The sequence below is a fragment of the Phoenix dactylifera genome, chromosome 7, assembly GCF_009389715.1.
Source record: "Phoenix dactylifera cultivar Barhee BC4 chromosome 7, palm_55x_up_171113_PBpolish2nd_filt_p, whole genome shotgun sequence".
NCBI lineage: Eukaryota > Viridiplantae > Streptophyta > Magnoliopsida > Arecales > Arecaceae > Phoenix > Phoenix dactylifera.
Window position 1 is genome coordinate 3,717,777 of NC_052398.1, and position 122,044 is coordinate 3,839,820.

The window sequence follows — 122,044 nt, forward strand, 5'->3', positions numbered from 1 at the left end:
GCATTATTACCCATCAAAACAGAACCAGAATTAACTAACCTGTAGGTATCAAAACAATCTTTATTGGGCATCATGTGATAGGAACATGCTGAATCTAGAATCCAAGAATCCGCGAGATGATCTGAACTGGACGAAACTGAAAGTATATCACCATCACTGCTCTCTGTGTCTTCTTTCACTATATTTGCAGACTTGGACCCTTCAGATCTGTCATCATCTTTATCCTTCTTTTTCTCAGGACAATTCCGCTTTATGTGACCTTGTTTTCCACACTTGTAGCACGTTATGCTCTTCTTTTTTCTAGATTTAGACCGAGATTTACTGCGATTTGATCCATTCCTTGTGTTGCTTCTTCCACGCTCCTGGTTACCCTTCACCACTAAGCCTTCTCCTTGAGAACTCTCAGCACTGGCTTTCTTCCTCTGATGAAAACCTAACAAGGCTCCAATGACGTCCTCTAACTCTAGGGTCTCCTTTCCCCACGTCAGAGTTGTAACCAAATTTTCGTACGTAGGAGAAGCGGGTAAAGAATGCAATAACATCAACGCTTTGTCTTCGTCTTCGAACTTCACATCAACTCGCTGCAGATCACTGATAATCTGATTGAACACGTTGATATGTTGGCTTAAATCAGCACCCTCTGTCATCTTAAGACCGTACAGTTTCTGCTTAAGATAGAGCTTGTTCGTCAACGACTTGGACATGTACCGACTCTCCAATTTTGACCAAATTGCTGCCGGTGATTCCTCGTCCATGACATGATACATCACGTCATCAGCCAGACAAAGTCGTATATTTGAAACAGCCTTAGCCTCCAATTCCTTCCACTCTGCATTACCCATATCATCTGGTTTCTTTCCATACAAGGCCTTCACCATACCCTGTGATACTAACAGATCCTTCACCCTCCTCTGCCATAGCCCGAAATTTCCAGTTCCATCGAACTTTATCACATCGAACTTTGCAGAAGACATTCCTACAATCTTACCTTTTTGCAAAATAAATTAGAGAAAATAGGATCTGATGAAAATAAAAATACCAGAAACGCCCCTCTTCTCCTAGGTCAGAACGTGCGCACGGGAAAGACTCCTTCTCTTTCGGATGTAAACGTGCGCGGCGGAGGCGACGCAGTCACGGGCACGGGTGCGGGTGCACGGCGGCGCGGGCAGTGGTGCAACGGGAGGACGCTGGCAGACACGGGCGCACGGGGGCTTTTCTTCCTCGCTCGTGGACTGCAACAGGGAGTTTTTTTTTTTTTTCTTCCATGCGGAAGCCGGTGAGAAAATCAGGGGAGCACGGGAGGCGTTGCGGCGGAACGCGCGGCCTCTCCTTCTCTCTCGCGTCCGGCCGGCCGAGGGGATCTCCTCTCCTCTTCTTGCCTTGGAAGCCGCCGGTGATGGGGATTTTGGTTTGGACGAAGACAACGCCCAAAAATCTCAATGAGAAGAGAAACAGCACCCACGGCCGTCGTTCCTTTCCCTCACGCTCCTTCCTCTGTTCTTCTTCTCGTTTTGGGAAGAGAACATACAAACCCCAAAACAAAAAATTCCCTCCATGTGAAGCACTTGGGAAGAGAAAACACCAGAGCCCCTTCCCCTACGTGAAGCCTCCTACGAAAGGACCTCTTCTTCGCTGCCTTCAAGAAGCAACCCCTCCTGTGAAACCAACCTGGCACGGAAAAGACCACCCACGGGAGGAAAATTTCTTTTGCGTTTTCTCGGCTTGGGAGAAGACGCCTCTAATCTCCCCACGGGAAGAACACCGCCCACGGCCGCAGGAAATATCACCTGAGGCTCTGATACCAATTGTTGCGGAAAATACAAGATCCAAACGGCGAACAGAACAATGCACAGAATTGAGAGAGGAAGAGGAAGAAGAAATTGAACACAGGGATTTACGTGGTTCGGCAATGTGCCTACGTCCACGGGAGCGAAACGGCCGTAACTTTTCTTCTGTCACCAAATAACAAAGGTTACAAGATATTTATAGCTAAACCCTAACCCTAGAGTCCCAATCCCTATCAGCATCCCTGGTAAAATAAAATATTACATAATTATCCCAAAGATAAATATATCCCGTCGCTTCGCTCTGCTCCGTTAGAATACCAGTGTACCACTCAAATAAGAATACCACTTAATATGAGCCACTTATTCTAACATTAACCCACCGCTACATCAATGCTTTTGGTGAGTCTGAGCTAACCTGTGGTTTATCAAAATATTGATATAGCACAGTGGCTTCGTTATGCCGGCTACTCGCGCATAACAAATTGGTGACACTAGGAGTCTCATTGAGATGATTGAGCTTGAACCTGATCAAGCTTGGTTTGAAATTAATTTGATCTTAAACTTCAAGATCAAGCTCGATTTATTCGTAATTATGCCAGGTTTAATTGATAAGATCGATGATTCTAAATTGGCTCGAGATCAATTCAAGCTTCAAGCTTTGATAAAAGTTTGATTTTTAAGTTTAATTCAAGCTTGGTCCAAGCCTCTTTTAACATTTAATCGATTTGAAGTAAGAAAAGAATAAAGATACTAAATAAAGCCTTGTTCCAATGATCAATTATCATATAATATATACACAATATAAATATATTCGAGTCATATTGCACCGCGCTTGATCAAACCCGATCATTTAGTTTTTGACTTAGCTTGAAATTAATTCGGATTCAGTTTTGCGTTCAAGCATGATTTATCAAATATTGAATCAGACTTGGCTCGCCCTTGTCATGTTTCTATATGGAGAACCAAAAAAAATTAAAAAAATAAAAAAATAAATCGTACCACAAGGTACGACACTCCTTAATCCGACGGTTTTGATGGATGTATCCATAAAAGGTAAGGAGGAGTTTGAAACACAGTAAAATTAGGATTTCTATAGCAGATATGGACAAAGTTTAGATTTGCACTATGATTATAGGATTTGGATCTCAGTCGATCTCTTTTTACCCCCAAGAATCCGGTTTGCCAACTGCCACCTTCCATATAAAGGACGCTTGAAGACTTATTAAAAGCTAGCGGGAGTAGGAGATTCGACTCCGAGTCCGCTTATTCACCGAAATCGACGCCTTCGAAGATCTAGACTTTATATCCCCTTAGATCATACGGTTTGGTTTATTCCTTCTCTGCTCTCTTTTTGACCTCTCCCACCGCCAGGGTTTCTTAGCTCGAGCTTCTGCTACCTCGTCAAGGAAGAACCAGAAACAAAAGGATTCTCCTCTGTTTTTTTTTTTCGTTTCTATCTTGTTCTCGGAGTGAGAGCGAGAACGTTCCCAGAGAGCTTTCTGGCTTGAGAACGTTATAAAGTTCTCTTTCTTCATCCGTGCTGCTATCGTTTAGCTAGGTGAAGAGCTTCTTCTAGTTTTTTTAATTGTCCTCGGCACCAGATCACTTTGTTTCCTGTCATGATTGGGGGTTGAAGATTATAAAGGTCGTACCTAAGAGCTATCTTGTGACTGCAAGAAGAGACCACCGGTGGAGAAGTTGCAACTGAGGTAATCTCTGCTCTAACTTTCCTTTTAGATCTCTAAAATACATGGCGTAAGAAGATCGGGTCTGCTACGTTTGGCATTGCTTTTTTTCCTCAAAAAACCTAGTTTTCTGTAACTTCGATGCTTCTGACAAAGTGGATTTTTTTTTTTTTTGTACTAAAACAAAAATATCATACATACCGTGTACGAATATAACAAAAAAAAAAATTCAAAAAACAGCACATCATAGAGAGCCGTAGGCAACTCCGTCTCATCCTCCCATAGGTGGTCTCCTGAATGATTTCAATTGTCTGGTGTTTTTTGGTAGCAAATTGTCGATGTTTATTTGGTGTCCATAGGGTTGAATTGTGTCAATAAGGTTGAATCACACTGCCGTAGCTAGGCTTAAACTTCGTGTGTAGATAAAAGACATGGTAAGACCATTATTTTATTATTTTGGTTCTGGTTGGGTGCATGATAAGGGCGATTTATATTTGACTTTGCGCAGTTCATTCAAAACCTCCAATTTGTTTGTTCTTTAGCAAGACGCACTCATTATTTTCCGTGTTCATGCATAAGTTTCAATCAACCCAAAGAAGCAACCTCTTTAACATTTCGAAAAAAACTATCAGGAGTTGTTTTTCAGGCGATTCCAAACATGCCCACTGCTTTTACTCGCAGTTTTTACAAGCTAATATTGTTTCTCTCCTGTAGATTTGTTTTTACAGCAAGTTGTCATTGTAACTCTTTCTTAGATTTGTGGCTGCATGGTACTGAAAACTGATGATCTAGGGAAAGGTGTACTAAATCGTTTTCTTACAATTCTTTGCTTCTTAGATGGGTGACGGAAGTGATTTTGAAAAGCTGACAGTAAAAGCGCTGCTGCAGAGGAAATTAAAGTATCGAAAGATTAAAGATCGCGATGGAGATGTGGCGTGTGATGCTCTATCTTCAGGCCGGAGTTTAGCAGCCTTAAATAGTCAGGTGAAAGCTCGGAGTGACACTGAAGAAGGTGGAATTATTGGAAGCCCAGAGGCTGATGCTGCATCGAAACAACAGTCTAGTGATGGATTTCCTCCAAGCACTAAAGAGAGTGTTGCAGATCTTAAAGCAGTCTCTCATAATCTCGGAAAAAGGAAACATATGGATGATGATGCCGCTTGCAGGCTTTGTGGGAAAAACTTTCCATCGATGAAGGCATTGTATGGTCATATGAGAAGTCATGAGAGAAACTGGAGAGGATTGACTCCGCCACCTGAAGTGCACACGCTGGTGCCAATACCAGCTGCTGATTTCAAAAGCTCCAATATATTTTTGCCACCATTGAAGTCGTCCGTGATCGCAAAGAGACATAGGAAAGCCAAAGCAGCTGCCAATCCCAGGACGGAAGAAGAGTTGGAGGATCCATTGATCAATGCTGCCAAGAATCTTATGTTTTTGGCCAATGGGGGTTTCTCTCTGGATTCAACCCCAGCAAGGCAGCAACAAAATAGGAACTCTGTACCATATAATTCAAAACCGATGAGCAATGAGGACGATCTGAAAATCAGCACTACTGCACAAATGGATGCAGATACGACTGGAAAGAGCTCGAACCAAAACATTAATAATTCGGTGATCGACTGCAATGGAACAGTAGACATGTCAAGCGGGAAGCCAACGAAGAAGAAAGATGATTTGGAAATAGTGACCGAGTTGGCCGGAGACCAGAAGCAGTATTTGTGCACCGCCTGCAACAAGTCATTCTCCACTCACCAAGCACTCGGGGGTCATACAGCGAGCCACAACAAAGGCAAGAGCAATGCAGGAGTTGAGGAAGCAAAGCTAGCACAAGCTGAAGGTAATTTGATTGGCCAAAGTGGTGGTTCGGCCGTGAAAGTCTCCGAGCATCGGTGCAAGATCTGCGGCCTGGTATTCCCAACGGGGCAGGCTCTTGGTGGGCACATGCGGAAGCATTGGACGGGTCCCGAGAATGTTGCTGCACCCTCGTCATCAGAGAATGGTAAAAAAGCAAACCAAACTTCCTCATCGTCAGAGAATGCTACAAAAGCAACCCAACCCTCCTCATCATCAGAGAATGCTCCAAAAGCAGAACGTCGTTATCTAGATATCGATATCAATGAGCCTGCACTGCCCGAAGACGCAGAATAGCTCGCAGGATGTTGGCTTGGAGGAAAGATGGAAGTGTGCATTGCCGTTTCAAGTTACAAATAAGTCAAAAAAAAAAAAAATCGGTGATTGAATTATTCAGAATTAGACTGTTAGACAATAAGAGAGGACTGAAGCTTGTTTTGGATTACTAAATTTTGTTGGTTTCTCTTCCATGGTCCTGGTTTCTTTCTTTAGTTGTGACGATTTTTTATGTCCCTAAGGATGGTGGAAAGGTCAATTGAAGCCTTCTCCTTCTATCTACCTATGATATATGCAATCCACACTTCTGTTGTGTTTTTAGAATTGGTTATGAATAAACTCAGGCATCTTCCTTTGAGGCCTGCTTTTGCTCCCTTGCTCTTGCACTTGCCCTTAGGTATGGCGGCCGCAGCTCCAGCATTATCGTCTCCACAGCATATGTGCGGGAATTGTTCGATAAAATGCCATCGTGGAGCATCGGACTTATTGTGCGTGCTTTGTCTCGGCGTGGTTAGCTTGATGAAGTCGCCATGGTAGGCCTCCTCTCTGCGTACACCAACACGAGCATATTCAAGCTCGGTAAGATCCTCCAAGAAGACGGATAGATCCACGCCCGTGCTCCTAAATCTGGTGCTGGCTTTAACATCCTCGTTTGCAACTCATTAGCACTCCTAAATCTGGTGCTGGATAGATCCTAAATCTGGAACATTAGTACTCTCTTTGGATGATGAAAGCAAAACTTGCGGAGATGAGGCATGAAACTGGCTAATCTAGGCATAATGAGCTAGTCATGATCATACAACTTTCTTTTCCAGCAATCAGGTAGGGAGTCAGAAGGCCTTCGAAGAAAGTAGCCACTGCTTGCTTGGGTAAAGCTTGGCCCACCGGTCATTACCATACTTTGGTGGAGATTGTGTTTATCTTATAAGGTGATATAAATATGCAGGTCTCATGAGATTGTGTTATCTTATGAGGTGATTTGGATGTTGTGGGGGCAGACTGCAGAATCCAGCCATAATGCATGATAAATGAGAGATTGCTCGTTCTGTTACGCACTCGCAAGCCTACTGATAGACATGCACGTTGCCGTCGCTTAGATTTTACTAACCGATGCCGCTTGAACGGCGTTTAGTTGTGTTAAGTTGGCAGGTTACGGCACAAAATGCATTTATCATTACACCATCCATCATAAAAGTTTCCTAAACATCTTGAAATTGACTCCAATGAGCGCGCTTCTCAAATTCTTAACGTATCTAAGGATCATAGTCTGTCTCTCTACCAAATCCCACCAACCTAAATACAGAGGAAAAAAAAAAGGGAAAAGGATGATGATGGTAAGAGATAGAGTGGCCTTTAAGGCCCAGCATGTATTTAGAGGGACTAACGGGGCTGCGGATTAGATGGCTACTTACGTTGTCAGTCATTCTAGAGGCATCATGTAGGCCAGAGAGGGGGAGTTGCTTTGGGCACCTTGTGACCTTTTTTTTTTTTTTGACTTTATTGGGTGGATTTGTATTCGTAATGTACGAAATATTTGTCTTAGCACAAAAAAAACTCAAAAGAAGAGAAAGATAAGGAGAAACATAACCATAAATTATAATTATACCACATCTCCGCCCTTTATCATCAAAAAATAATAATAAATAATTGTTCCGTATCTATTGACCCGTATGGAAAATCGCTCCAAAGAATATCCCATTCCTAGTGATTCCATGGTTTTTCTCTATTTTGACAAAAAAATAAAAGGAGGTGCTGGCACCTGGAGTTGGCGAGAGGGCAGATGGAGAATTTGATCCAACGAACTTTGTTTAGCTAGGGAATTGGATTTCTTCTTAGTTGTAAGGGTATGTATGCAAAATGTTGGAAGCCGAATTCGGAGCTGCCCTGCTTGTACTATGCCATTGACCTACCGCTACATCAATGCTTTTGGTGAGTCTGAGCTAACATGTGGTCTATCAAAATATTGATGTAGCACAGTGGCTTCGTTATGCCGGCTACTCGCGCATAACAAATTGGTGACACTAGGAGTCTCATTGAGATGATTGAGCTTGAACCTGATCAAGCTTGGTTTGAAATTAATTTGATCTTAAATTTCAAGATCAAGCTCGATTTGTTCGTAATTATGCCAGGTTTAATTGATAAGATCGGTGATTCTAAATTGGCTCGAGATCAATTCAAGCTTCAAGCTTTGACAAAAGTTTGATTTTTAAGTTTAATTCAAGCTTGGTCCAAGCCTCTTTTAACATTTAATCGATTTGATGTAAGAAAAGAATAAAGATACTAAATAAAGCCTTGTTCCAATGATCAATTATCATATAATATATACATAATATAAATATATTCGAATCATATTGCACCGAGCTTGATCAAACCCGATCATTTTGTTTTTGATTTAGCTTGAAATTAATTCGGATTTAGTTTTGCGTTCAAGCATGATTTATCAAATATTGAATCAGACTTGGCTCGCCCTTGTCATGTTTCTATATGGAGAACCAAAAAAAATTAAAAAAATAAAAAAAATAAATCGTCCCACAAGGTACGACACTCCTTAATCCGACGGTTTTGATAGATGTACCCATGAAAGGTAAGGAGGAGTTTGAAACACAGTAAAATTAGGATTTCTATAGCAGATATGGACAAAGTTTAGATTTGCACTATGATTATAGGATTTGGATCTCCAATCGATCTCGTTTTACCCCCAAGAATCCGCACTACAAGAATATTGGGCATTAAGGACATGTTTTTTGGCCTTTAGCGACGCTTTTAAGCATAGCTAAAAACCATCCCGACGCTTTCTTAAGCGTCGGTAAAGCGTCGCCTATGCTACAGTGGAGAAAATATTTTCCGGCGCTTCCAAAAGCGTCGAAAATTAGCGACGCTTTACCGACGCTTTTAGCGTCGGCAAAACTTGTTCTAACGACGCTTTAAAGCATCTTTAGAATTATTTTTTAAAAAAAATAAAAAAAAATTGAATTATTATCTGCGGCATAATTTCTCTCCTCCGCCGGCGGCGGCGGAGGCGGCTTCCCTTCCGACTCCTCCGATGCCTCCGTCGCCAGTTCCTTCGAGTTCGAATTCTCCGCCCGATTCTCCTCCGCCGCCGCCTTCGCCATCGGATCCATGACCTCCACCGACGAGCTCTTCCTTAACGGCCAGATCCGCCCCATGAAGCTCTGCTCCCACCTCCAGCGGCCCCAGGTCCTTGCCCCCCTCTTCGATCTCAACGAAGAAGAAGACGACGACGATGAATCCGAGCGTCACCCGCCGAAAATGGCCGCGAGGGGGCGGGATCTGAAGCTCCGGAGCCGATCGATCCGCCGGAGGGCCAGATCTCATTCCCCGCTTCGGAACGCGCCACTCCTTGGCAAATGGAGGTCGAAGAACGAGAGGATAGAGCAAAAGATGTAGAGCCAGTTCCAGATCCGAAGCAGATCGAGGCGGAGGCGGCCACTCTATCCGTCTCGGCTTCGTCCTCCCGGTCCTCCTCCTCCTCTGGAAGAACCTCCAAGAAGTGGATCTTCCTCAAAGATCTCCTCTATAGAAGCAAGAGCGAGGGAAGAGAGAGAGGAAACACCAAAGAGAAGTTCTGGCACTCGATCTCTTTCTCCCAATCCAAATCCAAGTCCAAACCTCCGCCGCCGATTCCTCCTCCCTCCGCCTCGGCCGCCGCTGCTGCCGACTCCTCTTCTTCCGCCAATCCTCTGCCTGCCGCCGCGATCTCGGGTGCGGAGAAGGCGAAATCGAAGGATCCATCGCCACCGGTCGGCTGGTCTTCAAAGAGAACGGCGGCGAAGCCGGTGAACTGGGTGGGGCGGCGGAGGGCGCTGGCGCCGTCTCCGCACGAGCGGCACTACACGGCGAACCGGGCGCAGGCGGAGGAGATGCGGCGGAAGACGTTCTTGCCTTACCGCCAGGGCCTGCTCGGCTGCCTGGGCTTCACTTCCCGCAGCTATGGCGCCATTAACGGCATCGCCCGTACCACAGATTCATGCCGCAGATTGGGGAGAAAGGGTTCTACGGGATTGTTGTTCTCCGCAGAAGAGAGAGAGAGAGAGAGAGAGAAGGAGTTGGGACTTGGGATCGGGGAGAAAGAAAAATATAGAGGGGCGCCTGTTTTACGACGACGCTTTGTAAAGCGTCGTGGGAAAAAAAATATTAGGTAACTGGGTTGTAAGGCTTTCGACGACGCTTTTGAGCGTCGTAGCATTCTAACGACGCTCAAAAGCTTCGTCTAATCTACTTTTTCCCACCCCTACTGTAACGCGTCGGCAACCTTGCACGGGGTGCCCAATTTTCTGACGCTTTTTTCTTGCGTCGGTGGGTAAGAGTCGGCGAAACCCCTTTTTGTTATAGTGCCGGTTTGCCAACTGCCACCTTCCATATACTTGGAGGCTCATCAAAAGCTAGGAGGAGTCGGAGATTCGACTCCGTGTCCGCTTATTCCCCGAAATCGACGCCTTCGGAGATCAGAACTCTTTTTGACCTCTCCACTGCCAGAGTTTTTTAGCTCGAGCTTCTGCTACCTCGTCAAGGAAGAACCAGAAACAAAAGGATTATTCTCCTCTGTTTTTTTTTTCGTTTCTATCCTGTTCTCGGAGTGGGAGCGAGAACGTTCCCAGGGAGCTTTCTGGCTTGAGAACGTTATAAAGTTTTCTCTTTCTCCATCCGTGCTGCTATCATTGAGCTACGTGAAGATCTTCTTCTAGTTTGTTTAATTGTCCTCTAACACCAGATCACTTGGTTTCCTGTCATGATTTTGGAGTGGAAGATTATAAAGGTCGTACCTAAGAGCTATCTTGTGACTGCAAGAAGAGACCACCGGTGGAGAAGTTGCAACTGAGGTAATCTCTGCTCTAACTTTCCTTTTAGATCTCTAAAATACATGGCGTAAGAAGATCGGGTCTGCTACGTTTGGCATTGCTTTTTTTCCTCAAAAAACCTAGTTTTCTGTAACTTCGATGCTTCTGAGAAAGTGCTTTAGAAAGCGCTTTTTTCAGTTGTCTGGTGTTTTTTGGTAGCAGATTGTCATTGTTTTTTTGGTGTCCATAGGGTTGAATTGTGTCAATAAGGTTGAATCACACTGCTGTAGCTAGGGTTAAACTTCTTGTGTAGGTAAAAGACGCGGTAAGACCGTTATTTTATTATTTTGGTTCTGGTAATTGGGTGCATGATAAGGTTGATTTAAATTTCACTTTGTGCAGTTCATTCAAAACCTCCAATTTGTTTGTTCCTTAGCAAGACGCACTCATTATTTTTCGTGTTTCATGCATAAGTTTAGATCAACCCAAAGGAGCAACCTCTTAACATTTCAAAAAAAAAAAACCATCAGGAGTTGTTTAATTTTCAAGCAATTCCAAACATGCCCACTGCTTTTACTCGCAGTTTTTACAAGCTAATATTGTTTCTCTCCTGTAGATTTGTTTTCATAGCAAGTTGTTATTGTAACTCTTTCTTAGATTTGTGGCTGCATATATGGTACTGAAAACTGATGATCTAGGGAAAGGTGTGCTAAATCGTTTTCTTACAATTCTTTGCTTCTTAGATGGGTGACGGAAGTGATTTTGAAAAGCTGACAGTAAAAGCGCTGCTGCAGAGGAAATTAAAGTATCGAAAGATTAAAGGCCGCGATGGAGATGTAGCGTGTGATACTCTTATCTTCAGACCGGAGTTTAACAGCCTTAAATAGTCAGGTGAAAGCTCGGAGTGGCACTGAAGAAGGTGGAATTATTGGAAGCCCAGAGGCTGATGCTGAATCGAAACAACAGTCTAGTGATGGATTTCCTCCGAGCACTAAAGAGAGTTTTGCCGATCATAAAGCAGTCTCTCGTAATCTCGGAAAAAGGAAAAATATGGATGATGATGCCACTTGCAAGCTTTGTGGGAAAAACTTTCCATCGATGAAGGCATTGTATGGTCATATGAGAAGCCATGAGAGAAACTGGAGAGGACCGACTCCGCCACCTGAAGTAAACACACTAATGCCAATACCAGCTGCTGATATCAAAAGCTCCAATATATTTTTGCCACCATGGAAGTGGTCCGTGATCCCAAAAAGACATAGGAAAGCGAAAGCAGCTGCCAATCCCAGGACCGAAGAAGAGTCGGAGGATCCATTGATCAATGCTGCCAAGAATCTTATGTTTTTGCCAATGCTGGATTCAACCCAAGCAAGGCAGCAACAAAATAGGAACTCTGTACCATATAATTCAAAAGCGATGAACAATGAGGACGATCTTAAAATCATAATTTATAAGTCATTTGAAAATTGATTAATGGTACTTCAAATCATTAATTTCATGATCATGCTACAAATATATCTTTTAATGCATTTATAACACCATATTTCATGGAATGCATAATATAACCGAACCATGCTATCTTTGGTAAATCATGCACGCTTACTAGCATATGCTTGATCCTATAATTGAAAGTATAAAAAGAAAGGTATTTTCATGATTTATAAAACAATAAGATTAGTGCAAGATTACTTACTCTCTTTTTTTCACAAATTATATACACAATTTAAATTGCATGAATATTATTTGTTGTGATACATGATCTACAATAAGATTAAGACAAGATACTTACTTTTTCAATTGGCTTAAAGCTTTCTCCCTTCCTTTATTAATCAGTTATTTGATTACCTAATCATGTCAAAGAGAACATTTATTCAGTAAGTATACTTATCAATTTATTTTGCAAGGCCTTAGTCTAATTTCATGTAATTTGAGTCACAAGGCTTCCGATCTCAATTTTAGGCTAGTTCCACCTCAATTTAACCCACCGTTGGACTACTTGAGCTTGGATTAAAATCAAATCAAGCCCACATAGACCAATTTGGTCTTTAATTACAGGATTGGGCCTGGTTCAGGATTAGGTCTAGTTCTTTCAGGGTCAAATTGGTCTTCTAATTGAGTCATTGGGCTCAGTCTAAAATCTAGTTGGGTCTAAGAGTCAATTTAAATTATTTGAGCTTGGATCAGAGTCGGCTAATTTGGTTTTTAAGCAGTTGATATGGGTTTGGATTAGAGTCGGCTCGAGCCTACTGAATCTGATTTAATCCACCATTTTAAATACTTTGGGCTCGGCCCAAGGCCAGCGAGTCCAATCATTGCACAGTCCAACTTAATTGGATTTAGATCCAATTAAATTTGGACTCAACCCAATTTAAAATTTATTCGAGTTAACCAATTTAAATTTCAATCTGATTGAATCTAGTTGGATTTAGATCAGACCCAATCCGAGCTAATCCAAATCCATTTTAATTTCTTGAAATCGGATTGGATCGATTCGAACTCAACCCGTTAATCCAAACCAAACCCGTTAACCCATTCTTTTTTTTCCTTCTCCTTCTTCTTCTTCTCGTTCCCTGTTTCTTCCCGAACCTTCCTTTCCCTCTCTTCTCTTTCTTCTCTTCTCCCTCCTCCTCCCTTTCTTCTCTTCTCCCGATCCCTCTTTTCTTTCCCCCTTTCTTCTCCCGCGAAGGGAGGAAGGTGATCTCCGGAGGGGCCGAGCCCCGGCGGCCGAGCCCATGGCGTCCCCGGCCGAGCTCGCGGTCGGAGCCGACGGCTCCCTCGTTCCCACTGCGGTGGGGGAAAGAAACCCACCAGCGCGGCCCACGGCTGCGGCCGAACTCGCCGCGACCAAGGAAGGTGGCGGCCGAGCTCACCGTGCCCGAGGGAGGGGAGGAAGGGCCTCCGGGCGTCGACGGCTGCGACCACGACAGCGGCCTCCGGCTTGAGCGGTGGTCACAGTTTTATCGGCAAGCGGCCGGGCACCTGTCTTTCCTTCCGCCCGGCAGCTGGATCACCGTTCTCCCTCCCAAGCTGGCATCCCAGGCCCATCTGGCACATACGTGGAGAACCAAAATAAATCGTCCCACAAGGTACGGCACTCCTTGACGGTTTTGATTGGTGTATCCATAAAAGGTAAGGAAGAGTTTGAAACACCGTAAAATTAGGATTTCTATAGCAGATATGGTCAAAGTTTATATTTGCACTATGATTATAGGATTTGGATCTCCAAACGATCTCTGTTTACCCCCAAGAATCCGGTTTGCCAACTGCCACCTTCCATATACTTGGAGACTTATCAAAAGCTAGGAGGAGTCGGAGATTCGACTCCGTGTCCGCTTATTCCCCGAAATCGACGCCTTCGGAGATCAGAACTCTTTTTGACCTCTCCACTGCCAGAGTTTCTTAGCTCGAGCTTCTGCTACCTCGTCAAGGAAGAACCAGAAACAAAAGGATTATTCTCCTCTGGTTTTTTTTTCGTTTCTATCCTGTTCTCGGAGTGAGAGCGAGAACGTTCCCAGGGAGCTTTCTGGCTTGAGAACGTTATAAAGTTTTCTCTTTCTCCATCCGTGCTGCCATCATTGAGCTACGTGAAGATCTTCTTCTAGTTTGTTTAATTGTCCTCTAACACCAGATCACTTGGTTTCCTGTCATGATTTTGGAGTGGAAGATTATAAAGGTCGTACCTAAGAGCTATCTTGTGACTGCAAGAAGAGACCACCGGTGGAGAAGTTGCAACTGAGGTAATCTCTGCTCTAACTTTCCTTTTAGATCTCTAAAATACATGGCGTAAGAAGATCGGGTCTGCTACGTTTGGCATTGCTTTTTTTCCTCAAAAAACCTAGTTTTCTGTAACTTCGAAGCTTCTGAGAAAGTGCTTTTTTCAGTTGTCTGGTGTTTTTTGGTAGCAGATTGTCATTGTTTTTTTGGTGTCCATAGGGTTGAATTGTGTCAATAAGGTTGAATCACACTGCTGTAGCTAGGGTTAAACTTCTTGTGTAGGTAAAAGACGCGGTAAGACCGTTATTTTATTATTTTGGTTCTGGTAATTGGGTGCATGATAAGGGTGATTTAAATTTGACTTTGCGCAGTTCATTCAAAGCCTCCAATTTGTTTGTTCTTTAGCAAGACGCACTCATTATTTTTCGTGTTTCATGCAAAAGTTTCAATCAACTCGAAGAAGCAACCTCTTAACATTTCGAAAAAAACCCATCAGGAGTTGTTTAATTTTCAAGCAATTCCAAACATGCCCACTGCTTTTACTCGCAGTTTTTACAAGCTGATATTGTTCCTCTCCTGTAGATTTGTTTTCATAGCAAGTTGTTATTGCAACTCTTTCTTAGATTTGTGGCTGCATATATGGTACTGAAAACTGATGATCTAGGGAAAGGTGTGCTAAATCGTTTTCTTACAATTCTTTGCTTCTTAGATGGGTGACGGAAGTGATTTTGAAAAGCTGACAGTAAAAGCGCTGCTGCGGAGGAAATTAAAGTATCGAAAGATTAAAGATCGCGATGGAGATGTGGCGTGTGATGCTCTATCTTCAGGCCGGAGTTTAGCAGCCTTAAATAGTCAGGTGAAAGCTCGGAGTGACACTGAAGAAGGTGGAATTATTGGAAGCCCAGAGGCTGATGCTGCATCGAAACAACAGTCTAGTGATGGATTTCCTCCAAGCACTAAAGAGAGTGTTGCAGATCATAAAGCAGTCTCTCATAATCTCGGAAAAAGGAAACATATGGATGATGATGCCGCTTGCAGGCTTTGTGGGAAAAACTTTCCATCGATGAAGGCATTGTATGGTCATATGAGAAGTCATGAGAGAAACTGGAGAGGATTGACTCCGCCACCTGAAGTGCACACGCTGGTGCCAATACCAGCTGCTGATTTCAAAAGCTCCAATATATTTTTGCCACCATTGAAGTCGTCCGTGATCGCAAAGAGACATAGGAAAGCCAAAGCAGCTGCCAATCCCAGGACGGAAGAAGAGTTGGAGGATCCATTGATCAATGCTGCCAAGAATCTTATGTTTTTGGCCAATGGGGGTTTCTCTCTGGATTCAACCCCAGCAAGGCAGCAACAAAATAGGAACTCTGTACCATATAATTCAAAACCGATGAGCAATGAGGACGATCTGAAAATCAGCACTACTGCACAAATGGATGCAGATACGACTGGAAAGAGCTCGAACCAAAACATTAATAATTCGGTGATCGACTGCAATGGAACAGTAGACATGTCAAGCGGGAAGCCAACGAAGAAGAAAGATGATTTGGAAATAGTGACCGAGTTGGCCGGAGACCAGAAGCAGTATTTGTGCACCGCCTGCAACAAGTCATTCTCCACTCACCAAGCACTCGGGGGTCATACAGCCAGCCACAACAAAGGCAAGAGCAATGCAGGAGTTGAGGAAGCAAAGCTAGCACAAGCTGAAGGTAATTTGATTGGCCAAAGTGGTGGTTCGGCCATGAAAGTCTCCGAGCATCGGTGCAAGATCTGCAGCCTGGTATTCCCAACGGGGCAGGCTCTTGGTGGGCACATGCGGAAGCATTGGACGGGTCCCGAGAATGTTGCTGCACCCTCGTCATCAGAGAATGGTAAAAAAGCAAACCAAACTTCCTCATCGTCAGAGAATGCTACAAAAGCAACCCAACCCTCCTCACCATCGGAGAATGCTCCAAAAGCAGAACATCGTTATCTAGATATCGATATCAATGAGCCTGCACCGCCCGAAGACGCCCGATAGCTCGCAGGACGTGGGCTTGGAGGAAAGATGGAAGTGTGCATTGCGGTTTCAAGTTACAAATAAGTCAAAAAAAAAAAAAAAAATCTGTGATTGAATTATTCAGAATTAGACTGTTAGACAATAAGAGAGGACTGAAGCTTGTTTTGGATTACTAAATTTTGTTGGTTTCTCTTCCATGGTCCTGGTTTCTTTCTTTAGTTGTGACGATTTTTTATGTCCCTAAGGATGGTGGAAAGGTCAATTGAAGCCTTCTCCTTCTATCTACCTTTGATTTATGCAATCCACACTTCTGTTGTGTTTTTAGAATTGGTTATGAATAAACTCAGGCATATTCCTTTGAGGCCTGCTTTTGCTTTCTTGCTCTTGCACTTGCCCCTAGGTATGGCGGCCGCCGCTCCAACATTATCGTCTCCACAGCGTATGTGCGGGAATTGTTCGATAAAATGCCATCGTGGAGCATCGGACTTATTGTGCGTGCTTTGTCTCGGCGTGGTTAGCTTGATGAAGTCGCCATGGTAGGCATCCTCTCTGCGTACACCAACACGAGCATTTTCAAGCTCGGTAGGATCCTCCAAGAAGACGGATGGATCCACGCCCGTGCTCCTAAATCTGGTGCTGGCTTTAACATCCTCGTTTGCAACTCATTAGCACTCCTAAATCTGGTGCTGGATAGATCCTAAATCTGGAACATTAGTACTCTCTTTGGATGATGAAAGCAAAACTTGCGGAGATGAGGCATGAAACTGGCTAATCTAGGCATAATGAGCTAGTCATGATCATACAACTTTCTTTTCCAGCAATCAGGTAGGGAGTCAGAAGGCCTTCGAAGAAAGTAGCCACTGCTTGCTTGGGTAAAGCTTGGCCCACCGGTCATTACCATACTTTGGTGGAGATTGTGTTTATCTTATAAGGTGATATAAATATGCAGGTCTCATGAGATTGTGTTATCTTATGAGGTGATTTGGATGTTGTGGGGGCAGACTGCAGAATCCAGCCATAATGCATGATAAATGAGAGATTGCTCGTTCTGTTACGCACTCGCAAGCCTACTGATAGACATGCACGTTGCCGTCGCTTAGATTTTACTAACCGATGCCGCTTGAACGGCGTTTAGTTTTGTTAAGTTGGCAGGTTACGGCACAAAATGCATTTATCATTACACCATCCATCATAAAAGTTTCCTAAACATCTTGAAATTGACTCCAATGAGCGCGCTTCTCAAATTCTTAACGTATCTAAGGATCATAGTCTGTCTCTCTACCAAATCCCACCAACCTAAATACAGAGGAAAAAAAAAGGGAAAAGGATGATGATGGTAAGAGATAGAGTGGCCTTTAAGGCCCAGCATGTATTTAGAGGGACTAACGGGGCTGCGGATTAGATGGCTACTTACGTTGTCAGTCATTCTAGAGGCATCATGTAGGCCAGAGAGGGGGAGTTGCTTTGGGCACCTTGTGACCTTTTTTTTTTTTTTGACTTTATTGGGTGGATTTGTATTCGTAATGTACGAAATATTTGTCTTAGCACAAAAAAAACTCAAAAGAAGAGAAAGATAAGGAGAAACATAACCATAAATTATAATTATACCACATCTCCGCCCTTTATCATCAAAAAATAATAATAAATAATTGTTCCGTATCTATTGACCCGTATGGAAAATCGCTCCAAAGAATATCCCATTCCTAGTGATTCCATGGTTTTTCTCTATTTTGACAAAAAAATAAAAGGAGGTGCTGGCACCTGGAGTTGGCGAGAGGGCAGATGGAGAATTTGATCCAACGAACTTTGTTTAGCTAGGGAATTGGATTTCTTCTTAGTTGTAAGGGTATGTATGCAAAATGTTGGAAGCCGAATTCGGAGCTGCCCTGCTTGTACTATGCCATTGACCTACCGCTACATCAATGCTTTTGGTGAGTCTGAGCTAACATGTGGTCTATCAAAATATTGATGTAGCACAGTGGCTTCGTTATGCCGGCTACTCGCGCATAACAAATTGGTGACACTAGGAGTCTCATTGAGATGATTGAGCTTGAACCTGATCAAGCTTGGTTTGAAATTAATTTGATCTTAAATTTCAAGATCAAGCTCGATTTGTTCGTAATTATGCCAGGTTTAATTGATAAGATCGGTGATTCTAAATTGGCTCGAGATCAATTCAAGCTTCAAGCTTTGACAAAAGTTTGATTTTTAAGTTTAATTCAAGCTTGGTCCAAGCCTCTTTTAACATTTAATCGATTTGATGTAAGAAAAGAATAAAGATACTAAATAAAGCCTTGTTCCAATGATCAATTATCATATAATATATACATAATATAAATATATTCGAATCATATTGCACCGAGCTTGATCAAACCCGATCATTTTGTTTTTGATTTAGCTTGAAATTAATTCGGATTTAGTTTTGCGTTCAAGCATGATTTATCAAATATTGAATCAGACTTGGCTCGCCCTTGTCATGTTTCTATATGGAGAACCAAAAAAAATTAAAAAAATAAAAAAAATAAATCGTCCCACAAGGTACGACACTCCTTAATCCGACGGTTTTGATAGATGTACCCATGAAAGGTAAGGAGGAGTTTGAAACACAGTAAAATTAGGATTTCTATAGCAGATATGGACAAAGTTTAGATTTGCACTATGATTATAGGATTTGGATCTCCAATCGATCTCGTTTTACCCCCAAGAATCCGCACTACAAGAATATTGGGCATTAAGGACATGTTTTTTGGCCTTTAGCGACGCTTTTAAGCATAGCTAAAAACCATCCCGACGCTTTCTTAAGCGTCGGTAAAGCGTCGCCTATGCTACAGTGGAGAAAATATTTTCCGGCGCTTCCAAAAGCGTCGAAAATTAGCGACGCTTTACCGACGCTTTTAGCGTCGGCAAAACTTGTTCTAACGACGCTTTAAAGCATCTTTAGAATTATTTTTTAAAAAAAATAAAAAAAAATTGAATTATTATCTGCGGCATAATTTCTCTCCTCCGCCGGCGGCGGCGGAGGCGGCTTCCCTTCCGACTCCTCCGATGCCTCCGTCGCCAGTTCCTTCGAGTTCGAATTCTCCGCCCGATTCTCCTCCGCCGCCGCCTTCGCCATCGGATCCATGACCTCCACCGACGAGCTCTTCCTTAACGGCCAGATCCGCCCCATGAAGCTTTGCTCCCACCTCCAGCGGCCCCAGGTCCTTGCCCCCCTCTTCGATCTCAACGAAGAAGAAGACGACGACGATGAATCCGAGCGTCACCCGCCGAAAATGGCCGCGAGGGGGCGGGATCTGAAGCTCCGGAGCCGATCGATCCGCCGGAGGGCCAGATCTCATTCCCCGCTTCGGAACGCGCCACTCCATTGGCAAATGGAGGTCGAAGAACGAGAGGATAGAGCAAAAGATGTAGAGCCAGTTCCAGATCCGAAGCAGATCGAGGCGGAGGCGGCCACTCTATCCGTCTCGGCTTCGTCCTCCCGGTCCTCCTCCTCCTCTGGAAGAACCTCCAAGAAGTGGATCTTCCTCAAAGATCTCCTCTATAGAAGCAAGAGCGAGGGAAGAGAGAGAGGAAACACCAAAGAGAAGTTCTGGCACTCGATCTCTTTCTCCCAATCCAAATCCAAGTCCAAACCTCCGCCGCCGATTCCTCCTCCCTCCGCCTCGGCCGCCGCTGCTGCCGACTCCTCTTCTTCCGCCAATCCTCTGCCTGCCGCCGCGATCTCGGGTGCGGAGAAGGCGAAATCGAAGGATCCATCGCCACCGGTTGGCTGGTCTTCAAAGAGAACGGCGGCGAAGCCGGTGAACTGGGTGGGGCGGCGGAGGGCGCTGGCGCCGTCTCCGCACGAGCGGCACTACACGGCGAACCGGGCGCAGGCGGAGGAGATGCGGCGGAAGACGTTCTTGCCTTACCGCCAGGGCCTGCTCGGCTGCCTGGGCTTCACTTCCCGCAGCTATGGCGCCATTAACGGCATCGCCCGTACCACAGATTCATGCCGCAGATTGGGGAGAAAGGGTTCTACGGGATTGTTGTTCTCCGCAGAAGAGAGAGAGAGAGAGAGAGAGAGAAGGAGTTGGGACTTGGGATCGGGGAGAAAGAAAAATATAGAGGGGCGCCTGTTTTACGACGACGCTTTGTAAAGCGTCGTGGGAAAAAAAATATTAGGTAACTGGGTTGTAAGGCTTCCGACGACGCTTTTGAGCGTCGTAGCATTCTAACGACGCTCAAAAGCTTCGTCTAATCTACTTTTTCCCACCCCTACTGTAACGCGTCGGCAACCTTGCACGGGGTGCCCAATTTTCTGACGCTTTTTTCTTGCGTCGGTGGGTAAGAGTCGGCGAAACCCCTTTTTGTTATAGTGCCGGTTTGCCAACTGCCACCTTCCATATACTTGGAGGCTCATCAAAAGCTAGGAGGAGTCGGAGATTCGACTCCGTGTCCGCTTATTCCCCGAAATCGACGCCTTCGGAGATCAGAACTCTTTTTGACCTCTCCACTGCCAGAGTTTTTTAGCTCGAGCTTCTGCTACCTCGTCAAGGAAGAACCAGAAACAAAAGGATTATTCTCCTCTGTTTTTTTTTTCGTTTCTATCCTGTTCTCGGAGTGGGAGCGAGAACGTTCCCAGGGAGCTTTCTGGCTTGAGAACGTTATAAAGTTTTCTCTTTCTCCATCCGTGCTGCTATCATTGAGCTACGTGAAGATCTTCTTCTAGTTTGTTTAATTGTCCTCTAACACCAGATCACTTGGTTTCCTGTCATGATTTTGGAGTGGAAGATTATAAAGGTCGTACCTAAGAGCTATCTTGTGACTGCAAGAAGAGACCACCGGTGGAGAAGTTGCAACTGAGGTAATCTCTGCTCTAACTTTCCTTTTAGATCTCTAAAATACATGGCGTAAGAAGATCGGGTCTGCTACGTTTGGCATTGCTTTTTTTCCTCAAAAAACCTAGTTTTCTGTAACTTCGATGCTTCTGAGAAAGTGCTTTAGAAAGCGCTTTTTTCAGTTGTCTGGTGTTTTTTGGTAGCAGATTGTCATTGTTTTTTTGGTGTCCATAGGGTTGAATTGTGTCAATAAGGTTGAATCACACTGCTGTAGCTAGGGTTAAACTTCTTGTGTAGGTAAAAGACGCGGTAAGACCGTTATTTTATTATTTTGGTTCTGGTAATTGGGTGCATGATAAGGTTGATTTAAATTTCACTTTGTGCAGTTCATTCAAAACCTCCAATTTGTTTGTTCCTTAGCAAGACGCACTCATTATTTTTCGTGTTTCATGCATAAGTTTAGATCAACCCAAAGGAGCAACCTCTTAACATTTCAAAAAAAAAAAACCATCAGGAGTTGTTTAATTTTCAAGCAATTCCAAACATGCCCACTGCTTTTACTCGCAGTTTTTACAAGCTAATATTGTTTCTCTCCTGTAGATTTGTTTTCATAGCAAGTTGTTATTGTAACTCTTTCTTAGATTTGTGGCTGCATATATGGTACTGAAAACTGATGATCTAGGGAAAGGTGTGCTAAATCGTTTTCTTACAATTCTTTGCTTCTTAGATGGGTGACGGAAGTGATTTTGAAAAGCTGACAGTAAAAGCGCTGCTGCAGAGGAAATTAAAGTATCGAAAGATTAAAGGCCGCGATGGAGATGTAGCGTGTGATACTCTTATCTTCAGACCGGAGTTTAACAGCCTTAAATAGTCAGGTGAAAGCTCGGAGTGGCACTGAAGAAGGTGGAATTATTGGAAGCCCAGAGGCTGATGCTGAATCGAAACAACAGTCTAGTGATGGATTTCCTCCGAGCACTAAAGAGAGTTTTGCCGATCATAAAGCAGTCTCTCGTAATCTCGGAAAAAGGAAAAATATGGATGATGATGCCACTTGCAAGCTTTGTGGGAAAAACTTTCCATCGATGAAGGCATTGTATGGTCATATGAGAAGCCATGAGAGAAACTGGAGAGGACCGACTCCGCCACCTGAAGTAAACACACTAATGCCAATACCAGCTGCTGATATCAAAAGCTCCAATATATTTTTGCCACCATGGAAGTGGTCCGTGATCCCAAAAAGACATAGGAAAGCGAAAGCAGCTGCCAATCCCAGGACCGAAGAAGAGTCGGAGGATCCATTGATCAATGCTGCCAAGAATCTTATGTTTTTGCCAATGCTGGATTCAACCCAAGCAAGGCAGCAACAAAATAGGAACTCTGTACCATATAATTCAAAAGCGATGAACAATGAGGACGATCTTAAAATCATAATTTATAAGTCATTTGAAAATTGATTAATGGTACTTCAAATCATTAATTTCATGATCATGCTACAAATATATCTTTTAATGCATTTATAACACCATATTTCATGGAATGCATAATATAACCGAACCATGCTATCTTTGGTAAATCATGCACGCTTACTAGCATATGCTTGATCCTATAATTGAAAGTATAAAAAGAAAGGTATTTTCATGATTTATAAAACAATAAGATTAGTGCAAGATTACTTACTCTCTTTTTTTCACAAATTATATACACAATTTAAATTGCATGAATATTATTTGTTGTGATACATGATCTACAATAAGATTAAGACAAGATACTTACTTTTTCAATTGGCTTAAAGCTTTCTCCCTTCCTTTATTAATCAGTTATTTGATTACCTAATCATGTCAAAGAGAACATTTATTCAGTAAGTATACTTATCAATTTATTTTGCAAGGCCTTAGTCTAATTTCATGTAATTTGAGTCACAAGGCTTCCGATCTCAATTTTAGGCTAGTTCCACCTCAATTTAACCCACCGTTGGACTACTTGAGCTTGGATTAAAATCAAATCAAGCCCACATAGACCAATTTGGTCTTTAATTACAGGATTGGGCCTGGTTCAGGATTAGGTCTAGTTCTTTCAGGGTCAAATTGGTCTTCTAATTGAGTCATTGGGCTCAGTCTAAAATCTAGTTGGGTCTAAGAGTCAATTTAAATTATTTGAGCTTGGATCAGAGTCGGCTAATTTGGTTTTTAAGCAGTTGATATGGGTTTGGATTAGAGTCGGCTCGAGCCTACTGAATCTGATTTAATCCACCATTTTAAATACTTTGGGCTCGGCCCAAGGCCAGCGAGTCCAATCATTGCACAGTCCAACTTAATTGGATTTAGATCCAATTAAATTTGGACTCAACCCAATTTAAAATTTATTCGAGTTAACCAATTTAAATTTCAATCTGATTGAATCTAGTTGGATTTAGATCAGACCCAATCCGAGCTAATCCAAATCCATTTTAATTTCTTGAAATCGGATTGGATCGATTCGAACTCAACCCGTTAATCCAAACCAAACCCGTTAACCCATTCTTTTTTTTCCTTCTCCTTCTTCTTCTTCTCGTTCCCTGTTTCTTCCCGAACCTTCCTTTCCCTCTCTTCTCTTTCTTCTCTTCTCCCTCCTCCTCCCTTTCTTCTCTTCTCCCGATCCCTCTTTTCTTTCCCCCTTTCTTCTCCCGCGAAGGGAGGAAGGTGATCTCCGGAGGGGCCGAGCCCCGGCGGCCGAGCCCATGGCGTCCCCGGCCGAGCTCGCGGTCGGAGGCGACGGCTCCCTCGTTCCCACTGCGGTGGGGGAAAGAAACCCACCAGCGCGGCCCACGGCTGCGGCCGAACTCGCCGCGACCAAGGAAGGTGGCGGCCGAGCTCACCGTGCCCGAGGGAGGGGAGGAAGGGCCTCCGGGCGTCGACGGCTGCGACCACGACAGCGGCCTCCGGCTTGAGCGGTGGTCACAGTTTTATCGGCAAGCGGCCGGGCACCTGTCTTTCCTTCCGCCCGGCAGCTGGATCACCGTTCTCCCTCCCAAGCTGGCATCCCAGGCCCATCTGGCACATACGTGGAGAACCAAAAATAAATCGTCCCACAAGGTACGGCACTCCTTGACGGTTTTGATTGGTGTATCCATAAAAGGTAAGGAAGAGTTTGAAACACCGTAAAATTAGGATTTCTATAGCAGATATGGTCAAAGTTTATATTTGCACTATGATTATAGGATTTGGATCTCCAAACGATCTCTGTTTACCCCCAAGAATCCGGTTTGCGTACACCATGGTAGCTTTGTCTCGGCGTGCACTATGATTATAGGATTTGCACTATGATAAAATGCCATCGTGGAGCATCGGACTTATTGTGCGTGCTTTGTCTCGGCGTGGTTAGCTTGATGAAGTCGCCATGGTAGGCATCCTCTCTGCGTACACCAACACGAGCATTTTCAAGCTCGGTAGGATCCTCCAAGAAGACGGATGGATCCACGCCCGTGCTCCTAAATCTGGTGCTGGCTTTAACATCCTCGTTTGCAACTCGTGCGCATGAGTCATTTCGAAAAAAACAATTGCCTTGGCGGCCATGATTGAGGGGGCTAGTCTGAAGAAAGTATCATTCTTCAACCAAATGGTCGAGGGTGATGTCATTAAATTCTTTGAGATAATTATCAGGCATGTAGCCATGGAGGATGGTTAAAATTTCAGTCCTTGACACAGATACATAAGATATTATCAGTAAAATTATTTAATTTTAATGTTGGTTTGTTTCTGGGACGACAATATGTTCAGATTCAAAATAAGCATGGTGATGGAAGCAGGGCCGGCCCGAGCCTTAGGCGACCGGCGGTCGCCTAAGGCCCCGGGCCAACGGAAGGCCCCCGAAAGGTGGAGAGAGAGAGAGAGAGAGAGAGAGAGAGAGAGAGAGAGAGAGAGAGAGAGAGAGAGAGGGAGGGAGGGACCGTGACCAAAAGGAAGCAAAGGCCCCATATAAAACGGGATGGAAGGGAGGTGGAGAGTTTCTTGGCCTGCAGAGAGGAAATTTAGGAAGTTGGGGACGGTAGTTTTGTTTTGGATGGAGAGAGAGAGAGGAGGGATTTGGTTGGCTTGATACTCGCCTGAAGCCACTCTTACCTTTCATCCCTTCTCTTGTTTGGTTTTGGTCTTGGTTTTCCTGCGCTCACATTACTCCTGATCCAGCTGGGCCATCAGGAAGAAAGGGGGATTGGAAATGGACTTCTTGGAGGGTGGAAATTCTTTTAATTTTCTCCTCTCGGTTTCTTCTCCCCTCTTGGGTGGTAGAGAGAGAAGGAGGGAGGGGGTTGAATGGCTGCTGTGCTGTGATGTTGCGGTTGCTGCTTGGGTACTCACTTGAAGGGGAGATGGAGGGATGGGACTTTTATTAATTAGATGGAGTCAATTTCCCATAATGCCCCTACTTTCTCTTATAGAGAAGCTTCTGGACCAATTCTTTTCTTTACCTTGACCATGAAGTGCCATGGGATGACCTTTTCCTATTCCGCTCTTGCTTAACATGATAAACAATATTGCCAAGCATTATCTCAGTTATTTAATCAGTTTTATGGCCCTTCTTTTAGGATAATTACTTTTCTGCATTTCCATTCAAAAATAATATTAAATTAAAAAAATTTCTTGCCTATCTTTGTTAGATTCATGTACCTTTGTTGAAATAGTGTACTTGATAGCCATTCATTTTTATATCATTTTTTTTAATATTTTATATTTATTAAAAAAATTTATTATTAAAAAAAAGGCCTCATTCATTGGATTCGCCTTAGGCCCCCAAATGTATTGGGCCGCCCCTGGATGAAAGTAACATTACCTTCCTATTTAGATGATGAAAACATCTGTTCTATGTTATCCAATCATGATAGCTTTTTATACTTGCAATTTTCAATTGGAACACTAAAAGGAATGGAGTTGCAACAACTGTAGTTGCTCGTGCCCAAATAAAAAAAATTTCAATTGCATGCCACTATAATTGCTTTTAAAATGCATAGAACTTCTATTGTAATGTATCTATGGTTGAAAGGAATCAAACGGTTCCTTACAAGAATAGCTGTATATAGATTAACAAAAAGAGATGGACTTTGCTTGTTTTAAAAGAGTAGTGCATCTACTACTCTCCACTCCAAAATCAATAAGGGCACGCAAATTGTAAATCATGATATGCATTACTAAAAATATCTTGAAGCAAATATTGGTTGTATTGATTTTTGTTATGATCTTAGTATCAAAATTTATTGATTTTCCATCTATATATATTTAATATATGTAGATCATGATCGACAGGATAAATTCTCAATTTAAATATTTTACCATGTATCTTAGCATAATAGTATGATAAAAACTGTTTATTATTGTGCCCATAATTATGTATAGGTTAGAGATTATTAAAATATATAATTTTTTATTTTTGGATATCTTTATTGGTAAAAATCTTGGTCAACAATATGAATCTCCGATTTGAATATTCCACTACTAATTTTGGAGTCTAGAGGGTAAATATCTTCTCCTTTGGAGGAGCGAAGTCCATCTCTAGTAAAAGAAAACTTGATAGTGGACGACTATTGGTTAATTATAATGTGATCATTAGAGCACCTGAGGTGATGATAGCAACCACTCTAGAGACCACAATATCTATTGATATAATTACCTTGGGTAAATTCATTACCTGATTCTTGAATGTTTCTATTGTGGAAAGGTATCGAAGATACGAGACTGATGGGATTCAATTAGAGCTTTGTGTAGGTTTTATTTGGAACCAAGAATGGATCTCACATAAGTTAGCCAATCTATGTTGATTGCATCAAATAAGATAAATACTACTCATGTCACTACCAGAAAACACGCGTATAGTAACGGAGATTCCCGTCACTATACCGTGTTTCCGGTTACTAATACGAAATTTGTGACCGGAGCTTCCGTCACTGAGTTGGTTACAAAAACACGCGTCACTAAATTCTCAGTGACGGCGGCAATTTCCGTCACTAAACTCCGTGACAGAACCACCGTCACTAAGCCGTTACAAATCTAAGAATTAAATATTTAAGAAATTTTGTATTTCCCGTCACTAACCAGTCATTGAGTTAGTAACGAAGGTAACTTGGTCACTGATTTTGTCACAGAATTCGGTCACAAGTTTGGTCACTGATCTGTCACAACCTTCAGTAACAGATTTAGTCATCACAGACATGGTCACAAATTTTGTCACTAAATTTGTCATTAATCCCGTCACTGACATAGTGACAAGGTTACTGTCACTAATTTATCACGACGCACTAAGCAAAATCAATTTTTAGTAACCAAAATTCTGTCACTAAGTTTATGGCTGCTCGTCACAATACTTGGTAAACAATTCAGTAACCAAATTTGGTCACTGATTACATTTCAATAACTTGGTACATTTAGTACATTGATTGGCTCATAATAATAATATCATTAATAGCAAAAGCATTCAACATTACGCAAAAGTCATTTAACATGTCATTCAAAATAGGCATCAACATGTCCTAAATCCATCAAAATCAAAGTTCAGAAGTATGTCATAGAGAAGCATCATAATGAAGCATGATCAGCAGAACCAGAATCACCATTACTCCCCTGATCTGCATGCCTTGGTCCAAAGCCAATCTCTTCTCTCATCTTTTGAAGAACCTCCTCTTGCCATTTTTTCTTTTCGTGCTCAATAATACCTAGAAGGTCTTCACGCGTGTACAACTCTGGAGCTTGACTTATAGAGGTGGAAGAGGATGATGATTGCCCAATAATTCCAGTGAGATCCTTCAGAAAACTGAAGCCATAGACATGGCCATGAGTTGGGACACCAGTTGCCTTAAACCACAAGTCATAATTACATGGTGGAGCATCTGAGGTGGAGGCATAACCATATTTTTTGGAGTATTCAGCCGAATACTTTATCTGCCAGTTGATTTGAAAGAAGAGAAAAACATTATGGTGGATCAAACAAGAGATAAACATGAGCAAGCTCAATAATATTTATGAATCATAAAAAAATTATACTTACCAATGACAGCTTCACTTCTCTTATCCACATATCCTTCCATTAGTGGACCAAAATTTTGAGGTGGACCTGTGGACCCCACCACTGCAGGCCTAAGGGGCTTTTATAAAAAAAAAAAAAACACATTATATTGAAGCAATGGCAAAAAGAACAACAAAGAAAAATCAAACAATAGCGGATTGCTGGCCATTCCCAACAGAGATTTAAGCGGCAGCAAATACTAAAATAGCGGTAAGACTAACATCAATAGTAGATACGAATAATTGGATTGGATTAAAATGAAAAGGCACTAAAGGATCCAAATCTCTGAGGACCCTGACAAACTTTCAAAATCTATAAAAAATACAAATAAATGCATCTGGGGCAGCATCTGTCAGTGAAATAAGCTCAGTTTTATGTTCATTCCGAAGCAATATAATCATTCAGTTGACTTTGGTTTCTTCTGAAGTTTTCTAAATTCCTTACCAATGAACAATGAGAAAATGCATACAGTATTACTTTGTGTCCCACCTGTCAATTTTCTAGCACACAAGCAACATTTGGGTTATTAAAATTTTATCAGGGATATTATGAATGTCGACAGGACTAAATTTATATGGCCTGATAAACCTCCCTAGTCTCATCAAGGACATTATGAATGTTAGCAAGACCTAATTGTAAATGGCCTGATAAACCCTCCCTACTCAACCTTCTTACATGCCACCCAGATAATCTCTGTCAAAAAGAAATACTTAACCAGTATATATTATCTCATCACATAAAACCTCAATTCTGGAAAAAATGCTGTTTAAAAGGATCCCAAAAATATTCACTATAATGTAATTGTTCATGTGATATTTACCCAAGCACGTCTAAATGATAACAAACTAATGACATTGTCATTCAACATCATTACACCATTCAACAAAATAATTATGTGTATTGCTATTGCAGAAGAAGCAATGCAGATACCATTATAGTAAAGGACAGCAGGAGATCTATGTCCCTATATCTGATAAGATAAGTAGGTAACAGGGATGAATATTAAAAATATATAGGATACAAAAATCCCTCTTAGGGAACAAACACGATTTAAGAGGCTTGTCTCCTACAGTCCTTAGAAAATAGAGACAAGGATCTTTCAGGAAGACTATAAATGCATTCGTGATTCATGATGCAGCTAAAAAATTTACCCAACTAAAGACGACTTAATATGCCAAAAAATTTAGAATAGCCTTGCACATTATGTTCATTATAAATAGCACACTTGTTTATATGTGTAGATAGATGCACCTGCAATGTAAAGATAATTCTCTGTTCTTCAATAAATTTCTAGCCTTGCAAAGCAAACAAGGCAGCAGCTGACTTAAAATAACCCTGATGGTCTTGTTGATGAATACTGCATTAGCCCACAAAGCCTGATGCTCTGATAATCCAAAAGACAATTTTAAAGGAATAACCAGTTGGGGTTATTATATCAGATTTTGTTGCCAAAACTAAAATAAAAAATGTTCATTCCATCATAATACTTTTTTAAGTCATGGCCGGATGGTTAAGGTTGGCTAGATAACTAGTTTAATATCAGCACTGATATGTATGACTATAAGAACGAAATAAGACATGGATCGTACAATTTTTTCACACAGAGAGACAGAAGTTCAAGTTAAAAATCAGAATCCAATACTCCCAAGTCCATGCAAATAAACAAGAGGTTGAGGGAAAGAGCTTACCCTTCACCTAGAGAAAGGCACTGCCATTCATGGATTCCGTAGACAGAAATGCGCTGAGGGAAATGTTAGTTTTGCCCTGATACAGCAGGAGACAAAAGCAAAGTTCCAACTTCGATGCAAGATCAATAAAAGCCCTAAACCCTAAACAAAGGTGAAAATTTAAAATAGGGAAGGGGGAAAACCAAAACCCTATCTGACCCTCTCTACTCAACCCCTAAACCCTAAACAAAGGTGGAAATTTAAAATAGGAGAGGGGGAAAGCCTAAACCCTATCTGACCCTCCCTACTCACGAATCACATATGCTATTAGGGATCTTGCAAGCAAAAGGCTCCAATCTTGATGCCTGAGGGCATTAGAAAACAAGCCTTTTGATATAATTTGAAGCCTACAACGAATTATACGAGGTTTTGAAAAACCCTAGCAAACCGACAATCGAATGCTTGGATACAATAATCACCGGATTATAAAGAAAAATTAACAAAATTGGCCCGCAGCGCTTTGAACACGCCTCATCCCCCTAAAACTGAAGAGAAAGAAGCCCTAGGGCTCTTCCTGATGTCGAGTACCGACATCGAGAAAGAGGGGCGGGGGCAGAGAGGGGAGACGGGGGAAATACCTGAACTCGCTCGGAATCGGTGGGAGACGACGCTGCGGCGTTGCCCGAAAGGAGAGAAAAACGGCCACTTTTCCCGTTCTCGCCCGCTCCTTCTCTTCTCTTCGATGTCTCTTCCTCGGTCGCTCCGCTCGCTCTCTCCCCTCGTGAACAGATCAGGGAGGGTTTGGTCTGCCGCTGGAGTGCAGCAAACAATGCGAAGGAGGCTGCGCCCGCGTTGCCGCCTTTTATACCGAAGAGGCGTGCATTGTGTTCTATTTTTTTGCCACGATGGGTCATGGACTCGTTGGTAGGATTACTAATGGACTGTTCTAAATCCTAAAAGACCCTCTTTGATTAATTATTTAATCAGATATTCGAATTCGAATCCAAAAAAATAGATCTATTCGTATCCATATCCGAAATATTTTTGAACAACCATCCAGATCCGCATTCGGATCCGATCGGATGAAGAAAACAGTATTCGAATCCAACCCAAATCAAATACGGAAACGAATATGGTCGGATAAAATCCGACCCATTTTCAATCTTAAGTGGAACATTCCAAACAATTTACTGCCATTAATCACTAGGGGTGCAAATGGGTTATCGTTTGTAGCTGGCGCCATGGGGCGGGCACACTTAGTTTCATTTTGGATTTCCCTCTTTTTATTTTTTAAAATTTATAATTACTCAAAAATAATATTTTTAATATTTTTGAAATTAAAAATTAAATTTGGTGATGGGAATTTTTGTCAATAACCCGTCACTGCCAAAAATAATTTTTTAAAAATTTACAAACACTTGGGTTACGATATTTGTGACGGCTGAATTTGTCACTGTCTGGTTGCAATTTCGGTTACCAGTTTTGTGACAGATACCCCGTCACTACGGTGGTCACTAAGTTTTGGCGCCCATCCTATCCGCGTATTCTGTGACCGGTCTGTCACTAATCTGTCACTAAGTTCACCCTACGGTGACCAAATTTCTGTTTGTCACTAATCCGTCACAGATAGTGACTGATAACGGTCTGTCACTAGTTTTCCGTCACTATACGCGTGTTTTCTGGTAGTGTGTAGGCTATGGCACATGCAAAGCCAACAACATAAGTAGCTTAAAAATCTTGTTTGGAAAAAAAATCAGTCGATTGGTCTGAAGCCTTCCACCTACTACTATATAACGAGTTGCACGTATAGGTAATAAGAAAGTGCCAATTGAGTTTTTCTAAAAAAATATTATTAAGAAGAGAACTTGAATAAAATGAAGCTCCAAAAGCTCAAATAACCAAGTAGAACATTCCTTCGCAATTATTTTCAGACGGTTAATCACTTAGTTCGACAACTATATTTAATATAATATACAAGATTTTTTAGTCCAGCATGGTCTATTGGATACATGTAATCATTCGAGATATGAAATAAAGTAAGCATATTGTATTTTTTTATTGGACTTCTTTTTTCATATCTAGAATAATTGTTACTTCATGAAATGATCCTGCAACAAGACATTAGTTTAGTTTGTGATGTTAAAGATATCCTAAAAAATGACTGGACAAACAAATACAATGCACTACTTTAAGACAAAACCAAAATTTAAGATCATTGGATCTATCATTTTTCTTTTAGGTCTGGCATAATTGTGCATTGCATATGTGCGAAACATTATGAGATGGAAGCTATGACTTGAGATGTAGTTGTTCCCCCTTTTTTTTTCTTTTGTTGCTAGTGAGGGCGAAGAAATTTAAATAAAAATGTGAAGAAATTTAAATGAAAATATTTTTTTGTGATACTTCTATTCTATATCATTCCACTTGTGCTAAATCGTCTAGGATGGAGAGGCTGCTCCAGTTTGGAGACGTGTGGGCGGTGACCGTACTCACGATTTGAACGTTCCGCTGTTAAATCCATGCATTTCAGACCGCCCTTCAAATATTCCATTAAAATGACGAAACCTATAATGGCACTCCTTTGTTTTAGAAAACACAAACTTTTCTTCCTGGTCTCTCCGGAAAAGAAGTAGTACGAGGAGTGAACCTGTGCAATTAATGGAGTGTATATATCTTTTATGATCGTGATAAAATATCCGAATCTTCGATCCCTCCGCCCCCTCTCTCGCGAATTCCAACTTTCTCCTTTTTCTCTCCTCTCTTCTTCAAGCCCTCGCGTCTCGACTCAAAAACCCTTAAAAAAAATGATCTATTCCGACCCTTTCCGCCTCGATCGCAGGCCTTGAAACCCTAATTAATCCTCCGATTCCCGCCGGAAATGGCGACGGCGGCTTACCGATCAACCTCGAGACGGACCGGCGTCGACGACGCAGGGTCCTCCAACCGCGGCGGGGACCTCCGCCGGTCGAGGAGCCTCAGCCGCTACTCCGGCCGGTTCCCATCGCCGCCACCGGAGTCCGACGATTTCTCGACGCCGAGGGGCAGATTCGTCAACAAGGTGAGGGGGTCCGGTTTCCTTGAGATCAGCCTCGACGATCTTGCCGATGAGTTCTTTCGGGCGAGGGAGGAGTCGGAGGAGGAGGAGGAGGAGGAGAGCAGGCCGGCGGCCCGCAGATCCGATCGCCGGAGTTCCGTCGCTAGTTATAGGATGGAGACGGAGTCGTCTCGCCGGCGGGGGAGGTCTGTGTCGAGGCCCCCCGACAGGGGGGCGGTGGACGGGAAGCCCGCCACTGGTGGTAACTCGAGACGGCAGCGATCCATGTCAGTAGCTCGGCATCGGTGTAGTGATTCGGGGGTACCTTTGCTCTTTTTTCTCGACATAGAATCCTGAAGTTTCTCTCTCCTTTTTTTTCCTTGGCATTAGGATACGGACGGTTACGTTGGTAATTCGAAAGAAGTCAAGAAATTTTCGTGATTGCGTGGAGCTCCATTACTTTAGCATCATTGCCATATTAGTTTGTTATCTTTTTTGTGCCTAGAAATCTTTTCTTTTTCCCCTTTTTTGGTGTTTTCGTGATCAAAGTTCTCCACTTATGTTCCCCTCCATCTTACCTTGTTATGGCATTTTTAGGATATGCTGTATTGGAAACATTCGCTTGTTAATGAGAAAATAATATATTAAATTGAAAGAAAACCTTGTCTTGGTAATTATTGTATGCTCCTGACATTGATCATGTAATGCTTCAACTAATTCTTTCCTATGTGTTCATTGTTTCTTTTTTTTTTTGTTAGTAATGTGTTCGTTGTTTCAATAACTAAAAAATGAGCTAAGTTTTAGAAGGTACTGTTAATTTTGGGCTATCAGGTCAAAACTAATTTCCCTTTGAGAGAAACAGAGTCTGTTAATTTGTGGGGCCGATTTCTTGGCCGTATAACCATTTTTGTTCAATCTTTATGCAGCATCCATGTATAATTGTGTGCGAGACAGCTAGTTTAAACATTCTTTGTTTGCATCCATATTGTAGTTGGATGGCAACATTGAGGTTATGTTATCAAATCCTTATTGCCCTAGGGAAGAAGTTTGTTATTTTGCAAGTTTCATGCATGATATGACAATCAGACTCTGAAGGTTGTGGTTACATGGCCTTATAGTTTGGAAAATTTTAAAATTCTTCAAGGGCTTCGCAAACATCTGAGCGTTTTTCTATAACATTCTAGAGAAGAAAAGTATCTAAGGGGAAAGCGATACCTGAATACTTGAAAATAGACAGGCAGTGAAATAGTTCGTTTAGTTAGGTACTGGCAAGTAATATCTGTGTATCATAAGTCTTCGAGCATATGTGGTAGCTATGTGTCGTATTCAGTTTTGTCCATTAATTCCTGTTAGGAGTTAATGAAATGTCATGCTAGTAGATGGACATATGTGCATGAAGTATTGGTGTCCAGAGAGTGATCTGGGCAACTTACAACAAAGTTCTATTTATACCATGCCCACACCGATCAGGGCATTGTAGGGTACCAAGTACTATCAAACGTTAGCATGTAAAACCACAGAATCTTGTAATAGATACTTTAGAAGCATAGAAGAAATATGAAGGAAGCTTATTGATATACTTACTTGTATAGCTGTATAATGATCAAGCATGTGCTGAACTTCTAAAGCATCTTCAATAATCTTAGCATGGCAAATACTGATATAATGATCAAGCATCTCAGACATTGTTGTTTGGAAACTTGGTTTTGTTTTTCATTTTGTTGATTGTGTTGAATTTTGATTTTAGAAATTTTGGTATTCAAATAAGGAAAGAAAAAAGAGTTCAGAGAGAAAAGAATAACAAAATAGAAGTTAAAGAAGCCAGATTCATATATCCCATACTTCTAGATTGCTTATTGTTTGGCATTGTTGGATATATGGTCTTGGTGGTTTAAGATGAAAACCTGAAACCATCAAAGTTTATAAAAATCTTTGATAACCAGTGAAAATGTTAATAAACCATTTTACACACAATCTAAACTGAAACATTTCATTCAATTACATACGATTTTAATGTACAAGCATAAAACTTCGCTTACTTATTGCCATCATAAGAGATACCAAGTACCAACAAATTATCAATAAGACTGCAATTAGAAACACCTCATTTAATGTTTATATGATTTGAGCTCAAATCTTGTAAACTTGTGGGTAGGGGATCTACTCTGCCCTTTTTCTCCTCTTTCCCTTAGAATTTATTTCCAAAGTTCTGAAAACATCTCTTAGATCTAGAAGAAAAGTTGACTCTCTTCCCGAATGCTTCTGAGGTTCTCAAAAATTGTAAGTTTGTTTTTGTTCTTAAGCAGATTCTTCTTGGAGGTTATATTGCACATGAGTAAGCATATATTCTTCAAACATAAAAGAAAATGTCAAATTTGACATGAGCTAGTGAAATGTGCTTAATTAAATGAAGAAATGACCCAAAACTAACCACAAACATTTAAACAGTAATTAAATCGACCTCCTACGACCATTTCCCATTAGCTTCAGCAGAACTGAGTGAAACTATTGAAACGGGCTATCTTTATGTTAAACTAACTGAAACAAGTCTGTGGGGTCAATGTGGCCTGGTAAGCTGACTACAAACATTCAAATAGTAATTAAATCGAGCATTCATGATCTTTTGCCATTGGTTACATCAAACCTGAATTGAACCACTGAAACTGGTCACCCTTAAACTAACTGAAAAGTTTTGTGGGGTCTATTTGGCTTTGGTTTGACTGAAATCAGTCGATTACAATAGAAATGTTTTGGTTTCCATGGAAAGTTTAGCCCTTTCTAAACAATATTACTGTATCCAGGAAATGAACTAGCACTAACTCACACATTTATATAAAAGGACAATATTAAAAAAAAGACAACTTTGGATTAGACTAACATCAATTATGAATTTATATTGATGTGCAGTGTCTTTTTAACTATGTCATTTGAGTTCGATGGTCAGTATGTGTATTAGATTGTATTAGTGTCTCTAGAAAACAATCTAACACTAACATGACATATTGTATGTTCAAATAAGAAAATATTTGGGAAAAACGTTAGGTAGAATAAGCATCTGCTGCAATCTATATTGGTGTCTCAAATTTTTTATTTACCAAGGAGGTATACACAGTGTTATCTACATGCGCTCCCTGTGTTAAAGTGTCCTCAAGTGTCGAACATGGCAATCTAAAAAAAAATAAATAAATCTAGGCATAGGAACACGATATATATATATATATATATATATATATATATATATATATATATATATATATATATATATTGACACTTCACTTAAAGTAACCATATAGGTGTGATAGCTTTATATTGAAATTATCAGGTCACTTTGCTTGAAATGTCCATACAACCTTGATAACTTTATATTAAAAACATAAGGACAGTTCACTTGAAGTTTACATATAACCTTGGTAATATTATATTGAAACATGAGGACACTGCTTGAAGTGTCCATATAACTTTCATAACTTATATTAAAAACATAAAGTATTTTGCTTAAAGTCTCCGTCACTTGAAAGTCTCCTGCATGACACTTCACAGAAAAGTGCCAAGTGTCAGACATTTTTTGTTGACATTACCAGGATACTTCAGAATGGAGCAATGGAGTGTCCAGTTGTCTCATGATGTGCCATGTCAAAGTGTCGAAAATTGCTGTCACTTCTAGAAACCCAAATAATGGAGTGTCGGGGTAAGTTTATATATATGGATATATGTTATGGCATATTTTGGTCTCTATTAATATGTGGAACACTATCAGCAACTTATCTTTCGCTTCATAAGGGGGTCATGTATTGCTAAGAGATTTTGTGTCATAGACACAACCTATCCTCATCTCTGCACTTTACCATATTTTAAATGATTGCAAATGTCCAATTGGTATGAGAATTTTTGGGATCTGGCCACCTGCTGATGGTTGTGACATACAGATTTTTATTATTCCTCTAGTAGATAATAAGTAGAAAGGCTAATTATTGTATTTTGCTGAGTACAGAATGACTTGGATCTTTATAACAACACCATCAGTCAAACCAAATGGACGAGCATTGGCAGTGGTAGGTCCCAGCGTCCCTCATCACAAAAGCCAACAAATCAAGGACATGCTTTGAGAAGAAGATCTATGAGTCAAAAGGATTTCTTCCAGTCACATGACAATTACTCGGTAACTATGCTAATCTAAAATTCTATGATTATTTTGCATTTTCCCCTCTTATTATGCATGTTAGATGAAAAGAATAATAGAGATAGGAGATCATACAAATAGATGCAAAAGAATTGATTTTTCTTGAGTATAAGTTCACTTAAAATGAGTTGACACTGATTATCACACTCTTTGTTTTTAGTGTTGGTTTGGTGAAGTAATCTCGAACAACTGGAAAATTTGAATTTACGTGACTTTCTTCTTTTTTTTTTCTTATTTTCTACTAGAGCCAGTCTTCTTCGCTAACTGATGATGAAGCACGGGAAGTTTGTTCACGTAAAATTGAGACTGAGAGAACAATTCAGGCAGTTTATGCCCAGGAAAAGGTTAGTTTTACTAGTTGAGACCAACAGTCTGAATGAGCTAGTGTTCAATATCTGTGGTAATATCTTAAGGCATATAGTTTAATCAATTAGTCGTATTTATTCAGTTCAGCCTGCAATATCAAACATCTGTGGTTCCCATTGCATTCTCAGATGGAACATCCCACTGGAGATGGAGAGGGCACTGGATTATATGAAGCCATGCGCAAAGAAGTGAGACATGCAGTAGAAGAGATCAAGACAGAGCTTGAGAAGGTTCGCATTCTTACTTAATTCATGTTTCAATTTTCATTAGCTGACAAAAATTTTGTTCATCTTAACTTTAATTACAGCTGCTTCTAATCCAAAATAGTAGGGAAATCTTGTGCTTATTGTAATCATCCTTTACTTTCCTATACTCATGAAACTTGTAGTTTATGCAGGTCATGGAGAAAACAGAACCCACAGCCATTCTCAATGACAATGAGGACCAGGCAAAGAATTCGAATGTTATCCAAGTTATTAATGATATCAGAAGGAATTACACCACCAAATTGGAACAGGCATGATAGAGGAGAATCCTTTCTGATACTTGTGGGAATGTAGTATTCGGTGAAGTTTTTCAATAGCCTGTGTAGTTAATTGTGATAATTCATTAAAATGCAATAGTTTGTATCATGGTCTGCCGTACCGGCCGGTACGGGCCGGTATGTACCAGTCCGGCCTGGGACCGGTATCGGATCAGCGTGGAATCGGATACCAGTAGTTTATTGTTGAAGAACCGGTACGGGACCGGTACGCCGACCGGTTTTGTACCGGTCCGAGCCGCTACCGGTATGCCGACCGGTACCGGTACGGCGGACCTTGGTTTGTATAATCTGTCATGCCTGTATATATCCTGTTACAAATTGGTTTGTGTATTACGTTTTTGAGAATATGTCTAAGAAATGCATGGAATTTGGGAGACAAATTAGGCTAGACATGCACTAGAAGATATAATTTCTTACTTGTATCTTCTGTGCTCCTTTATATTTTCCAAGAGCATTTTCTGGTTTTCAGATTACGTCTGTTTTCCACTATTAATCTCCTTCCTTCATTGCTTATCATACTGAGGAAACCAAACCATAATTCTTCTACGAACTTGAAGTCGCCTAAGACTAATAAACCACTACATTTCATCTGGTCATTTAGGTCAGCACTCAGGTTCCTGCATCAATCAGTATTTGCCTTATTTGGTCTTTCATTGTTTTAATCAAAAATATCTTGCTTCATTTGAAATGCCCTTTTTCTTAATCATCACAGTTTGCTATTATATGTTGTGAATTTTGATAATATTATGTTCTTTTACTCATTTCTTTTAAAAAAATGATGGCCAAAAAAAAGAAAGAGCGATACTGTTTAGAAAATTCAGAGTAAGTTCCTCTAAATTAATAGCATCTACTTTTATGATTTGCGGCATATGTCAAGGTACATTTTTTATTGCTTAATTTTTCCAGTCAGAGAAGCGGAAGCAAGAATTGCTGGCAGAGTTAGCGGCAGAGGAGCAGCATGGTCAGGAGCTTACGAAAATTGTGAGAGAGTTGCTACCTTCCCCAAAACAAGCTGCTGCTCCAGAAGGACCCTCACGATCTAGAAGAGTAAGCTTCCTCATAAGCATCGTTTATAGTGAATTCATCATTTTTTTCATGACTTACCATTTTTGGTTGAACATGTATCAAGAGGAGCAATGATAGAACAAGGATGTCTAAACGTCTGACAGAAGAGGCGGAAAGATATTTTGTAGATTTCCTTTCAAATGTTGAAGACACAGACATATCTTCCTTTGATGGAGAAATAAGTGATACAAGTTCCACGCTCAGAGACTTGATAGTGCATAATAATGTACCAGAAACACCTACAAGTTTGACAAAAGCTGCTCCACTGTTTGTTGAGGCAGATGGTGTTGTACTTCCTTGGTTGCAGTGGGAGTCCTGTAATGATACATCTCCGTCACCATGCAAAACTAAGACTGAGGTGCCAGTGAAATCAGGAAATATTTTGCCTGTTTCAGCACAGGTGGTTATTTTTGTCCATACTCTTTTCTCGAGTGTTTTTCGTTTCTTTGAATGTGATGGTGAGATCTATAAGTATTTCTTGGACAAGCATCTTAGATATTTCAGATCTTGTAAGTTTGATACTTATATGAGACAATAAGGCAATAAATGTGGTGCTCAATATTTGCAACTTGTTATACAATATTCGTTGTCACTCAGTTCTAAACCTATAATGGTAGATATGGTTTTGTTTGAGACTGGTATTTATCTACTCTTATTTTTAATCTCCACTTGCTGGTTTTCCAAGCATTCTGAGAGATGTTTTATGCATATATTATATTCTTGAGAATTTATGCATATATTACCATGAATTGATGCATGCAGACATTTGCTCATTATAATCTTACAGATTAACTATTACTTGTACCGAGTCCATTTTGCTTTTGAAGTCTCGGATTCTCCTTGGCTGGTTGATTTGCCAGTTAATGTCTTCTCTATGACATATTATATTTCAGGAAGCCAATGCTGGATTTGATAGCGGGAAACTCGTCAGCAGTAATCCTGGGAGTTGGAGCCCTGAATGCAAGATTTCTAGCGATAAAAACAGTGGCAGACTTGGATATGTAGGAAACCACTGGATCAGTTCCGATGGTGGAGCAGGAGTGTCTAAATTTGACATGGATGAGTACCTGGCCTTGCAGCACAATGAAGATCTCCTCTTCCAGAGGCTGAGGCAGAGGCAGAGAATAGACTCAGGTAGCCTGGTTTTATGTGGAAGAACCACACTGTAGAGCTTGGTTGTGCTTTAAAGAAGCTTGGCTATCTTTGTATTACACACAGTGGTGTATTTAGGCATTTGAATTATCGTCATCTGTCTTCAATTGTTGAGGGTTAAATGTCTCCGTTCTAAATGCAAGCAATCACCTTTCTTTTTGTAACTGAACGTTGCTTTCTTTTATACAAGAGCATCGATTTCCAAACTATGCTCAAACTGCATTGCAGCTGCTTCTTAACTAGCTAATAAGTGAAGCACTTAGCATACTGTTAGGCTCATACAATTATTACACTTTGTGCATTGACATTATTCTTGCGGTCTTACTTATTGCAGTACAATGATCATCTTATGCTAGAGTTGTAGGCACTTCAGGCCTAAATATTTTTGCTCAGGTGGACAAGAGATTTTTGTTTGTTGGCTTGGTTTCTCCATATGAGGTTGCGATGAGGAATGACTCTGATAATCTTCAAGCACTTGCATATGATGGCCTCTGCAGCATTTGTTTGGGATCGGGGGTTCATGCAGTGACGAATGGCCTTATCTCTAGGCCTGCATGATGCGAAGTGGAAACTAGAATTGCAAGGTTGATATGACTACCATCTTATTTGAGATGGATGTTCCGGTCTCTGGCGGGGCTCTTTTGGAGCCATGATTTCAGCGGCACGACTTCAGCTCCTTCAACGAATGGCCCATCTCAAAAATCTCAGCCATTGGGTCCCACTCTCCACATGGTAATGGGGCTTCAGCCAAGGACCGCAGGTAAACTCTTCCTTATCTAGCTGCCCTTGCCATGTGTCACACTTCTGTTGGACACAATGCTTAGGCCTCATGTGGCAGGTAATATATCCACCTCAAAGAACAAAAATCATAAGGATGTGTTGGAAAAAAATCATGTTGTTCTGCATGCGAACACTATAACAACTCCAAAGTCTTCAAAATAAATAGTAAGAGAAGTTCAGCAAAACTTTCAGGTCCTTATCCACTGCTAATATGAATTGCTTCGTGTCCTCACAGCAAGGAGCAGACCGACGGACAGCTATAGTTTGCATCCAAACAGTCGCCCTCTTGCTTGGATGGAAGGTAATACTATAAATTCTAATTCAGATAAATATATTACCTGCCATGTCGTGCTTCTTTTCTCTTGCAGCCTCCCCGGCCGGTGACTAATATGGCTTCGATCAACACGCTTGCGAGCACCGGCAGATTCATCGAGCTCAAATGGCTGCTGGCCTACGGCGAGATCATCAACGGCCGCTTCGCCATGCTCTGCGCCTCCGGTGCAATTGTCACCCAAGATCTTGGGCAAGCTCGGCCTTAACCCGGCCGAGACCGCCCTCCACTGGTTCAAGACCGGCATCATACCCCCGGAGCACCGGCGATACCAGGACCGGGCCTGGCCAGGCTTCATGGGGAAGCCGTACTATACTTTCTAGGATTTGAGAAGTTCTTGGGTGGTTCCGGGGACCGTGCATACCCAGGTGGTCCCTCGTTCAACCCTTCAGGGCTTGGAAGGACGACAAGTCCAGGAGGGAGTTGAAGCTAGAGGAGCTGAAGAACGGACGGCTGTCTTTTTGATAGTAATGTAGTTGGTTGTGTTTGTGCGATAGTAGTATGAGCAGCCGTTTTATTATAAAAAAAAATTACAAAACAAAACAAAACAAAAGCAAACAACAAACGGGCGGCTGGCCATGCTGGCTAATCTTGGGATACTTTGTTCAGGGCCTGGTCACTGGATGGGGACCTATCAGAATCTATTGGACCACTTGGCTGACCCAGTCAACGATGACATCTTGACCAGCCTAATGTTCCACTAGGGTTACGGTTTTGTAAATGGTGTGTTATTATTATTATTATTATTTGATACAAAACCGGCATAAGCCAAAGTCAAAAGAGTAACCAATACGTTGCTTCCCGGTAAGCTACTGAGTTAGTGAGTTACCTGCTCTTCGTATACATGTAGCTATAAAAGTGAATAAGGTGCGCCTGCAAGCAAAAAATATCATGCAATAGTGGGTTAGAGAGAGACTATGCTTACGTGGCGAGTTCAACAGTGAGATAATAACACCTGAATCCCCTTCAACCCATAACTTGAAACATAATAAGTCAAAACAGTATAGTTAGTTTCCTCCCATGAATGGTGTGTTATTAGCTGTGGGCATGTTGAAAAAGCTGTAACCTCTGTACTAGTTATGATCCTAAGCTCTGTTAATAACTCGCAGACCTACCCAAATTGAACTGAATTGGCTGAAAATAGCAAATAATAATTGTTATCCAAATAATGTCAATTTATGATCCAATCTTCCCCTGCTGGTGCTCAAGCTCACTATTTTATCATAGTCAAGAGATTAGACCGATTGGAATCAAAAGCTTTCTTGAGAGCTTTTACCGTACAACGTCAAAACCCTAATCATTAAATTACTGAATATAAGCAAAAGTAGAAAAGATAATATACTAAATAAGTTCTTATTTGAGAGAGAGAAAGAGAGAGAAAGTGTGGAGGGCTCCAGTTCAAGTTTGGCCGCAGCCGCGGATCAAATTCAAACTGGCGGGACCCGCGGATCCTTTTCCCAGCGCGAACATTGGGACATGGGCCCGTACGGATTCGGCATTCGCATACGTGGCGGATGACGATTGGACCATGCCACCGCCTCCACTTTTCCTGGATTTATTGGGGCTTGCCGTTGCCGCGCTCGCTCCAAGCGGTGCACGAACTCCAAAGGCCCTGTAACAGCCCCCGAAGAATCGAGGACCCAGAAATAAACCCATCACTACCCGCAACTCAAAATAACACAAAGGTGGTGCACACTTCTCCAAGTCAAAGTGGGGTTGCTTGTAATTGATATATTCCCATAAATCTCTCTCCCTCTCTCCCTCTCTCTCTCTCTCTCTCTCTCTGTGAGGTCATACGTTCCTATTTACCATAACGCGCTCATAAAAGCTAGCACGAGGACGGGGAAGTGAAAACGGCGATATAAGAGCTTGAGAATTACCTGGTAAGAACGCCTTCGTTGGTTCAGAGTTCAGACTTGCCGACGGGGTGCCGTTGTATTCAATTGCCATCATTAACGGTCACATGAGGTGTTATAATTTATAAACAAAACCTCTCTTTAGCAAAAGCGTTGAGAAAAGAGATGCCAAACGGCTTGATGGGGAGGACATTGGTCGTCCCGACATTGTGCCGCTCTCGTTTTTCTCGGCTATAATCGAGATGAATAATTTCAAAATAAACCGACATATTATTCTGCTAAGTGCGATAAGGATCGATTGTCATGTTTGTACAACAGTAAATGCACGATCGATTTGATTATTGCCGCATGCTAATTATGTGGAACGTTATCATGCTGCTAATATGCAATCAACTATTATTGTATAATTATGACAGATCTTACTAAACCAGGTAACACTGCTCTCATCTTATACGAATAATATACTACTCTTTTTCACTCATTCTTTCTTTTTTTTATTATTGCTCTAGATCTCTTATCTAAGCATTGGAGAGTCTCCTATCGAAAACCTTCCAATAATAGATTTCTTTGCAGATTGATTCTGCCTTCTATCTCGATTTCAACCGACCACGAGTGGAGTCCGACCTCAACCCAAAATCTAGCGGCTCAATTTATGGAGTTGATATAAATAAAAGAGATATAGAGAATAGTATGATTTAACACAAGCACATCAAATATAACCCTGAACCTGCATCTGGTAAGGTTGCCAAGAGGCCAGCTAATATCTATAGTGTCATTTAGTGAAAATATAAGGCTTTGATGACAATACCAATTGGTTAAGTTGTTAGAATCATATATACTATATTTCAAATAATTATATTCGCTATATTATCAGAATTGCATCCAATGAGAATGGGAGAAAGCCAGCTGATAATCTATACTGCTATTTAGTGAAGAGTTTGCTAAAATTACCATTAAACATCTTCCACCTTGATAACTTCACTTTCAATTTATAAAAATTGTTGTTTTTTGTTTTGCATGCATTAAGATATTGTATTACTAATCTTATTTTGCGTATAAATGTGAGACAGTTCACGATAACGGGGATATATTTTACTTTCTAAATTATCCTCACATAAAATCAGGTATTGTGTGAACCTGCATGCATCCAAAACTATTTAGCTCAGGCACCATACCAAGGAGAGCAACTTGGACAATTTTTTCTTTTTCAAATGCTACAAATCATTTGAAAAGGATGGTAGTTAAAATAGCTGAGAACTTAAAAAGAAAAGAATGAACACCAAGGAAGGATTCAAGGACTAACTGAATAAGTTAAAATGCAATTTATCTGCCATGATTACAACTAAAATTCTTTTCACAAGACCATTTTCCTGCATCGCCTGCTCTCTAAAGAGAGAAGCTGCCTCTGAGACTACTTCAAGCATGCTCTGATAACCTCGATATTTGTACACAGTTACTACCACAAGCCCTTATTTATTACTTCATGCGCTGTAAATTTCAAAAAAATGAAAAAAAAGGACTGGCGTAGTCCTCAATTAAGCAGTGTTTCCTAAACAGAAAGTCCTACGGATTTCTTTAAAAAAACCATATGGAAGACATCTTTTTTCATTCAGTGAAGAAACCGATCGGATTCATGGATTATTCTGAGCTTACACATAAAACACACTCTAAACAAGATGAAGACCGGCATTCCGGAAAGGCAATGACAACATTTGATATCATTTTTCATGCTTTTGAAAAGACAGTCCCATTAGAACTTCAAACAATTACAGAACTCCAGAATTCAGTGTTTCCACTGTCATGATTTCAGCGCAGGTCATGCATACTGCATCTCAATGACCAATCAGTCTGTGTACAAAAGAGAAGGTCCTGGCTTCATTGCCAATTTTAAGCAAAATGTAAGCCTCCCGAGTCCCAGATAATTTTCAACCATTATCAGATAGTTTCATTGCAAGGTCCGGCTATAGCACAATGATGGTGTCAGATGGGCTGTTGAAGTTGATTGGAACATATAAGAGCTGCGAGGGACCGAGCCTTCTGAAGTGTTATCATGCTTCACTGGGGTATAAGCATTAGCCATTGGGTGTGACATCGAGTAGGAAGGCCTGACAATTCCTAGGACTTCTCTCGACACATATGGGCTCTTTGGCGGGAAGCAGGAGAAAGGCCTTGGAGGAATAAGATTGGAACCTGGAAAAGCTGGTGGCAAAGCTAGTGCTGGACTAGGTAGGCTTCTGCTCGGTTCAACCTCAACTTCAGGAGAATCATCGATTACAATTACATCTCTGTAGAGAGCTTGAGCAGAAGAAGTAGGCTTTTGGTGATGTTGAGATGCAGCTGTTGTCTCTATGCTACATGGCAGAGGACAACGGAGTTTCTTTCCTCTCTTCTGCTGAGACTTTATTGAAGGAACCCCCGCAAAGCCACTTACCTGCTGCTTAGCTTTTGATGAATCCTGGGTGCGGGTCGCACAGCCTCTTGGAATTTGATGTTGTTCGTATGAGAAGCTAACCTTGCTCAAGCCAGTGTTGGTGGAAGTAAATCCAAGAGGTAGACATTTCATTGTTGAGGTGTAGTCCGAATCAGAAGGAAGAACTTTAGGAAGTTGTGCCAACTCATCATTTTTCACAACCAGATCCTTACCCATCAGCCTGAATATTGGATTGGAAGTGGCCTGACCCTGAGCCTGAGAATATGAGTTTGGCGACCCAAAATCACTCCCTGGTGGGAGTTTAGAAGCAAAATCTGAAGAAACTTCTGTTGAAATGGCTTCAGTTGGTGACTCCAGGGTGCGGGCGGACATTTCACCAGTTTTCAAACAATGAAAAGCACTAGAAGACGAGCAGATGGTTGGCCTAATGAGCAAGTTGGATACAATCTGCTTTCCTTTTGAAGGAAACATTGAATTAGTCATGATACTTTGTCTCAAGGGCTGAGGAGATTCTTGTGAAAGGCTTTCCCTGCGAGAGCAATAGCAAGGTTGATCATCTGACAATTTTTTAGGTTCCTTTGCTGCTGCAATTGCCTTAACTTCTTGATTTCTTCTCACCTTCATTCCTTCAGTTCCTCTGGTGCTTGCAACGGATGGCAATTCTGAGTTATTTAACAAGCTTGAGCTCAACTTATCTTGGTCAGCAGCATCTTTCACACATTGTTTTGCAGCGGTATCTTTTGACTGGGAAAGTTCTGGAGAAAAGGGAAAGATGATGTTTGAGGAAGCTGGAGCAGGAGAACCAGATGTTTCTATACCACCAGCCAAATAATGATCTTGACTTGACGTCGTCCTTACCATGGGTATTGATGAATTCTCCTGAGGAAACCCAAGAACCATGTCCATAGGGACAATCAAACAAGTAGAAGACACTTTGATGGAAGTACTTATTTGGTCTTCTGATTGCTTAACTATGCATAAGTTTCCCTCCTCGGCCGCCCGTTCAATATTTTTGTTGATGATTTTGTTGCTGGTAAAATCATCGCATTGCACGACTTGCTCATCATTCAGTCCACCTTCCACAGGTGCTTCAGATCTACAGAAAGATTCTCCATGTTCTTGCTCAGATGGCCATGGGTTCAATCTGGGACTGGAAGCTGGTGTCAAATGTTGAATAATTAGATTTTCACTGCCACCACGTTCATCAACAGCTTTATCCATGGAAGGCTCATTTGCAGCATACTCACAGCCCAAGGGCGGCTCACACTGCATATCTGAAGCTTCAAAGTCAGAAACACAGCAGTCAGCTCTAGCTCCCAAATGCAATCTCTTTTTAGTATGCTCCTGCTTAACCATTGCACAGAAGCCTTCTCTTTCTTGTTCAGATTCTCGAACTCTGGAGATTGTTAAGTTCTCAGATAAATTGAGTTGATGGGCACTGCTCGTCTCGTTAGCTCTAGGAGAATGATCAAGGCCAAAATCTTCAGTAGAACCATGCAGTCCTTTGTTGATGTCAGATGGTAACTTTCCTCTCCGTTTACCAGTGACTAATATGGATCTATGCTTACGGAACTTCTTAATGGTCAATCTTTTCTCGCCTTCATCACCTTTGCTCTCTACCAAAGAGGATGATTTTCCTAGCAAAACATTCTTCTTTGACATCAACCTTTTTCTGGTTTTAATCAAGGGATTACAGCACTCAGAAGGTATTGTATTAATGCCAGAAGAATTATCAGACTTCTGTATGGTACCCAACTGTATCTCTTCTCTTTTGCTTCTTGGTGAGGAAACAAAATTCCCAGATGATCTTGATGGTTTCAGCATAAGGCCACTAGCCAAAGAAGTGTTTTCAGGAGATATTATAGAATTCGATTCAGGCAGTTCTGGAGGTCTTGTCTTCCAATTATGAGTGGCATGGACAGAATTGGATAGAACATCCACTCTTTTGGTTTTTGGAGAAGAGGCCAAGACTTCAGATGACCTTGAAAGTTTCAGAATATGGCTTTTAACAACAGAAGGATTACCTGGATCCAGCTGATTACCTTCCACAGAAGTGTCCAGACTGCTGGGCACAGTGCTTTCCATGCTTTTGTGGGTGCCTTTCTTGTAGAGTTTTCTCGAGGGACCCGAGCGTTTAGAGCATACCCACTGTCTTAATGTTCCAGGACCACAACTCTTGACCTCGTCTTCAGCATTTAATATGCATGATAGGGATTCTTCCTTGTCGTCATAAGTATTTGAATGGCAATCTCCAATTTGTGTCGCTGGAGTCTGGTTGGCAAAAAGTAAAAGGAGATTGAGATACTCATGCTATCACATCTGATATCATGCTACAAAAATGAAAGACCAAAACAACTCAAACAAATAAGTAAAGCTATGCCGAGGTACCAAAATTGTTTACTATTTAACTTCATAAGAAGTATCCATATAAAAAGGACGTTATGAGAGCAAAATGCTACCAGAGTTGCAAGGCTAAAACCTCTCAAAATAAGAAAAAGTTGAATAGTAAGCATAAGCAAGGTGCATGATATCATGGACATGAAAATATTGTAACTATATTGAGACCCGCAATGCAGGGTCAAGCAGTCACATTCATGGCTTATTAGCTAATAGTCAGATCAAATATCAGCCAACATTTTTTTTTTCAAAAAAAAAAAAAGAAAAGATCCTGGTCATTTCATGATTCAGAATCAGTGTCTTTTGCTAGTTTAATTCCAGATTTTGAAAAATCTGACAGAAATATTATAACGCTCTAAAAAAGAAAGAAAGACAAACACATATTGAAGGATAAATTTGTTATGTTCCAGACGACAGAATTTCTAAATCAAAGTTTTCCTACGGACCACATTCTACTGGTTTTGGGAGACCAAACAGCTGCACTATGTTGCTTCATCATGAGTTCAACAAAAGGATAAGGCTTGCTTCAATCTAGGTTTGCTCATATTTAGCAACATGTTGTACTGCATGTACTTAAAAAAAAGGAAAAACTAATGTACCATACCTTGCCTATAAACAGCTTGAATGAGCACAATCTTTTTTTCTGTTGATTAGTTTTCATACACTTTGAGTACTTCGATTTGAAACATTTTTTCTTGCTGATCAAAGAACTCCTGTCTGCTCTAATGCCTTTCACATGCTTCCTCAGCTTACAATTCTCCTTTGAATTCACTGGTGGTACATCATTGAACTTAGATATAATCCGAAGCTTCATCCCATTCGAATCAACATAAACAGCCCCTTCATTTCCATCATTTGCAGCACCTGATATCGACAGCTTTGGTCTTTTGATTTCACTGCTAACCTCAGTGGTTGGTGCCACCAAAGCTAAATCTACCGCCCAGTTTGTGCCATTCCTTCTATCAAGGTCTTCGATCGTGCAGTGGGGTGCAGTCGTATAGATATCCACCATCAACCTTTTCTTCCTTGGTTTCACTTTGAGTTTTGAAAGCTTGGTCACGACCTGCTTAGTATTAGACTCCTCAGAGAGGCACTGATCGATGTGAGCATTCAAAGTGGTGTTTGATGTGGATGTGAATGTCTTACAAACAGGGCAAACCTTTGAAGCCATGGGATCTGAAACAGTGCTGGAAGTGGATGCTATATCTTCCACCCGGATGGTCTCGGATGTGCTGCTCGATTTTACAATTAACCTGCTCTTCTTCTCTGATGGTTCACATCTGACTTCAAGCTTCTCCGGCAGTAAAGGAGGTTCCTCGACCTCTAATTCTGATGACACTTCTGAGGCACTTTTGTTTACATTTCCTGTGCAAGGAAGCTCGCCGATCTGACCTGAGATTCTCTCGATCTGATCGTGACTCGTAATGGTGGAGACTGGTTCAGCTTCAACACCTATCAGTTCATCATCTGAAAGGATTCCACGATCGACCTTAGATTTTCTAGACTTCGATAATAAGTGCTGAGCTTGATCCGAACACTCTACAACCAACTGATCTGGAGGCAAACAGAATTCATGCTTGATGCTATCAGGTTCCTCATCAATTGGACCAATATCTTTAGTTTCAAGTGATTTGACCTCTGTTGAGATTTGTTCACCATGCGAACATGCGATTGGATGCTCGAATTCTACTCCTCTTCTGCAGCACTGGCCTCTCACCAAATCAGGCGGTTCAAAAGGTGGCAATATATCATTAACACCATACTCCAAGCAAAGCTGCAAAAGTTTGAGAGGAAAAGGCCAATTCTTCGCAACGTCTTTGCTCCGCGAAGTGGAAACATAATCCCTGCAGCACAAACCACAAATCTTCTGCATCAATCTCATAACTTTGCTTATAAAATTAACACAAATATCCAAAAATCATATTCATCTCCCTCTTTTTTGCTTCAGAAATTTCAAGCAAACTTTTACTATGAATTATCTAAAACCTTATCACATGTAAACTTGTATTATTGGAAATCCAAATAAACCACGGAACTGAACGTGGATCGCACGATCGGTAGGCCCACCAAATTGGTCGCACCATTAAGAAAGAAGCATACTTTTCAACACTAAAATTTAAGAGACATGAATGGAGAATCAGAACCATAAGCAAAGGACAGACGCATCCGGAGGAGAAGCGAAGGATTCATCAAAATTCTAGCAACCAATACCATACGCTTCCAATCTCAAAGGAGAAGACATGAAATCACGATAGAAATCAACAATTCGACTCAGACGGATCTGTGAATTGGGAGCAAAAAGATATGGAAAGTTCAAAATAAAAAATTTCCTTTTTTTTTTTTTGGATTGGCAAACAGTAGCCACCATAAGCTGCTTCTGATGGAACTCAAGAAAAAAGGGTTCTCGCAAGGAGTTCTCAGAAACCATGAACGACATGAAGAATAAAAGCCCTGAAAGCACAAACCCGGATAAAATTTAGCCCCTTTGCCAAGAGATGAACCGAGATATGAGGAAAACAAAGGCAATTTAAGTCTTGCAGAAGGACACCAACTCAGCTTCTGATCGGATCGGTCCTAGCTAGTATAAGATTCTCTCATATGGAAGGAAGAGTCCATAACATGACAAGGCTTTTTATGTGGTAAGAGAAGAGAACAGTAGTAATTACCTTATAGAAAAATGAGGGGGCTGGGTCTCAGCAAGGCCTATAGGATCTGCTGCCTCTTGGAAGGCAAGCGTACTAGAAGCCCTCTCATCACTTTTCAGTGCTGAAGCCTTGCAGGGAACCGAGGAGTCTGAGAGGTTTTCAATGGATAACATCTGAGGAAGGCGGCCTCCTTTTTCCTGCTACTCGAAATTACAACAGTATTAGCCCCAAGAGGCTTACTGCAACTGGGCCTGCTCTTATGCTTGGCCTCCAGCATAACCAACCAAGGACTTCAGCTCCAAACAGCAGCCCCTCAAAAAAAAAAAAGGACAAGCTATATATGAGAGCACCAAACCCCACAGCGAACCAGACCACCTTTCTTTTCCTCCTACCCTCACCTGATTTGATGCCTGCAAAAGATCAGTGAAATAGAAATTAGACTGCATACACGAAGAAATTAAGCAGATATTTTCCAAGGGGAAGAAGAAGAAGAATATGAAGCCAGGAAAGGAAGATGGAGGGTCCGTTCTAGAACATCATTTGATGCAGCCAGAAGACTTGGGAGAGATTTGAGGACTTGGAAACCGATGGAGTTGGATCGGACTCCTTCGGAAGTTGAAAGCAAAGGAGTGTTATTTTATGTGGCCAAAAATGCGAAGGAATCCATAAGTGCAAATAGAACTTGGGAGCAAACTGATCCGGAAACTAAAATAGCTAACCCAAAAGATCAGGAGGAAGAAATCAGAGAGAGGAACGGAAAAAATATACCAGCCACATAAATGCCATCACATGAAATATCGGTTTATGCGACAAAGAAAACGATGCAGAACCGAATGAAGGAGAGCGAACGAGAGACAGGGGCCGGAAGAGGCAAGAACAAGCCCATAAGCCCGAAGCAAATCATATAACTCCCTGGCCAGTTTTGTTAGGAACAAGGCCAAAAGGCTTATAGGCTGCACGCACAAAGAAGTAGAGACAGAGCAGAGAGCATAAGGAGGGGGAAGAGGCAATGGAATCGCAAGAGATTTAGATTTCAACTTCGTTTCGATGGCTTCGTACCGGTGCATGTGCAGAAGAAGAGGGGGTTATTCTGAAAATGGAGTTATATTCAGACGACACTCGAACGAAATACGCCGCATAGGCATAATCTTAAGCAAATCTAAGACACCCATCCTAGATTCCCTCTTAGAAGATACTAACGACCCCATATAACTCCTGGATCCAAGAAAAGATAGAGGAGGATAAGAAAGAAGGGGAAGAGAGAGAGCCCACTCGGACCTGGATGCTGCTATTAGCTGGACGCAGTAACACAAGAAGAATCCTATGCCTTTGTTCTGCAAGAGAGGTCTAAAGGATTTCCTGTATTTTTATCTAGAAAAAGAAGAAGAAAAAAAAGTAAGAGGAAGAAATGAAGGGGAAAAGGACCCAAGAAAAATAACCACAAAATCAACCCCTAGGAATCTCCTGCTTCTTATCCTTACCCCGTCACGAACTACAGCTGGATTGAAAAAGAGAGGAGACGCTCGGAAAAGAGGAGGATGAGATCATAGTGTCTCTTCGGGTGCCGAAAGGAGACTAGAGGAGGGGAAGATGGGTTTGACAGAAGAGAAGAGAGAGAGAGAGAGAGAGAGAGAGAGAGAGCAAATATTGGGGAAAAGAAGACACCACCCACTCACTCGCACATCAAAGGCATCTGGCTCTCCACCAAAAGCAGAATATCGTACATTAAACAGTAACCCAAACAAAAGAGGGGGAAAGGAGGAAGATGGGAGGGGAAATGAGGGGTTTTCAGGAGCTGTCCTATCCCATACCTGCTCTATGAGCTTTTTTTTTTTTTTTTGTTCTTTTTCTTCGTCCCCTTGCTCTTCTACTCTGTTCCCTTTTTGTTCTCAGCTTTATTTTCTTTGGTGTCGTGTTATTTGGGGAGGGTGCTTTTAGGCTTTAGCCTTACCTTTCAGTTAAACTATGAGCATACCCTTCCTTCCTTCCCCTGGTCATGATGAATAATTTGTATGTTTGTTTTTTTCTTTTTTTTTGGCGAGAAGAGTTTCTTAATAATGAATCACACAAGAGATGTATATCAAAATAGTATATATAGAAGTCTGATGCTGATACACATCAAATATTTTGGTTGAGATTAAGAATAATATGTCTTAGGAAAAAAATGATGTGACTTTTAAACAATACCATGCCTCCGAAGAAAAGTAAAAGCATATTATAGTCCTATAATTTTTATGACTAAAAATATTAATCATCAACACGTAAAATAAATTTTCATATAGTCTCATCTCAATAGTCATAATCTTAATTCTTAGAATTTCATAAATTATGGATGTGCAAGCTGGTTTTCACTTACTATCTAATTTACCGCTTTCATATATAATATTTTTTTTGGAGACTTGCGTAGCAGTAACCGGCTTTGCACGATTGATAAAGGATCAAAGATCAAAAAAATGAAAGAAAATTCTTCAATATTTTTTTAAAAAAATCGATGAGCAACAAAGAACATTATAGATAGGTTTACAACATTATATTATTATGTACAAATTTTTCTTGACTCATACCAATAAAAAAAATACAGCTAAAAAGTTAATAATGCTGCCCTAGAAAGTGAATAATAAGAGTATCCATGGATGATTCTGGCATGAGCTTAGAGTCCCCACATATTTGATAAGGTTTAAATTTCTTGTGAGAGCACAATCTAAATTGGAGGGTTTGAACTGCCAAGAAAAAAAATTCAAGGTTCATTTGTAATTAGGCAAACCTTGTAAGGGCATTCTCACATGGAAGTGGAACCCATTTTGTCGGTAGCGCACGCGGACGGTAGATTTGGGTCCACATGTCCCCTCTGTGACGGAGAATCTACTTTTACCGTTTTACTTCAAAAAATCTAGTAACGTCCAGCTAGATCACGGATTGCATCTGGATGCAGGAAGTACGTATGGTCGCATGGGGGCCATCGGTGTGAGGTAATTTAAAATCCGGAAGGATTCGTTTGCTTCGCAAAAATAAATTTTTTTATTAGAAAATTTTTTGAAAAACTAATATATAGATATATAATATTTAATAAAATAATTTTTATATTTTAATTGATCATAAAGATTTTATTACAGAAAGATAGATGAGACAAACTATAAGAAAAAAAAAAAAATAAGAAAGGCTCTGATAAATTTAACTGGACATGAGCATGACGAAGAAAAATTTAGGTTATAACACAAAATAGAAAAGCATAATCTAGATGTGGAGCATAACCCAACAAATCATACTGCACATATAAATTGCAACTCCTTCATTATCGTTGTCGCTGTTATCCTTGCCAAGTTGCAAGGTTAATTGGTTCCTCATGTTGATGTAATCAAAACAGTTTCTTGAACAACATCTTTTATGCATATAAATTATGCAATACATATTTTTAACTCAATTTATATAAAAATTATGCATAATACATATTTTTAACTCTATTTATATAAAAAATTATGCAATCCTACTGGGTCCAATTTGAAACTCTTTCGTTACTTTACTCTCAAACTATCTTATATGTAAGTCATGCTCATATAGCACAATAGAACAATATAAAATATTATTAGATATGAAATTTTGGATGCCGAGGGACAATATCTGCTTAATGGGTGGCGAGAAACTTTGATGCATAGGAAAAGGTGAAGCTAACGGGTTTCGTCATTCCCCAATAAAGATTTCTTCTTTTCTTTTCCTTTTTTTTTCTTTTTTTTTTTTCCCCTTGAGCAACTGAATCTTGCGGATTCCTCATCCTTTTTATTTACATCAGAGATGCATCTAAAAGTGGCTCCGCCTTTTCACCACAATGGTGTGGTTGCTCGGTGCGTCTCTTTTATTTTGGAACTATTTTTTCACCTTTTTTTTGTTTTAATAAAATTAAATTTGTTGAAACAATCTAATAAAGATATATTCGTATAGAAGATAAAATAAAATATTCAATTAAAAAAATAAGGCATCTCCATTGCGGATGAAAGCCTGCTACATTCCTGTTCCACGTGGCAATCCTCCAAGGGTCCCACTGCGTACGTGGTGTTCACTAGAGAGAAGAAAAAAAAACCCCACCAAAATTCATATGCCCTCGATGGTACCGACCGTTTCAGAAACACCCGGGTGTTCCTCGAAGTGGGCAAGCACGTTACCGTCACCGTTAAGTAAAAAAAATAGAATTATAAAAACTCCTCTAAAATTACATGTTAATAAAACCTACGCCTATATTAAATTAAATTTACGGTGTTAATTGATGCGGGATTTGCACCCCGTCACCAGCATAGCCCCTCACCGATTCGAGCAGCGAAAGCGACTGTGTCCCTCCCGAGGTATTGTCCGTTTTGGGATGCCCTGCTGGCGCGGAGCTCGCGCAGGGAGCGCACATGTCTTTGGGCGCGAAGCTCGCACAGGGGTCACCCGCCAACGCCCCTCATGGTTTTGTTCCACAAAAGGACCCTCGAGAGGAAAGGCTTAAGCCTCCTCATTATAAGGGACAGACCTTTCCGCTACTCGGTCGATGTGGGACTAAATTCGGAAACCCCCCTCGAGAGGGAGTTGTTTTGATTTATGTAAAAAAAATCAAAATTGTCTTTTGGCGGAAAGAAGAATGCGCATATTTTTTTAATTTCTTAGATAGCTATTATGAAACTTAAGATTATTTTGATTATTTTTTATTTTTTTAATGTGACATTCGAGTCTCATTTAAGATTAACGATCTCACTAACTTTTTCGTTAAGCTATAAATTAAAATGTTGGATGAAAATAGATCTAAAAAGAATAAGCATAAATTTTTCGAACTATTAAAGTATAATTTATTCTCAATCTCAAGAGAATTTTTATAATTTAATAAAAAATATTTCTTCCATTTTTTTATCAAAATTCCAACATATACATGTGGCTTTGCCCACTAAGGAAACCAACCATGAGGTGGACGACAAGGAGGTGAAAAAGAGGTCACATGCAAAGACCAAGGCAGAGAGTTTTTGGGCAAAAATTCACCCCCAAAGAGGTGAACTTGGGTTGATTTTTTTAAAAAAATGTCCTTTAGTCCAACAAAAATATATATTAATATACCACGAATAATTTATATAGATATTATAAATGATATTATATTATATTATATTAATATTTTACATGTAATATTTATGATATATTATATTATATTATTAATTATATTATTATCATATTATCATTCAATGATAATTTTAAATTACACTAGACATATATTATTGTACTTTATATTTTATAATAAAATTATTTGATATATTACTTCTATTTTTTTATTTTTTAATCAAAATAAATATATGTATTCAAAAAATAATATACTATATATATAAATAAAAATATTAATCTATAATAACAATTAATATACTTTTGTAGAATTAATAATTTATAGGACTGAAAATATATTTTTATGAAATATATTAGTAATAAATATATCAATATTTTTATTATAATATATTTATGTGTTCAGTAAATATTTTTTATTTAGTGATGTTGGATTTTTATAAAATACCAAAATCAAATATTACTTAGAAAATTTTAATCATTCAAACATAGCACAAACACGCTTATTTCTGAGTTCCATTTATCAGGTGCTCATATCGATACATTATTGAAGAAATTAGATGTTGTGATGGGGAGCGTGTACGATCATACGGTGCATACTGTATAGAATATAATTTTCCCTCCATAGGGGCTCACGAATTTTGAAACCCACGTGGCAGGTGTGGAAGTCGGCCAGTCCCATTATCAGAGATTCGCTGATTACCCTGGAAAGTTGATTTCCCTAGTTTTAACCCTTGGGGGGCGAGATCGAGTTCAATTTGGGCTAAGTTTATACACCAAACCCCGAAATCCGTGCCACCGAGTTACAGTCACCACTGAGTCGACGTTTTTTTATTTCAGCAACTCCTAATGATTCATGATTATTTAAAATAATGGCTGTTATAATGGTCTCAGGGCCTTCATTTGGCTGAACTCGTTTACACGGAGCATATGAAGAACAAAAGAACGGCTCTGATTTGATCTTATCATGCTATTTTATTCTTTGCTGACATATTTTTTTCGTTGTTTCACATGTTTGCTTTCTAAATATGTGGATTTGATCTGTTAAATTCCGCTAACTATGGGTTGGATCAGATTCAAAAATTAGATATGATCTAAATTTCAAATTGAATTTAGATCTTATATATTTCAACTCGACCTGACCCAATTGAGCGTGCATATTGTCCAAAGCTAATTTGGGCCAATAAAAAATGGATCTAACTAGACCCGAACTTGATCTGTTCCAACCTAAGAACCCAAATCACATAAATCTTCTTCTTTTTAACTCTCAATATTTTTCCCAATTCATTGAATAAATTTTTGTTTAAATTAATTTATCTTTTTTTAATCTGAACAACTATATATCTTTTCACCTATTTTTACTCCATTATATTTACATATTAATTTTATTTATTTATTTTGGTGGATTCTATTTATAATGCTTGTGAAGTTTGTGTATTAAAAAGTGTAGTTTGTAAATTTAAGAATAACTACTTACTTCATTGAAACTAAAAGTTTTTGAATAAAAACTGAAGTTTAAGTTGCTTCCTTCTATTTTATTTAATTTTTTTTAATAATTTTATATTTAGTTCTCAATTATTATATTTTAGTTATAAAAGAATAGTTAGAAGCTTGGTTCAAATTGCAAAACGAACTCAACCCAAACGTGAATACTTTGGATTGGGTCTTGTGTGACTTAATTCCAATTTGACTTAAATAAACTGTTGAGTCTAAAATTCTTTCAATGGATCTAGCTCGATTCGATCAGACCAATTAATGAGTTAGGTTTGGATCCAAAATTATGACTCGAATATGAAACTGAGTCAGCTTAGCATCGTAGATATTCTATCAATCAAAAACTTTTTTCATAGATCTAAGTCAGATCCAATCTAATCAACTAATATGATACCCAGCCAGACCAGCACTTGGGATGTTTTGTCTAACCTAACCCATTTGCTGTTAGTGCCCTTCATTTTTTTTTTTTTTGGGCTAAAGCAGGTAGATCATACCTGACGAGTACGGATACACTCAATAAAGTCAGAAAATAAAATGCTTCAGAGTGCTCAGGGCAACTCTCCATCTCCCGTCCATAAGATACTGCCGGAATGACTGGCCATATAAACAACTATCCAATCCATAATCTTATTGGCTTCTCGAAAAATATGGTTAGCGTGGAAGCTCTCCGTCCCGTGGTGCCCTACAAAGTACAGGCAACGCCCCTCCATTCGAGCTTTAAGACTTTACAAAGGCATCGCAAGATTCAACGGGATACGATAACTATTCCGAAGTACATGGCAAGTATGGAGGACCACCGTAACCTGAATAACCTGATAACGGCGTTTACAAGGAGTCCGTCCATTCGCTCTTTCTGACGATCACCTGCATCCCACGTAACTTTTCTTACATGGACCGACCGAGGGGACTCCCTTGTGACCACCGCCCTAGCCTCTCTCCCCGATGCCGTCTCCACCGCGAACGCCCTCTCTCCGCCTCCTCCTCCTCCGCGCCTTCTCTCTTCCCAAATCCGCCGCCAGATCCTACTCCGCCGCCGCCGAGGCTTCGCCACCGGAGGCATCCGTTTGGAGCTTCGGCGACAACAGCAACGGAGCCCTCGGGCTCCCCTTCCCGCTCGCCGACGCCTACGAGCCCACCAAGGTCCCCTCCCTCCCCTCCCGCATCGCCGGCGTCGCCGCCGGGCACTACCACTCCCTTGCCGTGACCACCGACGGCGAGGTGTGGGCTTGGGGGCGGAACGAGGAGGGCCAGCTCGGGAGGGGCGCCGCTGCTCCAAGGTCCTTCCTTAACCTCCTTTATAGCTTGATTTCGCCCCTTTTGGGAAATGGCCAATCCTTCAAATATGTTCTAGGGATGTGCTTAGGGCAATTGTTTTCTGTTTCTTGGGGGAGATTTGGTTGGCCAATTAAACTCCCTCTGCAGTTTAATGATGCTGGCTTGGAATCGTTCTATCTTTTGTGTCCAAGTTTTTTTTTTTTTTTTATGATCTTTGCTATTGTTCCAAATAAAAATTAAATTCTGGTAAAAGGCCTTTTGGTTCTGGAATTTGTTCAGTAATAAACTCTCTCTGCAGTTTAATGTTGCTGGCTTGGAATCGTTCTATCTTTAGTGTCCAAGGTTCTTTTTTATGATCTTTGCTATTGTTCCAAATAAGAATAAAATTCTGGTAAAATGCCTTTTAGTTCTGGAATTTGTTCAGTAATTATTTGATCAATGGCTTTTATCTGATTTCGAAAGTTTTTTTCAAATATATTTGAAGTTCTAATTTTTGGGTAGTGGTACTAATTTGGGTGGCTTACCTTCCTAGTGATGGCTTGGAAAGCTGTCTTGGTCCAATGGCCCCTCCCGTGGCTGCGGATTTTTTATACTTTTTTAAGTTCGTGTATTTTCTTCTTTATTCTTTGTTTTTTAAGAGAGAATTTGCCTAAGTTGGCGACAATTTGGTACCATTGGAATTTCTGGTAATTCTATTGGATGCTAGCTATCTGTGATTAATGATCTTGCAAGGTGAATTTTATTATTCCTCTTGAAGTTTGCAGGGTTTCCTGGAGTCTAAAAAGTTGTATATTTAACATCCAACCTTTCAATACACCTTTAACTTGAGCTGAGTAATGCCTTCGTAAAATTTCTTCACATGTGATATACCAGGAATTAATATCAGGTTATTTCTTTCTTGAACTACTTAGCATTTCCTTGTTTTGCAAAATTAATGGTTAAGAACACGGCGTGTTCTTACTGACCAAAATAAATTTCTCTATTCTTCAAGTACTGACTCGAGTTCGAGGGTTTAAGATTATTGAATGAGATTTTGCAGAAACCTAGTCCATCTTCCAGATTAAAATTCACAGTCAGTTGTTGATAAGTATTTTGTTGATTTGTTTTGAGAGAAGGTATTTTGTTGATTTGTTACTGCCAAGTTGCTTAAAGTCTAGACCTATGAACTTACCCTTCTGTACATTTTGTTTACAGGATAACGTCTCTATTATTTTGAAACTGAAGGGAATAAAGTCAAGTTCCAGATTTAAACTGGATGGGCTTTTGCAGAAGAAATAATTATTAGCAAAACCTCCATTAGATAAGAGCCATTGCAAGAATTCTAAGAAGCTCACTGTCAGAAGAAACTGACCGTCTTTGCTAATAAAACAAAATTTAAGTTTTTATTGCATAGTGCTGCAATAAAACAACTTTTCATCTGGTCAGATTAGAACAGTTCACAAGTGAAAACAAATCAACTGCTGAACAGGCACCCTACAAATTGAAATGATAGAAAGCTGTTTTCAACCAATCACTCATCTTTTCCCGATGACGATGCAGTAATTGAAATATCAAGTAAGCTGTCAGTGTTGCCAAGATCAATGGGTCTGTTCTTATGTTTTTGCGATTTTAAATGACAGAGACACATGGAGCAAACCAGAAAAGGTGGCAGGGTTGGATCATGTGAGAGTTCAAGCTGCATTTGCATCTGGTGTAGTTTCCGCTGCTGTTGGAGATGATGGTTCTCTATGGGTATGGGGAAGATCCAAGCGCGGCCAACTTGGTCTTGGGGAAGGTATCATAGAAGCTGCCAGACCTTCCAAAGTTGAGGCACTAGCAGGGCATGAAATAATAAAGGTGCTGATTTTGACTTTCTAGAAAAGAAAAATCATTGTTTTTGTTCAAAATAATGAAAATCTCTTCACTCTGTCAAGAGTATTGTTAGTGCACACAATGGGCCTTTTTTTTTTAAAAAAAAAAAAGATTAACTGTAAGAAGAGTCCAGAAATAAATGTTCTGGTTGAGACGATTTTGATTCTAATATGTGATACTACAAATGGTGAAGCCCTTTTGTACTATTGATGTGTGATTCAGTCTGTAAACACTGCAAACTTCCACTTCGACAACCTATTTCTTTTTGCTTGCCAACTTGTCAATATTGATTTCTGAGTCAAGTCTGTGTCTTCATGCTTTGTTAGAGATGATTTATCACATTTGTTCCCTATGTCAGTGACTCTGACTGCACTTTCAAAGAACTGTTAATATCACATGAGTTGCAGCACAAATGTCCTAAGATTCATAAATATTTTTAAGGGAAAATTACAGAGACACCCCTTCAAGTTTGGGGTGTCTCTGTAATTTTCCCTATTTTTTATTATATTTTATGTCATAGCCAAAGACTGGATTTGTATACCTACATGCAGTGCAGATATTTCCATTGTTCACAATGAATGGAGATTATTTTGTTTCCCAGTTAAATTGCTATTTATCATAAACGGACAGGTTTCATTTGGATGGGGCCACGCATTGGCACAGAGCAAGGATGGAAAACTATTTGGTTGGGGTTACTCAGAAGGTGGAAGGTTGGGAGAAATGGGGCAAATATTAGATAAACCACTTACACAACCTCCAAATTCTCATAAACCTTGGGACAAGTGTGCGTCTTTGCTGGACCTCGTCGAGAAACAAGTTGCAGAAAAAATGGAGAAAGAGAAGAATATGCCCATCATCTGGGAGCCCTGCATAGTACACGAACTGAGTGCTCTTAGAGTTTCTGATGTGGCCTGTGGTCTTGATCATTCCCTGGTGCTATGCGGTGAGTATTCATTCCCTAGATCGTTATCTACTTCTTTTCGATACCTCTATCAGTTTTCAACTCAAATCCAACTATGAACATCGTTATCTACTTCTTTTCGATACCTCTATCAGTTTTCAACTCAAATCCAACTATGAACCATTGCAGTCCATCTTCTTGATGCATAGTCTCTCCTTTGCCTGCATGCTTTGGGCAGCCATCTCATGTGTCTGTAAAGAAAAAAGTACTTAGGAAATTGAGGTTCACAGGCTGGTTCATGGTGTCATTATTTAATAAGTGAACTGATGCAGCTGTGCATATTCTCATTTAAGTGAAAAGGAAATGATGAACTTTTGGGAAAATTGTTACTGCAGATGTTTAGATGTTCCCCTAAGTTTTGATATTTAATTTCAGGCAATGGCACTCTGTTGAGCTGTGGAGACAACACATATGGTCAGCTGGGCAGGAACACTGAAGGATCGAAAATGCTGCCAATCAGCATAAATGTCCATCCATTCTCTGTGTCAGCAGGCCTTGGTCACTCTCTAGTTCTATGTAAGGCTACATCACAGGGAGCCACAGAATGGGGCACCTGTGTGATCTCATGGGGATGGAATCAGAGCTACCAACTTGGACGCCAGGGACGAGAAGATGTCCCTGGGATGGTTGAAGGTCTAAGTGGAGAAAAACTGATGTCTGTTTCAGCCGGGCGTGTGCATTCTATTGCTCTCACTTCAAAGGGGGAGGTTTGGGCATGGGGCTCTGGCCGAAATGGCCGACTTGGTTTAGGAAGCTCAGTGGATGAGGTGGAGCCAGCATTTGTGGAGTGTTTGGATGGGTTGAAGGTTCTGCAAGCAGTGGCTGGCTTCGACCATAATCTACTGCTGGTTGCTGGATGATGAAATTGGCTCATGAGTACAACCAGGTTATTAACTGTCTACTTTCCCTCTGAGACCCGAAAAAAAAAATAAAGTGTAAAGGAAAAAGGAAGAAAATCTTAGATTACACAAAAAGGATGCTATAAAGTGAATGTGCGGGTGATGTTGGTAATGGTGTTTGCATCAGGGCTGAAAAAAACCTGTCCAACCATGACTTGGATTTTCCAGCTGGGTTTTGAAAGCCAGAAACTTGGGCGATTAATCTCCCACAATTGAACCTACTTTTGAACAAGAGTATTTCTGTAGCATTTTCCTTTTATGACTTCGAACTAACCAGTGAAGCTCTCAAATCAGTTATAGCCTCCTTTTTCTCTGGAGATTCTGGATCCAAATACTGTCGGAAATAATTCGGGATGATCATGCACAGAGCTGAGGCTGCTTGTGCTGAGCTGGCTTAATGCATGAATTATTCTGTCATTGCGAAGGGCTTTAGCCTGTTGGGCTCAATTACCAAACAAGTTTTGGTCTGATAATTAACATCAAGTTGTACTTCAGAAGATAGTTCTCTTTTCTGTGTTTTCACCTAGTGTAGACACCTAGCTCAATTTCGTTTAATATAACTTGTGACAGGATAAGATCTGATTATTTCTATCTATATCTGGAAATCCTTCTTTTGGTTCTGATTATTTTCCTTCAGTTTAGCTAGTTTTCCAAGGAATTGTGCATTTAATTCTTCTGATAGTCTGTTATAAGGAGAAGGTAAATTATTACAGTTAGATTATTTAATCTCTGTTATTTTAAAATCCTAGAAACTAACCAGGGTCTAGTGTTGTGAATCCAAAGCTAAAACAGGTTGAAGCAAATGATGAAATGTTTGTGCACGATTCTTTTAATGCCAAGGACAATATTTAGCATATCGAGTTGCTTGAAGACTATAAATAATATGAGATGGGTTCTACTCAAAAAAACAAAAGAAAGGGGAAGAGATGGATGAAGCCACAAACTTGCAATCTCCATCTGTTGCCTGCAGCCTCCTAGTAAAGAGGGAAGATGGCTGAATATTGTGAATGTATGTGATGATTTCATGGTCTAGTGCTGCATCAAGGAAAAATTTTCTGGGCGAGAGCCTGCCACCATGAAATTTTCTGGTCTAGAGAGTATAGTTCCAAACAGGTAATCTGATTATATCTGCTTTTGCATCTGGTATTCACTGGATATATATGCATAAACATATATCCATCTGTCCTAAATATGAATATAAATACAGAATTTATCAAAAATTATTCCAGAATCTGATTATGCATGCGGATAATGATGTATTATTATCTTACAATGCGAATATGAAATCCAGCATATCATGAAATGAAAATTTTATGCCCACAAACAACTCTTACATTGTCAGAATAGATGGGTTATTATCTCGAATTCCATATCTTCATGGAATTAAACCTATAAACAAATCCAAATTAAGATCTAGTTCTTGCCTAAGGCAATGCGCAAGCTTAAGCCGCAGAGTACTTTTATCTAAGGACAGACTTCGAATGCAGGCTTGGTTAGACCCCATCTAGAGTTTGAATTTCTTTTTTGGTCATCGAGTTTGAAGCTCCTTTGGAGAGGCCTGCTAAAGCTGTGTGCAAGCAAGGAACGAAGATGTAAACAGAGCTTTGCAAGGAAAGAATTGTGTTCTGCCTTCCTTGTACAAATAAGAAGGAACCAAAATTTTATTCTTATGTACACAGATGGTTGATGGAGGCATGGCTCGACTGGGCTCTGATGGGGGCTCCTCCTTGGGCTCACCTTTCAGTGCCATGAATCCTGACTTCAGAAACTTAGAGCAAACTGGATTCGTGCACGTTGTAATAGCTTCTGCAAATCACTCTTTCAATCACCCATTCCACAATCTCCATGCTTTCCTTCCTCAGAACAAGTAACTAAGCCCCCAAGAAAAGCACGAGCTAGGTGGCAACAACATATGTTGTTGAGAGATTGGTAATTGCGAGGAAAAGAGGCAACTGTGACTGAATGACCTCCACACTGTTTGTAGGACTGGAGCATAACATAAGGTCGCCTACGAATGCCTGGCTTACGATCTTGTCTCATCTCTACTAGAGTCTGCATTGGAGCAATTATAATTTAGAGTTTGCATTGGACATTAATCATCTTTTGTTCATTTCTTCCCAAAACACCTAGCCCGTATGATTTAAGAAAAATTATGTATTAGTACCGATGAATACTATATTCTAAAAACTATATATCGATTTATCTAGAGTATATATTGACTGGCTACATGACTAATTTGCTTCACATGTATCACCTAGCTACGTGGTGTATACTAGTCTGAAAAATGTGTATATTTATTTATCTCGAGATGTGTATTTGATTACTGTTGGATGTATATTAAAGAAGCTTGCAGTATGTATCAAAAAGTTGATGAATGTGTATTACCTGACTATGTAGTATGTATTGACGAACATGATGTTCTGAAAACTATGTATCAATTAGTTTGGAGATGTGTATTGACTTGCTGGATGATTAATTTATTAAATATGTATTATCTGTCGCGTACTATATACTGGCGGATACTATGCTTTAGAAACTATATATCGATTTATCTAAATAGTAAATTGGTTTGCTAAATGACTTTTAGAAATTATATATCGATTTATCTAAATAGTATATTGGTTTGCTAAATGACTAATTTACCTAAATAAGGAAAACATGACAAGCCCGCCCTATAATTTCTTCTCTGGTACCCACCCCATATGATTTTTGTTCCTTAGATACAGGCGAGAACATTAGCCAGAGGTTCCCCTGATCGGCCCGCTGTTGGTGCAGTCATGGTCTACTATTTTGACCTTGGATGACGGATTGGTCTGCATAATTTTTAATGTGCTAGGCCAGCTGAGAACTGTTGGCTTTATGCTCTTGCACAAAGCTTGGCCCATTGTCTGTTGTGAAGATGGGCGAGGCCTTCTTATTTAAGCTCTTCAGCCTACCAGGTAAACGAATGAAGAATTATTTTGTAGATTGCAAGCTCATGAAAACTGTATCCCATCCCTACAATTCCAGCATTTCTGGACCTATGACTAAGACCTTGTTAAACTAAGACACATAAATTCGAAGTGACCATTTATATATTTTTCGACCTCCCACATATTCTCTCCATTTTATCATACTTCTGTGAAACAAAGCCTCAATGGAGAGAGAGAGAGAGAGAGAGAGAGAGAGAGAGAGAGAGAGAAGCAGCAACTTGCGGTCAGACACCAACTTTCCACCTCCGATAGCTACTGAGTGTAATTGTAATAAAAAACAAAAAAAAAGTAGCCGTAACATCCCTTTGTTAGGATTTGATCAGGATTATTAGGAGTCACTCAATGGAAACACGCTGAAAAGATCCAAGGCCTCGACCAAATGGTAGGTTTTCCTTCCACTTGTCGAAATAACACATCACGGATTCTATTTATATATGAACGTGGATCAATGAGACGGCAAATCCTCTCATCATTTCCCTGTCATTGGAGAGGTTTCCTCGAAACTCCATTTACAAAAGGATGGAGTCATTGTCCAAGAGGGGCCACTAAGGAGGAGGGTCTTTGTCTTCCGAGGTCCCCCCTCCCAGCCCTTGCCCCACGCATGCCTGCACACGTTTCCAATCTATTCTCCTTGATGGTGAAGAAACCCTTCCATCCCCAAGCTAATATTACAAAGCCTCTTTTTTTGACTCATGGAGGAGTACCGTTGTCTTGTCCTTTGCTCGTTACTTCTTCATCATTTTTAGCCAGCTCCCACGTCATGACCCACTCGTGCATGGAGGGATGCATCATCATGGCCAATGCAGCCAATCTTGGTCACCAAATACCTAACCTGCCCATGAAACATATGAACAGTGATATAGACAGTGATAGCTGCCCTTTCCCATTTCCTCGTCTAAAGTTTACTTTAGAAAATGATGCCAATGCTCGTTACTAGTTTCATGGCACTTGGCTATAGATTATGGATCGATTGATCGGTAAATTAATGGTTCTCTTAATGTTGCGTGTATTAGATGGACTTTTTAGCCAGCCTCATATATAGGTGGCAGCCACTGGCAGGTGGGATAAATTATAAAATTCTACTTGGTCCCTGAAATAAGAGCAAGAACATAGCAACTAACATCTCCGACCTTGCAAAATATAAAAAAATATAAAATATATAAATAAATCTATCTCATTTTGTGAGCTTGATAGAGCTCCAGGTTAGTTTTCTAGTTAAAAAATTAGAAAAAAAAAGAATTGGGGGGTGGGGGGCTTAAACCTCCTTCAATGCCAATGGGCAGCTAAACTAAAGGATTCCTCCTCAATGCCAATGGGCAGCTAAACTAAAGGATTCCTCCTCAATGCCAATGGGCAGCTAAACTAAAGGATTCAGAGGAACAAGAGATGTAAATATTTTAATCTCAACGGATAACAGTTGAGTTCCAAATCCAATAGAACGAACAATTTGCATCGTTTTTTTAGCCCAACGGTGATTCAGAAGTCAGTAAAAATGGTTAAAGGAAAGTAAGCAATCTAAAATGGAGGTTAATATTTTATTTTATTTTTGGTTGAAAGGATGGAGGTTATTCAAGCCAGTGTCCGTCCTATGTCTGCAATGAAATACCAAAATACATGTGTATTAAATATTTCAACTCAGTTGCCAACGACACTTTCTTTTTGATGTAAGTCGCCAATAACACTCATCATTAAAAAAAAATCTGCATGGCCATATTTGCGTCTAAGATTGAGCCTTACACGATAGCACGAACTCAACTCATCGCAAATACATAAACCATGAACTAGATAGCTATAAAAGCCACAGAAAACTGGGATGTAACCCGCGCGCGCGCGCGTATATATATATAAAGAAGAGAAAGTGCGCATGGGATTGTGAAGTAATTAATCCAAGACCCCTTTTCTTTCCTTTCCCGGTCTCCCATCGAACAACAAAAGATCTTCTCTGATTTAATCTACAATATTCTCTTCTTTCTCCTAAACATTCTTGTGCTATTTACAGTAATCAAAATGCTGCAATCAGATGTCCAAAAAATAATTCAACCCTTTGAAATGGCAGCAACCAGCACTTTCCATTCCAAATGCAACAAAATTTGTGATCACGCTACGAACTCCATGCAGATTTAAGGCGCTCTCTCTCTTGATTCATCGATGATGGTTCTCCCGACGGAAAATCCATCGAGGAAATCGCTGTCGGTGTCGATCTGAAGCTCTTCGAACATCGCCATCACCTGAATCATGGTCGGCCTCCGGAGCGGTCGGTCATCCAAGCAGTCGCAAGCAATCTTTAGAAACTGGTATAGCTCAGCCTCCCCCGAGTTTTTTCCCAGCAATTCATGGTCGAAGATCTCGCTGCTTCTGTTGTCCTTCACCATCTGCTTCGCCCAACCGACGAGGTTGCTGTCGCCAAACTCCAAAGGATCGATTGGCTTCTTCCCCGATAGGAGCTCCAAGAGCACAACTCCATAACTATAGACATCCCCCTTGGTGGTGCACCGGAAGCTCTGGTAGTACTCGGGGGGCACGTAGCCCGGCGTTCCTGCAAGCGTGCTTACGCTGAGGTGGGTGTCCAGGGCGTTCACGAGCCTCGCCATGCCGAAATCGGACACTCGGGCCTCCAAATTCTCGTCGAGGAGGACGTTGCTCGACTTCATGTCTCGGTGGATGATGTGGGGAATGCAGCTGTGGTGCAGAAAGGCGAGCCCCCTGGCCGAGCCGATCGCTATCTTCTTCCTCGCCGCCCAATCTAGTCGAACAGCACCACCCTTGCTCCTCCGGTCATGGAGAACCATATCCAAGCTTCCAAATTTCATGTACTCGTAGACCAGAAGCCTCTCGTCGCCAACCTTGCAGTAGCCCAGCAGCGGCGCAAGGTTCCGGTGCTTGATCTTGCCGATCGTCTCCATTTCGGCGGTGAATTCTCGGTCCCCCTGGCTTGTGACGTGGATCAGCTTCTTGACGGCGACGACACTCCCATCCTCGAGCTGGGCCTTGTAGACCTCTCCGAACCCGCCGGTCCCGATCAAGCTGCCGGCGCTGAAGCCATTGGTGGCCTCGAGGAGGTGCGCGAATGTCAGCTTCCTGAGAGGCTTCTCGAAGGTGGCGACGTTGATGCTGAGAGGCTCGAGAACGCCGGAAAGCTTCCAGCTCGCGGTGCCGGAGGTCGGGAGGCTCTCGACATACGCACCTCCCAGCTCCTCCGGCTTCTGGCGCCTCTTCATCTTGTACAGGGCCAGCATGAGCGACGCCAGGATGAGCAGAGATAGACCGACGCCAATCAGGATGCTCCCGCCGAACACCTTCCACCGCTGTGGATGGGAGCCATGGTGGTCATCGGCATTAGCCCCGCAAGGGGGCAGAGGGACCCCACAGAGGCCGGAATTGTTCTCGTACCGCGCCGCCGGGAATGTCGTGAGCTGGCCCGCTGTCGGGATCGGGCCGGCGAGGCGGTTGTTGGAGATGTCCAAGTCGGTGAGGAATGTCAGCGTGCCGAGCGTCCCCGGGATGTAACCGGCGAGATCGTTGTGGGAGAGATCGAGCGCTCCGATCATTCTCAGACCTCCGAAGCTCTCCGGTATCCTCTCCGTCAGCCTGTTGTGCCCCAAGTTCAGAACTTGGAGATAGTACATGGTTCCCAAGTTCTCCGGTATCGTCCCCGAGAGCAGATTGTAGGAGAGGTCGAGGTAGATCATGCTTCCGTTGCTCGCGAAGGAGTAGACCGTCGTGCCGGTGTATATTCTTGTAGAGGGGCAGGAATGCACCGGCGGGAAGCTCGCAAGCCTCTCGGGCCGGATGCTCTCAAACTCGAACAGGACGCCGGCGCCGGGGCAAATGTTGCCACCCTCGTTTCTCAAGAACGCGAAGTGTTTCCCGGACACAATGCCGGGGACTATAAGCCCCGTCTGCGAGGCGAGGGAGGGCGGGATGGAGCCGCTCAGGGCGTTGCTGTTGAGGTCGAGCCATATGAGATTCCGGCAGCTGCCGAGCTCCGGCGGTATCTCTCCGGAGAGCGAGTTGCTGCCCAATTGGAGGATCGCCAGCTTCTGCAGGTTGCCGATGCCGCTGGGGATCCTCCCGACAAGGCGATTGCCGGAGAAGGACACCCATATAAGGTTCGCGCACTTGGCGAACGACGAGGGGAAGCTTCCGCTGATGATGTTGTAGCTGAGGATTAACGTCTCCAAGCTCGCGCTATTTGAACAGAGGTCTTGCGGTATCTCGCCGGAGAGATTGCTAGCCCATATGACCAAAACCGATAGTTTGGGAAGCGACCAGATCTCCGAAGGAATCGGGCCGCTCAAGAAGTTGAAGCTCAGGTCGATGGTCTGAAGATTAGTACAATTGCCCAACTCCGACGGCACGGATCCTATCAAGAAATTGTTCGGCAGGAGGATCCTCCGGAGGGAAGGAAGAGATGAACAGAAGCCAGATGGGATTTCAATGTCGCCGGCGAACTCGTTCGAGCCGAGGTCGATCTCTTCGAGCAATGTACAGTTGGTCAGCGCCCGAAATGGCACCCGACCGCTGATGTTGTTGAATGGAAGGTGGAGAAGCTTCAGAGAAGGCAGAGTGCTGATCACCAGCTCGAGGAAATCACCGGAGAGCTGGTTATTGGCAAGGTCGAGTACCTGGAGCGAAGAGCAGGAGACAAAAGTCGGCGGTAGCCCACCAGTGAGCTGATTTCCCGACAGGTTGAGCTCGGCGATGGCCCCGCATGTCCGGCCTAATTCCGGCGGGATTTCACCTTTAAAACCATTGCTGGCCAGAGATAGGTGCTTCAATTTGGGGAAGTTCTGCCAGAATACGGGGATTTCACTTACAAACTGATTGCCTGAGAGATCGAGCCTCACGAGCTGCCGGCAATTGGCCAAGCTCGGCGGCAGCCCCCTGCCTTGGAGGCCGTTGTAGGACAAGTCGAGCACCGAGAGCCCACCACAGCGCCCAAAGTCGAAGCTTGAGAATCCACCAGAGAGGTTGTTGTGGGAGAGATCCAATTGCTGCAGCGAGGCCGGCGACTTCGATATGAAGTTCGCCGGAATGTTCCCGGAGATAATGTTATATGATAGATCGAGGACTCTGAGATTGGTGCAGGATGGCAGGCTCCTCAGCCTCCCGGTGAGCTTGTTGTCGGACAAATTGAGATAGTTCAGATTGTTGCAGCTCGAAAGCGAGTAGTTCAACAGCCCGTGGTCGGCTATCCTGTTGCGGGACAAATCGAGCACCTGGATCGAAGACCCAAACGGAGAAATGCCGCCGGGGATCGAATTCCTCGATAGGTTGAGCAAGACCAAGCTTGGGCAGGAGGCCAGGAAGTCCCCCGGAATGGTTTCGTTGAAGCTGTTCGACGACAAGTCCACGGTCTCGAAGCTGCAGGGGAGAGAGGAAGCTGTGCTGCTGTAAGAGAGATTGCCGTAGAACAAATTCCCGTGGAGATCAACGCTGCGGAGGTCCGGCAGCGCCATGAGCTCGTGAATGCTAACCCGGCCAATTAGGCCCATGTTGCTCAGGTTCAGGCCTCGCACCCGCCCGTCGGCCGGCGAGCAAATCACTCCAGTCCACGAGCACGGGGCGTCCGAATTCGGATTGTCGGCACTGCCGTTAACAGCCCAGTTCTCCAAGAAGCCTCTGGGGTCAAGCTTAACGGACGAAAACTTGAATGAGATCAAAGCGGAGGCTTCGTCGGTCGCCGCCATGGAAGAAGGGGAAGCATACAGCAGCATCAGCAGGATGGAGAAGAAGGCCGAGCTGACGCTTTCCATAGCTTGAAATCAGTGGAAAGAGCTTAGAAGAAGGGAGAAAAAGGCTTCTTTTACAGCTGCTGCACTCTTTCTCCTTGGTTGCCGAAGGTCTCGCATTTCGGAGGCCTCCAACGGAAACAGAGAGCTCTACTGATTCTCAAAAAAAAGGGTTTTTTTTTCAATCAATCCTGATACTATTTGGATGGATGCACCAAAGGATGAAAAAAAGGAGAAGGATAAAATACTTACTGATCAAAACCTCTATCGAATCGGTTTCAAAATCGCCGTCGTCGAAGAAGAAAGATCAAATTTTGATGCAACCTGGCTTTATTGTTTGCCCAAGAAAACAGAATCTCTGGATAAAACCAAATAAACCAAGATCAAAAAGATGAATTTGCAGAGGAAAACAGATGGAAAGCTGGCGTCTTTGCGGCCAGAACTATCTTTGTAAGCTCCGGGCAGCCATCTGATGCGATCTTTTGGAAGAAATGGGATGTAGGAACCTTCTAAATCTCTCGAAAGGTTATTTTATAGAAGGGTTTGAGAGAGAAGTGGATTCACAGAAGGTGGGGGGAGAGAAAGAGGAGGTGGAAGTGGAGGTGGAGGGGGAGGTACGGGGAGGGACGGTGAGGGAACCCAACAAACCCAAGTTGACGGAATTGAGAGATGGCTTTAGTTTTTAATCATTGGGTTTAGGGGGGCTTTTTTGGCTTCTTACAAGTTTAGTTATATATATATATATATATATATACAAATATTTCTCCTCGCTATCTCCAGTCCGGAGTCCAGTCAAACAAGGGGTTTGATTATTCGGAGGGTGCCTTTTTGTCCTCCCAACCCAAAAATTAGAAAATATATCAAATCTCTGCCCCCACTTTCTCCTCCCCTTCTGTCATTTCAACTTTTTCTTCTTCCCACTAATGGATTTTCAATTACAAAGCTTTCTTTACCATGCCTCCTAATGATCCTTTTTGTTTGTCGTTAAGTCCGGGTTGATTGAAGGATCGACTTGGTTACTTACTATTTTGCCATAGAATTGGTAAAAAAAAAAAATAATAAATTAAAGTTATTCATGTATATCAAAAAAACAAACAAAAGAGCCTACTGAATTATCTTTTTTATTGTTTAATCTTTTTATTTTTTATTTTTTTGCTGAGACAAAATGGGTAGGAAGAAGGAAGAGTCAAGCCCACCCCCTGTAGCAGCCTCCACTAGGCCCCCACCTCGCCAGAAGAATGTTCGATGCGGGTAGACACAGTTTTACTCATATCTTTTCCATCCGAAGATGAGTACGTCACATCTGGCGCTATCAAAGCTATCAGTGGACCAATAAGCACTTCTAGACCCCAAGTCCAAGCAGTATCACCATATTTTAATCGATACGCGGGGTGATTCGAATTTGGAACCCTACGGTTAGAAGACTACGCCCAGTTCCACTGAGCCTACTGAATTATCTTTTTTATTGTTTAATCTTTCGAAAAAATTTTCTAAACCTATCCCTGCCGCTAAGCATTTTTTGTTTTTCTCAACTCAATTGACTATGCTTATGCTAGATCATAAGATTTGTGTAAGCCTCCGGTATAAAAAAAAAAATAATATATAATTTTTTTAATTTGTTATTATTGTTGTTGTAGGTATCTACATCACAAGAAACGTAGGCAACAATCGCACAAGCAGACTAAGTGCCACATTTGCCCTCACAGAGAACATCTCACAGTAGACGCGGAGCTTTCTTATTGCACGCTCCACTTTGGCCTGACATTACGTAAGATGCTAAAGGGTAAAAAAAAGTATCAGGAACCTTTTTTTTTTAAGGATAATAAAAGATTAAAAGGCATTAAACAGAAATTAAGATAATCATGAAATGTTTAGGCCCATTACTGTATAAAATCCCATAGAAATTCTTGAGCAAAATATACTTCATGACTTATTGTGCTGATCTAATGAAAGATTTTCTAAAAATAAGTTTATAAACGAGCAAATATAAGGCCATACAAAGAACTGATCTTTAACTTTATAATAAATAAAACATGAACCAATTTAATGCATTGTAAATTAAACAAGCCGGACCAATTTTAATTTTCCAAGTTTCAAGCTGAATTACAAAATTAATTAAATATAAAATAATAAGAATATGAAACTTTTTATTAGTGAATTTTATTTAGAATGCGTATCATTACAAAAGCAAGTGAAAAATACCTTCTTTTTGGCGGTGGAGGAGTCAAAAAGTGTGGAGAAACTACATGATTGTATGCGATGCATTTCTTGGTAACTTCCCTTGAAAAAGTTGCTGTTCAAAGGCTTTGCAGGCTTATTCCAAACGAGCTATGCAAAATGCAAGCATACACTTCGCAGTTTCTTATTGATTAAGGCAAAACAAGTCTTGCTATCTAAGAGTAATTAGTCATATATAATTCAAAGAATTAATTTTACTTACATGCGTAAATCAAACTGCTGTAGTTTTTTTTTTTTCTTTCTGAGCAAAAATTGTTGAGGTTTTCATTCCTTGACATTGACTTCTTTATCTTTGAGTAAAATGGAAGCTGAAATAGCCACCCAACTTCATGGATCTTGTAGTATGTAATGATCTACCAAGTGGGGTCACATTGAAAGCAACATGCACCAGATATCGAACAACACAATCACAACCATGAGATGGATGAATTGATCTAATAAACCAATTTAATTAGCAATGGGGATCGCAATTATAGGTCATTTACAAGATACTTATATGCAACAAAAATTAAATTAACAAATAAGCAAATAAAGAAATAGTGATGCTTGGGTATGGAGGAGGGGGGGAGAGGGGTTGGAGGTGGCGGCTCGTGGCTCGAGCCAGGCCTAAGAGGCTATGTTTCCTCCGCAAGGGACAAAAGTTTACCGTTTGGAGAGCGGAATCCTCGGATATCGACCGCCGACTTTGGGCCGTCGTTTTGCGGCCGAGAGCGCTTTGTCTTCTGCCCACTGGATCGTGGGGTCCTCTCGGTGCACAAGCGGCCCAAATTAGGACCTTCCTTATTCCTAGGATGACCTTAAGATTAAGCCCAATGCCTAATCCTGTCCGTCCAAGGACGTTCCGTGAACTTACCCCAAGTCAGGATTGGGATAAGAAAGATTGGGATCGCAATTAAGAAGTTGCTAAAACTTAAAATTGTATAATTTCTGAAGAAAAAATTAAAACATTTTTGAGCATTAAATTATCTCCCACCATATAATAAAAGATAGTTTAGGATTTGATCTTTATCTATGATCAAAAGACTGCTCATGATTTAGGTTGGCAACTACCAATTGGAGCGCGCGGCGAGGGTATTAGAGCAAAAAAAAAAAAGATTGATTGAAGAAACATCTTGGCAAAATATAAAGTTATAGGGTCATTAAAGAAAAATCAGAAATTTCAAGAAATACGGATGCAAAAAGTTCAACAGACTTTCCGTAAAAACCGACTAAAATTAATTTTAATTTAGCATGATGGAGAACTATGGAGTATTCATGAAGCCATTATCAATAATTAGCTTGCATCTTTATTTTTATTTGCAGCCATTTTTGCTGACCAACTTGCATCAGATCACATTGCCAGCCAAGCAATCAAACACAAACCTATCAATGCATCCCAATTTCAACATATTAGAATTCCATTTATCTCCATCAGTGGACGAATATAACTATATATCCTTGCCCATTATGTTATTTCTCAACATTTCCCAAATCGAGGCCACGTAGGATATTTCGAGTGCAAGAAAAGACTGAAATGCAGACCATACGATCATGTGGGACCAAACCACACGAGCGCGTATCCATCGAACCAGCCGTATGCTGATCCCTTAACAAATCCGTCGGGTTACAACAATCGTATTATTGATGGCAGAATGCTAAGTATGCTAATGAGTAGCTTTGTAATACTAAACTTTCGAGTCCAGACAACAACAACATCACCAAAATCCACCTCACTCCAATTTTGCATGTCACTTCTAAATCCAAGACAAATTTGGCCCATATATCCTATTTTGCATGAATACTTGCATAATCTCTCTAAGTTATAGTCCAACACTATGCACATAGGTGTCACATCTTTGGAGTATTTGATTCAATCTACTCCTCACTTGCCTACTATCATGTAAGAAAAAATATTAGGATAACAACAATTCTCATAGTTTCCATGTCACAATCCAAGAACGTAATAGGTGGCATGGAACACCATTTTTTGGATCACGAAATGATTTATTACTTCCATAGACTTTCTTGATATACTATCCTCATCCTTAATTTCTTATGACTCATTTGGTTTTCGAAAAAAAAAAAATTTCTTGGTATTTTTTTTTTTTTTTGAAAAGCTTATGCCTGGTATGATGTCTTAAAAAGTAGTTTTTACATGTTTATTTGACCAAGAAAAAATAACACATTACAGAGTGGCTCTTGTTTGGTTGGGTATCTATTTTTTAAAAAAAAATTATGTAAAATACATGTTATGCCAAGTTCTTTTTCTCATTTTATCTAAAAATTAAGTATATTTTTGGAAAAAAAATCTTAATTTTAAGTTGACGAAAATTGAACCTTTCTATATCCATATAGACTTTTTTTTCACTAAATTTGAGAAATTTATTTTTATGGAAAAACTACTTTTTTTGTTTTTTAAAAAACTCCAATCAAATATAAAATATTTTTTTTTATAAACCATAATAACCCAACTAATTCTTTTAGTTTCCATACCACAATCGAAGAGCCTAATCAAACACAATGAACAACAATTTTCTGATCATGAAATAATATATTATTCCCACGGACTTCTCTTAATATGCCATCCTCATCCTTAATTTGTCACGCTCGCCTGGGCAGTCACGCTCAATAGTATCCTCCAGCTTCGATAAGTATATAAATTATAGTTTTCTGAAAAAAATTGAGACCGCTTACGCAGCGTTCGAACCACGAAAGCAGCGTGCGGGGATCACGGCAAATGGTTGCGAGTTAAACGACAAGTTGCAGCCTGGACTAGCTCGGACTCCCACGCTCTTCGCCATGATTTCACACCGGAGGAAAGTGCAGATGGTTGTGGGAGGTGTGCTTTTTAATCCTCCCTCCCCATATTTTATAAACTCTGGCATTCTTACAAGCAGCTGCTGTCCCCTCAATCTATGTATTTGTTTTGTGGCAAGGTAGACAGGACTCTGGGGGAGGGGATGATTCCTTGATGGAGAAGAGCGAGTCTCTTCCATCACAAACTTCAATGAATAACTATGTACATGAAGGGTGTTTTTCCCAATGCTATCTAAGTCCGAATGCTTTCATGGCTTTGAACTTTGAAAGGGTCCGGCCGTCCCATTTCCTGTTTAGACTTTTTCCATGGCTTGAATGTTGGTGTTTCTTGTGGCATTTCCATCAAAATAAATGAGTTTGGGGCATGAAATGTTCGAGCTTTTGCTTGAGTGAGGCAGTCTTTTTCCATTTTTTTTCAATAAAATAAAGTGGATAAATCCAAACGATCTTGTAATTTGTGTTTGTCTTGAAACGGAGATCTAAGAATAGTATTTTATTTTTATCCTATTTTGTTCTTATAGTCTTGGCTATGCATTGGGTTTTTTCAGGGCTGCATCTCATGGCTGGCAATAGCGTTTTCTTGCATGCTACTCTTTGGTTATTCTATATTTTACTAGTTTAGCTGGAGTAGAAGGAGCACTAGCTTGCTATTCCTATTCCTCACCTCTGAACCCCAATTCTTCCTCCATTTTGATAAAATATACGTTGATGCCATTGGGATCCTCCCTTTGGATCACCAATGACAATACCTCCAATTTCATGACAATCTTTCATCATAGATGGGATATGTTGGTGAATTTTATCAAATCTGCTATGGTAACACAGAGTAATTGTAGTGAACTCCATTAAGTAGACGAAGTATGGCAAGCTTAGTTGCAAGATATCTCTGTAAAAATTCGTGGAGGCGTGTGTTTAGTCTTACATCAGTTATGCACTGAGTAGATTTTTAAAATTTATATAGGACAAAAAAATCCAAATATTACTTTTTCGCTAGTTTTTTTTGAGTGAGGTTTTGAAATATTATAAATGGTACCAGAGCTGACTTAGTTTATAGCTTATGTGGACGAGGAGACACTGCAGCATGGACTTATTGAGGCTGACTATAAGTTGATCATGGTGCTTGTAATAAAATTTGAATGGATTTGGACCCTTAACCAGACGAGGATATTAGGACTTAAACAAAGAGAATATGTGAGGATCCATGCATATATGTGTTGAGCCCCATATTGGTTATTCACAAAAAAAATCTTAGGCACTTATATAAAACTAATGAACCTAAAAAATACCTTCGGATCATCCTTTTTGAGTGAGGTTCCGGGTAGTTGCAATCTTACTATTACTAATTGGGTGGGTTTAAATATTTGCAACTTTTGCAGGCACTCTGTCTACGTTGAGATTTGAGATTTGCACCCAAAAAAAACAAAAAAAAATCACAAGTGGACCAGACACAAATGATATTTATCTAATATAATAATTTTTTTAAAAAAAATGAAATATGGATCACATAAAGTTAGGAATTGGTCCAAAATTTAGACTTCTTTAAAGTATGCATCAGGTGATGCATGGACCATTTGTCACTAGATCCAATGGAGAAGTGCATGGCTTGATTCTATACAAGTTAGGTGTAGGCATTGTTTTCCCACATCTTAAACTTCAGACCCAAACTAGATATATGAGTGATGTAGACCTGTTGAGATAATTCCTAGAATTTGACATTGCAGGAAATCTGTGTACTTTTAATTTAATCTGTTTCAAATTTTCTTGACTTGATCCCAACATACTTAATGTTTGATTTTACCTTGATCGTACGGCAATGATCAAGTTGCTGCTTGGAATGTATTATTTTAGTCATGATGACAATAGACCATTAAAGATTGAAGAAATTCTTCTTGCCACGACAAATGTCGGTAAAATATGGAAGACTAACAGGACCGTGCTAACCAAAAGTTCAGAACATGAAAATGACTATAAATATAATTTCCCCACTAGCTATATCTGAACACCAGTGGGGTGGTCAAATGATTGATGTCTAAATTTCACGGAGCTAGCAATTCACGCGGCTAACGATTTCTAGCTAAGAATATTTAATGAAGAGGTGAAAGTGATGAATTTCTTTTAGGCGATAGATGTGACGTGAAACTCGTTCTCTCTTTTTTTTTTAAATCTCTCTAATTATTTGTTTAGTTCAAAAAAAATTTCTCTCTAAATATTTTTCATAAAAAACTAACACCAATACATAAAATACTTAATATATATATATATATATATATATATATATATATATATATATATATATATATATATATATATATATATATATATTGCATATTTAGTTGGCTATAAACAAATTACATATTACAGAATACTTTTATTTGGTTGAGCATCTACCTTTTTTTTTTTTTTTTTGAGAAAGTTATGTAAATATGCATTATGCCCTCAATAAATTTTTTTTCCTATTTTTATTTAAAAGCTTAAAAGTATTTTTAGCAAAAATAAAAAAATTCTTAAATTTCTGGTCGATAAGAATTGAACTTTTTTATGTTCTACATGAACTTTTCTTTTCTATAAAATATAGAAATTTTATTCTTTTCTTGGAAAACTTTAATCAAACACAAAGCATTTTTTTTTATTTTTTCGTTGATTTTTTTTTTTTTTTTTTTTTTTGGCAAACCAAATGTCTGAGGGTTGTAGGAGAGAGGGTGCAACCGATGCAAAGACTTGGTTTTGGCGTAAATGGTTAGGAGTACCAACACTCCAATATACTAAATTTATAAGAGTGCCTCATCCGCATTGTTTAGTCTCGTATACGTCATAGTGTTTCAAACTTGAACGGTACTGGAAGAGATTAATGAAAAATTTTCTTCCATGACCTAACAATTTTGATCGGTACAGATACAAAATGACTTAAAACTTGGTTTAGTTATCCATGGCGATGAAAAATTTTTGGCTTATGGCCGACCAGCGATGGGTGCTTTGGTTGGCCGGCAGAAATGAATGACAGGAACTACGTATGTTATGCTCTCGGGGCTACATAATACCAGTCCTACTCTCATTCTCTCCCGGGAATGAATTTATTAACATCTCCTAATAGAGAATTGTGACAAATTAGAAGGGTCAAAAAAAAAATATTCCTCATTGTAGCTGCATTTAGACAGATACATGGTCAAAAGTATTCTAGAAACTTCAAGAAACACATATAAAACCCTAAGAAAATGGTGGCATTATTGTGGTCAGAAAAATTGGATTTGCATATCACTTTTATTTTCCTTATTATTTTCCAAAATGTAACAATTCAAAACCATCCAAAAAAACTAGCTAGAAAGATGTTATTTGAATTCTTTAGTTTCTATATAAGTATGCAAGATCTACCCAGCACATGACCGATATGAGACTAAACATACACCAACATCGGTCCTTATATATTCCTCCTATTTGAGCTCTAACATCCGTGCCAAACTAAGGGTTAATCATAAATACCACGTTCAGCCCATGGTCGATGTAAATAGGCTTGTATTGCAATATTTCTTAGTCTATATAGATTATGGGTTGGATTCTCCTTAGACTATTTGTAACAACATAGGATCCTATTCAAAATAGCTAGATGATAGATCTTATTTAGATAAGTTGGTCTTGTATAAGTACTCAAGATCTATCTAATATATAAATAATATGGGACTAATGACATATCCGTTTGGGTCCTTACAAAAAATCAAAAAAGAAAAATAAACTAGGTTGAACAATATATTTGATAAAGTTCTTTCATTCGGGAAGCAAAGATTTTATGCTTTCAAAAAATTTGCAGGTAATATCAGGGGTTATATGTAAGTGTTTTCACCAAGAACTATCTTCACAATATATTTTACTAATTTGCAGGAAACAATTTTGAGACTGAGAAACTACTTTTTTTTTGCTCAAATATTCAACCATATCTCCCACCGTAGTCTTGAGCAAGTGGATGGACACCGTCTTTGTAAAAAAGGAATGAAGTACTTTATGAACCCTTGTGTACAAAGTAGATGACAATAAGGTATGCGTGATGAATGCTAACGTTGCAAATACGCTATGGCCTATGGTGGGTAACAACTACCACCCGACGGCTAGACTTAAAGTTGGATACAATTTTTGTTCAGAGAATAAAAATCGATTCAGCTTATGGTGGCTATATTGCTGCAACTTGAAATGAATATAACTTGTGAGATTCATTGAAATGTTATTCAAGCTGTTGAAACTAGAAAGATATTCCCACTAACATGGCTGCAATATTGGCCTCACAATACCCCTTAGTCATGAATTGCGATTAAGTAGCAACCTAGTAGTAATATGGTTTCCTCGAAATAGATTTCTAGATTCGAAAATTAAGATATGTTTTCATAAGTATTATTGGCTTTGGGTAAGTTCACCATTTGAACCTATGTCTTCTTCGAAGAAGAAGCAGGAAGAGAAGGAGGAGAAGAAAAAGGTGTCTCGATTACCTTGAAAGGAAATTTCATTGAAAGAACTTCCAAAATGCATGACGAAGCACAGATAATTGAGGAGAAGCAAAAATCTTATGCGTGGAATGAGAATGGGCAAATGCATTTGATTTTCCATTGCTCCTTTTGCTTTTCCAAGAAGTTCTTATTCCCATTCTCATTCCACGCGCATTCCAAGCCACCCATATTGACATTGTGTTCGCACAGTATGCACAGGGATGTGGTCCAAAAAGACTACATAAGGTTCGCTGTAGCCCATTTTGTTAGGGGGCACGTAGCTTGGAAGGTCCATGCAATAATGGGTCTTCTTTCAGACTTGGAAAGTCCATTACCACGTTGAAGGGAAAAGCGAAGGTTTCAAAGATTGATGCTTTTACAAAAGAGAGAGAAAAGATTGGTGCTTTTACCTCTCACTTTCTCTGTTCTCATTTGGCTGCAATCCTTTTGGACACATACTATACATGAAGATGCCTCATGGACTCTTAAGTTCTACATAAAGGTGAAAGTGAATTACGTAGACTGTACCAAAAAAAAATTTTATGTAAATCCGAACCTCGACTTGTGTCTCTGATTATGGCCAAAGTTGAACTATAACCAAATAGAACCAACTAAATATAACTGAAATGTCGATATATGGCTATATATATATATATATATGTATCCAATTTAGTCCAAAACTCAACCAACTACATGGCCTGAGTAGATGGGTGAGGCTTGGATCCAGACTATTGACCATATGTCATTTAATAGGATCAGGTCCATTTCGAAGTTGGAATCAATCAAAGACACTTCTATAGCCACTTAGATATACCCTATTGGGCCTTAAATTTAGGCCCATACTTTGCACAGATGTTGGGCCTATACTGACTCATTTTAACGTAACGAATTGACACCCCGCACAAATGTGCACCCAAGTTTTCAGTCTACCAAGTGCCAATCTAAACTACCAGGCACAATTTTATTGCATTTCTCGTATCTTTATCTATATATTCTTATTTTATCTTGTTTTATTCAAATTTGTTGGATAATATAGACTAAGTCCAAGCAGCCCACTTTGGATCTAAATGGGCCATCGAGCAACCCCCACCGAAAAAAAAGGATAAAAGAAATCCTTAATATAATAATATATTAATATCCCAATTACAGATTTTGCAGCTTTAGGAAAGTTATTTTTTCTTGATAGATTTTTTTTTTCCTGATTGAAGTGGCTCTAGATTTTTTTTTTTTTAGCTAAATTCTCGATTCTCCTTCGAGTCCATGTTCCATATATCGTTTCCCATTCGGTTCCTTTCCCTTCCTTTTGACGACATCGAGGCAAAATCCGGGCGCCGTTGGATTTTTAAATGCTTTTGGCTCCGTCTACGAGCCGTTTCCACCCGCCTCACCTCCACGCTCTACCTCACCCCCCCCCTCGCAAATGGGCACAAAAACCAACAGGAAACTTTGATGGGGTTGTGATGGTTTTGCATTTAGGATCACATGAATTCCGGATAGACCCCATCCTTTCTCTTGGTGGGTTGGTATGCTATTCCGAGGTATGTCCCAAAATCGCGGGTTTTCCCGATATTTAGTGCGGAATTCTGTGGTTTGTCATTGCACTTCGGTTGTCTGATGTTTTGTCTACATGAATTGCTTCATGATCAGATCTTTTGTTGATTCATTTGCCCGTGTTTTTATGTCGTATTCTGTTTTTGGTTTTGGGATTTTCAGGTGTAAATTTAAAATCTCAATTGGGTTACGTTCTGATGAATTATGAATAAAATGGAGAGCAGATCACCTTTACTATTTTGGTATTGTTCTAATGATAATTGTCATAAAATGAATTGGTTGTGTCATTTTTTTCCCCTTTTTTTCAAGTGTTGGACCATGGTAATGTATTGATCGGGAGTAACTTCTTTTCTTTTCTCATGATACCTTAGGGATATGGTTGTATGGGAGAACTCATGTGTTGGATGCATTAGTTCGAAAAATGGAACATTTTTAGTTTATTTGGTAATGATCGATATCGAGTGATCGAGCTTACAATGCAGCACTTTTCTTCATAGCTTCGTACTCATTGCTTTTCATCAACACATCAAGTACAAGCAGCTGCTGTGCAACAATATCCCAGGTTGCTTGTATTGCACTTCCACATCTGTAAGCTTATTGGAGCCAAAATTCATCATCATCATATGTTTTCTACTATATTATTTGGTTTACTAGACGGTAAGTAACATAATTCAGTCGTCTCTACACAAGGAGTGAGCGCCATTGTATCCAATTCTACTGGAGATACATGGAGGACAAATGTTTAGATGCTTTATAAGATAAGCAAATGATACCTTTTGATCTTTCTGACAGAACCTGTATCTCATGCACTCGATGAGAGATCTTTCAGATCCTTGCTTGACATTTGCATGCATTTGTCGCCTGAGGCATACATCACAAGCTAGAGAAATAAGAAGCTTCAAATTTGTAATTCCTCTTGCTGCATTTCTAGGGGCTGGATGCGCAAATAATGATGTCTCAGTAATGAGGATATTGAGATGGAAATGTGGCAAAACTTGGAATGTTTTAAATATTTAAAAAGTATAGGAGCTTCTACAATAATGATATTGGTAGTGATTACTGAACTGGAATGACTAGACCACTTTCCTCCAGAAACCAACGATAGATCTGTGAAGCAAGGGGTCTTTCTTTGTCTAGGAAGTGAAGCGATTTTGCAGACATACAGCTTAATGAGGAATGAACTTGCAACTTTGCTATGATGGACATGTTGATGCAAAAGAACTGAGAACAAAGAGGAATAGATGTGAAAGTTGAAGAGAAGGAAGATATAAGAAGAACAGATTCCTCTTCTGGATTTTATATAGGTTTCACAGAGTACCATGCAACATCTTCAAAGAACTGAAATTCATCAGTTGAACTTCCTGCACCCACCAATATATGTTATGTTGTAGAGGCTTCTACGGTGCTTCAAGGAACTCAACAAAACAGGTTTTCATGTTGAGTAAATTTTTTTTCAAGAAAAAAAAACCAAAATTCAGATTGAGGTGGAGCCTATACTATTTTTGTTGATTCTAACTGCATTGGTGGGTGACCTTTGTGTTTATGCTTGTGGAAGGAATAATAGGATATTCTTGAACCAGAGGGCTCCTGTTCATTCAGTCCTTCGTGACATTCTGTTCCTTCTCTCAGAGTGGAAGGTCTTTGTAGCAGCAATAATCTATCCCACTGTTGTGATGAAGTTATGAGATTGCTACTACACTCTCCCTAGCTATCTTATGCATTTCTTTTCCCTTCTGCTGAGGGTTGTTTTTGTAATGTCCGGGCCCACAACCTACTAGGCCCAATAAGAAATGGGCCCAGTTAAGGGTTTGGGCCCAAATTTCACTGTGGGCAGTGTTGTTATAATGTTAAAAAAAAAAAACGAAGGGATAAGACCGACAGGGAGGGGTTACCGCATCCCCTGCTGGCAGCCGATGCCGGCGCGCCGGAGACAGGGGGGGCGGCGGCCAGTCCCGAAGTATGGAGGAAAGGAGAGGATGGGACCTCTCAGAGGGGGGTTTCATCCTCTAAACAAATATTTAAGCCTCTGCCGGCAACCCCAAATCACAGACCCCCCTAAACACCGAACGAGAGAAAGAGAGAGAGAGCCGAAGCCCTGGAGCCTAAGGCCAAGGAGCCCTGAAGCTCTGAGGAAGGGGGGACTACCCGAGAGGAGGCACTGCCCGACTGAAACCGACTAAAACCAGGTATGGACCCCTTTTAATAAAATTTTAGGGAGTGGAGAAACCCTCTGTGGGGTATTCTCCCCTCTGTTTCAACTATGGGACAGAGAGGAGGAGACCGGCAGAAGGGAGAAGAGTCACGGGCCGGACCCATAGACCCCGGACCGGCCTGAGAACGGCCGCGGTCCAAGGCCAGGCCCGATGACCACTCGGGCCGAGCCGCCTGCAGGGCACCGCAGCCTCGGCTGCGGCTACCCTAGGGCTCGGGGGGCAGCCCCGGGCCGCCGGATCTGGCCGAGCCGGCAACAGAGGTGGCCACAAGGCCACCAGCCCTGGCCGGACCGCCACCTCTTCTCCGGCAAGAGGTGGTGGTGCCGGAAGGAAGAACCAAGAAAAAAAAAAAAAAAAAAGAAGAAGAAGAAAGGGAATGAACTCACCGGACCGAAGAGGCTTCATCCTTGGACCCCGGCCTTACGTCACCGTGGTCGGAGCAGGGGGAGATCTCCCGGAGGAGATCCAGCCGCGACCTTACTTCCCGGCACCCCTCCTCTTCTCCGGCATCGCTTCGGAGAAGAGGAAGGGGGGGGGGGGGGGCGGCCTTTCTTCCGCCGGTGCTCCGGGGGGGAGCTCCGCCTCGGTCAGTGGATCGGAGGGGAGCCTCGTCTCCCCGGTCGCCTGCGGGAGAAGAAGGGGAGGAGACAGTGGGTTCCGGTGGGGGGGCGAAGGGTCGGAAGCTAGGGTTCGGCGAAAACAAAGAAGAAAGAAAAAAAAAAAAAAAAAGACAGAGAGGGAAAGAGAGGGAGTGACCGAGAGGGGGAAGGCCACAGATCTGGCCGGAGGAGAAGAAGGGGAGCCGGAGGAGAGGGCCGGAAGCATGGGCTTCGGTAGAGACGAAGGAGAGAAGAGGGAGAGAGAGAGAGGGAAAGAGAGGGAGTGACCGAGAGGGGGAAGGCCACAAATCTGGCCGGAGGAGAAGAAGGGGAGCCGGAGGGCCGGCCGGAGGCATGGGTCCGGTGGAGACGAAGGAGAAAAGAGAGGAGAGAGAGGAGAGCGGGAGATGAAGAGGCGGAAGCCTCTGGAAGGGGGGAAGAAAACCTGATAACGGGTTCGCGGGTCGGATCCGAATCCGAATCCGCAACCCGTTAAGCCCAAAGAAAAAGAAAAAGAAAAAAAAAAGAAAAGAAAAAGAAAAAGAAAAAGGGAAAGGGTTTAGCCAAATTTGACTAAACCCGAGCCCAATCAAATTGGGCTAAGTCTGGACAAGCCAGACTATAAATTTAACCAAAATTAAACCCAATTTAAGCTGGGAATTAAGCTTAGTGGCCAATCGGAAGGCCAATTAAGACTTATGAGCCCAGCCAAGACCCCAATACAGAGGAATTAGGCTTGGGCTAAATTTCAGGTAGAAAAGGAAATAACATATTGTTATTATGACATGATTGTAGGTGACTTAGGACTCGTCACCAGGACGCAGGAGACCTAGGAGAAAGGCAAATTACTGTAAGTAACTTGTTTTAATCTTGTTGTGAATCGTGTATGTAAGTAGCCTGTCCTAATCTTTTATGGATCATGCATGAAATTTAACCCGTTATACTTGTATTATAGGTCATGTACCCTAAATTATAAGCTGTGAATGGTGAATGTATATGGCATGCTTTAGTTATACAAGTTATGATTATATGTGCTTTATGATTTCCATTGTGCCTACGAAATAAGTAGATTACATTATATCCTAAGATATGGATTATGAATCATGTGTATGAGTGGCATGTGTTAGCCATATAATTGGTGATTATGCATAAATCATGCTTATGTAGATTTCATAATGCATGTAAGGTGAATGGAATGGTATGTCATAATTTTTATTAGCATGAGCATAAAGCATGATGATGAATTGCCTCTAGTTGTTTGCACATCTTGCAAGGGGTACCTAAGGGTTCTTGATGCTACGGGGCCGAATGCAACTGAGCCGGCCTTGCCAGTGGCCGATAATGACTGAGCCAGCCCCGCCAGTGGCCGACTAATAACTGAGCAGGCCCCGCCAGTGACCATTAATGAATTCGCCGTAGCATCTATGAGGTACTACCTATACGGAGCATTATTTATGAACTCTTAAGAGCTACTGACCTAATGTAACTGAGCCGGCCTTGCCAGTGGCCGAGAATGACTGAGCCAGCCCCGCCAGTGGCCGCCTAATAACTGAGCCGGTCCCGCCAGTGGCCAAGAAAGACTTCGCAGTAGCATTTAAGAGCCTGACCACGGCAATGCCGGTGGCACGATTTTTCCTACATGTGCATATTACTTGATTTCTTGATATCGTAGGATACTGTTTTATTTACTCAGCATGGATATTTTATTATGATGATTGATTTAGTAGCATACATGTCAGCTTTTCAAATCCTGATAAGCATGGTTAGTATTTTTAAGTCGATTCGACAAGATTATGCAGGATTACTTACTGAGCCGTGTAGCTCATGCCTGTTCATTTACGTTTTTTTAGATCACCACCAGTGACAGCTGCCAGAAGCATTTTTCTTTTGCAACAGGGCTTCTTTATTTTTGGAGATGATATAAATAAACTTTTGTGTATATAAACTATGTAGAAGCTCTGTACTCTATACGAACCAATGGGTTGTAATACTTTCTTTTGATATATATACAAGTTACACTGCTTTTGACTACCTGTTGACCATGTACGAGGCTGCGTGCTATTGCGGGTAGTAGTCGACAATAGCACGGCCGTGTCACGGAGCCGGATCCGGGGCGTGACATTTCGTGGTATCAGAGCTTTAGGACTAACAAGAATATAACAATAAAATTTGGGGTTAACGGGTAGTTAAGGGTGTTGAGACTTATTAGGGTATATTGACCTTACTTTGAATTTTGGTTGCAGTAAACACTATAAGATATGGAGGATGATAGGAGGCCACCGTCCCCAGATCCTAGCTACCGCTCCGAGTCCCCGGATACACCACGCTCTGGGGCAGGTAGCGCGGATCTAGCTGGAATGTACCAGCTGATAGTGCAGCTCCTCCAGCAGCAGCAGCAGATACAGCTAGCTACCCTACAACCAACCAGCTCTTATTATGAGAGGTTCCGACAACTGAACCCACCAGTATTTGATGGCGGACCGGACCCGATAGCGGCCGAGACATGGATTCGGGATATGGAGAAGATGTTCCAAGCACTCCAGTTCCCCGAAGAAACGAAGGTCCGATTAGCCATCCCCCAGCTGAAGGGGAGCGCCGAGTTTTGGTGGACGACCATGGAGACCGCATACCCCGCCAGCAGGATTACTTGGAGGGACTTCACGAGGCTGTTCTATGCAGAGTATTTCCCGGACTCGGTGAACCAGATGAAACAAGATGAGTTTTTGACACTGATGCAGTCCGAGCATATGTCTGTCCTGCAGTATGCCAGCAAATTCAACGAACTGGGCCGGTTCTGCCCCCAGTTCATGGAAAATGAAAGGAGTAAGGCAAGCCGGTTTGAGCGAGGGCTGAGGTACAGGATCAGATCTCGGATATCTTCTCACCTATTCACCTGCTACAGAGACGTGCTGGACCGGGCCTTGAAGGTTGAGGCCGACTTGATGAGGCCTGACTTAGAAAGAGGTGATCTGACGAAGGCCAGGTCAGCAGGAGGACAGAGCAGTAGGCCCAAGGGCATCAAGGGGTCTATGATTAAAAAGAGGCAGAACCGAGGTTGCCCTAGCTGCGGCAAGCATCACAGTGGGCCCTGTCTGAAGAAAATTGGGGCCTGTTTTACATGCGGCCAGCTCGGACATATGGCACGTGATTGCCCAAAGAGGGCACCCAGACTTCCTGCAACTGAGGGCCAGAAGCCAACGAACACCCCCCGAGTATTCGCACTGACTCGCCAGGACGCTAGTGCGAGCGATCAAGTGGTGACAGGTACACTGCCAGTTAATTTGATTGATGCCTCTATTCTATTTGATTCTGGTTCCACACATTCCTTCGTGTCAGTTAGTTTTTCCAAACAGTTGCACTGCACATCTGAGAAAATAGAACCATTGCATGTTGCCACACCCCTTCAAGAGACAGTGATAGTTGATACTAAATACAGCCGTAACCCCACCTCCCGGCGCTTCTCCCCTTCTCCGGCATCGCTTCGGAGAAGAGGAAGGGCAGGCCTTCCTTCCGCCGGCCCTCCGGGGGGGAAACTCCGCCTCGGTCTGTGGATCGGGAGGAGCCTCGCCTCTCCGGCCGCCTGCAAAAGAAAAAAAAAGGGAGAAGGTGGAGGGTTACGAAAGGGACAAAGGGGTCGGAGGCTAGGGTTTTCGGCGGAAAACAAAGAAGAAAGAAAGATAGAGGGAGAAAGAGAGGAAGAAAGACCGGAGCCGGAGAAAGCCGAGGGCTCGGCCGGAGGCTAGGGTCTCGGCGAAAACAAAGAAGAAAGAAAGAGAAAGAGAGAGAGAAAGAGAGGGAGTGACGGAGGAAGAGAGGCCGTGGATTCGGCCGGAGAAGAAGAAGGCCGAGGAATCGGCCGAAACACCCACGATTCCGGCGAGGGCGAAGAAGAGAAGAGAGAGGAAGAGCGTCGGAGGAGAGAGGGGTCGCGGAAGGTGAAGAGGCGGAAGCCTCTGGAAGGGGGGAGAAGGAAAAACATGAGCACGGGTTCGCGGGTCGGATCCGAACCCGCAACCCGTTAAGCCTAAAAAAAAAATAATTGAAATGGGTTAAGTAAACCCAATTAAACCGGACCCAATCTAGTTGGGTGAACCCGGATGAGGGATTGAGTGGGATCCGTGTCACGGAGCCGGATCCGGGGCGTGACATTTCGTGGTATCAGAGCTTTAGGACTAACAAGAATATAACAATAAAATTTGGGGTTAACGGGTAGTTAAGGGTGTTGAGACTTATTAGGGTATATTGACCTTACTTTGAATTTTGGTTGCAGTAAACACTATAAGATATGGAGGATGATAGGAGGCCACCGTCCCCAGATCCTAGCTACCGCTCCGAGTCCCCGGATACACCACGCTCTGGGGCAGGTAGCGCGGATCTAGCTGGAATGTACCAGCTGATAGTGCAGCTCCTCCAGCAGCAGCAGCAGATACAGCTAGCTACCCTACAACCAACCAGCTCTTATTATGAGAGGTTCCGACGACTGAACCCACCAGTATTTGATGGCGGACCGGACCCGATAGCGGCCGAGACATGGATTCGGGATATGGAGAAGATGTTCCAAGCACTCCAGTTCCCCGAAGAAACGAAGGTCCGATTAGCCATCCCCCAGCTGAAGGGGAGCGCCGAGTTTTGGTGGACGACCATGGAGACCGCATACCCCGCCAGCAGGATTACTTGGAGGGACTTCACGAGGCTGTTCTATGCAGAGTATTTCCCGGACTCGGTGAACCAGATGAAACAAGATGAGTTTTTGACACTGACGCAGTCCGAGCATATGTCTGTCCTGCAGTATGCCAGCAAATTCAACGAACTGGGCCGGTTCTGCCCCCAGTTCATGGAAAATGAAAGGAGTAAGGCAAGCCGGTTTGAGCGAGGGCTGAGGTACAGGATCAGATCTCGGATATCTTCTCACCTATTCACCTGCTACAGAGACGTGCTGGACCGGGCCTTGAAGGTTGAGGCCGACTTGATGAGGCCTGACTTAGAAAGAGGTGATCTGACGAAGGCCAGGTCAGCAGGAGGACAGAGCAGTAGGCCCAAGGGCATCAAGGGGTCTATGATTAAAAAGAGGCAGAACCGAGGTTGCCCTAGCTGCGGCAAGCATCACAGTGGGCCCTCTCTGAAGAAAATTGGGGCCTGTTTTACATGCGGCCAGCTCGGACATATGGCACGTGATTGCCCAAAGAGGGCACCCAGACTTCCTGCAACTGAGGGCCAGAAGCCAACGAACACCCCCCGAGTATTCGCACTGACTCGCCAGGACGCTAGTGCGAGCGACCAAGTGGTGACAGGTACACTGCCAGTTAATTTGATTGATGCCTCTATTCTATTTGATTCTGGTTCCACACATTCCTTCGTGTCAGTTAGTTTTTCCAAACAGTTGCACTGCACATCTGAGAAAATAGAACCATTGCATGTTGCCACACCCCTTCAAGAGACAGTGATAGTTGATACTAAATACAAGAACTGCATAATTCATTTGGGAGGAAAAGAATTAGAAGCAAATCTTCTACAGCTGGACATGCATGATTTTGACATCATCTTGGGAATGGACTGGATGTCCCAGTATCATGCCCACATTGATTGTTACCATAAGAAAGTGGTATTCCGAATGCCAGGAGAACCAGAATTCTTCTTTCAGAATGACGATACGCCCCCTCAATGTAAGCCGACACTGCATTTCATTTCTTCCTTGCGAGCCATTAAAGCACTCAGAAAGGGGTGCACGGCTTACCTGGCATGTGTCACGGATACCCAAAAGGAAATCAAACTAGAAGATATTCCGATAGTCAAAGAATATCCGGATGTTTTTCCTGAAGAGCTACCGGGATTACCCCCTGATCGAGAGGTCGAATTTACTATAGACCTCACCCCTAGAGCAGGACCTATCTCCAAGGCTCCTTATCGAATGGCCCCTGCTGAGCTCAGAGAATTAAAGACACAATTACAAGAGCTTTTGGATAAAAAGTTCATTCAACCCAGTGTGTCTCCATGGGGAGCTCCAGTACTGTTTGTAAAAAAGAAGGATGGGAGCATGCGGCTGTGCATCGATTACCGGGAACTGAACAAGATAACTATAAAGAACAAATATCCTCTGCCCCGGATCGACGACCTGTTTGACCAGCTGCAAGGTGCCCAAGTCTTCTCCAAGATAGATTTGCGGTCCGGTTACCATCAGTTAAAAATCAAGCCGGATGACGTGCCAAAGACTGCATTCCGAACCAGGTATGGGCATTACGAATTTCTGGTTATGCCATTCGGACTGTCCAATGCTCCAGCTGCTTTTATGGACTTAATGAACAGAGTCTTCAAGCAGAATTTAGATCAGTTTGTGATAGTCTTTATTGATGATATACTGATTTACTCAAGGAGCAGGGAAGAGCACGAAGTTCATTTAAGAATGGTACTACAGACCCTTCAGAAGAAAAAGTTATATGCCAAGCTGAGCAAATGCGAATTCTGGTTGAGCAGCGTGGCATTCCTCGGTCACGTGATCTCCGGGGATGGGGTGTCAGTAGACCCTAAGAAAATAGAAGCGGTGGTAGATTGGCCTCATCCCACCAATTTCAAAGAAATTAGAAGCTTTTTGGGACTGGCCGGGTATTACTGACGGTTTGTGGAAGGATTTTCCAAAATAGCCACTCCCTTGACCCGATTAACCAAAAAACGGGCCAAGTTTATCTGGGACAGCAGTTGTGAGAAGAGCTTCCAGGAGTTAAAACAGAGGTTAGTGTCTGCTCCAATTTTAACTCTGCCATCCACAAATGGAGAATTTACTATTTATAGTGATGCTTCCAAAACCGGGCTAGGCTGTGTATTAATGCAAAATGGCAAGGTAGTAGCCTATGCCTCTAGACAGCTAAAGCCCTATGAGCAGAATTATCCAACCCACGACCTGGAGTTAGCTGCAGTGGTCTTTGCCCTGAAAATCTGGAGGCACTACCTTCATGGAGAGCATTGTGAAGTGTACACTGACCATAAGAGTTTAAAGTACATATTCACTCAGAAAGAATTGAATATGCGACAAAGAAGATGGTTGGAACTCCTGAAAGACTATGATTTGGATATCAAGTATCATCCAGGCAAAGCTAATGTGGTGGCTGACGCTCTAAGCAGAAAGTCAGCAGTAAGTTCATCTGCACTACTCACCACCCAGCCACAGGTTCAGAAGGATCTTGATAAGCTGCAGGTTGAAGTAATTGTACAACCTACAAAAAGTCTGCTGGCCACTCTAAGGATACAACCGACACTGATCGACAGAATAAAGATCGCTCAGCAGTCTGACGCACGCACAGGTCAACTCAAGGATGAAGTGGAAAAAGGGTTACGACCCGAGCTCCAGATTCACTCAGATGGTACCCTGAGGTTCGGTCATCGATTGTATGTCCCAGCTGACGTGGAATTAAAGAAAGAAATTCTAGGAGAAGCCCACCAATCCCGCTTCTCCGTTCACCCCGGCAGTACCAAGATGTACAGGGACCTCCGAGAGCATTACTGGTGGAAGGGTATGAAAAGAGAAATAGCTGAGTATGTTGCCCGATGCATGACCTGTCAGCTGATAAAAGCAGAACACCAGAGGCCGGCAGGGTTACTAGAGCCATTGGAGATTCCAGAATGGAAATGGGAGCATATCACTATGGACTTTGTTACAGGGCTTCCAAGAACAGTAAAAAGGAATGACGCAGTGTGGGTGATTGTCGACCGCCTCACAAAGTCAGCTCACTTCCTACCCTTTAGGGTTGGAACCTCATTGGACAGGCTGGCCCAAGTGTACATTAATGAAATTGTGCGCCTACATGGAGTGCCAGTGGGCATCGTTTCTGATCGCGACCCCCGATTCGTATCCAGATTCTGGGGAAGCTTTCAGAAGGCCATGGGTACCGAATTGAGGCTCAGTACCGCATACCACCCCCAGACCGACGGTCAGTCAGAGCGAACAATACAGACCCTGGAAGACATGTTAAGAGCTTGTACCATGGACCTAGGTGGAGGCTGGGACGACCACATACCTCTGGTAGAGTTTGCCTACAACAACAGTTACCATTCCAGCATCCAAATGGCACCATATGAAGCTCTATATGGAAGGAAATGCCGATCTCCTCTGCATTGGGATGAGGTCGGAGAGCAAAAACTACTCGGTCCTGAATTGGTCCAGAGTGCTAGAGATAAGGTACTGCTAATAACGCGGAGACTACAAGCCGCTCAGGACAGACAGAATCGATGGGCTGATAAAGACAGGAGAGAATTGGAATTTTTGGAGGGGAACTTTGTCTTCCTAAAAATTTCTCCGTCAAGGGGTGTTACCCGATTTGGGCGGCACGGTAAACTGAATCCCCGCTACATCGGCCCATTCGAGGTTCTCGCTAAAGTGGGCAAGGTCGCCTACAAGCTGGCCCTACCTCCAGAGTTATCAGGAGTACACGACGTCTTTCACGTCTCCCTCCTACGCAGGTACATCCCAGATCCCAGCCATGTATTACAGTATGAACCCTTGCAGATAAATGAAGACCTGACCTATGAGGAAGCTCCTCTGCGCATCGTCGATAAGAAGGAGCAAATTCTTCGGAGGCGTACCATCCCTTATGTCAAAGTTCAGTGGGCCAACCACACTGAACGGGAAGCTATCTGGGAACTTGAAGAGGAGATGCGCCAAAGTTACCCCCAGCTCTTCGAAGATAGAGGTATGTATAATTTCGCGGACGAAATTTATTTTAAGGGGGGTAGGATGTAATGTCCGGGCCCACAACCTACTAGGCCTAATAAGAAATGGGCCTAGTTAAGGGTTTGGGCCCAAATTTCACTGTGGGCAGTGTTGTTATAATGTTAAAAAAAAAAAACGAAGGGATAAGACCGACAGGGAGGGGTTACCGCATCCCCTGCTGGCAGCCGATGCCGGCGCGCCGGAGACAGGGGGGGCGGCGGCCAGTCCCGAAGTATGGAGGAAAGGAGAGGATGGGACCTCTCAGAGGGGGGTTTCATCCTCTAAACAAATATTTAAGCCTCTGCCGGCAACCCCAAATCACAGACCCCCCTAAACACCGAACGAGAGAAAGAGAGAGAGAGCCGAAGCCCTGGAGCCTAAGGCCAAGGAGCCCTGAAGCTCTGAGGAAGGGGGGACTACCCGAGAGGAGGCACTGCCCGACTGAAACCGACTAAAACCAGGTATGGACCCCTTTTAATAAAATTTTAGGGAGTGGAGAAACCCTCTGTGGGGTATTCTCCCCTCTGTTTCAACTATGGGACAGAGAGGAGGAGACCGGCAGAAGGGAGAAGAGTCACGGGCCGGACCCATAGACCCCGGACCGGCCTGAGAACGGCCGCGGTCCAAGGCCAGGCCCGATGACCACTCGGGCCGAGCCGCCTGCAGGGCACCGCAGCCTCGGCTGCGGCTACCCTAGGGCTCGGGGGGCAGCCCCGGGCCGCCGGATCTGGCCGAGCCGGCAACAGAGGTGGCCACAAGGCCACCGGCCCCGGCCGGACCGCCACCTCTTCTCCGACAAGAGGTGGTGGTGCCGGAAGGAAGAACCAAGAAAAAAAAAAAAAAAAAGAAGAAGAAGAAAGGGAATGAACTCACCGGACCGAAGAGGCTTCATCCTTGGACCCCGGCCTTACGTCACCGTGGTCGGAGCAGGGGGAGATCTCCCGGAGGAGATCCAGCCGCGACCTTACTTCCCGGCACCCCTCCTCTTCTCCGGCATCGCTTCGGAGAAGAGGAAGGGGGGGGGCGGCCTTTCTTCCGCCGGTGCTCCGGGGGGAAGCTCCGCCTCGGTCAGTGGATCGGAGGGGAGCCTCGTCTCCCCGGTCGCCTGTGGGAGAAGAAGGGGAGGAGACAGTGGGTTCCGGTGGGGGGGCGAAGGGTCGGAAGCTAGGGTTCGGCGAAAACAAAGAAGAAAGAAAAAAAAAAAAAAAAAGACAGAGAGGGAAAGAGAGGGAGTGACCGAGAGGGGGAAGGCCACAGATCTGGCCGGAGGAGAAGAAGGGGAGCCGGAGGAGAGGGCCGGAAGCATGGGCTTCGGTAGAGACGAAGGAGAGAAGAGGGAGAGAGAGAGAGGGAAAGAGAGGGAGTGACCGAGAGGGGGAAGGCCACAGATCTGGCCGGAGGAGAAGAAGGGGAGCCGGAGGGCCGGCCGGAGGCATGGGTCCGGTGGAGACGAAGGAGAAAAGAGAGGAGAGAGAGGAGAGCGGGAGATGAAGAGGCGGAAGCCTCTGGAAGGGGGGAAGAAAACCTGATAACGGGTTCGCGGGTCGGATCCGAATCCGAATCCGCAACCCGTTAAGCCCAAAGAAAAAGAAAAAGAAAAAAAAAAAGAAAAAGAAAAAGAAAAAGAAAAAGGGAAAGGGTTTAGCCAAATTTGACTAAACCCGAGCCCAATCAAATTGGGCTAAGTCTGGACAAGCCAGACTATAAATTTAACCAAAATTAAACCCAATTTAAGCTGGGAATTAAGCTTAGTGGCCAATCGGAAGGCCAATTAAGACTTATGAGCCCAGCCAAGACCCCAATACAGAGGAATTAGGCTTGGGCTAAATTTCAGGTAGAAAAGGAAATAACATATTGTTATTATGACATGATTGTAGGTGACTTAGGACTCGTCACCAGGACGCAGGAGACCTAGGAGAAAGGCAAATTACTGTAAGTAACTTGTTTTAATCTTGTTGTGAATCGTGTATGTAAGTAACCTGTCCTAATCTTTTATGGATCATGCATGAAATTTAACCCGTTATACTTGTATTATAGGTCATGTACCCTAAATTATAAGCTGTGAATGGTGAATGTATATGGCATGCTTTAGTTATACAAGTTATGATTATATGTGCTTTATGATTTCCATTGTGCCTACGAAATAAGTAGATTACATTATATCCTAAGATATGGATTATGAATCATGTGTATGAGTGGCATGTGTTAGCCATATAATTGGTGATTATGCATAAATCATGCTTATGTAGATTTCATAATGCATGTAAGGTGAATGGAATGGTATGTCATAATTTTTATTAGCATGAGCATAAAGCATGATGATGAATTGCCTCTAGTTGTTTGCACATCTTGCAAGGGGTACCTAAGGGTTCTTGATGCTACGGGCCGAATGCAACTGAGCCGGCCTTGCCAGTGGCCGATAATGACTGAGCCAGCCCCGCCAGTGGCCGACTAATAACTGAGCAGGCCCCGCCAGTGACCATTAATGAATTCGCCGTAGCATCTATGAGGTACTACCTATACGGAGCATTATTTATGAACTCTTAAGAGCTACTGACCTAATGTAACTGAGCCGGCCTTGCCAGTGGCCGAGAATGACTGAGCCAGCCCCGCCAGTGGCCGCCTAATAACTGAGCCGGTCCCGCCAGTGGCCAAGAAAGACTTCGCAGTAGCATTTAAGAGCCTGACCACGGCAATGCCGGTGGCACGATTTTTCCTACATGTGCATATTACTTAATTTCTTGATATCGTAGGATACTGTTTTATTTACTCAGCATGGATATTTTATTATGATGATTGATTTAGTAGCATACATGTCAGCTTTTCAAATCCTGATAAGCATGGTTAGTATTTTTAAGTCGATTCGACAAGATTATGCAGGATTACTTACTGAGCCGTGTAGCTCATGCCTGTTCATTTACGTTTTTTTTAGATCACCACCAGTGACAGCTACCAGAAGCATTTTTCTTTTGCAACAGGGCTTCTTTATTTTTGGAGATGATATAAATAAACTTTTGTGTATATAAACTATGTAGAAGCTCTGTACTCTATACGAACCAATGGGTTGTAATACTTTCTTTTGATATATATACAAGTTACACTGCTTTTGACTACCTGTTGACCATGTACGAGGCTGCGTGCTATTGCGGGTAGTAGTCGGCAATAGCACGGCCGTGTCACGGAGCCGGATCCGGGGCGTGACAGTTTTAACTTTAGTAACTTTTCTACTTTTCTTTTTCTATCCTGAATAAAAGTTGGTGTTCTTAGTCCCTCCATTACGCTCAAAAGAAAAAGCTAAACTTGTGGGAAAATTGAGATGATCAACAAAGTTTGCTTGTTAATTAGGTGATGGCCCAAGGATAGTCATTATAAGATGTGAAGCAATTAAGAATTCTGTCATTCTTAGCTGAAAGGTACCAACTATCCATCAGAAGGAAAGAAGTTTAGGAGGCTATAGACAGTGAGATGGATATGTGTTGCAGATATGAGGTATGTCTTAAATAATGGTTTACAACACATAGCTAAGCTATCATTTACATTTTTTAGTCAATTATGACAATGAAGTTATTATATCAATTAGAAGTAGTGTAAGCTAGATTTGAAGTACGAGGAGGAATTTGTCAAGAATGGTCCTCTCCCTGCATGTAAATATCTTCTCTTGCAGCAGTGAAGGATTGCTTGGCGATTTCACCAAAGTGGCAATCTAAATGTCACTGACATTTCTGAACCAACAAGCATAAGGAAAGATAGAGTAGAAATAGAACCTAACTCTTCGACGTATTTTTACGTAACATGAATTTTTTCCTTCGAATACAGCAGCTATTATCTTCTTTTCTTTCCTGGTATGCTATTGAATACATATTCTCAGTGATATCATAAAAGCGCACAGGTTCTATGACTTGACCACTTGGAGATTAATACATGGACACTGTATTTGGCATGTCTCTATTTCAGATGGCTTCTTCTCCAACTGCTGAACTCTGCGATGCAAACCCATCCCTTCTGTCGAAGGGGGAGCTGCGAGTTCTTCCCCGTAGTCACCCTCAAGGTGTTTGAGGACAATGTGTTGGTCCGAGATGCTAGAATCATTATATGACTATTGATTGATTTGTGATTGATTGTGCCAAACTTTCTAAGTTGGAAGGGAGATGTGCCTTACTTGGAGGGAACCTGGGATTGTTGGCCCACAACATGGGCTGGGCTGGTATCATTGTGAACGGTTGCATCAGAGACGTTGATGAAATCAATGGCTGCGACATTGGAGTTGGAGCCTTGGGGTCCAACTTCATGAAATCAAACAAGAAAGGTATTGGTGAGAAGCACGCGCCGGCCAACATTGGAGGTCTGATGGTCCAAGAAGGAGAGTGGCAATATGCTGATAGTGATGGTATCCTCATCTCCAAGATGGAGTCATCCATCTGAATGCTACCGGGGCTCAAGCAAATCAAATATATCGTTAATAAGAACCAATTGTTCGCTTGCTCTTATGCACAAACAACATCACACTGTACTATTTTTATTGGAGGCATCTCATAAGAGCATCATTTCTAAGATGATCCGGTCTACAACTAGGAATATAGAAGTGAGTCCTTTTCCAGAAGAAAGATATATATTACTAAATATATATGAATATATAGGTGAGATGATACTCTATACAAGATAGCACCTTCGCATACATGTATTTAATACTAGTGCGAAAACTTGTATGGTGAAACTTAAACTATATGATTAAAAAAAATAATACGAAAGCTTATCAGGATACCAGTAATGTCATTCTTACAATGAATATGTTCGTATACTTGGTTTGTATGATATTATATCATCAAATGCCCTGAGAAGTCTTTGCTATTATAGCCCCATAGTTTTACTCAAAAAAATTATTGCATTGTAGCAATACTTCAGAGAAAAAAAATCAAGAAAATATGAAAATATATAGTGTCGGAAAAATATACTCCGCTTTGGTATCGAGTTTGAACCTATAAAATTTTCATAAAAAAATGTCTGAGTCATAGGTTATGAAACTTATGCATCAAAAATAAATAAATAAATAAAGCCGCCGTCTGAACGAGTGAGTTTGGAGTGTTTTGAGATATCTGCATAATACAATTTAAATGATCAATGTTGGGAAAAAAAAAAGAAAAATCAATCGTACGAAAAATGCAACTGGAACTCAACACCGATAAAAGACGCTGATGGCTAAAAGAAGATTGGCGATCCATCATTCTTTCACACTAAAGTTACAACTTGAGCCTCTGAAAGAGTTCGCATCGGCAGTGCTCATGCGATGTGAGCATGTACCAAAAAAAAAACAAAAACAAACGCATCACACACACACACACACACACACATATATATATATATATATATATATATATATATATAGAGAGAGAGAGAGAGAGAGAGAGAGAGAGAGAGTCCTTTCGTGGCTCTATATATACCCACTAGCGAGCTCCTCGTCCTCAAGAGACCAAGGCCGCGGGGAGAGAGAGAGAGAGAGCGGTAGGAGGATTCGATCGGTAGGTGCGTCCTCTTCGAGGCCAACACCGTCGTTGGATCCTCTTCTTAAAGCCCAGATCCCTTATTTCTTTCATTATTTTCTTTCCCTTTCAAGAATCCGAGCTTTCCGGTTCGCTTTTGTTGTCTTTCTCTAGGTGAATTATTCAAGAACCATCCGTTTTCCAAGAATTGGATAATAACTTTTTTAAAAAAGGAAAAGAAAAAGAATCTTTTCGCCCTCTACTGCGAATCTGATGGCTTCCGTGTTATCTTTTCACCGATTTCTTAAAACCCGGTAACTTTCCTTGGATTTATTATCGGGAGAGTGTTTTAACCTTAAGCCCTAAATCCATCTGTAACGGGTTTGGCTTTAAGGATCAAGATATGATCCGTAGATTTACGAATGTGGGTAAATCAAAGGGTTCTTGGTAGGTCACTTGTTACCCTAGCGAAAAATATTTCATATTTAACTCAGATTGCTGATGGAAAGAAACGATTATAATTCGGTTTGACATGTTCTAGTCCGTTACAGTGGTTCAATTACACGTTAGATATCGATCATCGAATAGCCATTTTCTTGAATTCATCTCTTTTCTTGAGGGTTTTTTTATTTTTGATATTAGAGAGGGGCTTTTCTTGAGTTGAACCATTTTTTTTTGTTTCGATCTCTTGAGTCAATAGCTATTTACTTGAGTTGATCTGTTTTCTTCAGTTGGTGGCGATTTTCTCAATAGTAATATTTCTACGGCCATTTTCTTGAGTTAATAGCCATTTTCCTGAGTCAATTGCCATAAGTATAGCGATTTTCTCAATAATCATATTTCTAACAGTCCATTTTCTTGATTTTTTTTTTTCCCGAAATGACCCATTTTCTTGAGTTGTTAGCCATTTTCCTGAGTCAATTGCCATGAGCATTGGTTGAATTATACATATGAATTATCAGATAACTGTTTCCTGAGTTGATAAGCCCGATAACCATTTTCTTGAGTCGATCTCATTATTGCACCAGACAGTTGCTCTCCAGTAACCGAATTAAAATAATAATGCTATGGATTTTTTTAGTACTAATTTGGTTGCCAGAATAAAATATCTTCTAATCTTTCCGATTGAAGGGAGAAACAAATTGAAAAGTCCAGCAAATAAGCAGTTTTCTTTTCCCTATGTAGTTTAGGCTCTTTATAGTAAATCAAGATCTGTTATTAGCCGATGGAATTGGCATTGCCTGGTATGTAGACTTCATACTTTGTTATAGAAGATGTTTCTAATGCTGTGCTCCACCCGATTATATGACCAATCATCAAATTATGAACAGGGGTTTTGTAGGGTCTTCCTTGGTTTACATTTACTGGATGGCCTACTAACAACTATTCCATCAAATTTTGTAGCACTACTAACAACTATTCCAGATTCAGAGTATGAAAAACGACAGTATCAGAGCCAAACACCCATGTTGAATGTTACCTATACTAGGTTGTAACTCATATCTTTGTCAATCTCTATAGCTCCTATCTAATTGTACTTTATCTTTTCATATAGCTATGATTTCCTTTGCAGCTTCAGTTTTCCCAATAATAGGGGCCTTGCTGAGGCTTGGTATGACTGTATGAGGTTAATCAGTTTCCAGTTGTTCCTCAGGTCCAGGACAGTGAAAGAGAAAGTGGTGCTAACTCTGCTGAGTTGAGCAAATTTAAGACCATAGCTCCATGTCTCACCTTCAACCCAGTTGGGATGGTAAGGTTCCAGAATTTTTCCAATTCTATAATTTCTATCTGCCAGTCTATCCTTTTGCCATTTCATTTGATTAGCTGATTTTGTGTTAATAAAGCTCTTCTCCACTTTGACTGAGTGGCTTGAGCTTTGGATCTGTAGCTTGTCTATTTATGTTATCGTTCTTTAATCTTCATTTTAACATGGCTTATCATGGGCATGGCCAAGGTTTTAACCTTAGTTGATAAAGATGAAAAATAAAGAGAAATGAGTTTATGAAGAGGATCAATTTAAGGATATAGAAATCCTATCTAGTTTAGGGACTTGGGTTTGATCTAGTTTCCGGACATGAAGATCCTGTACGTTGATGTTTATCTTGTTAGTTTACAGATGTTCAGATTCGTATCATTACTTCAAAATATGGAGGCTTGCCTTATCATTTCATTTACTTGAGGAAGTTCTAAGGCACTTTATATGAAATCAAGGTCTATTATCAGCTGATGAAGTTGGCATTGCTTGTGTATGCTGACTTCATAATTTCTTATAAAAGATATTCCCAATGCTGTGCTTCAGCTAATTATATGATCAGTCATCAATTTTTGAACAGGTGTTGGAGGGGCTTTCTTGAGCTACATTTACAGTTCCTGATGCTTCATTGGACTGTAGGCCTGAAGAATGGGGCCTTCTCCCCCTTTCATCTTAGTTGGGGGAGCATGAGTGTTTTATGTGCTCTTATGTGCAATGAGGGGCTTTTCACACATTTTGATGGCTTGTTGGCCCATATTCGATCGAGGGATTGAAATATTTCTCCTAGATGCAGTTTGCATTATGGACACTCTTATATTGTAAAGGTCCTTTTTAACCTCATTTGCTATGCATAAGGGGGGGGAGGTGGTTACAACCCCTTGGAGTTATGAACTGATTATGGACCCAACATGCCTTCCTAGTTTACCCACACCACATTGTTGGGGGAGATGAGTATCCCCTTTGTCTATTAGAGGTGGTTATGACCCCTTGGATTTGTCAAGTGATAAAGGACCCAACATGCCATTCTAGCTACCACCACCACATTGGTGTTGTTTGCTTGGTTTGTGATTCCATCATGTAGCCCAAAGTTGAGGCCAAGAGGAAACTTCAACAAGAGCGACATAGATCATATTTCTAACCTTACCTATCAGATTGCCATTTGGGATTGTTTAATTTGTGTCAAGTAACCTTAATTGGTGAGTCCCATTTGGGTTCTTGGAAGCTTGATTTGAGATGGGGCCCATACGTTTGAAGCGGTAAGTTGAAGCAAATGGGCTCACAAGTCAAGATTTCATGCATGAAAGTTCTGATGAGGTCCTTATATGATGCAAACATCAGATGGAAAGCCTTGCGGTAAGAACAATTGTTATGAAATTGTAGTAAGGGAAAATACTAATTACAATTTGTAAACAATTGGAAGATGAAATAGCACCATCAGATTTGACATTGATAAACTTTTTTTTTTGTTTGGTACAACATTGACTAAACTGTTCAATGGTTCAAGAATCGTGAGAATTGGGGTTCAGGCAGAGGACCTACAGTTTTCTTTATTGAAGACATGTTGAATCTTCTGAATATTACAAATTTTTTTTGCTGATGCGGGATTTAGGCACAAAGTGGTTCGAGTCCTTTATTTTGCAAGATTTGAGTTGTAATTTATAGGGTTTAGGGATGTTGTTTAGGACTAGTGGTTGTGATGTTGAGGTTTCCAAGAGCCCCTGTAATCCATGGTCAGAATGGTTTTTGAGTTAGGTTAATATTTTGCTTGTGTTCTCTATACACAGCCTTGTGTTGGGTCCTTTGGATATAGAGTTCAATGGTGAGAGCTGAATATTTAATTAAATTTGAGTGATAAAGCATAATTTCTCCACAGACCTTTCTCCTCCTCCATATCACCTAGCTTTTACTGTACTTCTTCTCTGATAACCTTGTAGTTCTTTCTGTCTCAGATTTAGGTTAATATTTTGCTTGTTTTCTCTATACATAGCCTTGCGGAGGGTCTTTTGGATAGAGTTAAATGGTGAGAGCTGAAAATTAAATTAAATTTGAGTGATAAAGCGTAATTTCTCCACAGACCTTTCTCCCCTCTCCTCCATATCACCTAATTTTTACTGTACATCTTCTCTGATAACCTTGGCGTTCTTTGTGTCTCAGATGTGACCTTCCTGCACATGTGCATGTTAAGTATACCTTACGACATGTTCATAGGACAATGTGCAAGCTGCGATGTGGGCAATACAGGCCGGGCCAGTTCCATGCAGCATTTTTTCAAAGGATTTGGTGGCATGTGAAGGAGATGCAGGCTACCAATTGTGTTGCCTCTTTGTTTAGCTTGATTTGTTTTTTAATGTCCCATGTGTTCATCTTTTGTAGCTCAAATCAATTGGTGAAGGCTTATGGAATCTAGAACAGTAAAGTATACTCAGCTTAGGCATAGGTTTTCTTTGTTTTACCTTACAATTTAAATACCTTTTGCATTAAATTTCATCGGCTACATTTAGCTGCATTTGTTCTGCTGTAGTTTACTTAAAGAATATTTGCTGTTTCATCAAATAAATATTTGTAGCTCGTAATATGATCAGGTAGGATGTGTGAATTGGATCAATCTTGTAGACATTGGACTATTTAGATCACAACGACGTAGCTCATGGTTGATTTTACCATGACGTGTCAACACAAATGCTTAAGGTTGGGATACCGCCACCTAAGGACTTCCTTAATCACGTACTACATGTGCGCTATCCAACTCAAAGCATCAGGTTATGTGCTAATTTTTTTGATTGTTACAAATATTTAATGCATTGACGAATAAGCTCTTCTCATAATATGCAAGTTCTTTTTTCTCTAGAAGCACGAAATAGTAATGACTGACTCAAAATTAGATGAAGCATTTGGCTGCAAATTGTGCTTTTCTACATTGACAGTTCAGCGCTTCGTCATGTGTACGTATTCTTCTCAGATATTAACTTTTGTCAATCTTGATATGGGAAGCCTTTGACTTGACCTACCCAGTCCAACTCATGGTTACAGTCCTATGCAGTAACATTATTAGAAGAATGATACAAAACCTTTGCTTATGCATAAGTTTCTTAAATAATTTATGATCTGCGGTATTTGTTCTGTCTTGCAGGGCGACCACGGAGGGTTTTGTCTAGCTTAATACATTTTTTTGTTGACAGCGGCCATGCTGTCATTCTATTCCATCCAGCAAAGCTCCAACTTCTTGGGTTCTTTGAAAGTGACAAACATGGAATACGTGATTGTAGATGCAAGATGGAACAGCATATTTTTGCAGAAAAAGGTGATGAAAATGTCGACATACAGGTTAGTTTAGTCATTAATCTTTCTTTAATAAGAATAACCTTTTATAAGTTGCTGCTTGGAAAGTTGTATTTGATGAGTCTTGATATGTGCCCAAATTTAGTCTTTGCCACTCTTTGATATCAACTCTTCTTGTTGTTTAGCTGGGTTGAATCTATGGCATCAGTGTCTTAGAAATTTAGTGTCAAATGGACACAGATATTACAAATGGGACTTGGCCACAACTCATTGTTGCTATCCGAATGGGTCAATAGAGGTATATTACTGTTATGCTTTTCTATGCATGCATATCCTCTGTCCAACTTCTAATTTGTTGTATGAACCGCCCCCCAAAGAAATTATCATAGGTCTAATTATTCTCAAGAAGAGCATGTTAAAATCAAAATTCTCATTGTTGTCAACGCAAGGTTGCTATCATTCAGTTGAGCTCTGATGACTACATCTTTGAGGGAAGAATTCATTGATTTGAATTGAATATAGGGTAGGCTTCTCCGGCTGTTACACTGGAACACTAGAATAATAAATAAAGAACTTTGACAGATTATGGACGCAAGTACTTAGACACATGTTTTCTAAGACAGTTGATACATATGCCCGATGCACATGGTAGGCATGAGACGAAAATTTGCTGACTCCATGTTGAACATGATGTATGCCTTTTTGCCTACTACACAACATCGAACATTCCTTTCTTAAGCAATTTCTTATGGTCTTAAACAGGCACTGGATATCAATGTTTTCATAAGAAGTTCTAGGCATGAAGGCAAGGATCACTCATGTCCATGAAATCAGAGATTCAAACTGATTATTCTCTGAGCTGATCCCAGACCTTTTAAACAGACTAATAACAGCTATCGGGTAAAAACTGAAATCATTTTTGTATTTTTGGAAGTTCTTAGTATATGGCTTAAATTGAAGCAATCAAGTGCTCTGGTTCCTAAATATATGTGTGCTTTAAATACATTCCTGATTTATCCCTACTATTTTTGAAGGTTGATGCTCTTTACTTTTTAATCTTGTCCCAAATGCTTTACTTGCACTCTCTGGATATTGATAGTGATCATTAACTCAGAGGGCCGCTACATGGACCTTTCTGGAGCTGGAGGAATACTGGAATGAGTCGCGGGGATCCCTATCTGGGATGCCTTTTTTGTTCCTGAGTTCTGTCAACTAATAGAAAACGATAGCCCTGGGGAATGAACACACTCTTCTGAACAACAACATGGTATTAATAGTAGGGCATCTAAATTTGAGCAGGTAAAGCATCTTGCTTATGATAAACTTTGTATGCCATTTTTACTGAACTACACTACTGCCAAAACCTTAAAATGCTAACACATATCTATTTTCTTATTTAGTCAAATGTCTGCTATAGTAGAGGTATATGAGTCAGGTAGAAGCATCATATCACGGGATCTCAGAGTTTGAGCAACTAAAGTGAGGCATGTATTTTAATTTATTATGGGACCAATGAGGTCCTTGTATATCATTTTTATGCTTTGAGTACCACAAAGTGGTTTGTCTTGAAGAAAGGGTCATCTTTAAACTATGGTATAATACATGAAGAATTTGCACCGGCAGCCCAGTTAAATCTACATCTTGATTTGCTAAATATGTCTCTCCTTCATTCTGCTATTTGTCATTTTTTCCCTGTATGAATACTTTAGCTTTATGTATCAACTTGTTATGGAAGGAAGCTCTGCTTAACTCAGCTGCCCTGCATCTAATTAACCATGTTACCTCTCTGTTTTGTATACCCATTTTTTTTGGTATCATTTGTTAATGTATTTAAAAGACAGATATGCCAGAGAGGTGGATGGCAGTGGCAAGCACAATGGACCATACCTCAATGTAAAAATATTAATAAATATCCTTGACAACCAAGCATGGCAATCCTTAAGATCATTTCCTGAGCTCAACTCAGAACCGACATGGGGTTAGCAGCTTTGAGTTGAGAATACTTGTGTCAATCTAGCTACCTCATTTATCAAATTTGAGGGGATAAGTTTTGTAGGTTTGTCCTGGCTGACTCAAAATGACCGTTTATTGACCGTTCAACATGATTATGACCCAAATTCTGATCTAATGGTAGTCTTCAAATTTTGTCATCTTTGAATGAAACAAAGTCGAATTCCTAACTCTTTGCTTATGGTCTCACTTCTTTTTCTGACCATTTGCCTCTCTTGTAGTTGTACGTATCCCAGCTGAAGCCATCCCACCATGTTGCTGCCTAGGCTGTGCCCAGAGTAGAGCTGTAGTCATCTCTCAGAAGTTCCACCTTCTCGCAACATGATGTGCTTTACCGGTACTTCGTCACCCCACTACCCATCACTCCCTCTCCGGGGAAAACAGATTCTTGATGCATCGTTTACATGGACTGTTGCACATCTAAACTAAGAAAAAGAAGCTGGAAGCTTTTCTGAGGTTTTATGAGATTGCCGGAAGATTTAATAAAGAAGGCAGATATTGGGGTCCTTATTTATCATTTCCTGTATTTTAGTGAGAGAGAATTTGAGATTAAGGGCTAAGAGGAGCATGTCTTGGTCCGATGATGCCAACTCAGATCAAATCAGGCATGAGTTCCTTCTTCTACATTCTTCATTTTCTTCTTGAAGACTAACCTTAATATTCTTTTATTTTACTTTAATTTTTCTCTTTTCCTCGCACTTTCTTCTTGAAGGTTTGGGAGAAGTCAATTCGCGTTTTTTTTTCCTCATAAATAAGCAAAACTAGTTTATGAAATGGGGTTTTATTTTTAAATACTAGTTTATTTAATGGCTTACATGCATGGCCTCTGTTATCCGACTTGTTTGTAAGTTGGATCAGTTTGGTTTCAAGATATTACTCGTTTGTTGAATAGGTCAGCGGTCAAGCACCCTTCTCTCAACCTGACAGAAACACTGCCTCAATCTGGCCTGTTGCAACATGTTGATATGGTCACAAGCACAAATGAATACTGAGCAACTTGCCAAAGCCATACAAACAAAACTGGTCCACTGTTTGTGGTTGGCTTTGGGAATGCTTATTCACCATTAATTCCTGACCTTTTTTGTCACGCCCCGAATCCGGACATTTTTTTTTTTTTGTTTTGCATCCCAGATCCGGCTCATGACATGGCCGTGCTATTGTAGGTTGCTGCCCACAATAACACGCAGCCCATGATAACAATATTATTTTATGGAATAAAATCAAATCCGATCAAGTTTATTGACTAACCATAAAGAAGCAAATACAGTGCATCTAATCAAATACTTGAGTTTGCAATATTACAACCCAAACTTATTAACATAGATACTTCTAAGAGTCCCTATAACTATGCTTCCACTCCAATTTTCATTCACTCTTTTCCGCTCCAAATCGTCTTAATTATCTGAAATAAATAAAGAAAACAACAGGGAGGTATGAGCTTGCTACTCAGTAAGTAACCATGTACTATCCCATTAGATCAAGCATAATTTTTCTCATGCCAATGCATCATTTGAAGAACTTAACAGAAAATAAAGCATTTCATAGATAAACTATTCAAACAGGTTTAAAAAGCAAAATATGCTTCAACCATGCAAGTTCATAAACATGATAATGCAAGTCTTATAAAAATGTTGCCATTCATCCATTCTTTATAAATCTTACTCTCAGACGGATGTGCTGCTATGGTCACTATAATCCCGTGACAGGGTTCGTATTCGTAGTCGACAAGTTTTATAACTTATTCTTATTCGTTACCAACTTTAACCCGTTGGCAGAGGGCCATATTCGTTGGATGCTAGCTCCAGGGGGGGTCGACTGACCTCTATTTCTAGAGGTGGGTATAGCTATCTGAGAGTTCATAAATCATTATTCTCTTTCATTAGTCATACTTTCATACATAGGTTGGAAAATGACAAAAGGCATCGTAATGTATAAAATTCATGATCATGCCACAAATCTCATTTTCATGCGATTTATCATAACCATAATTCATCGTAATGTATAAAATTCATAATCATGCCACAAATCTCACTTTCATGCAATTTATCATAACCATAATTTATACTGAAATATTTATGAAGGATGCAATTTAATCAAACTTATGAATCACATGCAATCATATGCTTGATCCTACTTTTAAGAAAATACATCATAACAAATATATTTTCTTATTATTTTATTCTTACAATTAAACAGTAATTTTTAAATTAATAAGATCAGTGCCAGGGTTACTTACCTTGATTCGCTCACGAATCTCTAGAACCAGATGACAATTTCACTGTACCTATCATCATCATAGAGGACAGATTATTTACTACTCATTCATCATTTTTTTTTATTTTTAATTTATTTATTTATTATTATTTCATTTCATTTAAATACATCTATTACCTTAATTCTCTATTTATTTAATTACATATTTATTATTATTATCATTTATTTTATTTTTCCTTTTCTTTTTTTTTTTTCTCCCGACGCTTCCCCTCTTCCCGAAGCTTCCCCTCTTCTTCTTCTTCTTCTTCTTCTTCTTCTTCTTCTTCTCTCGCCCCCCCCTTTTTCTCCCGTAAGGGAGGTCGGGCTCGAGAGGGCCGAACGGCAGCCGGCGACGCCCCTTCGGCCGATGCGCCGCCGGTGGCCGTCGCCCACGGTGCCTACGGCGCCCGCAGCTGCGGCCGTGGCCGTGCCCTCGGTCCGCGGCTGCAGCCGTGGCCGAACCCACGGCCTGCGGCTGGCGGTCCCCGGCCTCCGGCGCCCGCAGTCGCAGGTCGTGTGATGCCGGACCAATTTTAAAATGAAAGCAGGAGAAGAGGAGAGGAGAAGGAGGAAGAAGAAGAGGAGAAGGAGAAGGAAGGAGAAGAGAAGAAGAGGGAAACGTGGGGAAAGAAATTCTTTAATTCTGCATTAAAACCCTAATCAGCTTACAAGTTCCCTTTAAATTGGGCCCCATAAAAACAATTAAAATAAACCCCTTACATAAAATAATTCCCCACAAATAAGCCCTAAAATGAAAATAAGCCCAGAATAAAATAAACCACAAATAAATCCCTAAACACAAATAAATCCAGAAATAACAATAAGCAAATATGTAAATAAAATGGGGACCTAGCTGATGTCCCCATCAACTCCTCCCGGGTGAGAAAAACTCGACCCCGTCGAGTGTAAATCGGGGCTGCTGTCGTACTGCTCCAGAAGATCCGGGTCAAGGCGCTGCAACTCAGCTCGCGAAATCCACGACACATCTGATTCGGGTCGACCTTTCCACCGAACAAGGTAACGTTGGTAGCTTCCTCTCCTGGTAGATATAACCTGCTCATCTAATATATGTTCTATATGTTCTCTGCGTGCATGAAACTGTGGAAGTGGAGGCTCACTAGCAGGTGCTAGAGCAGGGTGATCAACAACAGTGGATGTATCCACAAAAGGGTCAGAAGGAATGAATGTTGATTTCTTGTATGGGACTAAATCTTCAATATTAAATGTCGCACTAATCCCATAGTCTTCAGGAAGATCTACAACATACGCATTCGAACTGATTTTCTTTAGGACTTTGAATGGTCCCGCACTACGAGATTGCAACTTTTTGAACGTCCCCGAAGGAAGTCGTTCAGGTCTAATTCTTACCATGACTGAATCACCTACATTTAATTCTTTATAACGGCGGTGCAAATCAGCAAAGGATTTATATTTTAAGTTATTAGAGTGAATAAGTTTGCTGATCTCCTGATGCAATGAATGCAGGTGTGAAGCAAATGATTGTACAGACTCAGAGACTCTATGTTGATGAGACATGGGGATCAAGTCTATGGGTTGCCTAGGTTTATAACCATTCACCACTTCAAAAGGACTCATGCCTATGGTCCTATTGACCGAACTATTATATGCAAACTCAGCAGTTGGTAACACGAGATCCCAAGTCCTAGTATGCTCACCTACCAGACATCTGAGAAGACTCCCTAGACTTCGGTTGACAACTTCGGTTTGGCCATCAGTTTGGGGATGATAGGTCGAGGAAAATTTTAATTTGGTACCCATCATGTGCCAAAGAGTTTTCCAAAAATAGCTCATAAATTTAACATCCCTATCGGACACAATAGATTTAGGGAGACCATGGAGTCTAACGACTTCGTCAAAATAGAGTTTCGCAATCCTAGAAGCATCAGAAGTCTTAGAACATGGTAGAAAATGAGCCATTTTAGAGAACCGGTCCACTACTACAAAAATGGAATCATGTTTGGTCGAGGTACGTGGAAGCCCTAACACAAAATCCATGCTAACATCTTGCCACGGACAATCAGGAACTGGTAGTGGAGTGTAAAGCCCAGTGTTCTGTTTACGTTGTTTGGCTAATTGACATGTGCGGCACTGAGCGACGATCTTGGCCACGTCTCTCTTGAGACTCGGCCAGAAGAAACGTCTTTCCACCATCTCAATGGTTTTGTCTCTCCCGAAATGCCCGGACAGTCCTCCAGCGTGTACTTCCCATACTAGAAAATCTCTCAAAGAAGTTCGAGGAATACACAATCGGTCGGAGCGAAAGAGATAATCATCGTGTAAAAAGAAATCATCGTGCTCTCTCTCTACTCCATCTCGTAAGGTCAGGTAGACATTACTAAAATCGGGACAGGTGGTATATTGTTCCCTGATCCTTTCAAAACCAATTACTTCAGTGCTCATCATGGATAGGAGGAAGATCCGTCGACTGAGCGCATCAGCAGCCTTATTCTCAACTCCAGCTTTATGTTTCAGCACAAAAGTATAGGCTTGTAGAAACTCAATCCATCGGCCATGCCGAAAGTTTAATTTCTTTTGAGAATTGAGATACTTTAAAGCCTCATGGTCTGAATACAGGACAAATTCTTGCGGTAGCAAATAGTGTCGCCAATGTCGCAAAGTTTGCACTACCGCATAGAATTCCTTATCATAGGTGGAATAACGCAACCTGCCGTCACTTAACTTTTCACTAAAGAACGCGACAGGGTGACCGTCTTGGCTTAACACACCACCTATGCCAACTCCAGAGGCATCACATGCGACCTCGAATACCTTAGTGAAATCAGGGAGGCGCAAGACAGGTGCTTCGGTCATCCTATGCTTAATATCTTTAAATGCTTGGGATGCCGACTTAGTCCAGATAAAGTCTCCTTTCTTCATGCAATCTGTGATGGGAGACATTATCGAACTAAAATTCCTAATGAAGCGACGATAGAAAGTAGCCAGACCATGAAAACTGCGTACTTCGGCTAAGGTCTTGGGCTCAGGCCAATCGACTATCGCGCTTACTTTTTCTGGATCAGCAGAGACACCCTTGGAAGATACTATGAACCCTAAGAAAGTGACGTGATCAGTCAGGAAGGCACACTTCTTAGGGTTTGCAAAGAAGCTTTCTCTCTGCAGGACTTCACAAACCTGCCTTAGGTGTGAAAGATGGAGCTCTTGAGTTTGACTATAAATGAGGATGTCATCAAAGTATACAACGACAAATTTGTTCAAGAAAGGTCGAAAAATCTGTGTCATCACCCTCATAAAAGTACTTGGAGCATTTGTTAATCCGAAAGGCATTACTAACCATTCGTAGAGTCCATCTTTGGTTTTGAATGCTGTTTTCCATTCATCCCCAGGACGAATCCGAATCTGGTGGTACCCACTCTTTAGGTCAATCTTGGAAAAAACTGTAGCACCAGACATGTAGTCTAAAAGGTCGTCCAGCCTAGGAATGGGAAAACGATACTTTACCGTGATTTTATTGATAGCACGGCTATCGACGCACATCCTCCAAGAGCCATCTTTCTTGGGAGTGAGGAGTGCAGGTACAGCACAGGGACTCAAACTCTCACGAATATACCCTCGAGTGACGAGTTCGTCAACTTGGCGTTTCAGTTCAGTGTGCTCGTTTGGATTGAGTCTATGGTGGGGAAGATTTGGCAGTGACGCTCCAGGAATGAGATCAATTACGTGCTGGATATCACGCATTGGAGGAAGTGCCTCTGGAAGATCAGTTGGAAAGACAGAGTGAAACTCCTCCAACAGAGGAACTACGGCGGTCGGGTGTTCGACATTTGACTCCACATTAATAACTCTAGCCACAAGGGCGAACACAGGTGAATGGCTTTCGATATCTTTCATTACCTCTTTCGAAGTAATGATGTGGAGTGACTCTTCCTTTTGTGGTGTAGCGCCCTTCTTCTCAGGTACGGGCTCTCTAGGAGGCAATGAATTCAATATAATTTTCCGACCCTGGAACATAAAACTACACGAATTTGACCGACCATGAAGTGTGACGTTCCTATCGTATAACCAAGGTCTTCCTAAGATGACTTGACCTACGTCCATCGGAAGGCAGTCACACCAAATCTCGTCTTTATAAGATAGGAATTGAATCGGGACAAGGCATCTTTCTGAAACCGAAATGGACGTCTTATCTACCCAGGCTACTTTATATGGATTAGGATGAGGGGTAGATTTTAGGCCAAGGCGAGAAACAACTCCAGACGCAATGGCATTGATGCAACTCCCGCTATCAAATAAGATTTTGCATGTTTTACCATTGATCTTAATAAGTGTATAAAATAGGGAGGTTCTTCGCCAGTCTTGTTCGGTCTTTGTTTGGGCTAGTGTGCACCTCACCACATGGAGCCTATGGTTTTGGTCATTCCTATCAGTGGGCTCATTTTGGTGTTCAGTCTGAACAAATTCTAATCCGGTCTTGTCGTCTCCAAAGTCATCTACAAAATCCTCGATGTTTGGTTCATAGACTTCTTCGACACATTCAGTATCCTGGGTTCCTGCTTCCAGTTCAGTCATCAAATAGGTCTTGGCATTACATTGGGACGCAATATGGCCAAACTTCTGGCACCTGAAACACTGGGTTTGGTTTCTTAAGGGCGGGTTGGACCCTAATATGCCTTTTCCTTTATCAGTTGATGTACTTTGAGCAGGCACCGGGAACGTCCTAGTCGGTGTTTGGCTAGAACCGGGCTGGGAAGGATGGTTGGAGAGTGGTCTGGGTTGTGGGAGATGGCTTTGATTAGGTCGGGCTCCTGGGGGTAAGAACCGAGAGTCGGTACGTCTCACCACAGGGACTCGTAAAAAACTATCCACGTCTTGAGCCAATTGGTATGCCTGGCCAAGGGTAGTAATCTCTCGGAGGATCAATTCTTTCTGGATCTCCTCACGGAGTCCTGCTCGAAACCTAGAAAGAGTAACAGTCTCCTCTTCGATTACACCACACCTCATGTGAAACTCCTCAAATTGTGCAATGTAATCGGCAACAGTTGAAGTTCCTTGAGTTAGTTTCTGCCACCTATCCATAAGGCGTTGTCGGTAAGAGAATGGCAGATACTTCTCATTCAGTTTCTCTTTCATATCCTCCCACGTGGTGATGCGTGGAAGCCTCTGGGTCTCACGCCGATGTTCAACGTTATGCCAGTACCAGTGAGCTTGCCCAATAAGCTTCATTTTGGCAAACCGTACTTTCCTATCTTCAGTCATATCGTACCACTCAAAATAATTATCCATGGCTGCTCTCCAATCAAGGTACACGCTCGGCTCTAATTGACCAGCAAATGTGGGTGCTTCTACTCGCACGGTACGAAGTAGTCGCTCGTCAAGATCGCGCTGGTGATCAGGATGATGTTGGTTCCTAGGGGGATGGGGAAAAGCTGCAGGCGGTGTGGTCAAACCAAACTCGGGGTAAGCTGCGATTAGGGATGATGGTTCCGGAGTCCTAAGGTGTTGTATTTGAGCACGGATCTCACGTTTGAATTCGTCGTTATCAGCTCGTATTGCAGCTAATTGTTCCAGAATATCTTGTATGACTCTGGGGTCCATGGTGGATGAAGGGGTCTGAGAGTCAGTGAGGAGGTACTCTCTACCACTACGGGTGGGCATACAGGAGCTACCCTAACTGGTGATATGATATGCAATACTACGAATGAACCCTAATTGTCTAAATGTGATGCAGGACAACCTACTGATGCAACCCACTAATGCAACCTACTATGAATTCGGAAATCAGCAACTTTTTCACAAAAGTAACTTAAAATTAAATTTTACTAATTTGTACTTTGGTTATTTCAGAATTAAAGTAGAAAACTAGTCACTATAAGAAGTTAGGTTGCAAACACGTGTTACAGTCATTCAAAGTCCGAAAGTAATCTGATCTATGGATGTTGATGATGTCCTGACACTAAGGTGTGCTAATTTAATATTTAGATTTAATTGGTAGGTAGGACGGGTGTGGTGGAAAATGTTCTAGGTTTTTTTTTGCAGTTTGACAAGAAAATAAGTTTCAAAATCGGACTGTCATGCAAGAGAACTAGAACATATTTAGATAAGCAAGCCCAAAGGAGGAAGTACCAATTATCTGTGGTGAATGCAGTTGACCAGAATCGTCTGCTCGTGGAGTCTCGAACACGAAGTCAGTACTGGGCGAAGTTAGCTGGAACCGTAGACCCGGGGCTGCAGCACAAAAACCGTCTGAATTTCTGGAATGGGCTGAAGAAGATGCTGAATCGGGCCAGTAGAAGGATCTGCGGGCAATTTGGCTTGGACCGTGCTACAGTACAGCACGCGGGCTGGGCTGGCGGCCTGCTGCAAGGAACTCGACCAGGCTGGTCGGGCTCGGATGTGGCCTGATGGGCAAGTGAAAACAGGGCCAGATTTGTTGGGCCCAACTGTGAATTTGGTGGTTGACAGTGGGTCTAATGAAGCCCACAATGAAGACCCGACTGAATGCAAGAAGGGGGAAGGGAGGTCGATGGTACTCAGCGATGGACGGAATCGGCCGACGGGAGAAGAGCTTGGCTGATGGGCGCTCGGACACGGAACCGGCGGCGGTCTTCCAGCGGCGGGTGCGGTGGTGGATGGTGGAAACTGCAGGCGGCGCGGCTCGGTGGGGAAAAGGCGGTGAAATGGTGGTAGACGCGGTGGTTTTGCGGCGTGCGAGCGGAGGGACAGCGGTGAAGCAAGGAGGGATAGGCGGCGGCGGTGGTGGCACTCAGGAGGTCGCGGAAGCGGCGGGGACGGCGACGGCGAGGCGGCGCGGGAGGGAGAAAACGGACTCGGGCGAAGGCGGATCTCGGCGGCGGCAAGAGGCGGCACGACCGGAGGCGGCGAAGGCGGAATGAGACCCGAACGGCTCGGACACAGGGGCGGCGCGGCTCGGTTGACGGAAGAGAAGACGCCGGCGGCAGAGAGGCACGGCAGGGGCGGCGGCAATGGCGTCGGCGGCGGAAACCCTAGGGTTTCCGTTCGACAGAAACAGAGGTAAGTTTTTTTTTTTCTTTTTTTTTTCTTTTTTTTTTCCTCTTTTTTTCTCTCTTTTTTTTTTTTTTTGAACCTTAACGGGTTCGGGTTATCGGTTTCGGGTTTCGAATGAAACCCGCTCCGATAACGATAAAACTCAGCACGTGCGGGTCACGTGCCAATTTTTTTTTTTTTTTTTAACTTACTGGTGGACCCGGGCTATCGGGTTTGCGGTAACGGGTTTAGAGTCGACCCGTTACCGTAACTTCTTCTTCAACCTCCCGATCGATTCGGGAGGGCGTTTTGGCCGCTTCGGCGGTGGTTGCGGAGCGGCCGAACGGCGTGGCAGCGGCGGAGCTTGCGGCCGCAGCTTCATGGTCGGAGGCGACAGGCGGCGGCCGGTCGTGGCAGGAGGACACAGCGGCGTTTGCGGCCGGAACGGAGAGCGAGTCGGCGGTTGCAGGCGATGCGGCCGACGCAGTGGTGACTCCGGCTTCGAGGGACAACGCTGCAAGGAGGGCGGTGACGTTCTTCTTCTTTCCGGCGGCGGGAACCACTCGTGGCCCTTCGACGCGCTCCGGCGTTCGTGGTCGACGTACGGCGTAATATTCGTGCGCCCACAGGAAACCGGGAATCCGTCGGCGCTCGGCCATACACTGGTGGTAGCACGACAGTAAAGGCGCGGCAGAGGCGGTGGTGGCGTCGGTTGCAGGCTCCGGTGGAGGGCCAGAGGCGGCGCTGCAGAGAGAAGGGCACAGTGGGACTGCTCTGTCAGGGGAAAGCTTCCTCTTTTCTTTTTTTTTCTTTTTTTTTTTTGGCTCTGGTGAAAACACAGACCGAGAGAGAGGGGAATCGGATGTGGGTGGCTGTCGATCTGGGCCTTCACAGACTCGGCAGTGATCTCTCTTTTTTTTTTTTTTGTGTGTGTGTGAAGCTGACAGAGGGAAGGAGAGGAACCGAGAGAAGCTCGGTGAATCAGGGTTGATCCCTTTGTCCCCTTTTTTGTGAAAACCGAAAGACGATTTTTTTTTTTTTTTTAAACAGGCTGACAGAGGGAAGGCCCTGTTCTCCTTGAAGCACTGTGAGAACTAATGGGGAAGAAGGGCTGTTGTTGGATCGGGGCTTTGGCAGCAGGGGCAAAACCAGTCTTGCTCTGATACCAAGTTGATGCCGGACCAATTTTAAAATGAAAGCAGGAGAAGAGGAGAGGAGAAGGAGGAAGAAGAAGAGGAGAAGGAGAAGGAAGGAGAAGAGAAGAAGAGGGAAACGTGGGGAAAGAAATTCTTTAATTCTGCATTAAAACCCTAATCAGCTTACAAGTTCCCTTTAAATAGGGCCCCGTAAGAACAATTAAAATAAACCCCTTACATAAAATAATTCCCCACAAATAAGCCCTAAAATGAAAATAAGCCCAGAATAAAATAAACCACAAATAAATCCCTAAACACAAATAAACCAGAAATAACAATAAGCAAATATGTAAATAAAATGGGGACCTAGCTGATGTCCCCATCATCGTGCCTGCGGTCGGCGGTCCCCGGCCTCCGGCGCCCGCAGTCGCAGGTCGTGCCTGCGGCCCGTGGCCGGCGTTCCCCTTCCTCTTTTTTTTTTTTTTTTTTTCTTTCTTGCTTCTCACCCAGGGAGACAGGCGTGAGTTGCCCCCTTTGTCCCACCAGAGGGGAGAAGGGAAAGGCTCTGATCCGGCTGCAGTCCCTACCGATGACTGGCGGTGGCTGCGGCCGAAACCAAACGGCACTTATGGCCGGGAGCCGGCGGCGCAGACGACCACAGGTACGCCTTCTTCCCCTCTTCTTCTTTTGTTTTATTTCATTATTATAAGGTAAAAAGGACACAGGGTTAGGGTATACCTTGCTATAAAGAGAAGCTGTGGCTACTCTCTCCGGCGGCACTGGTGCGAGCTCCAAACCCTAGCAGCGGAGGAGAAGAAAGGGGTTAGAGACAGAGTGGGGTGGAGAAGGAGGAGTGCTTGGTGGATCTCAAATGCGGTCAATGGGGGGATTTTACAAACGGCTATGCTCATTCACCGCCGCAATTTCAGCGGCGGTTGCTCGGGTTTATCGGCCATTCAAATGGCCGCCGCGGATCTCGCCCCCGTTATGCTCGAGAAGGCGCAGCCGAGGATTCTGGCATCTCCTCCGGCTTGGGCCTCACATTTTTATTAACCATGCAAACGTTTTGAGATTTCCAGTAGATTCTTGCTTCATTAGATGGAGGTTGATCATAATGAAGCCTACTCTACTCCCACCAGTTAATGGGAAAGCTGAATTTCAACTAAGATAGTTGCTAGGTTCATAGCCTGGGATCTTCTTCTTTCCTTTTTTCGGGGGGATGGATGGGGGTGGGTGTTGGATTTGTGTTGGCTGCATTCCGTTCAACAATAAGAAAAATGAGTATAATAAAAGCTATGCTTATTTGCATGATCAGGCCACAAGTTATACCTGTTTTTGTTTGGCTGCAACTTCTTATTTGGCATAATTGAATGTGCTGTTGTAGTTGCAATTTCTATCTTCATCAGAAAAAAGTTGCAATGTCTATAATAAGGTTGCCTCTTAGAATCAGATCGATAAATGACATGTTTACTCTTGAAATATATAACTCAACTAGGATTTTTTTCATAGAAGTACAAAAAATTGCCTGATGCTATCCAACTAAGAATGATAACTTTTCTAGAAATTATGATTACCTGATCCCTCTTATTTCTAGTAACTTGTTCTCCGGAAATTAAAAGGATAAATACATGTTCGCCAAATTTTTTTTTGGTATACCGGCCACTCACACACAACATACATATGCGCCTTTGCCATTTATCTTTTTCTTTAATTTAAAGAAAAAAAATTAGGGGGCTAAATTTGATTTACCTTTGTCATAAAAAAAGTACTCGATGCTTAAATAGTCCAAATAGGATCAGCCATGGTGAGATATTTTCGGTGCTTGTGGAAGTATCAAGAAATCAGCCATGGTGAAAGCTTCCTCAGTTTCAGGTCGATATTGTAATCCAGGTCGATGATGATTTTCATTATCCCGAAAATTTTTTGTGCTAATGGGCCCCATAAATGTTCATGCTTTCTTCAACTTCTTTGTCATGCGGTCTTGTGTCTTTTCACCTTTTTGTTAGTGCATTATCGGCCATTTTTCCATCCGTTGTTTGAGCTATCACTCGTCCCCAGCTGCATCATCGGCTTCATCCTCATTTTCCTTTTCTCTGTTAGGTTTTTTCGACTGCTTCAATATTTGATGTCGAGCTCTTTTTTGTTATGGACCATGTCCCCGACTCTATCCCTTCTTCCTCTTTCTCGTCGCCGGCTTGCTCTTCTTTTTATTTAAAATAAAAGGAAATATGGACTCCCACCCCCCTTTCTTTTTCTTTTTTTTTAACTTTAGAAAAGAAGGAGAGGAGAGGAATTAACCCCACTCGCACTGCAGCCTTCACTAGACCCTCCTTCCATTAGAGAATGTTCAATGTAGATAGAAAATTTCTCATACCCTCCTCATTAGCACGAGTGAATCCGCGTGTGAGTACGTCATCCCAGCACCACATCAGTACCAGCGGACCAGTAGCCCTCCCAACGGGCAAACCAAACGGAGGGCATCCGGTCTCCGCATTTAATCGACGCCCACGCGTTTCGAACCTGGATCATTTCGTTGGAGATAAAGTCTGGTTTCAATTGTGCTACTATCTCGATGGTTCCTTTTAATTTTTTTCTTTTGCTGGTCATATTGTCGGCTTTTGTAAAAAAAAGAAAAGAAAAACCAAACCTATTTTCTACGATCAAAAATCCAAATAAATAAATAAATAAAATTTTATTTTTTGATTTTTTTTTTTTAAAAAAAAAGGGAAGGAGACACCAAAATCAGTTGGATACTACCAGACAGAAACAGGAATGATAGGCTTGCGATCATGAAGCAGCAACCCTTGGCCTCGAAAATTCCCATGGCGGTGGTTGGTGCGGCTCCCAGGCGGAGGAATCCCTCATACACACCATGTGGTTCATTAAATGCACTGCCAACCCAAGTAAATAAGGAGACAGGCCCCAAATGTATCTCCACGCAAAAGCATGTGTCATGTCCCCCTGCCACCGCACGTGTGTCGCTTACCATTATCATGTCCATCTCTTTATTTCCCTCCATCTCCATCGGAGCCGAGCCAATATAGTGAAGGAATGTTGGTAAAGCTGTACGGCCACAACCGTGTGCAACGCCTATTCCAGTAAACTTGCCACGTAGGAACCCCTCCCTCCTCCACGGTTTCCAAAACTACAGGGAAGTGTTTATTTTAACATGACCTGAGGCTGAAGTAACTTGAAGAATTGCTGTGTTATATGATTCTTAAATACTGATGTTATTATATATATGAAGCATCATGCGGATAAAGCTATATAAGAAAAATTAGGTTAAAAATTCAAAAGATAAAATAAAAATAAATTTGGAAATGCAAATAAAAAGCTAGCATTAATGTAAAAAATTTAAATAAAGTAAAAATAAAATAGAAGAGTGAATTATAGATTGCTTGTAAAATATAGCAAAATGATATAAAATCAAATATAATAAATAAGTTAAGCCATAAAATAAATAAAATTAAAATGAAATAGATATTAAAACCAAAATACAAAAATCCAAGAAATGGAAATATAAAGATTTAAAATTAAAAAAAGGCAAAAGGAGATAATAAATTATAAAAAATAAATGTATAAATATTGAACGTAATTTAAGAGTTCGAAATAGAAGGGGTCATAAAAAGGAAATTCATGATTATAAATTGAAAAAAGTAATTAATTGGTATGAAAATTAAAAATATTAAAATTGAGATACTTATAAAGGACATGACTCGAGATGACTATGAAAAATTGAAAAATTGAGAGGCACATGCTATATATCTAACTTTCCTCATTATATTTTTTTAGAGATATTCATGAAGAAAAGAATTAAGAATATTTTGGTGAAAAAAATTGGTAGACCGAATCAAATATAGAACATTCCTCTTTCATTTAGTAATATGGTATAGATAACAATTTAATATTATAATACATAAGTGCCAATTTAACTTATTGTTAAAATCTTTTAATAGTTATAGAAAGAGATTCAATCTACAATAGCTGATATACATGAAGGTGCCAAAGTATTGGTAGGTAAAGCCTCATGATGGCTGTATAAGTAGAATTCATAACCCCACGTCAGCAACTCCAAACCAAAGAAAGAAAGGAAAAAAAAAAAAGCTGGCTTGTGCATGATTCCACTAAACATAATTATATAATAAACCTTTTTATTATTCATCGAATAAAATATCTTCAAGTAACTATCCTTGTACTTTAGTGATATAAATTTTAAAAAAATATAATATCTACTGAAAATTAATATGGTCGGGTAATTCTTCTTCCCAAAAAACATGGTCAGAACGGCCCTATTTTGCCATTATTATTTATTACTTTAACACAGTTACAAGTTAGCATTAAAATAAGCTTATGTTGAATAATTATTTCTGATAATATCGTTATAGCAACATTGTAATCCATTATAATTATGTAATGTGCTAATATGACCATGAGATGGTGTCCGGCTGAAGCCCAGGACTGAGAGTGCCGCCTAGATTTGGATGGTGTGGATGGGTGGCTTTTATATGCCATGGAGACTGGTACTACTGATTTTAAATAAGATAGGGGGGGAGAGGTGCTTTGATGGTTGTATATTTCTATGGAAATGATGGATGGAAATGCCACTCCCTGCCATAGTTTAATGTCTGACGTGACTGATGACAGAGCTATTCCCCCCCGTCCTCCCTCTCCTTGTCTTTTTTTTTTTTTTTAATCCCCTGAAAAGGAACCAACAAACCACCCTTCTCCAAAGATTCTGTCTTCCCTTAATTCCTGTGATAATTATATGCTGAAAGTTAAAAAAAAAAGGCTGACTCTACTTCCTAAATTTTTAAAGCACCAGTTCAACTTAGCATTCATCCTTAAGTTTAGAACCAAATCACGTAGGAGATTGCATAAGATTTCGAGATAGTGACTAATCCAATTGGGGTCACTATAAATTTCTTGTTGATACCTGAGCTGGGTTTTGTAAGTCCTGACAATGTTAGCAGCGATTAGAAATTCCAAACGCGCTGCTGCTTTCTTTATCCTCTACTTAATAGTACTGATGAGATCATCCAAATTAGTTTCTCAATCTCTTCATACATTAGCAGGTGCTCATTCACCCGAGGCCATCTGGGTGAAAGCTTCAGATTGGTGAATCGAAGCTTCCAGTAGACTGGTTTGGCAGATATGTTTGCATGGACAGCTTAAGATTTGTGAAACAGAAAATAACACATCAACTCTTCATTCAAGGTGTAAATATTTGCGGTTGGTGTTCACTTATTTCCTTATCATTCGGGATAACATGCATATTTTTGAGGCCATTCTTGCGTACTCCATATATATATATATCTTCTTACAGCAGCAATTGATGCGGCCAAAAAAAAAACCCAATAAATTCGGTTCGATCTATGAGTTTCTTTTACTCATCGTTTCGTTCATATTGAGACTATCAGTGTGATCTTCTTACATCTCTATTACACATGAGCAATATCAACTTGTCCAGTTCTCTCATAGTTTATCTTAATTGACAGCTTTTTCCTTCGTGCAGCTTGTTAGACAGTAAACTATCTAACACTTGTAGCTTAGACTTTCCTTGGTGCTGGGGAGACTGGTTAACTGTATACTCCAAAACCCACCAGGGGACATGAAAGAAGAATATTCTGCATACAAGAACTTGTATACGTTGCCTATGTAGACTTGTTAGCTTGCTCAAACGCTCTCTCTCTATCTATCTCTATCTCTATCTCTGAATCATTTGAGTAGGATTGCTCACTGATGGAACAAGGGTACTACGGGTCATGTGTCCCAAAATAAATGCCTGTGGCTTCTTTTTATCTATTAGCAATCCAAACCTGCACCTACCAGCTCATACTCTTTCTTTACCCCACTCCTTCCTACACAACCCTAACCTCTACAACCCCTCTCCTCAACAAAACCCACCCTCTTTTGC

General features: G+C 41.6%; 11 protein-coding genes and 4 long non-coding RNA genes across 49 annotated transcripts; 10 read left to right on the plus strand and 5 right to left on the minus strand.

Annotated features, from left to right (window-relative positions):
* Nucleotides 1-3,419: 3,419 nt before the first annotated feature.
* On the plus strand, nt 3,420-5,884 carry LOC103699818 (zinc finger protein ZAT1-like). Its single transcript, XM_039127966.1, has 2 exons — nt 3,420-3,496; nt 4,310-5,884. Exon 2 carries the CDS (start codon nt 4,310-4,312, stop codon nt 5,621-5,623), a length of 1,314 nt encoding a protein of 437 aa, XP_038983894.1. The 5' UTR covers nt 3,420-3,496; the 3' UTR covers nt 5,624-5,884.
* A 4,119-nt stretch (nt 5,885-10,003) lies between these two features.
* Nucleotides 10,004-16,418, plus strand: LOC120111295 (zinc finger protein ZAT1-like). 4 transcript variants are annotated; one of them, XM_039127962.1, is made up of 3 exons: nt 13,008-13,530; nt 13,613-14,138; nt 14,825-16,418. In XM_039127962.1, the coding sequence occupies exon 3, from the start codon at nt 14,825-14,827 to the stop codon at nt 16,136-16,138; it is 1,314 nt and encodes a 437-aa protein (XP_038983890.1). In that variant the 5' UTR covers nt 13,008-13,530; nt 13,613-14,138; the 3' UTR covers nt 16,139-16,418. The 4 variants fall into 4 exon arrangements, with proteins under 4 accessions (XP_038983893.1, XP_038983890.1, XP_038983891.1 ...); XM_039127963.1 differs by having other exon boundaries at nt 13,008-13,487; XM_039127965.1 differs by lacking the exons at nt 13,008-13,530; nt 13,613-14,138 and adding an exon at nt 10,004-10,443.
* A 2,821-nt stretch (nt 16,419-19,239) lies between these two features.
* Nucleotides 19,240-20,256, plus strand: LOC120111391. The gene has a single exon (XM_039128436.1). It carries the CDS (start codon nt 19,240-19,242, stop codon nt 20,254-20,256), a length of 1,017 nt encoding a protein of 338 aa, XP_038984364.1.
* Nucleotides 20,257-27,268: 7,012 nt separating this feature from the next.
* Nucleotides 27,269-30,562, minus strand: LOC120111296. 9 transcript variants are annotated; one of them, XR_005512454.1, is made up of 5 exons: nt 30,272-30,511; nt 29,655-29,730; nt 29,218-29,350; nt 27,949-28,045; nt 27,269-27,842 (listed from the first exon to the last, which is right to left on the minus strand). XR_005512454.1 is itself a non-coding variant. In XM_039127967.1 (3 exons), the coding sequence occupies exons 1-3, from the start codon at nt 30,545-30,547 to the stop codon at nt 27,826-27,828; spliced, it is 390 nt and encodes a 129-aa protein (XP_038983895.1). In that variant the 5' UTR covers nt 30,548-30,562; the 3' UTR covers nt 27,269-27,825. The 9 variants fall into 9 exon arrangements, 1 of the variants encoding a protein (XP_038983895.1); XR_005512455.1 differs by having other exon boundaries at nt 29,218-29,795; nt 30,272-30,524; XR_005512453.1 differs by having other exon boundaries at nt 29,218-29,730; nt 30,272-30,516.
* Nucleotides 30,563-32,331: 1,769 nt separating this feature from the next.
* On the plus strand, nt 32,332-40,249 carry LOC103702342. 2 transcript variants are annotated; one of them, XM_008784725.4, is made up of 8 exons: nt 32,332-32,988; nt 36,659-36,826; nt 37,093-37,191; nt 37,342-37,443; nt 37,611-37,730; nt 38,664-38,804; nt 38,887-39,222; nt 39,716-40,249. In XM_008784725.4, exons 1-8 carry the CDS (start codon nt 32,512-32,514, stop codon nt 39,989-39,991), a joined length of 1,719 nt encoding a protein of 572 aa, XP_008782947.2. In that variant the 5' UTR covers nt 32,332-32,511; the 3' UTR covers nt 39,992-40,249. The 2 variants fall into 2 exon arrangements, with proteins under 2 accessions (XP_008782947.2, XP_008782948.2); XM_008784726.4 differs by having other exon boundaries at nt 32,519-32,954.
* LOC120111297 lies at nt 40,077-41,180 on the minus strand. The gene is made up of 2 exons (XR_005512460.1): nt 41,093-41,180; nt 40,077-40,825 (listed from the first exon to the last, which is right to left on the minus strand). It is a non-coding gene; the product is annotated as an uncharacterized LOC120111297 (long non-coding RNA).
* Nucleotides 40,560-41,893, plus strand: LOC113462427. Its single transcript, XM_039127968.1, has 3 exons — nt 40,560-40,734; nt 40,990-41,055; nt 41,179-41,893. Exons 1-3 carry the CDS (start codon nt 40,590-40,592, stop codon nt 41,406-41,408), a joined length of 441 nt encoding a protein of 146 aa, XP_038983896.1. The 5' UTR covers nt 40,560-40,589; the 3' UTR covers nt 41,409-41,893.
* A 2,737-nt stretch (nt 41,894-44,630) lies between these two features.
* LOC103702340 lies at nt 44,631-52,259 on the minus strand. 5 transcript variants are annotated; one of them, XM_008784722.4, is made up of 5 exons: nt 51,896-52,070; nt 51,693-51,785; nt 50,436-50,824; nt 48,374-49,613; nt 44,631-47,643 (listed from the first exon to the last, which is right to left on the minus strand). In XM_008784722.4, the coding sequence occupies exons 3-5, from the start codon at nt 50,585-50,587 to the stop codon at nt 44,887-44,889; spliced, it is 4,149 nt and encodes a 1,382-aa protein (XP_008782944.2). In that variant the 5' UTR covers nt 50,588-50,824; nt 51,693-51,785; nt 51,896-52,070; the 3' UTR covers nt 44,631-44,886. The 5 variants fall into 5 exon arrangements, with proteins under 5 accessions (XP_008782944.2, XP_038983897.1, XP_038983898.1 ...); XM_039127969.1 differs by having other exon boundaries at nt 51,183-51,785; XM_039127970.1 differs by lacking the exons at nt 51,693-51,785; nt 51,896-52,070 and adding an exon at nt 52,091-52,259.
* A 5,569-nt stretch (nt 52,260-57,828) lies between these two features.
* On the plus strand, nt 57,829-62,587 carry LOC103702339 (ultraviolet-B receptor UVR8). The gene is made up of 4 exons (XM_008784721.4): nt 57,829-58,258; nt 59,876-60,092; nt 60,738-61,050; nt 61,444-62,587. The coding sequence occupies exons 1-4, from the start codon at nt 57,924-57,926 to the stop codon at nt 61,926-61,928; spliced, it is 1,350 nt and encodes a 449-aa protein (XP_008782943.1). The 5' UTR covers nt 57,829-57,923; the 3' UTR covers nt 61,929-62,587.
* A 4,230-nt stretch (nt 62,588-66,817) lies between these two features.
* On the minus strand, nt 66,818-71,293 carry LOC103702338 (brassinosteroid LRR receptor kinase BRL1-like). 2 transcript variants are annotated; one of them, XM_039127971.1, is made up of 2 exons: nt 70,924-71,293; nt 66,818-70,821 (listed from the first exon to the last, which is right to left on the minus strand). In XM_039127971.1, the coding sequence occupies exon 2, from the start codon at nt 70,693-70,695 to the stop codon at nt 67,060-67,062; it is 3,636 nt and encodes a 1,211-aa protein (XP_038983899.1). In that variant the 5' UTR covers nt 70,696-70,821; nt 70,924-71,293; the 3' UTR covers nt 66,818-67,059. The 2 variants fall into 2 exon arrangements, with proteins under 2 accessions (XP_038983899.1, XP_008782942.2); XM_008784720.4 differs by having other exon boundaries at nt 66,818-70,824.
* A 4,205-nt stretch (nt 71,294-75,498) lies between these two features.
* LOC103702337 lies at nt 75,499-76,212 on the plus strand. The gene is made up of 2 exons (XR_603297.3): nt 75,499-75,727; nt 75,829-76,212. It is a non-coding gene; the product is annotated as an uncharacterized LOC103702337 (long non-coding RNA).
* Nucleotides 76,213-81,387: 5,175 nt separating this feature from the next.
* Nucleotides 81,388-82,117, plus strand: LOC120111298. Its single transcript, XR_005512461.1, has 2 exons — nt 81,388-81,712; nt 81,888-82,117. It is a non-coding gene; the product is annotated as an uncharacterized LOC120111298 (long non-coding RNA).
* Nucleotides 82,118-86,795: 4,678 nt separating this feature from the next.
* Nucleotides 86,796-97,660, plus strand: LOC103702436. Its single transcript, XM_039128437.1, is given in 5 exon segments — nt 86,796-87,801; nt 88,821-93,218; nt 96,721-96,727; nt 97,193-97,286; nt 97,376-97,660. Coding segments are annotated over 5 exon segments (5,790 nt in total).
* Nucleotides 97,661-98,651: 991 nt separating this feature from the next.
* On the plus strand, nt 98,652-106,554 carry LOC103702335. Of its 18 annotated transcripts, XM_039127972.1 has the most exons (8): nt 98,674-98,758; nt 100,120-100,204; nt 100,370-100,465; nt 103,351-103,410; nt 103,599-103,792; nt 103,988-104,045; nt 104,862-105,046; nt 105,148-105,500. In XM_039127972.1, the coding sequence occupies exons 3-7, from the start codon at nt 100,438-100,440 to the stop codon at nt 104,906-104,908; spliced, it is 387 nt and encodes a 128-aa protein (XP_038983900.1). In that variant the 5' UTR covers nt 98,674-98,758; nt 100,120-100,204; nt 100,370-100,437; the 3' UTR covers nt 104,909-105,046; nt 105,148-105,500. The 18 variants fall into 18 exon arrangements, 3 of the variants coding, with proteins under 3 accessions (XP_026658501.1, XP_026658502.1, XP_038983900.1); XR_003384729.2 differs by adding an exon at nt 104,510-104,647 and having other exon boundaries at nt 98,652-100,204; nt 101,049-103,792; XR_003384725.2 differs by adding an exon at nt 104,510-104,647 and having other exon boundaries at nt 98,653-100,204; nt 101,049-103,792; nt 103,933-104,045.
* A 319-nt stretch (nt 106,555-106,873) lies between these two features.
* LOC120111299 lies at nt 106,874-108,131 on the minus strand. Its single transcript, XR_005512464.1, has 2 exons — nt 107,994-108,131; nt 106,874-107,159 (listed from the first exon to the last, which is right to left on the minus strand). It is a non-coding gene; the product is annotated as an uncharacterized LOC120111299 (long non-coding RNA).
* Nucleotides 108,132-122,044: the final 13,913 nt, after the last annotated feature.

Bases quoted from the DNA above. Each gene is read 5' to 3' on its own strand.
- LOC103702342 (XM_008784725.4), top strand. From the start codon at position 32,512: ATGGCGACGGCGGCTTACCGATCAACCTCGAGACGGACCGGCGTCGAC. The intron at 36,827-37,092 runs GTAACTATGCTA...ATTTTCTACTAG, and splicing joins AGTCACATGACAATTACTCG to AGCCAGTCTTCTTCGCTAAC. The intron at 37,444-37,610 runs GTTCGCATTCTT...TAGTTTATGCAG, and splicing joins TCAAGACAGAGCTTGAGAAG to GTCATGGAGAAAACAGAACC.
- LOC103702338 (XM_039127971.1), bottom strand. From the start codon at position 70,695: ATGGAAAGCGTCAGCTCGGCCTTCTTCTCCATCCTGCTGATGCTGCTG.
- LOC120111296 (XM_039127967.1), bottom strand. From the start codon at position 30,547: ATGACCCATCGTGGCAAAAAAATAGAACACAATGCACGCCTCTTCGGT. The intron at 28,046-30,271 runs GTATTTCCCCCG...TTTTTATAAAAG, and splicing joins CCGATTCCGAGCGAGTTCAG to CCCCTTAGGCCTGCAGTGGT.
- LOC103702340 (XM_039127970.1), bottom strand. From the start codon at position 50,587: ATGTTATCCATTGAAAACCTCTCAGACTCCTCGGTTCCCTGCAAGGCT. The intron at 49,614-50,435 runs GTAATTACTACT...TTTGTGCTGCAG, and splicing joins CCCCCTCATTTTTCTATAAG to GGATTATGTTTCCACTTCGC. The intron at 47,644-48,373 runs GTATGGTACATT...TTTGCCAACCAG, and splicing joins TCAAGCTGTTTATAGGCAAG to ACTCCAGCGACACAAATTGG.
- LOC103699818 (XM_039127966.1), top strand. From the start codon at position 4,310: ATGGGTGACGGAAGTGATTTTGAAAAGCTGACAGTAAAAGCGCTGCTG.
- LOC103702335 (XM_026802700.2), top strand. From the start codon at position 100,438: ATGTCTCACCTTCAACCCAGTTGGGATG. The intron at 100,466-103,350 runs GTAAGGTTCCAG...ACTCAAAATTAG, and splicing joins CCTTCAACCCAGTTGGGATG to ATGAAGCATTTGGCTGCAAA. The intron at 103,793-103,987 runs GTTAGTTTAGTC...AAATGGACACAG, and splicing joins ATGAAAATGTCGACATACAG to ATATTACAAATGGGACTTGG.
- LOC120111295 (XM_039127965.1), top strand. From the start codon at position 14,825: ATGGGTGACGGAAGTGATTTTGAAAAGCTGACAGTAAAAGCGCTGCTG.
- LOC103702339 (XM_008784721.4), top strand. From the start codon at position 57,924: ATGCCGTCTCCACCGCGAACGCCCTCTCTCCGCCTCCTCCTCCTCCGC. The intron at 60,093-60,737 runs GTGCTGATTTTG...ATAAACGGACAG, and splicing joins CAGGGCATGAAATAATAAAG to GTTTCATTTGGATGGGGCCA. The intron at 61,051-61,443 runs GTGAGTATTCAT...ATTTAATTTCAG, and splicing joins TCATTCCCTGGTGCTATGCG to GCAATGGCACTCTGTTGAGC.
- LOC120111391 (XM_039128436.1), top strand. From the start codon at position 19,240: ATGACCTCCACCGACGAGCTCTTCCTTAACGGCCAGATCCGCCCCATG.
- LOC113462427 (XM_039127968.1), top strand. From the start codon at position 40,590: ATGTTCCGGTCTCTGGCGGGGCTCTTTTGGAGCCATGATTTCAGCGGC. The intron at 40,735-40,989 runs GTAAACTCTTCC...GTGTCCTCACAG, and splicing joins GCTTCAGCCAAGGACCGCAG to CAAGGAGCAGACCGACGGAC. The intron at 41,056-41,178 runs GTAATACTATAA...GAGCACCGGCAG, and splicing joins CCCTCTTGCTTGGATGGAAG to ATTCATCGAGCTCAAATGGC.